Here is a 144,179-nt window from a genome sequence, read left to right as displayed (position 1 = left end):
TGTGATCGCAAATTAGCCCTACGATCAAACAATAGCCTTCAAAGAAACCACAGTTGTTACATTCAAAATAAATATTCTTTGTGGAGCCCTAGGCTTTAAAACAAGCCTTTGTGACTGCTGTGGCACTTCGCTTCAGCCTCATAGAAGTAATTTCTGACTAGTAACTGCTCATGCAGTTGACGTATGCCTGTAAATGAGAAACCAGCTACTTACACAGAGCCTTACTAGACAGGCACATTTCACCAGTACTCTTTGAGATGCTATCGACTCCACTGAAGTGATACATTAATGAAGGCCAAGCTGTTACTACAAAACATACCGTTACTCACAGTAATAGCTGTTTGGAAGGCCATATCACTTTTTAAATTCCTGAACTGCATTAGTGTGCATAAGCCTTCTGTAATAAACAAATTACTATTCTTTCCATCACTTAACATACCTAATTTCAGAATTCCAAATCTTCCCATTCCTCATAGCTGTGCTTTTGTTTTGAACTGTTTATTCTAGCAGCTATCAAGGTGACCTGTACCTGCTGGCCACTCGGTATCAGACTGTCGTTATTTTCTCTTTAACTGCATTAAGTGAAGCAAAACAGAAGTTAAATACTCTCTTTTTTCCACATAATCAGTTACAGTAACTGCAACAGAAAGTTATGCAATTGTCTTATCATATGTACCATATCCTCTTCTTTTTACCCTCTCAAACTGTCACCTGCACTGTGTTTATCCAGCTGGTTCAGGAGAATTAGAAGCATTTCAGGTAAGCAAGGTTGTGGGTTGGACTCCAATTCTACAGCAGCTGGTTTGTTGTTTCATGTAAATTCACAGGTGATTTTTCCAAACAGACAGAATGAAGAGCTATGCCCAGTTTATTATTACTGTTCTCAAACACTGCAAAAGGCATTGTCAATGGCTTTGCCAACCCCCTGTGGTTTTTTCATTGGCAGAGTTAGCAAATGGCTAAGCATGACCAAACCTCCAGCACTAAGACACACTGAGCACTTACTAGGCATTTTGGAATTAAAATAATATGAAAAACCCCAATCTAACACTGGAAATTTTATACAAAGGAAGATTTGGAAAGAAAAATCTATAGCAAGAAAGGCAGTACCTCAAACAACTCACCTTTTCTCAGTCAACTTCTGCAGAATGTAACTTCACCAGGAAAAAAAAATAAATTTTCCTACCTTACTACATAATATTTGGATTTTTTTAAATAAAACTCTTAAAAATTAATCAATGTAGCACATCTAAAAATCATGCTTAAAATCCAACCCAAGTTTCTTAAGGAGGCTCATTTTGTAGAGCTAATGTAAGCATAGCCGTTTGGCCTAACTACTTCAAATGTGTTTCAGTTGCACCTACTGAACTGTGTTTAAACTTAGTAGTTGACTATAGTATTCTTGATTCTGCATTGCCCTCCTGCCAGACAGCTCATTCGGTCTACCCTGACCTGTCCCCTTGCCCCATCACTCTGTGATGTCTGTGTAGAGCAACCCTCCATTGCAAGAGGGCAAAACCCCCTTCCAATTCTCTTCCACAGGAGACAGGGATAAGCAATGGTTTCATTATATTCTTCATTAGAAAAGGAAGTAATTCCACAGTTTTAAAATCAAATAATGTACTTCTATGCATCTTTCATCTCCTATCTCTGATATAGCCTCTCTCCTTATTAACAAATCTGTCACTAAACAAAAAACAATATAGTATGTGAAGGAGAGACCCTAAAAGCCAAACCAGAAACAAAACCAAGAAACAAAAACCACTCCACCTTGTTGTTTCTACATGCACCAGTGTGAGGAGCTGTGTAAACTGTACATGAGGTGTGAATGCCACACTGCATAAAAGTATATTATACATGCAGCATGCAAGTAATCTGCAAATAACATTATAGACATTTGGCTAAACATGAAACTATTTTCTCAGGTTTTCTTTATCTGTAAAGTGAAAGCCAGTTCATAGAACACAGATTTTCTCCAGCAGAAAAAGCTGCATTGTTGGAGCGCTCTTGGTTCAAATGAGAGCAGGCTAAAAGGAAGTGCACTACAGGAGTAATCTTGGCTTTAAAATTCACCCCCTGCAAGAATGAACTTGCACCCCCACACAATGAACCGGCTGTCCTTTTAGACAAACCTCAATACCATCCTGTATGCTTTACACAGACACCTAAGTTTAGCACAAAATTAAAAGCAGTTGGTTTCCCAGGAACTTTGAAACATATTATCTCAAGAAAGTGGCTCGTCTGATTTTCAGACATATCAAGGACAAATACATACTTTAAACCTTCCATTCCCCCGTAAAATGGCCACTAGTCAGGTTGCACTTTCGAAAACAGATGGAAACACATGAGTACTACTTGCAGAAGCATCCAGAGCAACTTAGGAAAATCTTTACTGGTGCAGCGAATTCCAGTCACAAAAGTACTGGGGTTTGTAGTGTTGTTTTTCAAAGCAAAGCATCTCCCATTTCACATTCAAAAGTCAACACTTTTTAAAAAAGCAAACAAAGTTGACTGGTCTCTCTGAAGAAACAGCATAAACTCAATAAAGGACGGCATCTACCTTCTTTAGAAACATCTACTTTAGCCAAAGTACATACACTTTAGCCTGACTCTCAAGAGCTAATCCAAATTCTCAGAGTTGGGGTTTTTTTTTTTGGTTCAGATGTAAAATGGATGAGGCTCTTGACTGTTTCTTTTATAATACTAGTGTGACCAAAATGGTTAGCTGGAATGGCAACCTAGTTTCACTTGCCTCTATAGACGTGTACCAGCTTATACTCAATACGGAATTTCATTTCACTTCTCTCTTTTTTTTTTTTAACAGCATTCAGATCCCAAACTGACCCTTTATCTTTACACTAATAGCTTTTCTCATCAGCAGCAGAATCACTACATCTTCCACCCAGCTGATCTGTCACTGTGTTTAGAATAATCCTTTACCCCAACATTTGGTGCTGACTATTAATAAATTAAGAACTAACAGCAAAATAATTACCCTTTCACCTAGAAAAACACTGGTGGCTATCACAGAATGCTCCCTCAGTGACACAGAGTTTTGCCCTGCATAATTGATGCAAATGTGTAACAGGATACTGTTGTGTTCTCTGCATTAGCTGTCACTTTCACACACATACTATTTGTCTCCAAGCTAGGGCACATGCAATAGTCTACTGCCAGGAGTTCTTGTTTGTTTATTAGAAACAACTCTGCTTCTAATGTCAAGCTCTTTCTTCACTGTGGCAAGAAAGAGAAACCTTTTCAAAATGCTACAGATACTGGTGATGTATAGCATCTTATATTTCACTTCCAGATAAATTTGAACATTCCAACAAGAATGAAAAAACCACTAATTTTCAGCTTGTATATATAATGTCTATGACTAAAAATTGGCAAATCTTTCTTATCTGTTAGCAGCAAATGCATCATAAATTATGGTGCATTTCACCTTGCAGAAGTATATAATTCATAGAATACCAGAGGTGAAGCAACAGAGATCTTCTTTTCTCTGCTACCAATAAATTAACCTCCAACTTTGTTTTATACATCTGCCAGCACAGTGGTGAACTGAGGTGTTGCAGGCACCATTGTGATGGACTAAGGAAATGCTAAGGTCTGTTGCTTTACCTCATCAATCTGGAACCCGAATGCAGCTTTCCCTGAAGGCTGCCTCCAAACACATTTCTGAGGAGCACTGACTGGTGACCAGAGCTGCTTCCTCTTTAAGGGAGTCTTTTCACCAGCACTGAGCAAGGGGCTGACCAGTCCTTGCAGCAGATAAAATAGGCTTGGGATTTTTTTTTTTTTTTATTTTATTTTTAGTTAATAGTGTAGCATTTTCACATTGTGGTTTTTTCCCCAGCATTGTTCACATATGAAATCACAGTTAAGAATCAGACTACACACTGGGTAATGCAACCACTGAAGCTGCTTTCTTGCTTTCTTAACGTATGCAGTAGAAAATGTCATGAAAGGATATTCCTTCCACAGCATTTAAGGCACCGTATGGAGCTAGCTAGCAGACATGGATTTTATTCTAAGCCTCTTCAGTGACCCTATTGAGAGTACCTTCCTGTTTCAATTTCTTTTTCCACAGCCTAGAAATAGCAACACTTGTGGGGTGTGTTTTGTTGGTTTTTGTTTGTTTGTTTGTTTTTTGTAAAACTAAGATTTCTAGTAAGAAAAGAAGGATGTTAAAAAGGATTCTGTGTTTGTCACTATAAGGAATATATTTACCAGCAAAAAGATTTAGTTGAGTTCTATCTACAATAGAGGCTAATAACAACAAGCATTATTTATAAAGTCTAAATTAGACTATATAAACTGTTACTGAACTATCTAATTGGCATTTTTGCTCTCCCAAATGCACTCCAGATCACGTATGCACTCACAATGTCTCTGAAGTCTTCAAACTATTTATAACTCTCCTAAACACATAAATAATGTATTTACATCAGGATTAATCATCACTATAATTTAATTAACATTTGACAAGAATTGATTTGGCAGAACTTTTTCCCTTAAAAATAGGAAATGGCCATAAACCAGGGGAATGGCCATAAACTAAAACCACTGTTTTTTCTCTCCATCTGCTTCTGGTAAGATGCATTCTTCAACTGCTAATTCAGTCAAGATCTCGGCTTCATTTATCCAGTTAATTAGAGTCAGATGCTGACAACATCAAGATTATAAATCAAACCTGGGTATGCAGGCAAAAAAGAAAGCTGCCGCTGACACCAATGTATATGTTTTGATTTCTTACAGACCTGCATATGAAAGAAGAGGATAAACTAGTAGCGCACTGGGAACAGAGTTACAATTAGATCACATACAAGATGTGCCTAGAAGTTATGCACTGAAGCACTAATCCTGTAAACACTTGGACTTGAAAGCCAGGTCTAGAACCTCACATTACTGTCAAGCTGCAGAAGAAACTGAAGCTGGGTCTTCTATTTTTAGGGCACTGGCTCCAGCTATTAGGATTGATAAAATAAGTTGGCTTTCATCTCCTTCAGTTATATTTCAAAAGACACTGATATTGACCTCTGTATGTAGCAAAGACTCTGATCACCCAGCCATTCACCAGGAGCTCCCAAAACGTACCTGTCAGATCCTTTATGTTGGATCTAGTCAGCCTTAAATGCTTCAGACCAGTGAAGAGGGGGCAGTTTGGGCCATGCAGAAATATTCAATGCTTCAAAAATCAAACTGGAATAAAACTGCTAAAATCTAACTGGAATAAAGCAACACATGTCCTGGAGTTTTCAAGATCATAGTTTTATTCTTGAGAACCCATTCACACTTTTTTTTTTTTTTTGAAGGCACAAGAAGATACGCATGATCCAATCTTCTCTTTGTGTTTTTATTTCTGCTTACTCTAAGGGATCACATCTGTGTCACAAGCAAAAGGCCAATCATAATTTATGTAAACTCAGAAATTACAGGAGAATATTACTCTAACTCCTACTTGATATGTTTATGCTTAAATAAAGCAAGAACTCAGAACAGATTGAGAATATGCCACAGTACTAAGAAAGCCTCAAAACTAATAAAAAATTTAAGGTGTTCTTGTATATAATTTTCTCCCTACAAAATAAAAAGCAAACAAACCAACCCTTAGATCTAAAACATAGAACAAGTTATTTCAGAGCATAAAGATTAAAAGGACCCTTGGGATTTCTATTGAAACCATATAACAATGTTGAGTATTAGATTTGAAATGATCTATATGCACAAAGCATACACATTGCTTAAGGATATATAGACTCCTGGGTCACTTAGTCCAGCCTCAAACTACCAAAGTGTTTTCACATATCTCTGATAATACTTCATAAGTAAGATTATTTCTTTTCACTCTATCTTAGAAACAGTTATACTCAAATTAACTGATTAACTACAATCCAGAGGCAATGAAAACTGATTTTTCAATAAAAAATTTCAGCAAGAGGCTTATTTCAGTCCTTTCTAAATTTGTCAAAACCTCCTCTGCCCATGAAAATCTGCACTACACAACGGTATTCCTCAACTCACATTCACAATGTGTCATTTTTCAAGGTCCTGCAACTTTGCTGCCATTGAAGTTACAGAGCATGGTCTTGACAACGTTAACTTACCAGTGTCAGTGATTATTACTTTACAGACTAACAGTCCTTCTTCAAAAGCATGGGAGCTGAACCCCAATTCTGGAACTCAGCAGCAGTTTTGTCTTTTGAGGAGGTGTAGAAGCTTTAGATACTCACCCAAATACAGAGCAATTCCAAATGCTATCAATTACAGGACCAGGAAGATCACAGCAAAGGGTTATAAGAACATTTTAACCAGACATGGGCAATACATTATGTTGGATACCTGAGGAGAAAATACTCTTATCTGTAGCTAACGTGCCTTGAAATATCTGAAGAAGCAAAAAGCAGATCTATACAGGAAATTAGGTTCTTTTTAAGTGCTCCAATTCCACACTGATACCATGTGGCACTCTATTCCTGTTGACAGCAATTCACTGCATTTACTTAGGAACACTTAAACAATCTCAGGCAGAAACATCTTGGCAGTAAAGATGTAAAACTCACCATTCATTCTGGCAGGTCACCATTCATTCTGGCAGGTACCACAGCCATCTGTTGTTCAGGTGCAGGATCTGACCAGCTCAAGCAAGAGAATGAAAACAGCAGCCAAGGTGAGGAACATAGTCAAAAGCAGGCTGAGCAGGCATAATTGCCTTGGGAAGTGGCCACACTGGATCCAGCACAGTAAGACAACTGAAGACCGGTCTGCCCAAAGGACTACAACTCTTGCCTTATCAGTAAGCCCATGCCTCCACAGAAAATGCTAAGCTTTGGAAAGCATGGACATAGACACAGATCTATGTGAACCAGTCTTCCTCTCCTGGAAAACTTGTCCCTGAGAATTGTAGAAGGTGGTGTCCTCCCACACTATGAGCTAGTGGGACATCCTGAGCTCTCAGACGAGATACAGCTTATACACAGGTTGCACAAACAGTTGCAGTTCTAAACTGAGGTTTGTCATCACCTCAGTCTCCAAGGTGATATGCCACAAACCAATATCAACTGGCAATATAAACAGATAACCCAGACCAGACACAGAGCTGAAACAAAGTCTTACGCTTCACTCAAATTTCCAAAAGCATTATTGTTTCCAGGCTTTGGTAGGAAACAAATGCCTTAAACTAGCCTCTGCTCTCAGTTACAAAAGCAAAGATCACAAAAGATTTATCCTCAGCATATCCTTACCATTAACCCAGAGGGGATGCTTTCAGCAACGACTGCAAGTTACTTGATTTTTTGGGTTGCTTTGTTACAGTATGTGTGATCTAAAAGTATCATCTGTTAAGGATTTGTTCTGCACAGTATTTTACTAGACACAGTGGTTTTCTCAGAGCTGGACTGCCACTTTAATAAGATACAGCAAATCTGTCCCACAACTAAAGAAAACAACTATGAAGCAAACAGCTTTGGTTTGACCTGACTGCATGTTACACCAGCCAAGATGAGGGAAAAGGGGTAGCCCTATCAAAAACTCTAATCTTCTTGTTGCAGCTATTTCATTTGTCTTGGGTATCATTAAGTAAAGTTAATTATCAGATTTATGCCATCCAAGTTTCTATTCTTGTTCTTAACTAAGGATTTTTACACATTGCTTCATTGGTTATACTTGAAATGGGAAAGTGTTTTCATATAAATATTGCTCAAAACACATTCTCAATCTGAACATGTTTTTTTAATATATCAGGTATATATATTTTACTTTCTATAAAAGCATCTAAAAATCCTGCATGTTTACTTCCAAAGCCTCACATTTCCTTAAACTATTGCCCTCTATAGTAGTTGACAGCTCACTCAGACTTCAAGATTTATCTGTTCTTTATACAGCCTACACCTCAGGTTTTTAACAGAGTACCAACTAAAGCCATGGAACAATACTCATTCCAAGCCAGTAAATGATCTCATTTCATACGCACATTCTCTATCTGCGTCCAAGTCCCTACAAGGCGAGTATACAATGCTATTTCCTGCAAAAGAAAACCTCTGAAATCAGTCAGTGTGACAAGAAACTCAGATTAGGCTCGGCAAAAAGTTCTCAAAGACTTAGCCAAATTGACTGTTTCTGATTTTTAATGACACCTAAAATCATGTTTGAACCACTCCAGTTGAAGCAAAGCCACTTCTTTTTCAGACCAATTTCCTCCCACAGCACCACAAACCAACAAGGCAACAACTGATCTGCAATAAACAGGTCTTTACTGAGGTGTTATAAATATTACATATAAAATTACACTGTTACATACATATTTGGCAATGTCACAACATCCACAAAAACCCTCTACAGTAATCATAATTCTCCCAAAAAATCACAAGTGAAAAGCTTCATGCTCACAGAATATAACCATACTGCTTCAGAAATTATACTTCATGCAAATCAAAATATATTCTCCATGCAAAAGAAGATGTCAGACTAAGACATAACTTACATGTATTGCAATTTTCTACAGGAAAAGAACCTGAAAATGTGGAAAGAGGTACACAGTAGATGCATCAATATAAAGTTAGTACTTTAAAAATGCATAGGAAAAATTTGTAAGTGTATTCCACTGCAACTGTGGATAAACTAAATTGGAATGTTGATGAATGCGAGAAGAATGCCATTAGTTATATTGCAGATTTTAGCCTAATAGAGACAAGCTTGAAATACAGCCCCAGTGAAAACAGGCTGAACTCATACTTCAATACATTTTGGACTTATAGCCATATTTGTTACCTTGTAATAAGGATTTAATTAACAGAATGATTCCCTATAATCAAATAATTTCATAAGCAACCACCTTCTAAAGCCTGACAGAACAAGATTAATAAGATTTAGGTTGCAAAATTTCTATTACTGCATGTTATTTTTTTGAGGTTCATAATTGATTCAATTATGAATTTGTAGATATTTACTTCTTACTTATTTCTGCGCTCTCTTCCTTTGTGCTCTCACACTCTGCCTTATTTTTTATTTGAGATGAAACGAAAGTGATCTAAGTTGTACTGCCCAGGACAGGGAAGAAGAGAAACCACCAAATTCTGGAATCTTCAAATGCAGTGTTCCCACGGTTTTAGACTCTTACGAGGATCTGGGACAGAGGATCTATGATCTATCAACTCCTAGTAGGCTTGCTTGTTTTTCTCCTTCCACTTCTTTTGCTTTTCCAAGTGAACACAAGAGGGCACAACTCCTGTGCAGTCTGTCTGTGTTTGTATTCAGCACATGCCAAATTAAAATCACTTCCTCTTACATGCAAAGGATTCCTCTGTGGAAAGCCTAAATGCCAAAGTAAGGCAGAGCAGAAGACCAAAAAAATCTTATGCACGAATAATTTCAGCTACTATACAAAAACTAAAATGCTGTACATGAAATAAGATTACCATGTGATAAAGGTAAATCAGAACCTCAAAAAGCAGCATGTAGCATGTACAACTTAAAATATCTGTTTCAGGAAATCTGACACTGATTCAACTAACACCTAAGATCCTGAATATAAAGCATCCTGGAAAAGGAAATATGGAATGACTTAGTAAAAGGATCAGCCTGATAACAGAAGGGAAACAAAGTGAGAGTATAGGTTTCTTCCCCGCATAAATCCTTTGAGGCCAAGCTTATCAGTTTATTTTTAACACAATGATTAAAAAAAGCTGAGGTTGGAAGACTTGCTAGTTTCTGTGCTCAGCAATAATTACATACAATACTAATTAGAAAACAGTAATTGAACTAGCCTTTGTTGAACTTAAGGAAAAAGGGAAAAACTCTGTAGTGCAGGTAAGCCATACATACATTCAGAAGCTACGTGCAAGCACCAAAAAGCTAATCAGAAGTCAGTGGCTGACAAGAAATACCATTCAGAGCTGACTGTTAACACAGGGGCTTCCACTCACAGCTCAAGCACCTTCTTGCAAACACTTTCTCCCAAAGCAGAATCAGACAGGTAAATACCACCAGATATTTGGCTATCTCCTCATCCCCCTACTAAGACCCTGCACCTGATACAGCACACATCTCATAAAATTGCATTATTTACAGAGTCACTCCTGCCTTCAGAGGAGTCAAGCACATGAATTTACCTGGCCAAAGAACGGTGCTTTTACAACACATGGTAACGTTATCAGCAGATGCAGGCAACTTCCATTTTTTATGCATATTGACAATTTGTATAAGCAACAAACTGCTCTTCTTAGCTTAAAAGCACCTGTCTTCAAGAGGAAGGTAAAGCCTAAGGAAATCCACTGTGAGGTCTGAATGAGAAAGATGCAATCTGAAAAGCAGCTCACAAGGAACATGCAAATAGAAATAGGGCTGACATCAACTCTACAGTGAAAATACGCTCTAAAAAGTGCTATAACATACATACCTGATTAGAGCAGATATTCCATATACATTCCATAGTTTCTAGGATATACCACAAATCAAACAACTTTGGCTATAAGATTTAAAACCTTTTTTACATTGTTGATCTTAGCACACTCTTTTTCCTGAGTAAATACTTTACTTTTACAACTAAAATTTTAAGAAGCAGGAATTGAACTGGAAAGACACCCCTGTCAGACATGACTGGCTACGAGGTATCAGACAACATGGTTCAATTCGCAACAGGACTTACACGAGGCAATGTTCAGTATCAAGATGCTTGGTTGTAAGTGCTCAGAAGTGTCTGAAACTCCACCTTCTTCCTAAGAGAGACATTTCCTTACATCCCAAAACCCCATCCTGTACCTCAGATACCTTTGTCATCTTGTTGGATGTAGATGACTGGCTCACTTTTCTTTGAAAGTAAGCTTAGTGAAAACAACACTCTGACAGGAATCACTGTGTCGAAAAAGCAATAAGCCTGAGTGTACTACTCCCTCAGTGAAAAGATTTCAAAACACTTTCCACAAGACTGCCCTAACCACTAGGTTGCAGGCAATAGTACAGCAAAGTCATCTGCCAGCTCTCCTATGACAGCACATCTTTGCACATACACAGGTTCTGAACATCAGAAGCCAAAAATAACATTTTCCTCCTCCTTTCTTAGTATTATTTATATTAGCAAGTGCACTGTGTCTGTTTGTCCTCAGTATAAAGACACAACCGAAAAATACAATAGTTCTTCACCTTGGGTAAAAGTGACGGAAAGCAATTCTAGTTTGTCCAGAGTTGAGTTCAAAAAGCAGTATCTAGAGAGGAAGTAATAAGCATAGCATCACAATAAAAGAATACACTGTTTCTTCTGATCAAGTTACCAGCCCTTGCATACAGTTTTAAGAGAAATGATCAAAACCAATTTCAAAAATTACAGCCCAATAAAATATAAGCCACATGTAGCTACTTGCTTTCACCTACTTCAGTTGTATGATACAAGTTTTCCATAAAAACAGAATTATTTTGTAAATCTTTTCAGAAATAACCTTTTCAAAAGTAGTAACAGATTTTAAAATAAAACAAAGATCCCATCAGTCTACATTAGTTTCTGGCTCCATTCTCTGAAATGGTACATATTATTTCACATATGTTTGTTTTTATCTGTCAGCATGGTTTATTGTTAGGGAAGTGTAGTATCAGCTGTCTCTTCCCTGCCATCAAAGCTACTTCATTAAAGTTAATAGTGTTTGACTTCCAGAGGATCTTTTACCAAGGTAACACAAAAAACTTCTGTTTGTCATTATTTTTCCAGCAGTAAAGACACTAAATGGATGCAGAATCCCCTTTAACTTTTAACAAAGAAATCCATTCCATTAATACATTGAAAGCACTGAAGAATTCTATTTACCAAATTACTTCAGCTGTGAGCAACCAAAATGTTAACCACACACCATCAGATGGCAGACCACACTGTAGTAGTGAATATCTGCCTTGGTTTGTGGCAGACTACCATGCAAAGGTTCCTACGCACCTGCATTAATCTGCACTGCCTTCTGTCTAATGTTACCCCTTAAAGGTTGTAAACAGTCGCATTAACCAACATGAAACATTTAGCAGCGAAAAATGGTTATATTTAAAAGCCACTTACACAAATAAAATGCTGCCACTTTAAACAAAAATCTGTCATAAAACCTTTCATAAAACCACTTAGGGACTGAGCTTATGTGTTTTTATACAATACACATATATTCTACTAAGTAAAAATGCAAAGACATGACATAATCATCAGGAACAAGTTCCTGCATACACAAGTAAAAATAAAAAAACCCAGCAGTCTTTAAAAACATCAGTTTCATATGTTAGAACCATCTGGCATATTCACAAATGTTTGTTAATTCTAACAAATGTTTATCAGATCAAATACAAAATGACTGGAGTTCAAACCAATTTTACTCAAAGTATATGATATGTTCTATGAAAATCTTTTATACCTCAATAACCTGCAGTAGAAGAAAAATAAAAAGTATTTTATGCAGTATTAAGAAACATCCAGTCTTCAGGAAGAACTTCTTTACTGTAAGAGTGACAGAGCACTGGAACAGGTTGCCCAGGGGGGTTGTGGAGTCTCCTACACTGGAGATATTCAAGGCCCGCCTGGACAAGTTCCTGTGTGATGTACTGTAGGTTACCCTGCTCTTGCAGGGGGGTTGGACTAGATGATCTTTTGAGGTCCCTTCCAACCCTTGGGATTCTGTGATTCTGTGATTCTGTGATTCTAAAAGACATTACAATAAAATATCATTAAAATAGAGAGGACTAATCTAATGCTTACAATAGTAAAAACTGTAAATAGTATGACAGGTAATAGTAATAGTATAATAATAGTAAATAGTATAAGACAGTAATATATAAGACAGTAACAGTAATAGAATAATAATAGTAAATAGCATAAGACAGGTTTCCCATGCATGCAACTCTTTAAATACAAAAAGGAATTTTTTTGTCATTCATTTTTACATGAATAATCTCTGTACTACATTTTCAACATGTACAGGGACGTCAAGACTACTCAATGTAACTAGAAATACGTAAGGTCATTTAACTGCTAGATTGGCATTGCTGAGGAACAAGAGACTAAGACAAGTATGTACATCTTCATAGCATCTATTTTTAAAATAGCATCTTTTTCAATGTGCTTTTCACCTCAGTAAGTACATACATATGTGTATGTATACAAAACTATTTTGTCTATCAGAAAATGTCAATTGCAGAATACAAAACCAAAGTCCATCAAACGTTTCAATACATAGAACCTGAAGTATATTTACTCTGTGAACCCCTCCACGTGAACTTACAGAAGGCACCAAGGCTGAAAATAAACTATGTATATTGCATAAATCAACTCTTAAGGCTATTTAGTACTTTAGAACTTTTATGCCTAGGCACACGAAGGCGTGCAAGCAAAGCCCGTGATAGCTGGCACAAGGGGGAGCAGTCGGGTAATATTAAAGAGGCTTGTGACCTCGCCTTCTTGGAACGGCTCAATATGCAGGTTTGCAGAACCTGCCCGCAGGCTGCCTTAGCCCTCGGACTAGCTGACATGCCCTCGGACGAGCACCTGCCAAAAGAACCAGAAAGCTCACTTCATCACGACCATCCTCTCCATATGCATACTCCAAACCACAGCTTTGGCAATGCCTGATGCAATGTTTTCAGCTGTTTTCTAAAAAGCAAAATGGGTAATCACAGCTGAAATTGGTTTCTGTTTCTCCCTTTGCTGCAATACCCAAATGTTTGTTGGGGAGGAGAGAACTTCTATACAATTATTTCATTTTGCTAATACAGCAACACTGCAAATCAAGTGAATTACAAGACATCAGAGAGGATCATGTAAGTCTCTGTGTGCTCCTGCATTTCAATTTGTTTCAAATGTTACAAGGAAATGCCAAATGTCAGCTTTTACTCCATCCTGAGGGAGCTAGTCAGTTGCAGCACGCATTGAAATGTATTGAAAGGAATCTGTAAATCATTGGCCCTGTGAGCTTTGTTGTTTTACTGACAAAAGCGATCCCTATGGAGATATCTGGAGGGAGATCCTCAGTCCAAGTTCACTATCACAGTCTACCGTGATGTTCTTACAGATTAACACAGCTGTAGCACTTCCTGTGTTAGCTGTCTGGAAACCACCTTCTCCAATACCCAGGACTGTACACTTTATGAGGACTCTGAATTCTTTTAGTTTCATATTTGTAAAGCACAGAATTAGACACAACCACCTTCTGTCTGTGACTAGCAATCTTTGCTACTACAGATACACACCATTTTGAACAAAAACTTAAAAACTAATTGTCGCTATAAAAGGTAACCCTTCATACTGAAGTGCCAAATGAAAACTGATTTTAAAGAAAAATAAAAGTCACCAAGCAAACAGACTAGAAGCAGTGAAGCAGACAGAGTTCACTTCTAATTCAGAGCTTCAATCAGTAACTGCTTTCTACGTAAGAGATATATTTCATAAATTAATTTGTACAATTATTATATTTAAGTCTTCATAATTCTGAGAAAGAAAACTGCAAATACCAGACAGAAAACTCTTCCATCCAGCCATTTTACTAGTGACTATTCCACATTTTAGATAGCTTTATAAAATAAATTCATACGTGCAAAACCCCACCTGAATTCCACAGAAACCAAGGTGATTGTTTCCACAGAAACTGAGTGAGCTTCACCAGCTTCACGTTGCTCGCTACACCACAGACCACAATCTGTCCATTAGCATTTTGAAATGCACTAAAATACTAAAGCTTCATACTCAGGTAGGATACAAAAAAATCCCCAAACAACCCATAAGTTTTTAATCCTTACAATCAGTTTTATGCAAGCTTTTTCATAAATTGAAATGATCATTACCTCAGTCTACCTGTTTAGACCTTGGACTTGACCTCTCCACTTTAGGAAAATTCTATAATCTGAGGGACTACCCTCATAGGATAATTTACTCTAAATACTTGAAAACCATTACTCTACAATACCTGCGAGCAAGTTTTATCTTCACAGAATTGTTGAATTTGTTTCACTAGATGAGAAGACCATGATCACCACTGAAAGTAATGCAACAGAATCCCCTCAGCACAGACGAATCTGAAATGCCGGTTCAATAAATCAGCCAGTTAGTTTAATTATAAAGGATATTTAGAGTGGAATTGCTCCAAAAACATTACAGATAGGCCAATTAGTTACAGTCTTCCCTCAGAATAAAGTGAACGTAAACTGTATTCTTACTTCTGTAGGTTCAATGAAGATTTTCTTCTGGAAGGAAAACTTCTCTCATTTAAATCCACATTGTCCTTTTTCACTTACTGCACAAAGTTATTAGAAGAAGGAAAGATTTAAGGTTTTTTAACCAAAGTATCTGTTTGAAGTTCCAAGTAAACCCTTGACAGGGCCTAGCTTGCCAAGAGCTGTGCTTTCTACCAGTAAGCAAGGAAATCTATCCATAATTCTTTTTTTTTTTTTCTATTTTTAAGAAAATAAAACATTTCCTTTGGAATTCATTCTCTCTTTTAACCTTGTGCTCACTGCCCAACACAAACACACACCTTTTTCCAAGGAGAGGCAAAGCTCCCAGAACCACAGGGGACTCTGGCAGGTGGTGAAGCAGGGCAGCCATTTTGTGCCCCTTCAGGGCACAGCCCGAGGCAAGGGGGCTCAGCCAGCCCGGTGCCTGGGGCTCTGGCTGTGCCATACACACATGACATTGCTTCCTGCATCATCCGCAGATTCTCAACATTTTTGTGCAGATGACCCAGCGTTTTTCTTCAGATATACCATCTTCTCCCATGGGTATGGACATGGTGCCTGAGGCATAAGGGGGAGCACAGGGCAACCACTGCCAGAGGGCTGATAAATGGCTGGGGGTAGAGGAAAGATCTTAACCTTGCAGTGTGTGTTTTAAGGAAAGGGCCGGTCTTTTTAGGCCTTGCATTTGTCTTCCTTGTATGAGGAAAATGCTATAATTTGAAGGACTGCACTTTTGTTTTCAAGGATAATTTGCTCTAAATACGTGCATCATCAGTGTGATTGACTGATAAGTAAATAAGACAGTTCCAAACTATTCATGGAACACTTTTATTACACAGTAGCCGGTATGTTATACTGCAACACTGACCACCTGATGAATCCAGTTCATACAACGGTGTTGAGATCCGTGATGTGCCTATGAACTAAAAAGGACACTTAGTTTATCTAGTCTAGATAGTAAGAAGATAATCTCCTGTCACCTGGTCCAAAGCTAGTTTCGCCCACAGCAAGAAGCAGATCTGTAGTACGTGGTAATCTGGGGTTTTCTTCTGTATAAACTATGTCGTACACAATGAAAGATTTGTACAATCTAATGAGAAAGCAGTGAGTGTATGAGAGCAAGCCCGAAATTCAAGGAAGCATTAGCCCTGGGCAGGTTATTAACAGGGCCTCTGGAGTGCAGTCATAAAAAGAGGGATGAATTTCAAAGGTAACCCAGCACAACAAATGGCTGAGCAGGAACACCGTCATGTAACTGCCAAGCAGAATATGGCTGACGCTCAACAATTCACAAAAAGCAGAAACTTGATAAGAATAGAAAGGATGTTCATTTTCAAGCAGAAGATAAGATACAGATTAAAGTTCAGTCTCAGGGTAGTGCACAGAAAGATTTTATGGCTACACTAACCCCAAACCAGAAAATTTCTTACAGAGTTATTTAAGTAATAGGGTAAACGGAACCACAGTATTTACTGTACACACCGTGTGCTGCTGTGGGATGTAAATCCTGGCACATTTACAGTGCTGGGATTCTGGCAGCCTTTATTCTGGAGTTGTGGTAGAATTCAATTTTTGTATTCTTTACATTTCCCTCTCTGATTTCATCTACATAGACATTAAATTTATTCATTACTGTACGTTTTTTAACTCAGTCACTCAGTTTTTAGCTCTCCCTCAAGAAAAGGAAATAACCACAAAGAGGGTGGTAACCACATAACCTCTTACATACAAATAATGTTAACTTTCTTTCATTTTTTCATTACATACATAGAATTTCTACCCATGTATATCTTGGCTTAAAGATGATAATTAGTTAATACATTGGAGAAGGAGATCTTGGGAAGGGAAAGCGCTGGACAACAGGAGCCAGCTCAAGGAAAGGATTCAAAGGAAAAAAGAGGCTTATAAAAAATGGAAGCAAGGACAGGCAGCCTGGGTAGAGTACAGGGATGCTGTCCGGGAAGCTAGGGACCAGGTTAGGAAGGCTAAGGCCCTGTTAGAATTAAACCTAGCCAGGGATGTTAAGGATAATAGGAAGGGATTCTACAGGTACGTAGCAAACAAAAAACAGACTAGGGACAAAATAGGCCCCCTGAGGAAGCTTTCGGGAGAACTGGCTATGCAGGATTTGGAGAAGGCTAAGGTTCTGAATGACTTCTTCGCCTCGGTCTTCACTGGCAAAGGCTCTGACTGCACCACCCAAGTATTGGAAGGCAGATGCAGGGACTGTGAGAATGAAGACCTTGGGCCCACTGTGGGAGAGGATCTGGTTCGAGACCATCTTAAAAATCTGAACGCACACAAGTCCGTGGGACCTGATGGAATCCATCCGCGGGTCCTGAAGGAGCTGGCGAATGAAGTTGCTAAGCCACTGGCCATCGCATTTGAAAAGTCATGGCAGTCAGGTGAAGTTCCCGACGACTGGAAAAAGGGAAATATAACCCCCATTTTCAAGAAGGGGAAAATGGAAGACCCGGGGAATTACAGAGCAGTCAGTCTCACCTCTGTGCCTGGTAAAATCTTGGAGCACATTTTCCTGGATGGCATGCTAAGGCACATGAAAAACAACAAGGTGCTTGGTGACAGCCAGCATGGCTTCACTAAGGGGAAATCCTGCCTGACCAATTTGGTGGCCTTCTGTGATGGGGCTACAGAATTGATGGATAGGGGTAAAGCAGTTGATGTCATCTACCTGGACTTGTGCAAAGCGTTTGACACTGTCCCACACGACATCCTTCTTTCTAAATTGGGGAGATATCAATTTGATGGATGGACCACTCGGTGGATAAAGAACTGGCTGGATGGCCGCACACAAAGAGTTGTGGTCAATGGCTCGATGTCCAGCTGGAGACCAGTAACGAGTGGTGTCCCTCAGGGATCGGTGTTGGGACCGGTCTTGTTTAACATCTTCATCGCTGACATGGACAGTGGGATTGAGTGCGCCCTCAGCAAGTTTGCTGATGACACCAAGCTATGTGGTCCAGTTGATATGCTGGAGGGAAGGGATGCCATCCAGACGGACCTTGACACGCTTGTGAGGTGGGCTGATGCCAACCTTATGAAGTTCAACCATGACAAGTGCAAGGTCCTACACCTGAGTCGGAGCAATCCCAGGCACAGCTACAGACTGGGCAAAGAAGAGATTCAGAGTGGCCCTGCAGAAAAGGACTTGGGGGTGCTGGTCAGTGAGAAAATGAACATGAGCTAGCAGTGTGCGCTCGCAGCCCAGAAAGCCAACTGTATCCTGGGCTGCATCAAAAGGAGCGTGACCAACAGGTCAAAGGAGGTGATCCTGCCCCTCTACTCTGCTCTCGTGAGACCTCACCTGGAGTATTGTGTGCAGTTCTGGTGTCCTCAACATCAAAAGGACATGGAACTGCTGGAACAAGTCCAGAGGAGGGCCAGGAGGATGATCAGGGGACTGGAGCACCTCCCGTATGAAGACAGGCTGAGAAAGTTGGGGCTGTTCAGCCTGGAGAAGAGAAGGCTTCGTGGGAACCTCATAGCAGCCTTCCAGTACCTGAAGGGGGCCTATAGGGATGCTGGGGAGGGACTCTTCATCAGGGACTGTAGTGACAGGACAAGGGGTAACTTGTTAAAACTTAAACAGGGGAAGTTTAAATTGGATATAAGGAGGAAATTATTTCCTGTGAGGGTGGTGAGACACTGGAATCGGTTGCCCAGGGAGGTTGTGAGTGCTCCATCCCTGGCGGTGTTCAAGGCCAGATTGGATGAAGCCTTGTGTGGGATGGTTTAGTGTGAGGTGTCCCTGTCCATGGCAGGGGGGTTGGAACTGGATGATCTCAAGGTCCTTTCCAACCCTAACTATTCTATGATTCTGTGGTTCTATGATTCCTTGCTTTCTGATCAGCATTGCACGCACTGTAAAATTAACTGGAGAAGCAGCAGACAGATGCGTTGGCAAGGCCTGTATCACTGGCAAAAAAAGGCACGGAAGAAGGACTGAGAACAAGATTAGTTAGGAAAAGACAGACAAAGCTGTACATGGTTTTTAAGCCAACGAAGAAAATTAAAGTAGAATACAAATTTACTAGAGCAATTGAGAAACTATATTAAGTTTCTTACAGACCTGGCAATGGATCAGCATTCAAAAATGTTCTAAGACACTCCTAAGTTGTATAGTGTGAGCAAATTGAGTCCAATATTCAAAACAGGAATGAATATGAATCTTAAGCTTTTAGGAAGCTGGTGATGCCATTATATCTTGATGGAAACATTGTAGAAACTGACTGACTCAGTTTTGCAATCATTTTAGCTTCCTATATGTGGTTGAGCAAATCACTTGATCCTGGCAGGTCTCCTTCTGTAATACAAATCTGTTGGAAATATTTCCCTTTGACAATTCTTTGTCTAAGCAGGCTATAAACTCTCTGAAGAAGCACAGCCTCTTGCACAAAAGTGTTGCAAGTATGAAAATAATAATTTCTAAGGTTTTTTCAGACTGTAAATTCTTGGTTTACTAAGACAAAATATCCAGATTTAAAAGACATGATGACATTTTCTGAAACGTTAGTAAGGATTATCCATAGGGATACACCAGAATTCACCAGAAGTCTATTAGTCACCTTTTTCAGGCTATGAAGATGTATTTGATTAGATTTACAAGGAAAGGAACAGCAGACATTTCCAGTGCCCTTCTTGTCCTATCCTTCCTTTCATGTCTTTGTCCCGCTCTCAGCTTCATTTTTTTTTCCATGCTGCCTCTTATAGTTTGAATAACTTCCCATCTGCCACATGCCAAATCTCCTTTAGATCCTTCCTTAAAACCTACTTCCTTCACACAGCCTATTTATGCTGATATTTTCACCAAGACATCTCCATTTATTCTCCATCTGAACTATTGTCCCATAAATCATATTTGTCTTGCTTAGATTGTCAGTGCTAAACATAAAGCATGTCCCGGATGTTCTAGCAGTCATTCCTAGTCTGCTGCCATATGAATGATAGCAGGGTCTTGTATCAATTTCTGTACATTTCCCAGAAGGACAGAGGAAAAAAAATTATTCCAAGAACTTCACAACAGCCCTCAAGGCTTGTCTGTATTACACAGCTGAGAACAAACATGTTTCCCTCCTGTGAACTACAACTCACAACATTATTAGTTAACCAGAGGTTAAGGGTAAGTAACAAATGTTTGTTCCTATTACACCCGACAGTTCCTTACACATACACAAACAACTCAGCAGATATTTAAACGTGCCTTTCTTCTTGCTTATGGAAGCGAATATTTCAAATGACACAGGAAAGGAACCTGAGTAGGAAGAATAGTTATTAGTCCTTAACAGTCAATAACAGATATGAATTGCTTAAAATTTGATGAGAAAGATCTGTGAACAGTTTTGAATATGAATTTTGTCAGGACATGTTCAGTCAACAGCTCTCCATTTCAATTGTGAAGATTAATGTTTTTTTCCATGAAACTAATGCCAAAACTTTGACTCACTGGAAATAAAACATTAGTTTAAAGAGCTACTCATTATCATTTGTTTTACAGTAAAAAATAAATTTCATGAATTAAGATATAAACCATTTTGTCACATAACAGCACTTTGGAGAAGACATGGAAGGTGACCTATGTACAAATAGTTCATCCAGTGTTGCCAAGTTCCCAACTACTGTAACACTTGCACAGTTTACATGGAAAGAGGGAAGGAAGCTTTGCTTTCTCATGCTGTTGACTTAGATTAGCTTTCCTCTGTAAACTGAAGTTACTATTCTGTAAAGTAGAAATTATAATGCATACCTTATGGGAGTATGGTGTTGACTGACTGCCATTTTCGTTACCTGTAGTGTGCAGAATCCTCCCCTGTATGTTAACACACATGGATCTAGTATCAGCCATGGCCCGGATGCACACTCAAAGATATCATCTGGGACATGACAGCTTTACCCATGTGAGTAGAAATTTCTCAGTAAAAAAATCCTGGCATAGGGCAAAGAGGTTGTATGGGTTGTAATAACAAAGTAATGAGTGTTTCTTGGAAGTACCTCTGCATCTTCAGCACTTATTGCTGCTATGTGAAAGACAGTAGCAATAGATCCCAAAGCCATCTTCTTGCCTGCAAGGATTTTGTTCACACAAGAAAGCAAAACTTGGGAGGTTCCGACTTCTGTGAAGTATGAATGGAAATCGGTGGTGTACAGCATCTTGCAGAATAAATTCGTGTTTTTTGAAATCGAAATAAAAGTCTTCCTTTAGCATTGAAAATCTATGTTAAATATCTAAATGAGACAGGAAAAATAAAGATAGGCATTTAAGTTTTTTTATTTATATATATAATAGTAATTGTCCGTTCTGGAGTATCAAATTATCATACTGGGAATTCTTGCAAATTTTTTAAATTATTAGCTTCAAATTCTGTATTTCCTAGAAAATTCTGTGGACAGCAGTTGCTGTTCTGTCATGCAGTCAGTACAATAGATCTCATTTTATACTGCATTTAATTTAAGGTTTTATTCTCATTTTTGCTTCGCGACACACTGTTTCTGTCAATTTTGCTCTCTGGCCACATTATTTTTTTCAGCTTTTTTTTCCTCTACATAATATTTTAGACTCACTATCAATTTACTGAGATCTGGAACTGGTATTCTTGGCTTTAAAGATGTTCTAAAATGACAAAGCTCGGAAAGCACTGGCAAATCATGACTAAGGACAGATATTTTGCAAAGGCTGAGAATCCTCGGAATCTGCAGAATTCCTAAACCCCAGTGGGTTTAATGTTCCTGCTACCTCTAAAATACCAATGCTTTGATGTATGTCCCATTTCCTGGATTCACTAGCACTGTGAATTTTGGGATATTTGCAGACCGTTTAAATTTTCATTTCTCAATATACATCCTAAATATTCATAAATACTTCATTTTCTGAAGAAACTACCAGTGAAAAGGTTTTTACAGAGCACATGTAAATAACCTGAAATGTATTTCCTCTGTAAAAGCTGATTTCTCCAAAGTTCCTAACACTGGACATGATTTTGGTTCTACAATATGAAATACCTTGAAAAGGTTGTGATTTTTCAGAAGATGGATGAGTAGTTTCAGAAAACAATGCATTTTCCCTTTAGAAAACAATAGAACTTCAGTATGCCCCCACTTGATTACTTAAAAATGGATGCTAAGTTTTTAGTTTCTATGGATAAGTTGGGCATGCATAAAATCACTCTGGATTCTTATGCTGCCTCTTGTCCCATGTCCAAAAGTGCTCCATTTGTAAATAGGAACTTCATGTTTCTTTACTGCCAGTTTTCTAAGCTCATTTGGATCTTAATATTTACAAGAGAGACTTTTCATGCTTTTCACATTATCACAGATGATAATTGCTCGCGTACATCTGTGAGAGCTCACTACCTTCATTTTAACCTCTTCAGTTCTAATTCAGGAATGCACTTCAGCAAATCCATCATTTCTAAGCATTGTGTAGGCTACAGACATACTCAGCATTTTTCTGAATGGGAATGTTTTCTTATAGATCATAGATCTGGAACCTACCAAATACTTATTGTTGCGCAACGTGAGGAAAATTTATATCAAATCTTCCTGGGGTTAACTCTTCAAGGAATACAAAAAATCCAAAATAACAAAACCAAACGAAACACACTGTTTGGAAATGAAGTTGTTAGATACAACTGAAAGAACAGGTTCCTTGAACAAGCAATTTTACATCGCCGTTCTTGAAAGTCAGACTGGACTTGAACAGTTGGGAAAAAAGCAGGAACTACTTGAGTGCAGACGTTACAAAATTGGGAGTTAAGAATTAATTTTAAAGAGACCTCCTGGCAGAGACAATAAGATCTTGCTAACTTATGTTTGACGTTCTCATAGCCTGAGTGGTAGCGAGTGACACTGCTGATAGGAAACCAGCACTGTGGACACAGTACACAGTTAAATCCCATTCCTGCTGTGTGTGAGGGAGTGGTCTAGTGCTTGGCCTATAGAAAGGATGGTTGCCATGAAGGAAGACACTGTTTACATTTCAGAAACCTGTGTATTTTTACAAAAATAACCACCATCAGCATTATCTGATGCCAGTTCCACAGCATACACAGAGATTCAGCTCCTGATTACAGCAAAGTTTTTTAGGATCCATACTTCCATCCCTTGAAAGAGTGCAATTACTCAGACTTCAGGGAAGTCAAAGTATTGTGCTTCTAAAGGATATTGTGCTGAGCATATTGTTCATTTCTTGATTCTATAAAATCTCCCTTGTTGAAGCCACTCAACATTGCCCCAGGATTTCCAGTCTACCAGTAAAGTTCAGAGCTCTTACCCCAGCAGTCTGTTCTGGCTTGTTATGTGACATAGAAAATATTTATAGTAACTGATTAGGAATAGACTGTTTTTATAAGTGTGTTCCTGTACACATGCCCTCCTTCAATACCCTATTCCCAGGACACAGACACCAACTCAGTAGTCACAGACTACTTTATTACATCAGAGAGCCTCATTAAATCACTCCAGACACAATTATCTTTTGTATCCATCAAACCATGAAAGGTTACCTGAGTTACTAAAAAATTCCAGGCTTGTCTTCCTAATAAACAACAGTATAGTGATTAATTGCCAAAAGAATCTGGTGCTTTAGGAATAGCTTTTATTTGGAAAGTTTAACATACTCATTCACCAGGCAACTGAACTCTCCACTTCTCACTTTCTTAGGTCACCTGCAAGTACTAAAGATTTATGTGAGCAAGAAATATTGTTACTTTTTAACATGGCAATGTTTTTTTAAGCAACATATTTCAGATAGAGATTTAGCCCCATGATGCATACAAAGAAAAATACTTTGCCTTGAGAGGATTTGGTATGAACTGGGTCACAAAGGCAATTAAAAGTCGTAAACCAGATGTATTATGTCTGTTCTATCCTTTTCATTTGTGTCAACGGGTGAAATCATTGCATGGTACGCCCTGGTTCATTTTGTCATTCTAAAGCTGGAAATAATGTAAACAAAAAAGCAGATTTCTTATTTTATATAGTATTGTGAAAGACACTAATTTTATTCCACTAAAATCAATTATAAATTTGAAGCTGAAAATACATGAGTGTTTTTAAACATTCTGATTCTATAAAGTACATTCCATAGTCTGGATTCACTTTGTGATTGATTTGCTTTCTTCTATATCCCATAGTATATATACACAGGATAAAAACACAAATAAGTCCACTATTAACACAGTGTTTTCATTCACCTGTGAAATCCTGCGTAAGAATTACTTTTTCATTTTAAGCGCACATTTTAACTTTCACAAGACTGAGCTGGGCTTCCAATACACTTTCTGCTTCTATGGAAGATCAGTTTAAACACAGTGAAGTAAGTAAATCATGTGTGTTATTGCTCAGTACAGAGTTACTCAAGTTAATTATATTTCTGTTGGTTTTGGCTAACAACTAATGCTACAATATTTACTTTAATAAGCTGAAGTAAGCTCTGAGCCTCTTTAAAATCATACTCTGTAGAGTGCAAAAACTGCAAACACCACAGAATGAGGGTTCCACTTGCAAATAGATTCATTACTTTCTTGCCAGACTTTCTGCAAATGGGGGAGGGCTTGCTACTCAGTAAGGCCTCTTTATAGGTAACTGCTGGGAAAACTGTTGCAAGAACTTAGTAGCACTGAGCAGCTGGTGCTGTGACATCCTTCCTAAACAAATACCATCTCTGAGAGCCCACCCACTGTGGGACAGTAAGTCTCTTAGGCCTCTTTGCTATGTAACAGAGTGAAGATCAGAGCCTAGTAAGTTAATAAAACTGACTAGCTTATATGCCCCCTTCTCTGCTCTGGTCCCAAACAGCCATTATGCCTGGCTGCCTAGGAGATCTCCAGAAATATATGGTGCTGCAGCACAGAGGCATTACCCTTATTCCTTCAGGTTTCCTATATTCCCTGTGACCCCAGTCTCTAAGGCAGAACTAATAAAAATGGGTAGAGATATACATGACTGCACTTGAAGAAGTTAATTTTCATTAACAATCCGGTTCTTCTTTCAGCTTGCATTGTTTTGGTCATATTTGTGCTCTTGTCTTCACCTATGGGGCTTTCAGACTCATGCCTGACACAGTTATTTGTACTTTGCAGGGAGCAAAATGCCATATGTCGTCCCTAAATAGCTTACTTTCCATAGCCAGACAGAAATGCGCCTCTAATTTGTTTTATACTGCCAATACTTTTTGTGAGAGGAAATTGTTGGGGCACTGGAAGTTATCTATTTTCCACTAGATTTTATTAGGTTATTTCCTGTTTTTCTTCCTGTTCCTTTGCTCTGTCTAATTTGGCAGATTGATTTTCTTCTTGCACTTTCCTTCCTTTTAGTTCTCCCAGTTCTACTCACCATCTCCTCGTCCAAACCTTCTGGACATCAGCTGAATGTTAGAAAGTAGAGCTGGCCAAGGATTTCAACATTTAAAACATGGATAAAGCTTTTCAGGTAATTCAAACTCTTTGGCTTGCCATTAGAGTTGCATCCAAACCTAGAAAACTGTCATTTCCTCTATGATTTTTTTTTAATATCTACCATCTATCTATCTATCTATCTATCTATCTATCTATCTATCTATCTATCTATCTATTTTTGCTTTTAATTTATTTCTGCCAAACTCATGTTAGCCCCCGCTTTATCTTGTTCCCATTCCCACTGAAGACAGCTACACTGTCCCAATTCTTCTACTTTCTATATTAGGTATGGGCATTTTCCAAAGACCCAGGTGCCTCAGTAGTTTTCCAGCAGTTAGACTGAGACTGGTAGAGTGTAAAAGATGTGGGAAATAAGATTCCTGGTACCACCTGATGAGTGTTGGGCAAAACAGGACATTTGTTTGGGGTTACATAAGTTTACCTGGCCTAAAACCTTTACTGCTGAACACATTCACCTGCCTTCTCTGCTAATTTCAGTGAAGTATAGTTATATTTAAAACATTTACTTACAGGTGAGTACAATATTCAGCTTTGGCCTCCAGCTCCATCTCTGTTCTGTACTGCTGATTTTATTGTTGTGTTAGGAAGGTAACATTGCTCATTGCATGATAAAAATTAACCATGTTTCTCTGGAGCTGGTACCAGCTCACAGATTTCTAGTGAAATACTCTATGCTTCAGGAAACGAGTCCCTCTAAAGTTATGTGCTCTTCTAGATTCAGATAAGTCGAACAATAATTAGATGCATCTATACCTTGGGAAAAGAGATCATAAAGTTCAACTCACAGAGAAATTGCCACAAGGGGTCTTGGGTTTATTCAGGCTGGCCAAAGCCCATAGTCAGCACAGCAGAAATTCCAAAAATTGACATATTTAAGCTATTAATTTGAACTGCCAAATAGTCTTTAGACATATTGTTACAGAGCTCTGAAGTGGAATTGCTCAGTGGTTAATTTTACTCATCAGCTTCATCAACACATGTTCAAGGAAGGCAGAAATGTTGGGTTATTCCTGCAGCATTTTATGATTTCTCTTTTCATAAAAAAATAAGAAAAGGTTGTATTTATTTTTAACAAAGACATTACTTTTCTTGCAGTTCTTCAAAATAAACAAAACTATTACAGAACACTGTTGATTTACCTCAGTAGCTTGTAAAACTGTTGGAGAAAAGAGACCTAACAAAATATTATCATTACAAAACCCAAATGAGAAAAACTCATTTGTTTTAATTTCGTATTTAGCAGTGACTGTGCATAACACATCAAAACTGGAGAGGGAAACTCCTAATACTGCTTTCCTAATCAGTTTCTAAAATGTTATCTAGGTTTCAGCATTTGTTAGCTAAGCACAAATTTGATAGCACTGAAGGGGAGCAATACACTCAAAAGATATTACAGAAACAAGAATATGCTGATGCTAAAGGCAGTGAAAAAATATTTTTTATGCCAAGAAAGAAAAAAAGCTTGGGGTAAGACCTGGAAATTTGAACAGTTAAAGAACAAGGGTTCAGCATTTTTTTTATTTTTCTTTTTTGGCACACTCCGTTTGCTCCAATTTACAGCTCATGCATTTGGACACAGATTCAACTGTCTCCTGTATCCAAGGATAATGACCTACCACTCCAGTGATTTAGCAAACCTCAACTCTGTGCAGCCAGTGATGGGCTAATCCCTTAATGGCCATTTGTGTCTTTCCAATGCATCCTAAGGAGTTCTGCAACACCCCGATTCTGCTGCACAGAATTATGTGCACTTCTTCCACCCTCGTTATCTTATCAGGTAGCTAATTCCCACAAATGATCATGCAGTCTCAAATTTAAGATGAAATTGCAATTGAATCATAAATTTGTCACTCTCCAGACAGCTGCTAAGTCAGTAAAAACTTGATCAAGTGGGGATTAGACACTGCATTGAACAATTAAGACCTGTAAGTGCATTTGGCCCTCTGGCAGAGACATATTTATTGATAAAAAATAGTTTATGTAGAGGTTTAAAATGTTATTAATTCTTAAGTGGGGTATAATCCTTTATCTAGTATATTGTGACACAGAACTAACTATCCCACTAATGTCTTGCTCTGCTCAATTGACTAGTTAAACAGAATTAATCTTTTGAAATAATGATGACTGGGAGCCTTTATAAATTACCAGAGCAGAGTGCAGTGAGAGATGTAATTTACAAAAATTGTTTGCTTCAGAGGGTTTTTTTTCATGTAAAGGGAAACAGCCTTTCAGATCATCAGTTACGTTTTTATTAAAATGTTCATATACATTAAGCAATATATTTCCTACACAAGAAAAATATGTTCCCTGCAGAGAACTGGCATATGCACACATCTCTGAGCCCTATTCTGAAAAAAAATTACGGCACAATGGGATACTGGGATGCTATCTTGTGGTGCTCATTACATAATGGAAACAAATAAAGGAGATAAGCACTTCCCTCAAGTTAGTGACCCATATTCAAAGTTTTCTGTAGTAGAGATTTCTCCCATTGTATCACATATCCATGTTTTACCATGATCTATTTTTGTTAGTTTATTGCAGGAAACAGTAGATCTCTGACAAGTGAAACATTACTGTTCCATGGCTGTTAATTTTACATCTTCCATATTTTGAACATTGAGATAGGTTCTTAACTACAGGTGTAGATGGACTGAGATCCTGGCTACTTCTATAATTCTTCAGGTATGGAGTTTCCATTGTGTTAACAACCAGGTGTGAAGAATTCAGCATAGAGTATAAGCCTCATTTCAGGCACATTAGTAACAGCAGCAATTTCTGTTCATCTTTGTTCTGACTAAGGCTTCAACTAGTAAACTCAAACTAAGTGATTTAAGGTATAATTCACTAATGATACCATGAGTGAGTACAGTCTTGTTACCTGACAGATTCCGAGCCCACCAGGTCTGTGATCACTGGCCAACCTCATCCAGTGCCACCAGTATCAGTTTTTCTGATTTATCTGGTGTAATGATAAAATAAATAAAAAAAAACAAAAAACCCAAAAGCAGCATTCCTGGATCTGCAGATAAAAATGTGATTTGTTTGTCTGATGAAAATCTCCGTGTTGTACTTGCTTGTTATGAAAAATATTCACTGGGATTACATCAGGCAAAGAAGAAATGCCCTTATTCCACAGTGCTGAGTACAAGACTTCTTTTTTAGGCAGATCTGTACTCTTCAACCCCTTTGCTTTTCTCACAAGATACTGAAATGAAACATTCCAGTTGGGGTTTGAGAGAAACACATTCAAATTGCCTTCACAGTTTTCAGCATTTTATTTCCACAAAAAAAGACCCAAAAGATTGTAAATGTGGCCCAATGACATTGAAATCTGGGACAGATACCTAAGTTTAGCTGCCCATATGAAAAATAAATTTGTATTTTTAATTAACTTAGCAGTGTGCCTTATACTGCAATATTTCAGAGTTCAAAGCCCCATCAACATAATCAGAATGCATTAACTCCACACAAGAAACCAAGACGAACTAACATTACGGAGAAAATTAGTATGTCCCTATAGTAACATAGCAGTGATATTTTTTCCTTGCACAGCTATGCTGAACAGCACCAAATGCAATATCACATGAAATTTACAATCATCATAGCATTTAGCTATGTTAAGTGTTCACAAAGCTCAGCTGGAAAGAAAGGTATATATAACTTTGAAAGTGCATGATTACCTTCCGTATCTTAAAAACAGTCTTTATCCACCACTTGTTACCAACTCTGTGACTAGTGCAGACTTAAGTAGAGCATAGAAACAAAACCAAGTATGGTTGAAAAAGTTCTCATGGGACAATTTAGTCAGGCAAGTGCTTTTACCTGTAGTATAATTATTGGCTGGATTTAGCACTGGGATATGGTTAGTCTAGATTAACCATCTTCTGGGTTTTGAGCAGAAAAGCTCAAGAGAGTCCTTGCCATTCCACTGACACATTTCTGCAACCCATCTGGCACAAGGAAGCCTCAAATTATGATTTCAGTGGCTCACTTGTGTAAGCCAAAATTACACCCTCAAAGATACCTTTTCCAGAATTCCTGAAGTGCTTCATTCACACCCAGCCACAGGCTACAGCACACAGAAGGGGAAGTTTTAGTCGCTGTTTAGTTAAAGGTAACCACTGCCACAGGCAACGGTGTGCAGAGGTGGCTGAGTCCCTCGGGACTGCTCCTCATTTGGGCTATGCTCAGTGCAGCATTAGCACTGGTTGGTCGGTTAGGTGGGTGTTTGGGACTGGGACAAGCACACCTGTGGAAGCTGGAATGTTTAAATTCCTATTCACTATGGCATATTCTTTCTCAGTATCACACCCTCTGTTCTTTGTCAAATCACAGCTGAAGGGCCTCTTACTCAAGGAACACAACCCAAATTCTTCTGACAACCAGGTTGGATTAGAGTGATTCACTTCATGAATCAGACAGAACATGCCCTACATTAGCCATTGCTTTCCATGCTGCTCAGAGCCGTTGCTTTCCATGCTGCTCAGAAGCATAATTTTGTAAATATTGTAAATTCTCATGGGTCACAGTCATTTCATTTTGCCTTTGCCTGTGGCTGATTAATGCAAATCAAATTTCATACCAGTCAGCTCAAGTAATCTGCACAGTGTACAGAAATCAGCATTTCAACTAGAAGGCACAATAGTTTTCACCGGTTACTAATGTTTTCAGAAAAGGTCAGAATTCTAAATGTACTGATAGAAAAGAGAAGAATTAAACCATTCAATCCCAATAATCTTTGATTTTAAAATACAATTGAATAATCCAGCAGGTTTACTTGAGATTTTTTTTTTCTGAGTTTACTATATTTTTAGTATATTTTTTACATTTAAAATGTAAAACAACAACCCTGCTTTCAAAGATGGATCTCTGCAAAAAGAGCCAGGAATGTACTAAATATTTCCAGCAAATGGCCAAGTTAAATAACGCACAATGACAAAATTTCCCCTGACTACAGTGTTACACAATTCATGATTATTCTCTATATTGCTCCTGAAGTGAGTTCATGTTTGGGGCCGGTATTTCAACTGAGTCTCAAGATTAGCTCACCCCTATCTTCTATTAAAGTAATTAAATCTCTGAAACTAAATTCTCATTCTACGCAAAGAGGGGAAGTTATATAAAATAAAAGCTAAAACCCAACAAAGCAACTGCCTTAGGTTTCCCTGTCACCTGAAATGTCATTCTTCTTAAACAGAAGTGCTGGAATCCACCTGAACTACATGATAAACAGAATATAATCCCAATACATAGACTTTCCTGTACTCTTCCTATCAGTGTGACAGAACACCCTCTAACTGTATAACTAGGATAGTAAATTTGGAATAATCAGTGGGATTTGAACCTAACCCAGCAATTTTTGGTCAGGTAGAAGTCTTACTCATATTAGCTTCAGGAATATGGAGCTTTTCTAACTCAGAGTCTAATCCTGCAGATTCAGCAGAGGTTCATACTGTTAGAAGTGCATTACTTTATACTACATTTATTAACAAGGGAGATTAATGTTTTAACTGGCTGGTCTCAAAATTCACTGTTAATTGTGAAATTCAGAGTCTTTAGTATTTTTTGGTTCCCTGTAGTGCCCAGTTCCAATAAATACTGTGGTGCCATTACATTACATTGTATAAGTCTCTACTAAACAAAGTGTTTCAAGATGCAAACTCTTAAAAAGGGCAATATACATTTTGTTGAGGACATCCCCCAAGAAATATTTGGAGCCAATTCAATCTTTTGTATGATTTTGGATATCAAGCCCATACAAAACTTTTTGTAATCTAATTACACAAAGCAGATCAAAGGAAAAAAAGTGAAGTCTAGAGGCTCTTCACTAAGAAAAACTCACATTATTTTTTTCTTAGGCAATCTTTAATGAAGAATTTTAACTTTCTTGTGCTCAAGAAAATATCTGTTCTCTAGGCAAATGCCATCTGTCTCTCTACGAGGTTTTAAGTGTTGTGGTTCTAAAGCAAGTACCTCTGAACAGCCGAATAACACTACCAAGGTATCAGCTGCTTCATGTTTGTCATTGTGGATATGGAATATCCTCCTGTTAGCTGGCTGTCATTAATTTAGACCATAATAAAATGATTGGCTAGATGATCTGTGACTGAAGTGAAGGGAGCCTGGGGCGTTTGGTCCAGTTTTTAGCAGCTGCACTCTCCACATGTGCGGCCATGAAGCATGAAAGCCAAAGACTGGGAGAACAGGAGGAGGAACCTACTGCCAACCCACAGGATACGAGTCCAGGACTCTCCAGTTTGGATCTGAAGAACAGCAGTAAAGGCCTGGTGTGAAATAATATACAGCTACTGCCTAGTCTGCCTGTGTTGCGTAGCTAAAAGCAAGGGTCTATCACTTGGGTCAGGAGTATTTCCGAATCTCATATTCATTTTTTGCCTTTAATAGTTAATGATTTGTTAAGGAGACAACGGGAATGTCTTCAGTGTTTGATTCAGCTTTAGAAAATAAAAAGAGATATTCTGAAAGATTTAATTATTAGATGTGTGTGGTAGATGAGAACTAAAGGGTTAAAAAAACTAATGGTAGGCAGCCATCAAGCAGCAGAGAGTAGCAAACATACTGGCCACAAACAGGTGATAAAAGGCACTAAGAGAGATGACAAAATTAAGAAAATAAAGAACACTGTTATAAAGATTTATAGATCGGCTAAAGCAGAGCAAAATACATGATAACAAACACTGATAAAAAAAGAAACAGGGCATCAGTCATATAAACATGCAGGAAACTTCAATGCTTCTGTATAGTACTATGACACTGCTTTGTTTACACCAGCATTGACCTTTTGCTCCCAAAGAAGTTTATTAACTATCTCACTCTTTCTTTGTGTTGCTTTACTCATCAAGAGAAAGTTGTACAGGGTTGATTTTGATGAATGGCTTTTTCACAAAGTCAAGTTATCCTTGACTAGACGCAGATGGCCTAGTAAAAAATGAATGCTGCCAGGAGACATTGTCTTTATCAGTAGTAAAAGTTCAACAGGGACTAGACTTCCTCATCTCTGGCCAGAGAAACCCAGCCTTCTGTTTCAGCACCATATCACATATTGTCCTAATGAATTCTTGTAACACACTGCAGACCAGATAAATATGCCTATATTAATGTTTTTTGGCAGTCTGGGGCATGGTACAGAATTGACACAAGTGTTTGGATTCTGCCTGTAGCAGACACTAGGAATTTATACAGCTTAAAAATATTAATCTGTTGTTATGTTGTTTGTACTGTGTGATGACCTTCAGTATTGGGAACTGCAGCTCATCCTCTTCAGACTGGATTCACAAAGGGGAAGCCTGCAGCAAGGCACACTGAAGTCTGGCAGCTTTTAGCAGGCTGAGGAAGTGGCTCCGTCAGTAGAGGGCTTCATTCATTCCACAGTAGTACCAAAGCTAATTTGAGATTTGTAATTCAGACAGTCCAGTGGACATTCACCAGGGCAATATTCACTGCAGGCAATTCAAATCCTGCTGCCATGTGACCTTTCCTTCGATTCTCTTTTAATTCTTTCTTCTGATACCAGAAACACACATCTCCACAGTTCTGAGGTAACAGAATAGTGAGTGATTTAAAGCACACATCTCCCCAGCTGTGTCCTAGGCAGCCTGAAGGACAGCAAGTGCTTGGCCTTTGAAGAATGCCCCAGGCTACCAGATTTTTGAAACTGATTCTCAATAGCTCCCCAAATCCACTTGGATAAATGCTGCAATTACAATAACAGCACAATACCATACTCAGGCTACTGAACTGTATTTGGAGTCGTGTTACATGAGAGTCTTCAGCTCTGACTGCTTCTTTTTAAGTCCTGCAGCTTTCTGTTGCAGGTTAGGCAATTCCTCCAGCAGTGGCTCGACCTGAGATGCGGCAGTCCCACAGGTAAGCAAATCCTCCAGGCCGAGCCATCTAGTGGCTGAGAGCGAAATAACTCTCCCGCTCTAAATGTGGGTCTTTGTTGGGCTGGAGTAGATAAAAACCTCTTTATTTGCCTTTACATTGTACCTCTATTGTGCAGCTAGACCGATAACTTCACCTAAAAACCTCAGCAATACGGTTAAAAATGTCAGAGACCTTCCTGGGAGGAAACACTGAGCAGATGTGATTACTGTGCGAGTACAGCACATGCACGAGGACACACCGTTTCCCAAAAAACTCCGGGCAGGACTTTTTCCAGGCAGTGAGGATACTTTTTTTTTTTTTCCTTTTTTTTTTTTTTGGTAGCTGTTCTTCAGCATTTTATTCAAATGAATAGGGTCTCAATTCTGGGGCATGACTCAGATGAGCATAAGCCATAAAAAGTACCAGCCTGAGAGTAAACACAGTTCTAGTCCTCTCCTGCACCTCCATAATAAGGTGTCTCAGAGCCCTGCATTTTTTTATAATCCCCTTGCGCCAAAAGGGCTTCTTTCGATGCTGGGAAAGGGCAACTAGTTTTATATTAGATTTACCTAGTCATTCAAGCCAGGATGATCAGCCAGGTCTTTCCATTCTTATTTGAAGATTACGATGTTGGTTCTGCCTGAGTTCATCAGAACGTAACTAGCCTGTTTCACATAAAAAACAGTGATGCTATTAAATCATATTAAGACCTACGGAGTTGGCATTTAGTCATTAGGAACAGGAAAGCCCTGCTGGTGACTAGACTTTTTCATTGAAGACTTTCAGTGCCTTTAAATACCTGGTCTTTTAAACCCTCACCTGTGGCTGGCAACTTATCTGGGGCAGAGTCTTCCTGGTACTCCTGGTTTCTACAGCCCCTAGCACGAGAGCTGTCCAAATTATGTGTTAGAAGACAGAATACATCCTTTCACACCATCCTCACTGCTCAGAGCCCTTTGAGGCATCACAGCAAACTTTTTTAGCAGCAGAAGCTGGTGCTTGTGTTTGGATTGCAATCTGCACAAAAAACGGGACTTTGTGTATCTAATGTGCTGGCTTGTTTCCAGTGGCCATGCTGGCCTTGGTTCCCTCACCACCACCATCTAAGAGCCTTACTGGGCTAGTGGAACCACACTTGCTTGTCAGGGCAGAGATGGGCAAACCAAGCACTTAAAACCAGGTTTCTTCACGCCACTGTTTGAAGCCACAGAAGTTCTGCCAGCTTTTCCTATAGGAATCAAGCTATGCTGACAGCATGAAAGAATTCAAAGCTTCCTACGAGCAAAGAACAACATAACCTTTGTATATATTGTCTTTGCCTCATTTGACTCATATTCTACCCAGCCTTTTCTTTCTCATATTACAAGCAGTCTTCAATAAAAAAAAAAGAAAAAAGAAACAACAAAAAAAAACCAAAGTTTCTTTCCTTTCTGTTTTTTCTTCTGGTGTTTCTTGCTTTGCACTGGTAACTTACAAGACAAGCTGCTTGAGTGGAAGTTCTTCAAAAACCTGACCTTTAGCAAGTCTGTCAGGCATCTCACCAGTGAAACCAAGGGCAACGCTTGGGAGCACCACAGTGAAAGCACACCCACTGCTGTCTGCCAGGCTCACCTTCCCCTCAGACTGTTCTGGCAGTTGCCCCTCTTCCCTTGTAGGATGCTGCCAAGAGCCGGGTAATTTTCTGCAAGCACCAAGAGCCGCCCTGCTCCCCTGCTGAGCACCGGGACTCAGAGCACTCTCTGAGGCTATTGGCCCACCACTATCCTCCAGGTTTATCTCAGCTCTACCCTCGGTTTTGTCACTGTATCCTTCAATCCTCTCTCTCCCCATAAAAGTGTCTATCTGTCTCTTAAACTCACTTTACCATTTGCTTCTTTGACCTCACTTGGCAACTTATCCTTGTGTTTATTATTTGAGGTGAAATAGTTCTGGCTACATTCCTGGTTTTACTCTGAATTGTCTAATTTTTAGAACGGTGTCAGTGAGGTTGGGGTTTGGGTTTGGGCCTTTTTTAACTCATCGGTCTTCTGTTTCATTAGGCTCCTTGTGTCACCCGGATTTCCAATAACTAAAAGAATCCTAATGAATCTTTTATTGAATCTTCCCAAATATTGCAAATGGGATTTCTCATCCATTAGTGCCATTCTGAACTGCATACACTGCCTTTAACTACTTCGTTGCTAATTGAAGGGGAGGGAGAAGGAAGGAGATTTTCCCCAAGGAAGGAAGAGTTCCACAGCTAAAAAGCTGACTCCTTCTGCCCGTGCTTACCCCATGGGGAAGGTACAAAGAAGGCTTGAGTGGGACTGAGCAGCAGAATGTCTTCTTGCCCTCTGGCAGTAGGGAACCTGTGCCTTCTGGTTGCCTTTTTGTACCCACCTCATGTCCAGGTGGCTCTAAGGTGTAGGGCTGCAGGCACATTCCCAAAGCCCCTCAATCCATGCCAGAGCCTTGTCGGACTTTTGGACAAGGTCATCATATTGGATTTGCTGTCAGGTCACACTGATAATGGGAAAAGCCTGCATGACAGGGTTTTCCCAGTGCCTGTCTGGGGAAAAGGAAGGAGGAAGAAACACTGGTTTAAGTCACCCACCTGCACCTTCAGGAACTGCTTCCAGCCTCTGTAAGGCTGGTTGGTGGCGCAGCGAAATGAATCCTACTGACATCCTGAAACAGATAGGCTTGGTTGGAGTGGCTTCTTAAATGAACAGTTCGCCTAACCCAACATGGAAAGAGCTATATATTTGAAAGACCTCCCTTTCCTTTAAGGAACCTGAAGGACAAACTATCTCCAGGCTGAGTGCCTAACTGCAGCAAGGTAACATCTTTGTGCCTCCTGTGAGGTCAGTACAGTCTGTACCTTTAAAAAACCTCACACGCACCAGCAGCAGAGCACATGTTTACCGTTCGGACACGTTAGCTCACGTTTTCCCAAAGCAGAAGGGACACTTTGCTGGATTCACCTGCCTTAAAATAATTGGTGCAGGTGAACCCCTGAATCCCAGCTGACACCACCAAAGAGAGAAAAGACCACATTCCCTTTCCTACCCAACACATCTTGTACACCACAAAGTGAAAAGTAGATAGAATTAACATTCTCCATCCTGGGGGGCTGTGGAAGCTACAGGACAGGAGGAGCATGCCAATCATGATACAATATTAACCATCAGCCAAAATAACATTTTCAGCTTAAGAACAGAGGGCAGAGCTATAAAAGATTTGCTCAATTAATTGTGGGATTGAAAATTTCCCAGAGAGCTAAGGATATGTGTAAGATAGAGCACAGCCCCCACATCTTTCATATGGAGGTCAAGCTCACAGAAACTCAGCCTGCTTGCTGCAAAATGAGGTACTGCATGCTGCAAGAATCAGCGTCTGGGGGCTGCTTCTGAGAAATTCACGGAGTAAAGCATTCCCATAAAGGTGGCTTACCTTGCTGATAGAAATCCTGAAAACCAGGAAATGAAAGGGAGACACATAAAATGCCTCTCATAACAAAGGCTGTAAAATAACTAGGAATAAAAATAATTAATATCTAATAATAAACATTTCCCACTGTCCTCACTGTACTTGGCAGGGTGGGAGATGTGATGATCATCAACCAGCGGCATAGCAGAAAATGCATTAATAGAAAAAGTGGCGACAGCAGCTACAAAAGGACAAGCTCTGTCAGTCATCAGCCCCTACTTCATTTCTGGTAGCCACCTACCATCATTTTTGGCACACAACTCATCAAGCAGCAAACACCTAGCTGTAGTTACTTACATGTCACTGGAAGCGCGGCTGTGCTGCAGTGGAGTTCTGGTTGGAGTTCACAGGAAATAGTTTTATTTATGTTTGACTAATGCAGACACAATGGGAGGCTGCTTTTTCTTTTTTTTTTTGGCTTTCAGTACAAGCACTCATGGCAGCTATCTGGTTTGGGTGCAGGCTGAAAAACAGACTGTTTTGTAGCTGTTGCAGACTGTTTCTGGGTAAATCAGAGGACGTTGTTATTGCGACTGAACTTTCTCTCAAGAAAGCAAGAGGAGTTGCTTCATTTTTGAATTCTGTGCAGTTTTACGTACACCGTTCGCTCCAAATATTTGATGTTTGCCCCACTTGTTTTGAGTTTCTCCAGAGAGATGCTGTCTTTTGGCAGCCAAAGATAAAGCTGACTAATACAAATGAGTCAGAGTACCCTAACAGTAATTAACAGTGATGCAACACCCATGCGAAAAAGAGGACTTGAAGAATTAACTGTTGAGTTTTCTTGACAATGCAGCTGTATGTTAAGATAGAAAGCTCAACCCATCATAGAACTCCATTGTGTACATTAGAGAAAAAAGCTTGGCAAGATACATTAAAGATTTTTGCTAAAGAGATACAAATATTTTGCAAGGTCAAAGGGCGCTGAGGCAGGCTGTACTTACTTCCAAAGAAAAGCAGGCAGTATGACAAAGAAACAGTAATATTTTTTTATCTGCATTTTCACACTTCATCATCTCAGAGAGACTGTCTTTTTCAAACTGCTGAACTGATTTAAGCCACCCCAACTCTAAGTTAACTTTTACTTAAAAGTCAGCCTGTGACATCCTAATCTGTGAAGCTCTCTGTGTGCTGGGTTTCGGCTTGGTCCTACAGAAGGCCAGCACTGCTATTTATAAGTGGGATTTTACTGTTCTATAAAGTTCTTACACAAATCTTACAGGTCGAAAGAAAAGGAGCAGTTTGGTAAGCAGACAAGCGATTGAAGCAACAGCTTTATAGCACAATATGAAACTTGACACTGTTTGCTGCTGCCAGTATGATTCCCAAGTGAGATGGATAAATTGTGGTCAAGACCTGGACAGGTTAACTGGTGGTCATCAGTGCTGGTGGTACCTTTATATACTGGGGGGGGGGGGGGGGGAGGGGGTGGTGGAAGGGAAGGGTACTATTGGACAGGGCATTTGAAATTTAATACCAGACATGAAACAAGACATCTGCTGGACTCTCACTTGTTTCTCTTTGAATGGGCTTTAATTGAAAGCTCAGTGAAAAATGCAGGTTACATTCTTAGTGTTATCAATAGTTTGTAACAGCAACAACATCAGAACAGTGATGCATCTAATATTTATACACTTTCTAGTTTTAGATGTCTAAGAGCAATACATTATCAGATATACATATACACACAATTTCAAGCAATTAAAAGTAAATAATAAATCCCTCCTCCCAAACCCCTGAAACAATATATTTTGTTACACTAATAATGTCTTTTTCACATATACTTGACAAAGAATCTTTTTAAGTTACTTATCTTAAGAGTAATCTGCTAATGGAGATCCTGGACCAGCCCCATTAAAAGTTCAGTTTTAAGTTTATACAGCTCGCCAGCCACATAACCAGTGTGGCTTTACATTGTAAACAAATCCCAAATGTCTACAATGATTGCAATTAGGTTTGTGTAAAGAAGATCTATGCATCTTACAACAGAATAAATTTAAACAAATACATTAAGAAGAGATAGAGAAAGGGAGAGAGTTAATTGACAAACAAAACAGTTTGGGGGGGATCAACTATATGATTATTTAAAAAACAAGTTAACTTAATGGTAAGATTCTTATTTTCTGTACAGAGAGGCTCTGGGTCACCTATCTTTAGCTGCTCTAGAAATATGTCCTTTAAAAACTTTTGATTTGTGAAATTCAAAAGCAGATTTTCCAACTTAAAAAACGTGCCCTTTGGCAGTACAAGTACAAAGTTTACCTGAAGTATCTCAGGCGATTGGTCCATCTCATTTTGTGAGGATAGCTGTGCTAGCATTGGGAAACCTCAGTGTATACACAGATGAAGTAAGCGTAAAGCTTACCTTCAACAGGGAGGATTCACCCCACCCACCGTAGGACTTAAAAAGGCACAAGACTTTGCACCTAGAAAAGTTCAAGGGAAAATAAAACCAGAAAACTGGAGACAGATGAGAAAGGTTAAGCATAGCTTATAGTATTCTATAACTGTGGCAACCTTGCTTACTTTCTAACAAAAGTACAAATAAAAATCTCGAACTTATTGAATAGGAACTTGTATAAGTCCAAATGGAAGACAAGGCTGAGCAGAATCCTACAGTTTAGTTAACTTGTGTCAAATGGGATGTGAAGACAGCTGCGGCTTTCTGACAGAGGTGATTGAGGATGGCCGATAAAGTTTGCAGTAGCTCATAATGTCCCACTGGTTTATTCACTTGTTTGGACTGCCTAAAGGGCCAACTGCAGCTTAGTCATGTTCCTCTGGTGCATGTTGTGATGACGAACTAATTCATCAGACCTGGCAAATTTTTTTTGACAGCTGGGCCACCGGCAACTGAAAGGCTTTTCACCTGTTAACAAAACACCCTGTTATTAACTGGGTATACAGCTTGCCTCAGACACTGCTATTTGTTTTCTTTCTGCAGGGTTGTAAGGGGTCAGGCAGAGACCCTGTCAGGAGCAAAGGCATCCCAGGCCGTCCTAAGAGGGTGTGGGAAAGCCCTCAATCCCTGATCCCATCAGCACTCAGGGCTTTCCTACACCTCCCTCAGCTGATCTTTAACAACAGCCTTTTCAGATGACGTAGAACATCTTGCTGTGGTTCATTCCTGATGACAGGCCCTTATTGAACATCGCATTGCCATGTCTATGCTACTCTCAGCTCTCAAAGGAGCTAGTTTAAAAGTCACTCTGGCATTTGCACAAGCTTCAGTCACACCTTGGACTGTGGTGCAGACATACTGCTAGTCACTGTGAAAATTGTCAGTGACTATTTAGAGCTTGACCTCAAGTCAAGGAGAGTTTTTCCAGCTAGTTCAATTAGTTTTGGCTGAAGTTCTTTGAAACTGGTGAGTGTAAGTGAGTATGGTAGAAGCAACAGAGTTCAGCATGAAGTCTGCTGAGCCAGACTGAAACTTTCCCACTACTGTCTAAATAAAGTAGATGCACATCTATGGGAGATGTTAAAGGCTCAAACATTCCCATGAGCATAATCACTAAAAAAGACAATTAAATTTTAACAAGAACTGCCACCACCTTTTTGCAGTTTAATCTGGTCTCTCAATTTTCTGCAATGTTTAAGTGGAATTTCAGGCCGTGTTTGTGACGCCGCAGGAATGCTGATGGAATGCTTTCGTTAACTCAGAGCAGTGCCCAGTGATTCATATTTCTTCTAGAATTGCATTTTCTCTTTTTTCCCCAAAAATATTTTAAAGTAGGTTCAGCTCTGGGCTGGGCTCTTCAGTGCTGTCTACACACCTTGTACTCTCCAATTCAAGACACCTTGGGGTGGTACTAGCTCACCCAGGCAACTTTTCCTCTTCTTTGCCTCACACATTGTGTATTTCACAAACACCAAACTCAGACAAAGGGGATCTGGGGCTGGAGTAAATATGTATTTCTCTTCGCAAAATTTCATGCAATATATTTAAGGGTGTTTAAAATCTACTTTATCCACTTAACACACATGCTGGCAAAAGCATCAGCTATCTCACATGAGTGCATAAAACAGTATGAGAAAAAAATTACCTGGTCAGGGCTACTGATAAAAATCACAGATTGTATAAAGAGGTCTTCTTTCATCTTGGCAGCATTAGCAAAACCATCCTGTGAACTGATGTGAGTTACCTATCACTGAAGCACCACAGTAAAAGCAGCAGAGTTTTGCTGTTTCACAAGCAATTCTGGTTGTCCTCTCACAACAGGAGGCAGCTATCTCTATTAGTTCTGTGCTGGGCACAAATTACTTTGCACAGATTCTCTGTACAGATATCAGAAATCACATTTCCATTTCTAACAATGTATATAATGTATGGAGTTGTCTTTTCATTCATTTTTTCCCTTTCTACAGCAAAGATTGCTGTCAGAGTAAAATTGCTTGTGGAGACAAAACCCCCTGAATTTGTAGTTTAACAAACAGTTTGGCAGTTGAATTAAAATTAGGATGGAATTAGGTGGAAGCCACCTATGCTTTCCTGCATTAAGATTTAACATGGAGACAGTTAATTTGAGCAAGGTGGTTTATGGCAAAATTCACGGGGTACAAGAAAGAAAGGGGAACAAAGCTACAGGGCAAGATGGAGATGGAAAGTCCCCACCCACCATTCGTGCTCATTCCCCTTGGAATATGTGTATTTTACAGTCAAAGGAGCCTGACACATCCAAAACAGCCAACAGAACATCACAGCAGCACACAGCTGAGCTGCAGAGCTCACACAGAGCCTAAGCCAGTGGCAGGCAGTGAGCCCACCCGAAGGTCTGCGCTGTGAGGGCACCAGTGTGCAAGGGACACTGCTTTCAGCAATGACAGCAGTGTGGGCTTGCAGCAAGGAACAACTAGAATGGGGCTATGAGCTTCACTATTAAAAAAAGAGTAAGTAAGTTCTTCACTGTTTTAGCTAACCTGGGGTAAAAAATTACTGGAGTCACAAAAGTCTTGAATTGGCCCATCAGGTAGCAAAGAACTGTGATGGGAAATGTAGTTTATCCTGGCTTGCTAGCACGTGACAACCACCTGCTGCTTGTTTCTCCCAGAATGTTACCTGTTGCTGATGAAGAAAGTATCTTTCTTCATGCCAATGCACATGGGCCCACACCCTGCAACTCATTGCGAGACTATGGGGTGAGCCCAGGAACACTGCCATGCACTTCACCATTTGCAGGTTGCAAGTGTAGATATGGCCGTTACTTGAAGCATTTATTTGGCCAGTGCCCCAGAAAATGCCATGTTCCCAAGTGAATCATTTGTTTTATTAAAATTTCTCTTTTATTTTTGAAAGTATTAAATATGTGTTTTATGGTCCGGAAGAGAAATAAGAATCCTTAGCAGGGAGAAAAAGATTTTCAGGCTGCTTGTCCATCTGTACAGAGACTGAATTTAAAAGGTTAACACCAGTATAGAAAACCCTGTGACATCTATAATAACATGTTAAAGTGCTCGGTAAACAATTACTTAGTAAAAATACTGCATGCGTAGTGGAAGAGAATAGAAAATGTCAGTTCACAGGAATAATTCTGAAACTTGAAACTAAAATACAGAGGTTGCTGCAGTTGCTCCTTAATGGTGTTTACACTTACATGAGAGCACAGTAGACTAAAATGGCCTCCTATTTTTTCCATGCATTTATACAAAATACTGTGTTTTCCACAAAAAAGTCCTGGAATATTTGAGTAAGCTTTTACTTTAGTGTCTGCCAGTGTGAGTTTGCAAAAGGCACTCCTTTTATCTTTTGGGGAGATTACAGTACAAGCAGCAAGAGAAAGAGCTTTGCCATGCTATCCTGCATTAGGCTCAGCAGACACTTAAGAGAAGCATGAGTAGGCATGAATACTTTAGATTACAGACCTTTGGCTGAAGCTGGAATTAAAATTTCTGTCTTGTAGGGCTTTTTCAGTAAAGGCAATAGATCAACTTGACATTTGTGGGCTGAGACTATGATGTTCATTTCACAATAGCTGACAGAATAGATTTTGCCAAGCTGAAATGTCTTTAAACATGAAGAAAGCCTAGTTTCCAAAATCTTCTAAAGCCCTTCGTGAAAAGTGACTGCAACACCTGGGGAATGTAGTCACATTGCAAAATCAACACAGTCTGAAATTCTTTCTGCTATGTTGAATATTTAACTCCTGGTTAAGAGACTTCCTAATCATATAATTTACAACAACATTGGATTTAAACTTTAAAAATAATGAAATATAAATGTGAAGAAAAGTTTACGCACTTGTTTTACCTGTATGAGTCCTGGTATGAGTCTTCAGATGATCAGATCTGGAGAACTTTCTCTGACAGGTTTTACACTGGAAGGGCTTCACACCTGAAGAGACCAAAGGAAAAAAATAATCTATCTTATATCCCAACACCTTTTGGAAGAGTGAAAGAAATCAGCTATTTCTGAATTTTGAAAAGCCTGGGGGGGGGGGGGGGGGGGTTGTACTAGTTACTGTAATGCTTCTCCTAACTTCATGCCTACAAATGATAGAAAGCCATTAATTAGGCTACCATCCCTCTGTAACCTCTTCTTCTGATGTCTGGGTCTGAAGCATCCAAACAGTACCATTATGAACAAACACCCACTTACACGGTTGGACTAAGCCAGGATCTGCAAATGTTGTTAATTCTGATCCTGTGGCTTGGCACCAGCACTATCATGTATGAGCAACTATGACATAAGAATAGAAGTACAGAGGTATGTATTTATATGCTCCAAATAGGCTTACACTTCTACTACTATTTTACACACTACAGATAAGTCTTGAAGACTGCTTATCACAGATAACGTTCTAGCATGCAGTTGCAAAAATATATCATACCAAGAGAGCACTTCTACACCAGCTTTCAAAGACACTTCCTACATGTCCCAATACCATATAAGTGAGATAGAACATGTTTAGCAAGAAAAGTGGTAGGCAGAAATCCACCACAGAACTGTGAGTAAACCAGTTGTCAGGCCACTCCCCGAGATACAGGAGACCCAAACGCAATTTCTGGTGCAACTCAGAGGAGCACTCTGAAGCCCTTTCTCATGTTCCATAGAGAGGTCCCTCATGGTTCCACTCTTGACTAGGAGGCTGAACTCATCACCACCTCATCTTCTGTGACTTAGAGAAGAGCTGCTGCCTTCCTTGGCAATCTAATCTAGACTTCCAATAACTCCTGAAATGCTGAAAAAGGCTGTTCTGACATCAGAAAATGGTGTCTGTGCGAAAAACAACATACTGAATTTGGACTGAACTTACAAGCAGTTTCAGCTGTCTCAGAACATTTCACCTTGTCAATGATCCACTGAGAAAGACAGGTCCTGGACACAAGCCTAGATAGGACCCAGACCCATTCATGACTGCTCTGCCCTCTCTGCCGTACATAAACTGCTATACACTTTCCAGGCTATTTTTGCAATCCAACCAGCCAGATCTTTGATGTTTCTCTCCTTGCTGCCCCTGGAATCCTTCTTTAGTTGGCAGAGTTCAAAAAAGGTTCAAATCTAAGATGGAGTGGTTTGCTGAATTAAGATCTTAAGCATTATAGACAGTATGGCTTTTCTTTTTCCAGTTCTGTCTACCCAGACATGCACAGTAATTCCGCCAGTCTTTCAGGTCAGGCACACGCATCATTCAGCTGTTAGCATTGCCACACAGGCATCAGAATAGCAATAGTAGTGTTTATCAGGCAACTTCTTGCAGAACTGTTTGGTTTTTAAAAATAACAGATTCCCTATATTGGGGGTACAGTATAAAGCAAACAGTTTCATTAAGAAAGCTGTTTCAGAAAGATGGCAGTAGGATGAAAGTGTTGCATTGCTAATAAAAACTCCAGCTACAGTCCTCTCCTAAAGCTAACTTCAAGGGTTTGGCAGTATGGGCATTGTGGATAAGCAGACACATCATAAAAAGAGAGGTCCAGAAGTAGACTTTTTGGATCACAATTCACTTCTAAAGGTGAACTCCAGTGAGTAGAGATGTGCTGTCAACAAACCTGTGTGTCGTCTTTGGTGGCGTTTGAGTTGGTCTGAACGAGAAAATCTTCGTTCACAGTCCTTAAAATCACACTGATAAGGCTTTTCACCTGTAAAGGACAAACAGTTTACCAGAACATGTGGTACACATCAGCTAGAATGAGATATAGACTTCTCTCTTGCCTAAAGCAGTTTAGTGGTAACCCAGGACTCATGTGCTATAAACCCATAGAGCTGTGTTGGGATCAGTGGGGAAAGGCTGGCATCATTCCTCTGCATCCACACTGATAATGAATCTGCTCATTCTAAAAAAAAAAAAAAAAGCACCATTAGGTAAAAGCTACAAAAAAAATCCAGTTGCATGGGGTTTTTGTTGCTTTCTACTGGAAAAGAACAGAAATCTCTTGGTTTATATTTCTCTGAAAACCATATTAAGGCCTTTCCACCTGTTTCAGTAATACATATTCTGTACAAAGGAATAACTTCATTTTAAAGCAAAACCTAAACAAATGGCATCCATTTAGGTGGCAATTTTAACCACTCCAAAAGAAACAGAACAAAATTCGACCACAGAAAAATACATATTCTTCCCCAAAACACAAATTATGTTTCTTCCATAAAGCACCATTAAATAGAATTTCTCATGTAGCTGCACACCTCCTGTAGGCAAGCCTGTGAATTATTGCACAGCCTCCTGTAGATATAAACTCCTTCTCCACCTCCTATGCAGCTCAGCAAAGACCATTGGTATGGCTTTTCTTTGGGACAAAAAGTGAGATTCTGGCTTTTCAAAAAAATGAGCCCCCTACAAGATGGTGTCTCAAATGAATGTGGTTTTCAACCAAGGCAAAGGACCAACAATATATGCATGCAATATACGCATGCAATATACACATGCAAAACCAAATGCAGTGATCAAGGAGCTTGAGGAAAGAGAGAAACACTGCCGGCATGTAGCGTACCACACTGTGGGTGAAATTCAGCCAGCACACAAAAAAATAGTCCTCGTGCTGCTACAGAAGTAGCTGTATGATCTTTCAGATCTGATTCACGCACTGGAATCCTGCAAAAGCCTCAGATATAATCACCTTTATCCCTACATAAGGTCTGGTGACAGAGCCACAGCCCTGCACAGAGGCCTCAGGACAAGAAGTAATGAAACATCTCTCTCTTCAAAGCTGGCAGAATCCTGGGTTTTATCTGGAAGGTACACACAAGACCAGCTGGGACCTGCTTTGTCTACTTTGAAAAGCTGAGATCTAAAACAAAGGTCCATGAGGAAGGACCTAAGGAAAAATACCAGCTGACATGCGTAGTGGGGTTAATTTCTCCAGGAATATTTTTAAAAATCTATCAGTTTCATAAATCTCCACAGAAGTGTCTGCATTTCTGATTTTATTATGATGAAGACGTGTATTCTGGTTACACTGGTATTCTGAGATACCAGTGCAAACTAGTTTAGTTTAAAGCAGAAGCAACAACTTAGGCAACAGAGCGTAAGTAGCATGTTAAGGACAGCATTTCAAACACTGTGTAGCTAAAATCAAAATCTTACAAAAGCAACTTAATCTGCACGAACAAGCTAACTTCCTGTGCCAGTCACCCAAAGGAGTTTACTGATTCTCAGACCTAGGTGTGGACAATTTCCATGTCTGCTGTGCTTAATTTATTAGCATAAGGGATTAAAGTTGCCACAGGTGTTTGAAATAGCTCCGTACACTTTGACCGCGTGGACTTCCCAGGGGGTGCCTGCTTTTCAGAAATCACTTACTTCCAAGGAATTCAGCCCTTTGGCAGATTTAAGAGGGGGAATGTCAGCAGAGCAGAATGCAGTGACAGGATGATTGTCTGCTAATTGCAATATAAACTCAGAAGATGGTTAAGGAGGTATTTTAATAAAACAGTATAGCGGGTCTAACAGCATGCACACAAAAGTATTTATTTAAATACTTTGAAATCCAACCTTGATTAAATTAAGGACAAATTTGACCAATGCATATATTAAAGGAATCAGTCCAAGATGCTTACACAAAGATATGATGACACTGCATAGAAAACAAAAAGCAAAGAAACAAAAAAAGGCACAATATTTGGACAGAAATCCTAATTTCCTTTTCCTACTACACCTTCCACATCAGCTAGTGCCAAGCAAAATGCCTGCCAAACCCAACTGTCACATGTCTGTTACTGCCCAGAAGTTCCATCAGAACAGGACAACATGAATGAGCCAGACTGGAAGTCTGTGAGTACCTCATTAAATCACTATATTGAGGGGGGGTGGAGCAGTGTCTAGTTTCCCCAGCCCTGTTAAAGCCTCTCCAGTAAAAGGCTAAAGTCTCTTAATGTATGAAAACTATTCCATAATGCTGTCACCTTCCTACAGGACCACATACAATTTCAAAACAAAACAGGACATGAAGATGGAGCTTCCCCAGTCCTTCCACCTGCAACTCGCAGGCTTCCAGGATTACTTATATTTCATTATTGAGAGAGAGCACACAAAAGAAAGGCTAAACTCAGTGCATAATGAAGTAGTTGAGAGAGGACAGAGGGAATAGCAGTTCTTCAACATTTAGGGAAATATTTAGAAAAACTAAAGGTCAACAATGGCAAACAAGTATTAATCAGCCTTTGCACATATCATAATAAATGTTTCTAATAAAATAAACCTACTTGTACAAAAATAGTTAAAGCAGAGGAACCTGTACATTTTCTCTGGAGCAAATTCATTTGCCCAGACACATGAGAAAAGAGAAATTCCTACTGCTGTAGCAGCTGCACAAAATATTCACAATCATTGCATTTAATTACAGAGTGCTACAAGAGCAAAATCCCACTGTTAACAAGAAAGCATGAGGAGAGCAGGCTGATTTTGAAACCAGAGGCTGCAAGCCTGAATGAGAATCTGAAGGTCTATACGCCCTGCACCAATTTAAGCCCCTTTTCTTGTATACACACCTCAGCACACGAGTACAACCCTGTAATCACAACTTTACCTCAATAATACAACATCTTTTTGTTCAAAATAATTTGCTTCAGCAAACACAGCTAAAATGTGTGTCTCTATTTAGTAGGGAGCCTTGATAGGTAACATTTTCTGTCATTGTCACGCCATAGTTCAGATGTGAGATGTTATTATTGTTTTGAGACTAATCTTGTATTTTAAATACATAAGTTTACCATCTCTGTACACAGAAGACATAGCTCTGTCTTTCAAAGAGGGTGTAATGATGAACTGCAATAATGACTGTAAAGCACTTAGCAGCACAGTGGCACATACCACAATAAAATTATTTTTGTCAAAGCAAAGAAATCGTTGTTAGATGATTAGTATAAAAGTCATTATTAGACTGTGCTACTTACACCCCCCAGAGCCCCAGAAAATCATCACCAAAACCTGAGTCCCTGCCACACAAAGGACAACCTTCATCAGTTACAGATTCTCACACCTCACTGTTAGAAGTTCATACCCACAGTTGTGCATATTTAGAATGAGGAATATCCCTGGCAAGCAGGCGGAGGGTATTTTCTCCGCAAAAATGCTCAGCTTTCCATCAAGATAAATCCAGTTTTTCCAGTGTGTGGCACTGAACCCAAAGGATCTCTGGCAAGAATGTTGTTTCCACCGTAAATGAAATTTATGGAGGTCTAGACATCAATTTGTTTCTGCAAAGAAGTCTCTGAAGTCTGCCACAGGATGACAACTCACATTATTTGCTGTACTGCTGAAAAATTAGATGTATTTTTGCATTTCCTTTCAGAGGCCAATCTACTGCAGCAAAATACACCAAGATAAGAAAAAAGCTTTTTTGGCTGAACATGTTTCAATAAAGGCATTGTTAACAATGGATAAGCAGTCGTGGAGGGTACAAAATGTCAACATATTTTCAGGGAATGCAATGTTGAAACATTGGTAAAACCAATTACAGAATCCAACTTTGTGTTTCAGCGCCCTGCTTGATTTTGCAATACTGCAGCTAGCGAAGAACAGAAGATCTGATGAGCTGGCCCTCTGCAAGTATCTATTACAGTAAGGAAAAAGATAATCAAGAGCCAACATTGTTCTGCAAAGATACTATCTGCTGGTTTAGTATTGGATGTATGTAACAGCTTGTTTTCAATGGTCATCATTTTAAAAAGTGTCCTACCGCTACGCTAAGAAAGGTGCAAGAGCTTCAAGCCCACAAGTGCATCCATAACCACAGTACAGGAGGGCTGTAGAGAGGTATACCAAACGCAAACAAATTATCCTTCACTTGAGCTGACGTCTGACAGCTCTCCTGACTTCAGAGTGGCGTGTCAGGATTCCCGCATCAAAACACTGAAGCATAAGAAAAAGAGACATATCCCTTTTTTTATTAAGAGTATTAGGTGTTCTGACTGCCAACTACTACGCTAACTGTTATCAACAAGACAAGCGCTCCCCAAAATTAGGACGAACAAACCACAGGAGGAGACAAGAAATAGAAATAATCATATTCTAAAGTCTCTACAGGAGCTGGAAATTGGCAAGTAAAATTTCCAGACCATAATCATATGAAATGTCTAGCACCCATTCAACAGGCTGGGGACAAAACCCTGCCAGGATGACGAAGAGGAAATGTTTTTTCTATTCCTAAATCTGAATGCATCAGCTAGGTGAGTTTCCAAGTAGCTCTCATACCAAGAGTGCACTATCACATGCTTTACCCTCTTTAGCTGCAGCCAACTTCAAAAGCTTACATGGTCATATTAAAGCAATGCTTGTATCAGTAAATACAAGCCTTGGAAATCAAGTTGCTCTGTTTGTTAAGGAAAGTAACTTGCAAAGGTTGTCAACACATCAAAATACAGTGGCAGAAAGATCTGGGCCCACCTGTACAGAAGAGATGTTTGAGGGAAAGAAAAGTAGTTCTTCCCCTACCCTGTTCCACTTTAGCATAAACCAAAGGAGGGGCATGTATGACCTCAAAGTCAACGGGAAGAGTCTCTCCAGGGGTGTCAGATGGCTGTAGTCCTAATCCCCTACTCCCTCTGTGTCTTGGACCTTTTGTGACTCTGCATGCCTAGATCATGTGTGGTGTAATTCTGCAACTCTTCAGTTAAGGAAAAAAAATATCTAAGTTGAAGTCCTTGTGATACATCCAGGAATAACACTGCAAAAGCCAAGCAACTAAACGGAATAAAATACAGGACCAGAACAAATAAATTATGACTGTTAAAATACAATTTAGGAATGAAAGAAATCATGATTATGAGAAAAAATCAGAACAGTTTAGCCATACTCAAGAAAAACACTGCAGTTAATGGACCCCAAAAGATGAACACATTTTCTTGTTTCCGATTATTTACAGATAACAGAATAGCATTTCTGTAGATCTTCATCTCCAAAGACTAGATTCCAGTTACAATTTAAATTATCTTGAATGTGTAATCTGAGCAATGCTGAAGATGTCTATCTGAATATTTTGTGACTGGCCCATTCAGAGATTGAAAATCCTTTGTAATGCTCATTTCTCACCTGTAAGTATTTTACACAATTAACTAATGTCACTACATGGTCTCCAAAAGGCAAAGTTATTACGAAACATCAGACAAGCTGCCATGTCATGCAGAATGAGTTGCTCTGCCCTCATCCATTTCACCCCTCTGACTTCCTATCAGGCTAATGGCCAAGTGAACATCCATATTTACAGATTTTATCCACAGATTTCTAGATTAGCACAGAAAGAACTGTCTAAATGAAAATACGATAGGCAGTCCAAAAATTGTATAAGGAGTATATATAAAGGTTTATCATAATTCTACATTTCCAACAGAATAAATCTCCCAGTAGGGAAAATAACTTTGTTTACTCTTCGGCAAGGTGCATCAGAGCATTTGATTTTTACATTTTGAGATGGAACATATATTGCCTGAGCTCAAAGAGAATTCAGATCTTAGCCTACAAATGACTGGCTTCAGGCTCAATTCTTCATGGAAAAGTGCTGTTTGAGAAAACTCATTTGCAATCCCTGCCTCTACCCCCAGCCAGAAAAGGCTTCCTCAGGAGGACAAGAGGCTGCTAAATGTCTAGGTTCCTCTTGCAGAGGAAACTTCTTAAGAGTTAACAACAGTTAAGATTTGGAGCAAGCCTTGATGCTGCCAAATGGAGGGAACAGAGACAGGGACAAGATGATTCACAGCTCTGAATGATGCCCTGTAACAGTAAGAGAGGGAGGGAGGTGATCTTCCTGCTGTCAGCACTGCTCTGTGTTTTTATTCACTAGTTTCAGTCTTCTGCATCCAAAAGAGGGATTGCCCAGCTGACAGAGCACATACATACTCATCTGACAGACTCTGTCTGCCCCTTACCTGGCAGATCATTTCTTGCGCCTTATGCTATTTTAAAACCACCCTACCCACTCTGCTGTCCAGTGCTGTGACGTGATTTATACCAACCAATGCTGACACTCACCAGTGTGCTTTCTGCTGTGCATCTGTAAATGGGACAACTTAAAGTATCTCTTGTTGCAGCCAGGGTACGCACACATGAAGGGACGTTTTTCATTTGTCTCATTTGCTGGTCGGACAATAGTCGGAGCTACTCCTGGCACCCGTCGGACATCCTACAATGACAGAGACTTGCTAATGTAACACGCGTGTTCTCAAGCTTTTACTAACATATTCAAAGACAAACAATCAGAGGCGCTTCTCCAGGACAGAGATATTTAAATATACTGCAAACTGTAAAACTCTACTTTAACGAAGTACAACCTTACTATACCTTTAATCTGTTAAAGTCTGTTTATTAAATTTTCACCAAATATTGATGTGCAAGTTTAAATAGGCCACGTTCTGACCTCACGTATAATCACACAATTCTTCAAGAACACTCATCGGCATATAAAGCAGTTTTAGGCTTATAGTAGTGTAAGAGGTATGAGCATGAGCCAGAGTAGCATTATCCTCTTTATTTTAAATACTCATATAAAGTTTAAGGACAGGGAAATTAATGTATTGTGTTAATTCAAACTGGTAAAAAACAAAACAAGAAAGCCCTTCTAGCTGGAGCTGGTGAGTAGTTCAGCCTTAATGAATTTTGACCACTGTCACAATGTTCTGTCAAAGATGATCTTCTCCTTCTGGAACAATTAACTTCCTTAAACAATGTCAACTGCTTACTTTTACTCACTCCACAAAGCTGCCTCACAAGCCTATTTCTGAGAGCTGGCCACTGAATAATGATTTATTAAACTGTACAGAAAAGCAAAAGATGCTATCTACATACACTGATGCATGTTGACAACAGAGAGCAATGCAGAAAAGACAGACACTTCGTAATGACTTTGCCATTAGTTTTAAGAACGTATAGCTTTTACAGTGGTATTTATTGATTATATGACTTTCAGAAAGGGAGGAAATTAACTCTCTTGAATGGTGAGTTCCTCCCAAATATTCACTGATTACTTAGTCATTAGGAAACAATCACTTAGTATATTTTGTTTTAAGGAAATATATTTGCATTAGTAAAGCCTCAGAAATCCAAAAAAAGCAAAATGTCATCTAACACTTTTTTGTATATAGTTATCAGACGTAGTCCGTTGTAACCATTGAAGCTTCACACAACCAGAATGACTAGAGCTAGGAGGTGGAAACTGGATCGCATGTTTTGGAACATCCTGAGAGGTTGGTAAGGAATACTGCCCTGCAGACATACTTTAGAAGAAGAAATAAACAATTTTAAATGACTGTCAGAAAGAAATCTTACACTGTACTTCAGTGGCTTCAGTGGAGTCAGGACACTCCGTAAAGCATTTCTTGATAACACAGGGAAACCGCAAACCGAGGATGGATTTATAAATACCAATGAAATAGTACACAAACAATACAAACAGGCAGCAGTTTTACTTCCCTAGGAAGAATGTCCTATCATACTCACTTGTATGCCTCTAAAAACTCCATGGGTATGTATTCTGTACTGGGCCCCACAGCTGTACAACATGGGAGCACTGTGGTTCTCATTTTCATATCCTGCTGTATGGCTGTAAATAAAGAGGGGAATAATGGGAAAATGAAATATTTTTCAGTACTCAGCTCCATGTGAAAGGTTTCATTTCTTAAGTCAGTAATAACACATGCAGAGTTTGCTTTCATAGCCCAGATATCCAAGTTCAAATGCAATTCACCAAAGGAAGCCTGCTCTACCTTCAGATGGCTCTGCTTCCACTGGCACAATGCACTGACTCCATCCATATACCTATTAGTATCCACTATGACAGCCCAGTAAAAGAAAAAATTAAAAAATTGTTATGATTTGAACTCTGATGTATTTCCACAAAGATTTTAGGTAAGAGGGAAAAATCCACACAGCAGCATGACTGTGTCATGTGCACATGTACACATTATTTATCAGTTAAATGTGGGGCTGCCTATTGCTAATATCTTTTGGAATGAGCAAAATGCCTCAAGTTTCACATTAAGTGCAGTAGATTTTTGTCAGCACCTCATGACTCAGATATTACCAGATACTACCAGGAAAGTGATGACATTTATAAGAATAGCAGTCATGCACTCATGAACAGAGATTACAAATCAGTGTCCGAACTATTTATCCCACATATCAGCTTGCAGGGTGCATTACAAATTACCCCCTTATAAAAATACAATTAAAAAAACCAAACCAGCCTCTCCCTACCAGGTATTTACATATCCTTCTAGGGGTAAATTTTCAAGATTGCTCATGCAGCATAATCACAATAGTTTAAAATGTCTGTAGCCTTTGTTGTGTTTTGGGGCTGTCACAACCATGTGTTCTGTCTAGTTACATTCTTCAAAAAACCTATCTTCTCCCGTCCAGAATGTTAGGAACATTGCTGTGCTTCCTGTGTGCAACCTTCTTAATGTCAAAATTACAGATAAATTTGAGGGTTTCATTTTAAATGTGCATGTTACGTTAGTGCGGACATTGACACATGTATTAATATACATTGGCAGCAGTAAGTGTTCATGTTTTACACTGCACTAGAAATCAGAAAGGCCAGAACAAAGCCCAGGGGCACATAGCTAGGGACAGAGATGGATACATAGGATGTTATCCCAGTCTTTGCCAAAAGCTTGCAATAGCAATTTGAAAGGGCCCCTGAGGCCCAGACTCTTATTTCACTGGTCCTTCTTTTCTCTTCACTCAAAGTTCATGTGCAGAGTAGAATTACAAGGAAGTCTTAAAACTCTTACGTGATTTGCAGAGCAGCCAGAGGAACTGGAACACAGGAGATGTCTAAATGGCTTGAGAACCTGACTAAGCAGGAGGGAGGAGGGCTTGTGAACATCTCCTACTGCAGCCTGTAGGTTGCATTCTTCAGTAGGTGTCCCCATAGTGGCTTGCAGGCTGCCACCTGGCAGATGACTTCCTTTACATCAATCCTTGTGCTGCTTAAAATACCAGTTTCAAACCATGGCTTCAGCTGGCTATTCAAAGCAAAGGCTACACCTTTTAGGAAGGTACTCTGTTTATTTAAGTTTTAAGCAGCAAACAGGTGATCATACTGAATTAAGTTATAGGGCAGCAGCAGGAAATTCTCTCTCGTGTAATAATAGATAAAGGAAGATGCCACTATCAGATTAAACTCTAGATACGTACCATGAATTTCATCATTAGTCGCCTTAACAGTGTAACCTCTCATTCACGTCTGTACCAGCCACCTTACACATTACAATAAACAAGAGACACATAGCTAGATAAGAGGATTTCCCAGAGCAGAAACTTTGGAAGGAAGATGTAGTAAAAGCTGATGCCATAAAACACAGCCTAACTCTCCCTCCAGATTCACATGGTTTTCATCTTTCAGTGATAACCATTTCTGCAAAGACCATTCAGTTCTGAAATAATCCCTTCCAGGAATACGAAGCAAAGACCCTGTCTGTGCCTTAAGGAATGGCTCTATGAATGGGAGGTATCCTCCAGATAATCTCCACCTCCAGTTTTATTACACAGTTGGGAAGCCCTCCTCAGCATTCAGCCTTTTTCACATTTCCTCCCATTATTTCTAGTCATACTTCACTAAAACTGTACACACAACTGCAAAGCCTTGAAGAGTAAAACCTGTTTTCTGAGCCTTTTGACCTACCACATGCTAAGTGGTTAACAAGTCCCCTAGGAAAAACGCATCAATAATCAGTTCCCATTTTACACTGGGCACATTTCCATCGACATTGGCTGGTACTCAGCATGGTCATATGGATGATGACAGCAAAATGGATCACGTGAGATTTCCTGGATAACATACTGTTTGTTCACTATAAAGCACTATGGAATAATCTGACCTTCGGAGAAACAGAAATTACAGGTGAATCCTCTTTCCAGTCAGTGGAGAAACTGGAATGCTGGAGTTTTCACCACTGCTCCCTTGAACTTCAACCTTCACTCTCCACCGATAGACACCTCACTGTGAAATACAGTTTTTTTCTTCCAGCCTCTTTTCCCAATGCAGCCAGATGTCTGCCGCAAACTCTGTTGCTCAGCTGGCTTATTGCATATTGCTGCTAAAATTTATATGCTAAAATAAAAGCACTGATAGAAAAATTGATTTATAAATCTCTTAAATACATTACTGAAACTCTGCATACAAGAAGTAATGATCAGATGCAATACCACATACATAAGCAATAGCAGTCACTGATGAATTTAATAGTGCATTAACTAAATGGAAATCTTAAGCAGGTAGGAGATGCCTTAACTTTCATCTTTTCTAGTCAGGTATTCAATGTTTAACTAGGCAAAGAGAGGATGCCTTATACACTTAGGCCACCAAATCTGTAATTATAATAATGAAAAATTATCCTGATAGACTCTCAGGACTAGGTAACAGACTAGACCTCCACCAAAGCACTGCAATGTGTCCACCCCACACCCACTAACAATACATGCATTACAAATTAAAAAGAACCATGGAATCACAGAATGGTTTCACTTGGAAGGGACCTTAAAGATCATCTAGTCCAAGCCCCAGGACAGCCAAGAAGGTACATTAGAGATTATACTGTACTGTTTGCATGAACACTGATAATTCAGGGGAGGTAAACACTGATACTTGGGGAGAGACAGGCTTCTGGGACTGGAACACACGAGTTCTCTCCCAACAGGATGGGCTGCTCAGGCAACACCAGAGCAGCCTGGAGAACTGCCAACGGAGCCCCTCACTGCCCTGCTGTGAGTGCACTCACAACATGGCTGAGAGCACGACCAAAGCTCCTACACTGCACCTTCCCTGCTTCAAGGGCTGAGCAGCCCCCAGGAGGAACTCAGCTAAAGCCAGGAGGACAACATGGCTGAATTAACCAAAGGAGAAAAACAAAAAATCCCCAGTAAGGCTCAGAGTTAGGACATTAGACCAATCCTGCCGCAAGTCCCAAAAGGAGTAAAAACTAATCAAGGTCAGACGCAGCCAAACTGGCCTGCCAGGATCTGACAGAAATCTTTGCTGGAGTAAAGACTAAAGGACACAGCCTCACAGTCTAGCTCCACCTTTACTTGTAAGTACACAGCTCCCTTCGGCTTCAATGGGAACTGCACAAAGGCAGAACTGGACTACAAATGCACAGAATTGGAGTTAGCTGGTGAAAAAAGGGCTCAGTATATTGTGTTCTCTGGTTCTAGGCAGCCAGAAGCAGACCTGGAAACCTGGCCACAAACCTTATCTCTAGATAACTGGGAAACAAAGACTGATACTTCTGCAGCAGCACCCACTAAGCAGGCGCAATGTGCTGCAGAGGGTTTAGAAGTTTACCATTAGCCCAGCAAATCCTTAACACTCGGAGAGTAGCTCTTTTAAAATGATTAATCTCAGAGCTGTACAGATTGTACAAAGATTAATAAAAATGAAGGTTTTACAGATGAAGATGTGTGATGAAAAACAGAACAGCTTTAGAGAGCTGTATCAATCTAAGTGGTTATAAAAAACCTCATAAAAGATGACATTCTAATCTGAATATTTTAAAAAACAATCAAGCTGCAATTTCTCTCTCACACCATTTTTACTTTGCTAAACTGAAACTGCCTGTCTAATGTATAAAGCAGTTACAACTTAATCTGAAGAGTTAAGCTTTTTATTATTATTTCATAAACCAAAAAAGGGAAGCTTTAGGGTACACTGAGGAGAATTAGACAATTTCAAATGAAACGCGAATGCACGTTGATTCATGAGATTCAGACTTGGAAGAAAAAAAAAAAAAAAAGCCAGAAAGCAAGATTACATAAACCAGGCACCACATTAAGCCTTAATTTAATTGTGTTTCAATGCAGGAACAGGAATTTTAGGGTTTAGAAACAGAGCCAAAAATGAGGCAAAGTGAGGGTGTGGGCTAGTCCCGTTGATAACGGAACATAAAGGAAGAGAAGTAGAGTTAATTCCCTTTGCTAAAATATTTACCATCCTAGCACCCTGGGAAAAATATGTAGGGAGACAGCAAAAAGATTCTGATTAGTTATAGAGAAGATCATGTTTCTGCCTGTTTTTTGTCTAATACTATTACAGAGGGTGGAGTATAAAGCTGCATTTTTATCTGCACTTTCCAAGGCAAAGGAATACTAAAACGTGTGATTTCACAGATTACGGCCCCTCTGCCATCTCCAATGAGAAAACCGGCTGGCTGAGGAAAGGAAAGCACTGCATCTTCAGGGGACTCTCATCTCTCTGACTTCAACAGTCTTTGCTCGATTTGGGGTTTTTTTACTGTTGCCCTGAGTGGAATCAGGATTTCAAACAACACTTCCTTTCAAAATGAGACCCTCAGCTATCAGTGGGAAAGGGGAAATTCAGTGTTAGAGACAATAGGTTATTGTCCACTTCCAATTCATCTTGACTGTAGAACTGAACCCGAGTAGGAAGTTTTGCACCTCCAAATTCTACTAACAGTACCAGCAAAGCTAAACAGAGAAAACTTTACAGTTCACTCCTAGACAAAATAAGCATTCACTGTCTTGTTTTAGATGCAGCCTTAACAGTGTTCGATACAGATCATGCCTAATCTTCTTTCCAAACAGCAACAAATATAAAGTTTCAAGGAATGTGACAACTATTTAACACTCAAGCAAACACAAAAAGGTGGGGGCGGGGAACCAAACAAAATTTGTCTGGCTAGATACTCGATCTCAAATGACTGTTTGACTGTTGGAAGTACAGATCAAACCTTTTTACTTGAGCAGCTAAAGAGACCACTAGGCAATAGTTCTGCTAAGTCTTGCTGCTGGGTATGTGGCTGCGCTTCTTGTCTAGTGTGCCATGTCATTTACTTCTTGGTCTAAGTTTTATGCCACTTTTGTAAAGAGCTCTTGAAATATCAAAGAGGGTTTTATAGTCCTGAGGTCTACCTCGACAACACCACTATGAAGGGAAGCAGTATTTTCCACACTGAACAAATAAGGAAGCAACACCAAAATATTAAGGACAGAAAGGTGTTCACCAATGCGGGACATCCATTTTGAGATGTCTGGGACCTGAGTTCTCGGGGTAATAAGCAAGGGATCCAGTAACTTTCCTGCCACAGTATAAATCTGATCTCAGCTGCTCCAAACAAAATACCACAGAATGAGGAACAAACCTCAAACAGTCTGAAGAGATAAAATCCAATCCCATGGTGATGTTCACTGCCATAACCATGACACTTTCTTTTCAGATCCTTAAAGCTGCCAGTTTGTGTGACAGCTCTGGCAGACAAGTCAGCTCTCCCTCATCTACACCAAGTTTAGAAGATGGCAGAGAAGTCCCTGGACAAACAGACATGTAACCAACACAGTAGCTCACACAGAACTCTTCTTCTATCACATGAGTTACAAGCATAAGTTGAGCTCAGTCTTTGGCATTCAGAACCTAAGTGACAATCTACAACACAGATTCAAGTCATCTGGACTACATGGTAGCAGTGGTGGGTTTTCTTCTCCAGGGACAACTCCTCACAGAGAGGAGCTCAGTTTGGGCCATCAGACCTTGTGCTGGTTTGCCAGCACATAGAAACCTCTAGAATTCATGGCTGCAGCCTTTTCTATCTTCTTCCAAATTTACACCACTCTCCCCCTTCCCTGCCAGTCTATCACGCTGATGTACTCTGCCAGGAGACACCTCTAATCACCTTACGTGTCTCTCTACACCACTTAGCAGTGGCTGGCCAGGCACTCCACTCCATACCTTTTACTGCGCACCTCTGTCACTCCAGCCGTGCCTTCTGCACTTCCTTATGCTTACACCTGCTGAAAGCACTCAAAGACTAAAACTCACCAAGATGAAGAAACATTAAAACATCCCTAGATGTTTAAACATTAAAATATCTTTAGAGGAAAAAACAACCAGGATGAACAGTCTTCTAAAGCCTTAAAGCCATGGGCTAAAGCAGGCTCTGAGCAGATAAATTAATACAATACGTTAGGTGCCAGACTCTTGCTTCTGAACACGCACAAACAGGACTGTTCATAAGCTTGCAGCCCAGTGGGAATGACCTTCACAATACCTGAGAAGGACACAACTTTGGCCACCTGACAGTATTCCTTGCCAAATTCCAAACTTATAATCTGGAGTGAGGAGATGAGGCAAACATTGGCAAGAATGTAAACAGCTAAAAACCAGAATGCTCCCAGATAAATTGCTAGATAACTCAAGCACAGAAGCCGCTAGCTAACTCTACCTGAAATGGGTGGTGACAGCTTCATTCCAGTATATTAAACTTATGCTGAAGAGGAACCCAGAAAGCAATCTGCTGAGCTGGTCTGCTGACAGGTGTAAAGTGTATGACCTAGAAGTTCTATGTATTGTAGAGATCTCTAGCGATTTGCAGAACCTCCTGGTAATGTCTTCAACCTCCTTATGATGTGCAGAACTCTTAACAAGGCCAGGAAGAAGTGCTGGGGAGAACCCAAGGCAAGGAGCTAAACAAGGACTGTCATCGTTGGACGCAATCTAGAAGCTCCATATTTCAACAGAAAGATCGATTCCAAAATTCTTGAATTACAACTACAAGATTGAGAAAAGCATCTGAAATACTAAACGCCTGGGAATCACTTATGAACAGTTCATATATTTTAAAGATGTAAATCTTGGGAAGAATACCTTATGTTCATGGCAACTGAGACTGGAGGTACTGCGTGTTGTGACTCTCAGCCAGAAAAGACAGATAACTATTTTGGCTCATATTACTAGTGATGAGGCTATGTCTAGCACTGATTTTCCACAGATTCTACAATCCTGGCCTATACCAAAACTTTCAGCTTTGCTTTACCATACATCATTAATCTTGATTTCTCCCCCCACCCCTTTCATGCATCCTAGGTCACATACTTTACACTGCTAACAGTCTGACTTCTGGACAAGTAAGAAGCCATTTATTTTGTTCAGTACTCCTTTAATATTTCTATTGTGTCTTTTTTTTTTCACTGAGTTCCCCAAAGAATAATGTCTTCCTTGCCTTAATAACTTGGACCTCAGTCAAGGTTGATATGTTTCTCCATTCTGCAGGACATTTTCTCCAGAAGAGACAAAACAGTGTCTAATATTGTAATGACTGATCTTTAAAGGGTACAGCTTAAAAAGGAAATCAAAAACACTTTTGGAAAAAATAAAGTAGGAAATAACCTTTAAAAAGAGAGGACTGGCAGCAAAGACACTGAACTGTACACAGCTGAAAGACTTGGGGATCTTCTCCGACCAGAGAGCTCCTTGAGAGAGCTCTGCAGGCTTAATTCTCCCATTCATTTCACTATAGATAGTTCAATATGCTACTATCTTCTCCCTCTAACCTTCAAACACCATTTGTGAATGAACTACAAGCAAACCCATAATATTTTTTCCTTTATCACACTACAGCATGGTACACAAAGTCCATCTTGAAGCAGCTTTCCATGTTTATGGATAACTACATGAAAGCATAGGTCTGTATGGGCTTTTCTAGACCTCTCCTGTTGTACACTTGAGGCTGCCCACACTTAGACACTGAGATCTCACAGCAATTTGGTGATACCTACCTTTGGCAGAGGTAGGCCTTAACCAAGGCCAGTTACCTACTCGGAGCAGAGCAGGCAATCTTTGGCTTTACCTTGGCTAAGGACAAAAGGTGGCTTTTGCTCATGGCAGGTGAAACAAGGTGAAGATACGGTAACGCACCAGACCAGCTCGGTCCTCTCTCGCGCCCCCCTAGTGCCAGGACTACTAGAGGCACCGGGCACCGGCTGCCGAGCGGAGCGGCCCCAGTCCCGGCCCGAGAGCTCTTTGCCGCCCTGCTGACCCCTTCCCTGTCCTCCCCAGCACCCCGCCGTGGCCCCAGCGCCGGGCCCGGGGCAGCTGTAGGCTGGGGGCCAGCCCGCAGCACGGTTCCCCCCCGCCCCACGGCAGCCACCCCGGCGGGGCCCCGCGGCGCCTCGGGGCCTTTCCTGCCCGCCCAGCGGCAGGAAACCCCGCGGGGGAGGCGGGCCGGAGCCTCTTCCCGGCAGGTGGGAGGGCGACAATGGCCTGGAGGAAGGAAGCCGGGAGGCGGCAGGGCCGGGACACAGGACGCAGGGCCTGGCGAAGGGAGGGAAAGGGAAGAGGGATGGTAGGAATAGGCGACAACTCGACGAGGAGAGCACGGAGGGGCCGCTGCTGTCCTGCCGGGACTGGCCCCGGGGACCGGCCCTGCCCCAGTGGAGTCCCGTGGCAGAGCAAGACGAGTCGCTCGTACCTATGGCTTCACTTCGTAACCCTGAACCAGGCAGCACCCCAAAGCCCCATTTCCCGTTTGTGAAAACCGCAGTCACTCTGGCCAGAGGATGCGCCGCTGTCGGGACTGTCCGTAGCTTTTCGTGCTAGTGACCGGATCCAAGTCGTGAAATAAAAGATGGAGTTAGCTCAGCAACACAGCTATGCAAGGGCAAGAAATTTAAAAGGAATAGAGCACCTTACCCCTTCAGCGTGGATCCCAAGTTCATCTGATTCCATGTCATGCACTCAAGCTGTGAGGTCATTTGGTACAAATTGTCACTGTTGTGAAAGTACGGAAAATTAGAACTAACGTCACATCGATCAAATAAAAACCAATTTGTCAAGACAGCGACATTTTGTTATTGGTTTTCAATATATAATAGCAGAAAGTTAATATATTTTATATAATTCGTTTTATCGATGTGTTGCGAATTTAAAATATAAATTAAAAGGAAACCGAGAAAAAAAAAAGAATGGCTGTGGCTCCAGGAGCCTCTTTGGATCAGCAAGTCTGTTGATTTGGAAATAGATGGGAGTGGAGACATACAAATTTTCCTTGCAGAAAAGCCCTATCCCATATTGACATACTGAAATGAATGAAACGACTATGGGCGGCCCGGCGGGCTCCCGGCGAGGGTTATCGTTTCGAAAGGGGCAGCTCCGTCAGCGGGTGTAAGCGGGAGGGAGAGGGACCATGCGGCTAATGGCGCGGAACAGCTATCGTGACTCCTGATGGATGTTGCTACACAGAGGGGCTTGACAAGCCAGAGAAAAATGGAGTGGCTGCGCGATAAGAGGAGCTCGCCGCTGGAGCGGGCGCGTTCCAAATGCGGGCAGCAGGAGCCCAGAGAGCCCCCGCTGCCGAGCAGGGGCCGTGGCCGCGGCTCGGGGGGCCCTACTCCGCGCCCTGCCCGGGGAGGGCTCAGGGCGCGCTCCCGGAACGGCGGCCTGCGGCCCGTGCAGGTCTCCCCGTAGGTTGATTAATGACATCTCCGCTCGCTGGCCTTACGCGGCGAATTTCTGTCACTCTGGTAGGAGAGAAAGGCATTTCTTCCCCTTATTTTTTTTTTTTTTCTTCGTGGCAGGTAGAAGCGACCTAAAAAAGTCAGATTCCAGTGGGAAGCTTCTGCATATAAAAACAAATTAAGTGACTTCAATCTCGAAGTATGCACAATATCATTTGTCAGTATCACTGGACGCTATTATTCATCCGTGTGTCTGAAGTGCTATTATGCTACTACAATGTCCCGCATATCAGCCCAGGAATTGTTCAACTCTCCTGCAGTTTCCCCATTCGCAATAGCAGCCCGTGCTGGTCTGTGCCAACCACGTTTTGCAATTCCACGAATTCTTCCTGTAATGCTGCTGTAATTAATTCCTCCAGGACCGTGATTTTTATTAGAAGTGCCCGCCCGATGCATTTACAGCAGGAGATTTCCCTTTAACTTTCTTTCGCTTGACAGTTCATTTATAAGAGCCTCCCCCACAATATCCACTTTTCCCCCTCCTTTGCTTTTTCATAAAGCAATGCACTTACTCATCTTGTCACGACCTCGCAGCCACTGTATTGCATTGCCGCCTGCGGGTGACGGTGTCCGAGCCGAACCGCACCACACAGCTCTTAAACCAGCGCCCGTCCAGTGGCGAGGGGAAGCCGCGGCTTACACCGCCCCGCGCCCCGTCTAACGAACGCCCGCTCTGCCCGGTTTGCCCCTGGGTATACAGCTCCGATGGCAGCTCAGCTGCGGAGTCTGGGCTGGCTGCAGCCTTTGGAGGCGCCCGGGGAGGCCGAACCCTGCTCTGCCGCACTCGGTCCCTCCGGGTCGGGTGGCCTCAGGAAAGACCCGCAGCCCTCGGCCCTCCCCGGCCGCCCGCAGCAGTTGCGGTGAGGCGGCAGTCAGAGGAGCGAGTGCCGGGGCAGCAGGCGGCCGGCTCGGACCCCACTCCAGTCCCGCTTAGACCCCCCTGGCGCCGCGGCCGGGGGAGGCGCTCTCCAGACTGGGGTGAGGGACAGGTTTGACTTGAGGCCCTGCGGGATGCGCTCGGACCTTTCGGCACGCCCCGGGTGGGCTGTGCCCTGGCACCTGGGTGTCCCCAGAGGGGCACCCCCATACGCTTCAGCCGGGTGCAGAGGGGGCCGGTGCCAGCTCTGCTGCCGGCAGTGGCCAAGGGGAGAGATCTGTTTTCTGTGGAGATGCTGAGCACACGGCCCTGCGAGGTTTGCACCTCAAAAAGCCTGGATAGCCCAGGCACTATCTGTAAACCATGCCCAGGGCCACCGTGACTGAACATCTCACATCTAGCACGGGACAGAGAGCAGGACACCCATGACTCCATTTACGCCTTGCCATGGTTTGTTATAGACAGTACAGTGAGATCATCTCATGGAATTAACTGCTCCTCTCGAAATCTCGTTTTTGGGTGAAGTTTGAATGATGAGAAGGAAAGCGGGCTCCCCGGGGATCCGCCTGCCCCTATTCCAATCTGAATCCTTGGCCCTCCAAACGGCAACAGAGAAGACACTAAAAATAACTTATTTTCATTACAGAGATCCTTTTAAAGAGAAACGAGAGGAAGGGGGGAGGGGGGACGGACACATTTCTACAACGGGGATTAATGTAAATTGGAGTGGAATAAAAGGAAGTCAAAGCTGAGCAAAAAGGGAACTCAAAAGGAAACCAGTAGTAGATCATATAGAGTTTGTTTTGGCCTGCATTGCAGTATTACCGAGTTCTTGACCTCGGCACAGAAAGAGCTATAATCTGCACCGAGACTCCTCCACTTTTAAAGTCTTTTTAAGTGTGACTCACAGTAAATTTTCAACATCGAGCATGTTTACTACATTAAACAGCGCGAGGTAGAAAAGTTCACATCACCATTTTAATAGTCCCACAAACGCTAGTCATCTAATGCACACTTGCAATCTGCGCGGGTTTGTCATCCCTATCCAGCTATCAACCACCGCCGCAGCGCTCCTTGGCAGGGGGGCGGGCTGCGCTATAAACCGAGAGCAAGCAGTTGCCGAGGCGAGAGATTACGGAGATACTTTCCCTTCCTAGTAAAAGAATTACGATCATTTAACCGTTTCTTTCAAGCTGCCCCCTTCCCGAGAGCTTTTGCCTGGGTATGGGGGAAATAAAAAAGCTCTCCAGCCTTAGGGTACCTCCTGCTACCTTGGGCCAAGGACCCTGCCTCTCACCCCCGTTACTCCCTGGCGGGGAAGCCGGCAGGCTTCGCGGCGGTCCCTTGCAGCGGTGGGGCGACGAGGAGGGGGAAGAAAGAAAGTCACGAGATGGGTCCCTCCCGCCTCCCCTTGGGTTGGCGCAGCAGAGAGACGGGGATATGGGAGCAATGGCCCTGCGGCAGCCGGCGGACCCCAAGCCTCGGCCAGGATGGGGTGGATGGGGATCTCAAAGGACTCCCGTGCGCTACCCGAGGAGGGTGGTGCAGGGCGAACACCGCCTGTTGTATCCCGCCGTGGATAGAAGCAACACCTCTGGTTCCAAACACTTCCAGTTCCCGAGCTCGCCGCACTGCTAAAAGCGAGCGGGGACGGGCTACCGTCCTTAGCCGGTGAGAGGAGAGACAAGGGCGTCACTCCGGGGGTGCGCACCCCGCACAACAGTGCCATGCGCCCCCCTACCCCATCCATCCCTGCCGGCCTCTCCGCTCAGACGCGGCCACCGAGCCATCCGCTGTCAAAGCAGAGCTGGCAGACTTGGCCTGAATGGCGAAAAGCCAGAGAAAACTGCACAGAGTGGGTAGAAAATAAGTACAATCTTTAAAAAATTAATAATGGCGGTTTGGCCAAATCAATATAAACGTGGATTAAGACAGGCGTTCGGTTATCAGGCCGCTGGAGAAGTGGCTAAGGAGTCGCGTCCGTTTCTGCACCGTAACTACTCATCCCCTTTCTTGACAACACTTCCTAGGAAGTGCACTTGTAGTAGCAACACCGTTTTTCATGATGCTTCTGAATGTATGCGGGAGGGGATAAGGGAGTCACCCTCTGCTCGGGCTTGGATGCTGAAGCTCTGTGTGACGCGAGCTGCCCTCCATGCGGTACAAGTGTGAGATTTAAGGGCTTAAATCCTTATCCTACCGAAGGAAGTAGCAAACCTCCCCGGGGACGGAGCAGACCAAAGCCAAGGTCGGGCAGAAACCGTTCCGGTATCGTCGCGCTGCCTGTTAGTGCTGGGGTGCAGATCCTGGAGCCCTAGCCGGGAGGCGGCTGCCCGGGAGCGATGCTGCCTGGGCTTTCCCCCCTCCGACGCCACCGACGGACAGACACACGGAGGAGGGAGCTCTCGGCACAAGCAGCGCTTTTCCTATCGGAATCACACCTGCCGGGACGGGGCCCTCTCTGCTAAGCGTACAAATTGCCACATGGGACAGCGCCCGCGGTGCTGCTGCCGCCGGGAGTCCCGACACGGGAGCTGGGCAAGTGCCGGCTGGGCGGGGGAGCGGCCAGCCCAAGCCCCCCTGCAAACCATATTTATAGTTTTCCCCGAGCAAACTCTGCCGTTCCAGCGCAGGAGCTCGTCCCGCCAATTATTCGGCAAGCTAATCTCTCTGGGTAGGCTTCTTTCCTTCCTTCATTACCTCATTCCCTCCTTCCCTTGACGTCAGCTCACGTTCACTAGCAAAGTGGCTTCTGGAAGTGACAGAATTTTGTTGTCCCACATCCAGTGTTGATTAAGCAGAGATGATATAACCGGCCTACAAGAGCAGCCGCTCGCCTCTTCCTTCACGGAGGCACATATTGTTTTGTGTGCGAGGGTCACTTAGCAACTCCGAGCTAAGGGACTGGCCCCAAGTTCACAAAAAGTTGAAGAATAATTTCTGGGGAACTTCTTTGCTCACTAAACATGTTGTAAAACTGCGAGAGACACTCCCAGCCCCCATGCCAGACCGAAGAGAATGGGAAGCCACGCTTGGAAAGGACCCGTCTACTAGCCCAGGAGGGCTCGTGCCTGCAGCAAGGCTCCAAGCGCACCTTTCTCCCCGCAGGGAAACCCGACAGGTTTATTGTCCCGTTTTCAATAAACAACCTCCCTGCAGGTCATTCCCCGTGGCTCCTGGGAGCCATCAGAAGGGCTCTTGCTCTGCAAGCCAAAGCCCCTGGACACGGCTGCATTTTAATTGCCTGTACCACACTCTGCCCATCGCTGCTGCTTACCAGCGAGCTCTCTCACATCTTCCCGGCCTGGAGGAAGAGCGGCTGGGAGAATCCCAGAGCGGAGTGGGTTGAAGGTACAGGGATCCTGTGGCCTGAGCGGGCTATCCCCACTGTGCAGCGTGAGCCAAGGGGAGTTGCAGTGCCCACGTCTGCCCCGGGCAGTGAGAGATGCCCTGGAGCAGCGTTTAGGCGACCCCGGGCGTTTCCCCCAGGGGCTGATGAAGAGAGAACACAGACGAGGCAGCCCGGCTCCCGCTTTCCGGAGGCAGTCGGCACCTGCCGCCGGAGCGAGGATCCCCGAACGGGTAGTGCCCGAGCCCTGGGGGGCGGTTGACGCAGTGCCAGCGCCGAGCGGCTACGGACCCCGCAAACCCTGGCCCGGGGTGAGCAGGAGGCCCCGCAAAGCTCTGAGATACGGTGTGGCTCAGGGTGGAAGGTGCAGTGTCCTTTTTTGTTTCGTGGGGATTTGGTTTGGGTCTGTTTGTTTGTTTTTAACGCTTGAATCTTTGTTTCTTTTGAGAAAGGAAAACACAGATCTGTTTCATTGCCGAAAGGAGAAAGTCGTTGGGACGGCACGCAGGGGGGAGACCACGACTAGCGCAAGAGAAGGCAAGGCAAGGTACCTGTTGTAAGGGGTCCGGAGGAGCAAGGCCTGGCTGCCAGTGCAGCTGTCGGTGGAGGTGTGACAGCCGTACACAGGAGCAGGCACCGAGTACTGCTGTTCCCCTGCGGAGAGAGTGGCACAAGGTCAACCCCACGCTGCGGAGGGGGCTGCAGGGCCCCGTCCCCCGGGCCTGAGAAGCTCTAGCTCTGCGACAGCACTGCAGTGGGGCAGCGGCATGACACCGGATTGCCCTGCGGGCCGGGACCCCGCGAGGCTGACATTACCTAGCGAGGGCTGCTGGCTGATGGGGTCCTCGTGTTTGAAGGAGTGGTTTGTAAACTGGGCGGCGTGGTGCGACGGCGTGTGGCCATAGCTGGGGGTCCCGTCAAACGCCACGGTGCTGTAACCTGCCGAGGGAGCGAGCATTGAGGGGTTAGGACGTTCCTTGGGTTCGCTCGGCCGCCAGTCCCCCCCTCCTCCCGCCAAGCCTCCTCGGGCGGGCGTCGAGAAGAGGAGCCGGTTGTTGCACCACGCTCATCTCCCCCGGTGCTGCTGTCCGCCCACCATGAGGAAAACGACAACGAGTGTCGCTCCGTTCATCTCCCAGCACATGCACTTTGCAAGGCTGCGGGCCGGAGTGGTGGAAGCCCGGTGGGACCACCATGGACCCCGATGGAACCCCCCCCGTCGTGGAGAGAGGCGCGCCAGGCAGCCCGCTCCGACGGGCGGAAAGTCGGAAGTCTCGTCCGCCTTTAAAGAGAACGGATCGGCTTCGGTAATAAAAAGGATGTTTTCATTAGTTGTTGCTCATATTAAAGAGGAAGGTTCCCATCTGCTCAGTGTACTCCTCTGCCGTTTCCAATTTAGAAGTTACCCTTTAATCTTTTTTTTTTTTTTTTTTTTTTTTTAAGCCGCGTTCTGAAGAGTCTGCAATAAAGAGGCGGAATGTTACATGCAAAAATAAAACTCCTCCTTTCAGCGAAAATTGCTCTCCCAAATAATAAACAACTTATTTTGTTTCCTACACCGAGCAGATTTAGATGGAAAGCACCCACCTCTGCTGACCCCGGGCCGACACCAAACCGTAAATCAGGTGCTTGGACACCAGCTTTCATTAATGACTTGGAGCTGGCTAAACAACTCAGCTAAAAAAGTAATTACAAAGTAATATTATCTCGGAGGCTTCTCGGCTCATCAGCGTTTACCCCGAGAGCCGAGCTGCTCTGAGAGTCACTCTTCCAAAACAACAAACCAAAAAAAGTCCTGCCGGGGCTGGGAAAAGAAACAAAACGCAGCAGTGCTCGTCCCCCCTAACCCCACTTGTCCAGCCGGGGCACTCCCTCCCCGCCCGTCGGGAAGTGGCTTGTGGCCGGGGAGGATTTTGTCAGTCCAGAGGAAGCACTCCTGGGCTGTTTTCAGGCTGCTCTCTCAGCTCCCTTGGGTGCTGGGTGCTCGGCTCTGCATCGCAACCGCCGATCGATCGATATATATCACAGGGGGAAGCAAAGAGAATAAACTGGAGAGGCAAAAAAGGGGTGCGACTGTTGCTTCTCGATTTCATTCTCTGTGCAGACAGCCTAGATCTAGCAACATTACATAACTTCGTTAACCTTGCGCTGGAGCAACGACGGGAGCAATGGGGTGGGGGCGGGCACGGGGGAAGAGGGCGAAAGAAATAATCCTTTGAAACATTCCCTTTCGCGAGGAATGTAAGCCGCCGCTGAGGCTGTGGGGCTGGCTTGTCCCACATCCCCTCGCCCCAGGATCCCAGCTCTGCCTCGCTGCGGCAGCGATGACAGGCCAGTACCTCACGAGCTCCCATCCCACAGCTGCTTCTCTCTCCTTAGCCCTCAGGGCAGAGCCTCAACCTTCAACTCCCTTTTCCCCGTTTTCCTCCGCTTCTTTTTTAACTTTCAGCAAACACTAACACTTTCCACACTACTCCTGGCCCGGCGCGGACTTTCGGTGACCTTCAAAATTCAGCTCGGAGCAGAACGAGGTTTTGGCCGCATTTTCCGGTGTTGCCTGACCCAAAGCTTCAGGAATGTGATAAGAAAGTTGAGCTCTGAATCGAGCTGCCGATAGTGAGGTCTCTTTAATTAGGGCATTATCAGAGACAGTCCTGATTAAGATGTGCTGAAAATAATTGAAAGTTGTACATCTGGTGGAGAACTGGAGGCGTCCAGTTGTTGGAGGAGCCCAGCTGGATGAAAGAGGTGAACGAGGAGAGGAAAACTGGGCAGAGGTTTCAAAGCTTTAGTTCCCTAACCCCCACAGCACCCCAGGCTTGGCAGAAGTGTCACCGCAGAGCCAAGGTAGCGTCTTTCCCACGGTCGGAGTAACCGGCTTAAAAGAAACAACCCAGGAGTTCAGCCTTGAGAGATCCAAAGGAAGAACACTTTATCCATACACACACACATAAAAAAAAAAAAAAAAAAAGGAAATCAAAGGCTCTTTGCCGAATTCCTCCTTGCCGAAGGAGTTTGCTGCGTGTCGACGCCGAACACAGCTATGGCTAAGCGGCGGTGCTGTTCATGTGCGGAGCAGCCCCGAGCTTAGCGGAGTCTCCAGGCCCGGCGGATCACGGGAGGAGCGGGACACCGCTCTCATAGGGTCTCGATCCAACCGGCCTGGCCCGGGAGGTGCTAAGATAAGAGTACGGCCACTGGGCCCCGGCTCTGGGGCACGCAAAGTGGTCTGTGTGCGGGCCTTTGCGCCGCAGACCGAGCGCCTCCCGCACAGAGCCGGGGACCAAGTAAAGCCCGGCACCGGTTCAGTGTTTCGGTGCGTTAAAGGCCCTGTTTCTCTCTGGGGTGGTTAAACTCAAGCGACAGGATGGTGCGGGGTCGCAGGTATTTTTTCCCCTCTTCCACCTCCTTACACACACCCAGAGCAGCGCTTATTTCCCTCACCCTCCTCTGCACCTTCCCGTCGCTATTTGTGCCCAGCCATTACAAATCCTCTACTATATCTGAAATCCTTTTATATGTCTTCGGGATTTCCCCGGCAGAGCTCCCTGATCCGCCGCGTTCTGTGTTGGAGAGATCACAGGCCGCTCCCGGGCGGACCTCGTAGTCCCGCAGGGTAGGCAGCAGCTCGGGTGCCCCTCCGCCGGCCCGGCTAGGCCGACGCTGCCGCGGAGTGCCAGAGCTGCTGCCCACCTCCTCAGCCGGTCTCGGCGGCAAGACCCCGGCGCCCCGCTCTGCGGTTCCTCACGTTAGCTGTGCACCCTGCGCCGGGCAGCCAGAGGGGCCGGGAAACGAAGGCAGTGGAGCGGTGGCACCGGGATGCCCTGCCCGAAGGAGGCCCGTATTCGGCCGTGCAGCTGAACAAACACTTCCCCACGGCCGCCGTTACCTCTCCGCACTGCAAACGTCGCCCCGGGCCGCCTCGCCGGCCTCAGCTAACACACAGCCTAGGACTCCGCTCCGGCCCTTCGCCGCGCTTCCCTCCGCCTGCAGGCGCGACGGCCGGACCCCCCTCGGTCAGACTGCTCCGGGAGAGCTGAAGGAGAGGGAAGCAGACCCGAAAGGCCCCGGGCAAGCTCGCCCCCTTTCCTTCCTCCTCCTCCGCTTGCACCCGCAAATATTTGTACTGCAGCCACTGGAAGAAAAACGACTAGACAGTGATCCCGGTACCACAGGCAGGGAATGACCCATCCATCTCCCTGCCGTGCAGCCCACGGGAATTTCTCAGCCGCCGCGAGAGACAGAGCAGTCGATTTCGGCCCCGGGGATGTTGAAGGTAAGTCACGGCCTGGGGCACTCAGTGCATAATTCTCTAAAGGGCTTGAAAGCACTAACGTGCGGACAGCGGTTTTCGGATTCGGGATGGGGTTTGGAGGTACACCCTCTTCCCACCCCCCCATAGACTCGCTGAGGAAATTGTCTTGGGGCACCAGCCCCACATCCACTCCGGCACCGGCGCCATTCCCAGCCCGAACAAGCAGGCGGGAGGCTGCTCCGACCGGGAGAAGGCCCTGAAGGTCCAGCCCTCCTGGCAGAGCAGCGGGCTGCGGGCGAGCACGTCCTGGCTTCTAGAGCCCCCTCGGAGCGAAGTGGCTGCCGCCCAGGCAAAGGAAAAGAGGCATGGAAGGGCTGGCCCGCTTAACCCTGCTCGGCCCCTACGGAGAAAGGCTGAGCTCCGTGTTTACATCCAGCGCTGCCCGGCCCGGCCAAGCGGGCGGCTCCGGGGGCTTCCCCCCGAGCCAGGCAGCTCTGACCTTACCCTGGTTGCGGATCGCTTGCTGGCTCTCCAGGCAGTTGGGCAGGTAGGGCGCGTTGGAGAACATCCTCGCCTGGCCGGAGGGCGGCTGGCTGGGCGGCGGGGCGCCGAAGGGCCCATAGCGGCAAGCCCCTGCCGTGCCCGTGAACTGACCGGAGAAGTGGACGGTGAAGGCGCTCAGGTATTGCTCCTCGTGCGGGTCCGACCCGTTCCAGCTCGGCTCTTGCTTGATGAAGGAATGCGCCCCCAGAGAGCCGTAGGAGGCCCCAGGGGGGAAGTCCAGGACGGGAGCCCACTGCGCTGCGCTGCTCACCGGCATGGTGCAGTTGCTGTTGCCCGGCAGAGAGGGCACAGAGGGCAGCAGCGCGTTGAGGTCTCGGACATCGGAGCCCATCTGCTCGCAGACCTTCTGCCTTCCGCCAGGCAGCCAGTCTGTCCCTGGGCCGCACTTGTTCCAGGACACCTGGCCTCTGCCCGCCAAGCCGGAGGCCGGCTCCGGCTGCAGGCACCAGGCTGGCGAGCTCAGCCCTTTAGGAGAGGTTTGATCCGGCACGCAGCTCCCCGGGTCCAGCCCGGCGGGAGCCGGCAACAGCGACAGGGAAAGGTTGTTCTCCAGGATCGCCTCCGGGGCTGCACCCGCTCCCAGCGCAGGGCCGGGCAGGGAGGGGTGTGCGTGTGTCTGCGTCCGCGTGTGTCTGCCCGCCTGCCTGCGCGTGTCCGTCTGTCCGTGCAAGGGGGGCACAGCCTCTTCGCACGCCTAACCTCGGATGCTTGCTCGCCCTCAACTTTGCAAAGCTCAAATAGAGGCGCTTGCAGGGGAGGAGGAGTCAGCCACGCCGATCCTCCATTCACACAACCTCCGCCAAGGGGCTGCCCACAGCCAGCTCTGCTGAACCCAGCCGGACAGACACGTGGGGGAGGAGAAAGGGGGACAAGGAGAGCCGGGGATGGAGGGGGAGAGGTTACTATGGGAGAATATATCTCCCTACACATCACTCCCACCCTTCTTCTGGTGCAAGTGCCACTAAATCTCACGCTAACGTCCCTTCTCTTTAGGAGAGACTTGCGCGACTGTTAGCGGGATCCAGGTGGCCAGTAAGTACATGTGGATGACTTCCCCAACAGGTCCGGCCGTGTCTGTGGGGACTCCCGAAAGCGGCCGAGTCGCAAGCTCCGGGACCGGGCGGAGAAGCCTCCGCCCTTGCGGTAGCTGGGGAAAGTGATCCGAGCCGGAGCGGGCGGACCCGTCCCTGAAAGGGGAAAGTGTCTTTCCGCCCGCTCACCAGGCGCTCGCCTCAGGGGGCGCCGAGCCACCCGTGCCGAGGTACCAAGAGCTCTGCCGGCGAGGACAGGAGCGGTCGCCCTTTGCATGAGCCCGGGGCCGGCGTGGGCCTGCTCCCAGGCCCGTCCCTCCAACCTGCCCGTGTATGAGTGGGAAGGAAGAGGCTAGGCAGGCGGGGGAGGATCGCAGCGCTGTAAGTAACCTGCTTTTGGTAGATTCACCTGGCCCTCCCTGCTCCTGGGCAGCCCCGGACTCTCTTTTCCCTCTCCAGCCTCCTAGACAGCAGCTCCTCAGCTTGCAGCCCGGCGGCGGCGGCAGAGATCCCGATGACGCCTTATCCGTTATCCCCGAACGGTCCCTCCGGGCGACTCGGCGGGTTTAGGGTCGGCACCGGCAGAGAGGGATGCCGAGATTTCGGCGGCGCGGGAGTCCTCCCAGACCGGCAGGAAGCCCCGGGGCAGGCGGCAGAGACCCGCGGGACGTGGCGGTACCTGCCGCAGCCAGGTGGGACGCGGGGCAGAGGCGAGCCCGCTGCCGCGCCAAACGTGAGGAGAGGGATCCTGCCGTCTTCCTTCAGAACTGCTAATTAATAATCACCGGAGGGGTGGGGGAGGAAGCGGTGCTGCTCCTACGAGCACGCGTGAGACAGCTCCCGCCGGCGGTGTGCTCGCAGGGTACGCGTGGGAGCACCGCCCCGGCCCCTGGGCATCTTCACCGGCCACTACCGAAACCGAAAACGCCCGCAGCGCATAGCTGCATCCTCCCCAGCCGTGTCTCCCTCCTTTTGCAGCGTCTATTTTTTGATAGAAGAAACACTTACCTGCCGCTGAAAAGACCGAACCCGTTGTCTTCCTGCCGACAAATTACGCTTCGGTATTTCCTTCCCCCCCCCTCGCGTTAAAGGTTACCGCATGCGTTGCCAATCTTGAAACGACATTTTAAAATTCAGAGGGTTCGATGACAAAAGAGATTAAAATCAGCATTATTAGATTAGCCAAGTATCGTTCCATTTTCTCTTTAAACTCTTTAACCAAAACTGTCAGATTTTGTTATTATGAAATTACATTAATTTTTACAAACTAACTTCAGAGAATTCCCTTTTCAAATCTCTTTTAATGCGTGAATCTATTTATTGGTGGAATCTACGTGTAACGCATTAGCGAAAAGACTTGTTGACTATCGCTGCCGGTATTAAAGATCGTTTAAGTTTACAGGATCCGCAGCTTCCCACAAGTACACCCAAAACTAAACCACCCTCGGCCAGCACCTGGGATACTGCCGGCTCCGGGCCCTGCTCCCCATCGCCCCGGGCTCCCCGCACAATGCAGCCTCCCCGCCCGGTACCCGCGGGGGGTGCGGGATCTGGACGGCTGCTGGGTTTGCCAGGTTCTGACGGGCCGACCCCTGAGTTTGGTCTCTTCATCTCCGCGTCCGAAACGGGCAACAGACATACAGAAATAGAAGTCTTTGCCCAGCCTAAGAGGAGTATTTAATTTCCCGTGAAAACTAGACCTCTCCTGGTACAAACAGAAAAAGCCTTTCCTGCAGGGGACTGTTTTTCGAACCAGCGTGGGGGTGTTTCTTATCTTGAAATAACCAAGCTTGATAAATCTTCTTAAAGTGAAAATGTTTTCTTCATCGCTTAGGTCTGCAGTGTTCCACTTCGGAGGAAAAACTGCCAAAGGCCTTCCAAACTTTCGCCCCACTTGCCCTTCCAGCGGTAAAACAAGCAGACGCCTTGCTCATCGAGGCTGGGGAAGCAAATATCGTCGGCAGCTGCGGGATGCCCTTTTGGCCCTGCGCAGCGCCGGGCACCGGCACCCTCCCGGGCCGCCTCAGGCGTGCAGGGCACGGAGCGGTCTCGGGCTAACAAGGCGGGCTGAGACAGAGATTCTCCGAATCAGGGAGAGTACCGGGACGTCCCGGGAGAAACCCTCAGCACTGCAGCCCGAGCCGGGGACGAGAAGTCCTGACCCTTCTATCCCGGGACGGGTTGGGAACTTCTGGAAACGGCCAGCGCTACTTCCCGCAGCCATTCTAGCCAGGCCAGGGAGAGTTCCCCGCCCCGCTACATACCCGGGCACCCACTCCTGCAGCCCCGGCCGGGAGCGCTGGCAGCAGCTCCCTGGGGAGCACCCCGGCATGCCGGGGGAAGCTGCTTCCCCGTGCCTGGGACACCTGCTCGTCTCCTCCCCGGAGATCCCGACCGCGATGCCAGTCACTCCGTCTACGCAAACCCTTCGCCGGCTCCCGGGCCTCGGTGCCCAGCCGAGAGCACCGGCCAAAGAGGTGGCAGCTGAGGGGACAGCATCTTCTTTGCCGATGTCTAGACGCGGGCGGGCCGGAACATATTGCCCTCTCCCCTGCAAACACGGCCCGATCCACATCTTTGCCAGGAAGCAATCAGGCTTAATTGTTTTGCTCGCTATTCCATAGCTATGTTAATTCCCGATAATGCTCAATCTTCGATTGTGCTCGAAGGCACACTGTACAAGATTAAATAACAGATATTTCCAGGAGGAGAATTATTCTACTGAGAGTCCCACGCGATCCCGAGCAAAAGGGTCTCGGGAACCTGCTCCAACCCGCGCAGAGCTGAAGCACCTCCCCAGCTGGCGTTCCCCTGTTCCGCTTTCTCCCCTGCCGTGCCAACCAGCTAAGGACTGGTAACTCTTATTACCCCATACTAAACTCATCAATTATCCCCTCGCGGCTTGGGGGGGTGGGGGTGGGAACTGACTTAAACAGAGATAAATCCCCGACCCAATCCCGCTCACAGCGCGCAGTGGATCTGTCTCCTTTCACTCAGGGAGCTGTTCAGAGTTTGATTATTTAAGTGCCAAGAACAACAGAAACAAAGCTGCGAAGCACCTGCGCAGCGGCCCCGATCCTGCATTCCCCGCTGCCCACCGCACGCCGCCGAGCATCGCGGGCAGCATGGCAGCCCCGGCAAAGCGGGCTCGAGCTGAGGGGCCAGCGACGTGTTTTTGAGCTGGGGAGAGGACATTTTGGTTATCCCTTCAGGGGCAAAAAAGCCTTTTTTGACGGCACAAGGTGCGTGCCCGCTACTCAGCTCTCCGCGAAGCTGCTCGGGCATTCCGGTTCCCCCGAGGCGAGGGGTAACCCGATGGCGGCTCTCCAGTGAACAGCCCCTAGGGGCCATCCGGAGCTCCCTCCTCACTTCGCCAGTTTCGCCGCTCAGGTCTGCGCCATCAGCTCGCCCCCCGCGCCCCCCGCGGGCTGTGCGCGCCGCTGCAGGCTCCGCCAGCCCGGCCCCGGCCCGGCCGGGAGCGGCGGGGCGAGCTCACGGCCCCTCGTCCGCCTCCCCAGCGCCGCAGCGGAGGGCCGAGAGAGGCCAGGCCGGTGGGGCTCGGGCCATTATTTTACCGTAAATCTTTGAAACGCTGGAACTAATTACGGAGAGGATATGTCTCAATTTGTTCCGCATTAGTGCCACGCCGGGACGCAGACACCGAGCACGGGAAATTGATGAGCCCAGCCCAGTCGCGCCGGGACCGCGGCCCTGACCCCATGTTCACCTCGGCGCCAGCCCCGGCACCTGCGGGACCCCTGGGCCGAACCCCTCGTTCTATTTCCCCTAGCGGTGTTCGGTTCGGGGCCGCAGGTGTGAGAGGTGAGGCCCGAGCCAAGTACGACGTACTACGAGGGCTCTGCTAAATTTATCTGCGCACTGCTGAGACGAGGCTCAGCATAAATCACGGGGCTGTACAGAGCCATAAAGTATCCCTCTGCATCCTGCCCTCCCCGGGGCTCTGGTGAAGAGGAGTTCACAGAAAACCGGGTATTGGTAACATCCTTCAGATTCAGCGTATGTGATGCTTTAAAAGTCTTAGCTATATAATGGGATATACTGATGGAGCAGCTAAAGCTATTATATAGAATTTGTATAGGTATTTGATACATACAAAAGAAATTGGGGGCACGGGGGAAACTTTTATGCTCAGTTCTTGGCTTCTCTAATGGTTTTAAAAGTAATACAATTATTATTTTGGGAAATTAAAAAAATATTCTGAAACTTAATACATTATAAACTGATAGCTGAGGAATTCATTTCTCCCTGGCTGTAGAATGTAGATCCCACTATAAAGGCAAATGGAACTCTAAATGTAATAATATAGAAGCAAATCAGTAACAATATTGCCACAGACACAATCCAAAGAATTCTTTGAGCCACCTGTAACGGCATCTTTGAATACATGTTGAAAATGTAAACCAAACATTTGTACATCCACAAGTGTTACCAAAGCCCTGGTGGAAGTGGACCTGTTGTCCCCAGCCACATGCTGCAGTATTTCTGGTACCTCTTGGGTAAGGAAAGGCAGTTTACCACCAGCAGCCTCAAGTCTTGCTAGCTGCTGGGTGGTACATAACAGAGACAGAAGGTGAATTGTCCTTTACCAGTTCCTCCAGTAGACTGACTGGTCATGAGCACGTTTTCCTAAACACTAACCATCCATGCCTTTATCCTTCAAATTCATTCTTGAACAAACACACTAACAATGCAAGCAAAGTCCAAATCTCACTTTGTTCTTGCAAAGCTGTTTTGCAGCCCTGTACAAAGATACTCCCTTGGCTAGTCTTTGTCAGTGGGAAACTAGTGGGACTCCAGTGAGGCTGCTCTGTCTTACATCAGCTGGGAATCTGAAACCCTTTTCAGAGGATTTTGTTCTCATCCTACACACTTCAGAGGAATTCACAGATGTAAGCACCTGACTAGGGGTGCTTTAGAGCAAGAGTGGTCCCACTGAAATAAATGCTTAAGGACTTCAGTCGACCGGAGTCTAACACCTTATACCATGCAGCAGGGGAAGCCAAGCATCTCTTCTCCCTATAGATGCTCAACTAGTGCAGAGGGCAAGCAGTGAAGACAATGTGCCTGGTGCGTAAAGCAGACAGGAACAAAAGCTCATAAGTTCTGTTCAATGCCTCCTTCAAGCTAAGGAGAAATGAAGAGGTGATGGCAGTTTTGCCAGAGTACTGCAGGACTCCAGCAGTATTTGTGGAGTGCTTGGAGACCTTGGGTAAGCAAATACACACAGATAGTTGTATTATGCAAGACAGCTCAGGGTGATCTGTCAGGGATGTGACCTGTGAGAGGGTGGCAGGGCTGGAGCTGCAGAGCTATTGCAACACGGTAAGTCCCTGCTCCCAGCCCTGCTAGCAGAGCATAGCCAACAGCTCCTACACTGCCTGGGAAGAGATTCCACTGCCCTCAGTCCCTGGCGCAGCCCTTAAGCTTCAACTGAGCATACCCAGTTCTTCACTTAAGTGCAGCTACATAAGGGTATGAGTCTCTTTTCTCTCTGGACTATATGTACTGATATGTGTGTATTGCAGCAATATGCCAAAGGCAAACAAGCTCATTTTTCTGATCTAGTTGCCTGGAAGCAACAGGCAGCAAAAATGTAGCTCAGACCAAAACAAAAAAGCTTTCCTAATTCTTTATTCTGAGGCTCCCCACTGAATGTATTTTTCTTCCTTCATAAAAATCAGAACTTTACAGCCAGTCTTTCCCTTGTGTATGCATCACATGCTGCTGCATGGAATGTCTGGCCTGACCACAAGGGTGAACAGTCATCTGAAATCTCCAGTACCAGGTGCAAGCAGGGACAGAAGCCCTGGTGCCCTTCACGGAATGGACTAGAACATCACTGGGTTGTGCAGGTGCCTGCATGGTCCTCACCAGCAGGTCACTGCAAGTCTCGGCTGTTTTCACATTTGTGGCTGTCACTGTTCAGCAGCAGCCTCTGCTGACCCTGCTGCCACCACCAGACTTGTCTGGCAAAGCTCACGCTGAGAGTGAGCTACACAGGGACAGTCAGAGATGGAGCTTGACAAAAAGAGGTTGGGGAAGAAAGGAGAGGAGGGAGGGAGCCCACATGTTAAATTTGCCTTAGAAGTCAAATTTCTTCTTTAGAAGTCTTTAGATTGCTCTCCCTTCAGATTTTGTGTATGTTTGATTCTGCTAAATTCATCTGAGTACGAACTGCTATGACACAGGACTCAAAAGCACGGAGAGTTTGCTGCAGCCATTGAGTCATGGACTCAGACTGATCACTTGTTTTTCCTTCCTATTACATGAAAGCAGGGTTTCATAAAGTTCAGATCAGAACTAAGAGCTACTTTTGCGATATCTCGACAAACCTTTATTGAAATATTTAACATGCTAGTTGAAAAGAAAGAAGCACAAAGAAACCCTATCAGCTTGTTATTAATGGCTTTTTAAATGAAACAATGAAAAGAACAACTAAGTAAGTGTTATTCCTTTCTCTAGATTGCACTATCATAGAATAATAGCTCTATGAACAGATTTGCAAGTAGCACCATCATGCTAGCCAAGATATTAAAAAAGTTTATGAGCAGTTGCTTAGAAAAAACAAGATAAAGACTATGGAAATCTGATAATGGTCAATGGTGCATTTATTCAAAACATAATACTCCAAGTCTCCATAAATCCTTAAATCCTTTGCAAATGAAAATTCCATTGTGATCCCTATTCCAGATCTAAATGATTTTTTTTTATTTTTTTTTCTTTGGTAGACATTCGATATATCTATATCAGTAGGTACAAGTCATGTATGTTTGTTCAAATGAGGAGATAATTCTAAGAAGGAGTATCTTTAGAAGGAGATTTTTTCATTATTACTTATTAGTAGCTTAATTTACATGAAAATATCACATTTGTGTGATTTGTTTAAAAATTCAGAGCTTCCACAGTTTCAACCAGTTAGCTTTGAAACTGCACCCAACCCAATGCCTGCTCTGCTCCCAAGAGCCTTGCTTTTTGCAATATTTGTCGCATTGCTGCACTCTAAGTAGCAGCAATGTTTGCTACTTTACATGCATCTGAGGAAATGAGTTCTACTGCTTTGAGCAGCTGGTTGAAAACAAGGAATACACTGAAAGGCCAAGCAGAAGAGACCCACTAGGGGAAAAGTCTGTCAGCCCATTTTCCCAGCTCCATGGTCTGAGCTTCCCAATTTGTAGAAGCCTTGTAGTCTTCACTACTTGGCTTTTCCCGTGCTTCTCTCCTCACTGGTCAAATCCAAATGGATTCTCAGCTATCAGTTTACTCTCAGAACCTCTGGGCAGAAGTAAAAATAAGTTCAGCAAATTGGTGGGGTATCAGCTAAAACACACCTAATTTTTCATCAGATAAACTTCTCTTAGGGGAAGTACTGGAGTCAGCTTTAGACAGACACAAGATCTATAATGAACTAATTCTACGTATGCATAACACAAACACCTTGTAATAGCTACATATGCTTTATCATGGAATGAAAGTTCTTGAATAATTTGAGAAAGTTCATGAATAATTTTCCTTGTTTTACTAGTTGCTGTTTAAGGATAAAAGCCCCTCTCTGGCCAAATAAGGTTTTCAGAGTACTTCGCACTTGCAATATACTTCACCCCAACACCATCTATCGACAATATCCATCCAGATATGGTAAAGGCTTGGGTCCAGATTGTTGAGGATATATGCAAAGGCATATGAAATTGCCACCTAATCCATCTTCAGAGATCATGTCCCTTTGGATAGCTGGATCCAACCATGCAGTCTCCTGCATCAAAGAAATGGGATCGACCCTATAACCCTAGAAAACACATTTGTACACACTAACTCAGAGGAGGCAGGTTTCTTCAAGAGCTGTAATATATAGTAATGCTAACCAAAAAAGCAGTCATAGGCCAGTCAGCACTCAAGGGATGCTCTGGGCTGCCCAACAAACAGAAAGAATCCAAAGAACCTCAAACACAGTTAAGAGATGGGAAGAGTATCTGCTCCTGGATGCCAAGTTGTTAGGTGACTACAGAGCTATGCTTTGTGGAGCACTGTTAGGCTCTGAATAGCCTTGTACAATTTTTCCCAAATCACAGAAGTCCCCTGGGAAACTTCAGTAATCAAACAAGATCTCGCGGTTAGGAAGCTTTTCTTCATCCAGCCAATTTTATTTCCCCTTCATCATTCCATCCATTACTCATTACATCCTCCTGCCAAACTCAACATAATTCTTTTCTCTCTCATGCTCGCATGTTTCAGTTACATATAAACCATTATGGCCTTTCATTCCAGCTTTTCCTTCGCCTTATTCAGCTTGCACATATTTAGTCTTTTTCATTTTTCCTGCTGTCCTCCTCTGAGCTCCCTCCAACAGCATCTCTCTAGAATAGAAGCACTTGAACTAAATATTCTGCAAACAATTACATACAGCAGTTTCTAAATGTAAGGACACACAAACCAGTAACCGAATCACCTTGAACAACCGAGTGAGAGTTCAAACCCATAAAATTGTCAAATCAGGATAGGGAACTTTGGATGATACTGCAAGATCAACTTCACAGGAAGCCCCCAAGTAAGGATGTCTTCAAAAGAATTCTCTAGTCTGCTTTATGGTCCTTGTATCAAGGAATGTGTCATTAAGTACATATCTGCCGTGATTTTAATGTACAAAGTATTTTACAAGCATTGTGCTGCTGTGACATTAGGAAGATACCAGTAACTGCATATTACTCTTACAATCTTCTAATGTATCCTTGAGATACAACTTAATTATTGTTCCGGGATACTGAAGTTCATGTAAAGGCAACTATTTACCCAATTAAGTCATATATGGTTGAGCAACTCATGCTTAACATATTAGAACATCACCACGTTACACAGTTACGATAGTTTGCTTCTATCATCACGTCCTGCTTCAAAGAAACAGCTTCTGCAGCCTTTCACTGCTGAAAATGTATGGTTCTTTTCCATAAACAAGGAAAGGTCATGCCACAAACCAGAGCATATTACAAATTATACTTTATCTATACATCCTAAGCTTAGGTTGAAAGACTTTGAGTTTAGTCTTCTGAAGATGGCAAATACGGTAATTTATCTCTTCAAAACCTGGGAGCACTGTATACTTGAAATTGGGTTTACATCCAGTCAGAACAGACAGTTATCTAAATACCTGTTTCTGCTAAACTTTATCAGCTTTATAACTAGACCTGGATAATGGTGTCTGTTTGTGTAAGGTGCCAAAACTGACATGGAGCTACATTATCACTCTCTGAATTCAGAGTCTGATTTCCTTTTAATAACAGACAAGGCAGGTGAAGTAGCAGGAACTTCAGAGTACACATCATAGAATCATAGAATAGTTAGGGTTGGAAAGGACCTTAAGATCATCCAGTTCCAACCCACCTACCATGGGCAGGGACACCTCACACTAAACCATATCACCCAAGGCTTTGTCCAACCTGGCCTTGAACACCGCCAGGGATGGAGCATTCACAACTTCCCTGGGCAACCCATTCCAGTGCCTCAACACCCTTACAGTAAAGAACTTCCCTATATCCAGTCTAAACTTCCCCTGTTTAAGTTTTAACCCATTGCCCCTTGTCCTATCACTACAGTCCCTAATGAAGAGTCCCTCCCCAGCATCCCCATAGGCCCCCTTCAGATACTGGAAGGCTGCTATTAGGTCTCCACGCAGCCTTCTCTTCTCCAGGCTGAACAGCCCCAACTTCCTCAGCCTGTCTTCATACGGGAGGTGCTCCAGTCCCCTGATCATCCTCGTGGCCCTCCTCTGGACTTGTTCCAACAGTTCCATGTCCTTTTTATGTTGAGGACACCAGAACTGCACACAATACTCCAGGTGAGGTCTCACGAGAGCAGAGTCGAGGGGCAGGATCACCTCCTTCGACCTGCTGGTTGCGCTACTTTTGATGCAGCCCAGGATACGGTTGGCTTTTTGGGCTGCGAGCACACACTGGTCCTTCAGGACCCATGAATGGATTTCATCAGGTCCCATGGACTTGTGCATGTTCAGGTTCTTATGATGGTCTCGAACCAGATCCTCTCCTACAGTGGGCCCAAGGTCTTCATTCTCACAGTCCCTGCGTCTGCCTTCCAAGACTTGGGTGGTGTGGTCAGAGCATTTGCCTGTGAAGACTGAGGCAAAGAAGTCATTAAGAACCTCAGCCTTCTCCAAATCCTGCGTAGCCAGTTCTCCCAATAGCTTCCGGAGAGAGCTCATGATGTCCCTAGTCTGTCTTTTATTTGCAATGTACCTATAGAATCCCTTCCTGTTATCTTTCACATCCCTAGCCAAGTTTAACTGTAACTGGGCCTTAGCTTTCCTAACCTGGTCCCTAGCTTCCCGGACAACATCCCTGTACTCCTCCCAGGCCCCCTGTCCTTGCTTCCACCTTTTATAAGCCTCTTTTTTCCTTTGAATTTTCCTCAGCAGCTCCTCATCCATCCAAGGAGGTCTCCTGGCCTTCCTGCTGCACTTCCTTCTAGTTGGGATGCAGCACTCCTGAGCTTGTAGCAGGTGATCCTTGAATATCAACCAACAGTCTTGGGCCTCCCTGCCCTCTAGGGCTATATCCCATGGAACCTTACTAAGCAGGCTCCTGAAGAGGCCAAAGTCTGCTCTCTTGAAGTCCAGGGCAGTGAGCTTGCTACACGCTCTTCTCACTGTCCTGAGGATCTCGAACTCAACCATCTCATGATTGCTGCAACCAAGGCTGCCCTGGAGTGTCACATTTCCAACCAGCCCTTCCCTGTTGGTGAGCACAAGGTCAAGCATGGCACCTCTCCTTGTCAGCTCCTCTATTACTTGCAGAAGGAAGTTGTCTTCCACACAATCGAGGAACCTCCTGGACTGCTTGTGCCGGGCCATACTGTCCCTCCAGCAGATGTCAGGGTGGTTGAAGTCCCCAGTGAGGACAAGGGCCTGTGAGTGTGAGGCTCTTCCTATCTGTCTGTAGAGCGCTTCATCCACAGAGGCCTCTTGATCAGGCGGTCTGTGACAGATCCCCACAGTAATGTCTCCCATCACTGTTCTCTCTTTAACCCTGACCCACAAACTCTCTGTTGACTGTTCACCTGTCCCCAGAGTTCCATACTCTCCAGCCTATCCATAACATAAATAGCAACTCCCCCTCCCCATCTGCTGGCCTTGTCTTCTAAAGAGCCTGTAACCTTCCATCAGCCTAAGGAGAGAGACGTGAGATGGGTACTGGCACTGTGACATGCAGTGCAGCATGTTAAATGAGCTGTGTGCAACATACTGTTAAGCAGTAACTTCGGTTTTAATCCATGGAAGGTGTCAGGTTTGGAGTGAGTCCTGATGTTTTCTGGGCCCTTGCCCAAAGCATGTGCTAGGGCTTCTCTAACAGAACAGAGTCCACCTGGGGTCACTGAAACATTCACCACGCCTGGGAGAAGGGCGATTTGCCCCAGAACTAAGATAACTACATGAGCTTTCAATGCCAGAGCAAGAAACATCAGGGAATCATTCAGAATGGGCAACTGACGGATTGAAAGGATCATGAGTACACAGCAGGAAGAAGACATCTCAGTGAAACATCTGCATCTACCTGCTAAGCCTTCTGTGGAGCAGAAATGGCATATAATGTGCATGTCCCAGTCCAAGCCCAAGTATTTGTACTAGAACTGCAGTCTTACAGGATGGTTTGTCTTTCCACAGAGCTGCTTTTTTTGTCTTCCTCAGCTTCTGTGCTTGATCTCCTCCCCCTGAATGTATTTTTACTATAAAAGAGAAGGATGCACTCCATTTCTGTCTTTCCTAAGTAACTGAGAGGAACTACACAGCACAACTCTCATAGATAATTTTCACACCAAGGACACAAAGGTGCTCCAATTACCTGGCATACGCATACCAGGAGAAACAAAGGAAAGGGAGGGTTATCCCTCCTCCCCTGTAGCCTGCCTTTAACACTGCCTGCTGCAGCACATGGCTTTGCACCCCACCTCATGCAGTCCTGGACTCTTGGCTGTTCTCTTACTTCTCCCATGTGAACTGAGGTCATGTTCTTTCTTGACTGTGGCCAGAAAAAAATAGGTGGCACAAGGTATGCAGGTATCAGTCCCTATGACCGCTGACAAATCTCAAAGAACTTATGTGGATTACGTTGGAAGCATATTCCTAGAGATACTGTTCATGTTTATAAAGCCTTTTGGGGTGAACATTGCTCAATGGAAAAACAGCATACAAATTTAACAAAAGCCATGCTGCAAAAATATATAAAAAAAAATAATTCTCCCACAGGAACTGAAAGGCATTTCATACATGTCCAATGAGACATTAAAAATAATTATGTGGAAGAGTAATAGCTCCCTTGGTTGTTTTAATATATTTTTGTCTACAAACAAGAAATGTTCTCTAAACTGCTGCCTTGGCTTGGCTTGAAAGGTCTCTCAAACAAAAGCCCTTCAAGTGACCCTTAGATTATTAAAGCTCAGTAACAATGAATGTGGATCTCAGTTCAAAGACTGTAAAAATAGAAAGACAGCAGTTTCGGACTTGGAAATGAGTATGCCTCAATACACCAGCAACGCACAGAACATATTTTTGATCAACAGTCCTACCTTCTCTGAACAAAACCAAAACGTTTTGTCTGATGTTTTCAACATTGTTTTTCTCTCAAACAGTAACTGCAAATAGACTCACTTGTAGTATAAATGGAAAGGCTGGATGCTGTGTCTGAATTTAAACTTCTCAGAGCTCATTCAGAGAGCACTTCAGATCACAAAGGTGGGGTATTTTTATTCTATTCTTTATGATTTTTCCTCCAAAACTTGCTAAATGTCATTAGTATCAGCTGAAAGGTTTGTAGCAAACAAAAAATTCCAGCAATGCCAAATTACAAAGCTTAAACACTCTAATCTGTGTCTCCCATGAGAAAGATACAAAGGTTGAGATGTTCAGTGACAGACATTGATGTCAGATGCCAAAGCAGGAAAAACAAACATAGGAGTGGGGAGAGATATATAGGCCCCATAGAATAGCTTGTTTTGAAAGTCATATGTCATTTAAATCGTCTTTATAACCAAAGAAGTTAACTAATAATATTTTTTGTGCAGTTTGCTGGCAGAACATACCCTTCTGCCAGTTGATAGAGTCAGTTTTGCACTTGTGAACTGTTGAGTTCACAAAAAAAGAGACAGCTTTCTGGTACCCGCTTCATTGCTGTGAGTGCCAACAGCTGTTCACTGCATTCCCTCCAGGCACAGGCCAAAAAGGATGTTGCCAAAGCAAGTGGACAGTTCCATCTCCTTTGTGTCTACTAGACTTACTCTTACAGGCAGTGGAAGAACTGAAGAAGTAGGGACTGTAACTATAGCTGAGAGGACAATCTCCCTAAGGAACAGTAGTCATCTGTCCCTTCCACCTAGCTTACCAGACCATTACCAGTTGTTCTGGCTTTCCATGTGTGCTCCCACTCTCCTTCCTTTAGGAGCAGCAGCCCAGTTCTCCCATCTCTGTGGCACACCCTTCAAATTTGTTTCATGAGTTCTATTTGCTATTAATAACACAGTGGCATTAGGCAGACAAAAGTGCTTAGCCATTTCTTAGCTGGGTAGGACATGTCATACTAAAACTCTGATGTTTCCTCTATGGAAGTTCACTACCACTGGGAGTACTGGTAGAGCTGAGCAGGTGGATAAAAAACAAACACGTTTTCCCCAGACACACCCCCCCTACACATTAAAAAGGCAGACAATGGCTGTGTAGAAATGATTCTTCTCCTTTGCTGTGGCCAACCAATCTTGTCTCTCCTTTGTTGAATTTCTGAACACAGGGCTCAAATGGTTTGATATTTGCAATAGAGAAAGTACATACAAACCTGTCCACCTGTGTTAACAGCTTGGAAGCTGTAACATCACTTCTCTACATGGGGATGCTTAATGACTGGAACTGGATTAGTATCCTTGCTGACCAAAGCTTTCTATTCAACCTGTTTCTATTCAGAGCAGTAAATTAGCTACCTTTGTGCTATGCCTGATTCCTGCCCAGGGGGTTAGGGAGATATTTGTTCTGCATAACCATGGCAACAAAGTTGGCAATTAGCACCAAGTTTGGCTATTCCTGTGAACAGGAATTACCCTGTGAACTCCATTTATCAGTCACTAAGCAGCCAGCAGTTTGACAGTGATGCATGTAATAATACTATGATGCATTTAATACTGTGAAGACTGGATTTGAATACAGTAATAAAAAAGACACTATAACCTATCGATCTACCTCTTTCTCACTCTCTCCCATGTTTTGAAACATTTGTATTTTCTTTTGGATTTAGTGAGCATCTCTTTGCTCTTACATTGCACAGACTAATGCACCAAAGCTCACCTACAGCATGGAGTGATCACATAGTTCCCTGAAAGTACAACTTCTCTTACTACATTTTATACAATACATTAAATGAAAAACAGGACAAAAATTAGTAAGTATATGTTGGAGGAAAATGTTTCTGAATGCAATCTGGAAATGAAGACAGATTAAAAGATGACATGTAATTTACTGAATAGATTAATAGTTTATAATGCCATTACCAATGTTCCTCAAAGCACTGATTTACTTTTAATGAGAATTCCCAACCCATAAAGGCAGGAACCTCCTCTCTGTTCTGTGTTTATACAGTGATTAAAAGAGTATGGCACTGTTCTGGCACCAGGGTTCCTAGGTGCTTCAGTGGTACAAGTGAACAATAGCAGCAGATGAAAACTGATTATTAGAAAATCTTAATGCTTAACAGCTTATCTTGACATCTGGTACAAAGAAACCAGGGCTTGGATTTCAACATTAATTCTTCTCAGAGTTACTGATTGCTTTTGCCAGTTGCATAATTTTTATAGTTGGTAAAATTCTGGTTACTTGAAAGTTAGATATATGATGATAGCTTTATTGCCCTCAGTATTTATCTTTTTTATTACTGTTATTTCTGTATAAAAGTGTAGTAACAGTAATTAGCTGCTTGGTCAGAAAAGAAATCCTCATCACTTTGAGTCTCTGAAAACACCAAGATAACCTGCAACACACTACAAATTGCTGTTCATAATTGTAGAATGAGTTCGGAAAAGGAAGATGAAATTGAGAGAAACTGGGTCCAGTGAATAAACTATTTAGGAATTTAAGAGTAATCTTTTCTTCATGAGGATGGACAATCAATTAATGTTGATGGTTGCTCTGCTCATAAAGAGGAAAACTAAATACCTTTATCATTAAATATAACATGGCAATACATGCCAGAAGACTCCATCCTGATATTTATTTTTTGCTATTAACAAAAGAGCCCAAACAGAAGCATGTCTGTTCAAGGAAATGATAAACTAGGACTAGTCATTTCAGAAATACTTAAGGTGTACTTAGCCATTTCTTTACAATACTTTATCTTCTGAATTAACTAAAGCTACCTAACACCTGAAACCATGCTAAGGTGAGGAGAAAACCATGTTTGGACCTATACCATAACCCCTTAAGAAGTCAGCAAACTCTTAAAGATACCATGTATTTCTCCCACAAAGGCAACATTTGAGTGATGCATCAAATAAATACAGAGGAAAAGAAGAAGGATATCAAAGGAATAGCCTCATGATGCCAAAATTCTGTGAAGCCAACATAAGCCAGGCAAGACTAGCTGTGCCATGCTTTGCTTGCAAACTACAGAAAGAAATAAACCCAATGTTATTTTTTAAAAACAAATTATGCACAACCTGACAGAAAAGTACTAAAATGCTTAACGCATCATTTCATACACATATTCAGTTTAATCCAAGCAGCTAACAATTCTTGGAAAACAAAGCAAAAATATTTTATCTTGGTTCAAGCAAAGCATTTGAAGGCAGGTTCCCTTAGGAAACAAGGCTTGTGTGATTGCACTGCCAGTCCATCTCTCTCTTGAATAACTTCTCAACCTCAGACCTGTTTCAGTCAAATTCTGTACAGACATGACACTCCCAGCAGTGCTAAGTGTGCACAAAGTTCAAGAAACTGGCAGCTCAAGAGAAACAAAGGGATCTAAAGTAGTGCCCCCACTAAAGCACACCATGTGAGCTCAGCAGTAATTTGCAGTTTGGTTCCCTCTGGCCAATCTGACTCATCAGAGCAAACTATAACATGTGCTATCATTGCCCAGCTGTTATCTGGGGAGAAGTAAGGGAAGTGAGGGGAGTGGGAGTGGAGGGAATCACAGGGGACATGTGAGGAGCAAGAGCTGAGGTGGGGGGCAAAATGCTCAGAGGCACACATTCAAATGCAGGCAGCTAGGATTCATTAGTTCCACTGTCCCAGAACAACTTGTTTCTGTTTGTTTCAGTTCAGCCAAGAAACTAGTAAAAGGAGTTACTTAGCTCAGCGGATACTGGGCTTTCAAAATCTCTGTTTGCTGGCATTTCAGATGCTGCTTCCAACCATGGAGGCTTGTGCAGGTAGAAGATTTGATTGTTCTCAGCAAGACAAACTGAAGATTTACATTGGCAGAGGAAGAGAAAGATGCATAATAATAGTGATCTAGAGGTGCAACAAACATCAGGTTGCTTTAAGTACTTCAGAGAAGAGCTTGTATCCTCCCAAAGCGGACATTTTCTGCTTCTTTTCATCCGCACCACTGTCTCCTATAAACCAATCTTTTACTCTGTTTGGGAATAGTAGAATGTGTGATTAAGGACAGAGTTTACTAAATGTTGAATTAGTTGGGATTGATTTAACCATCTAGACTTGTGCTTAGGATAACATGTTGAACTTTGAAGTTGTTTGATGCTATTTTTTCTAAGCAGTATGTAAACTGATTCTCTTTTATTTCCTATTAAGAATCCCATAAAAAGTTGTCCCATGACATACACACAAGGAGGCCAAGGAGAAAAAAAAGCCCAGCTGACAGAACCCACCCCAGACAGATGTATTTGTAACATCAATTTCTTGCTCTGTCAAAAACTGACTACATGATATGAAACTGATAACCCAGATCACTCCAGAATACATAGTCTTACAAAAAAAGTTCGTTCTTCTCAGTCTCAGTTTTCAGTTTTTCCCATGTGACACCAACTCTGCTGTAATGGTACTCTCCATTCCTGAGAATCATTAAGCATGCAGTAACATCCAAAATCAGCTTCAGTTTTGCTCTAGGAAGGGCAGAGACAGCCATCAGCAAGGGGCCTGAAAAGGGCAGAAGTGGAATTATCACCAAAGGAGTGAGTTCTAGTCTATCAGATGAGCAGCTGTCACTTGAAATTTCAGTTCTTATTTCTAACAAAACCATCCTTAAAGGAGTGGTACAAACCCTCAGAAAGACTTTGCTGGTTCCAAATGCAGAGATCTAACTCTTCCATGATTTTCTCCAAAAACTAGCAGTAGTTGAGATTCCCAAAGCGCAAGTTCAATATCCATGGGAAGGAGAAGTTTGGACTGTTCTTCAATGTCTTGCTAGCTATGGGGTGGGACTAGTAGCACTTGGGGCTAAACCTTCTTGATAAAAGTTTCCCATCCTAGCGGCTGCGTCTCTCGAAACTGCCTGGAGGTACCTGCTTGTCCTGAAGACCTGGCAATGAGTTACCCATGTGGGCCTCTGGGGATTTCTTCTTCATTGCAATTGAGATGTGGGAGCAGAAAAGAACAAGCAAGACTGGTATGTGCCCAGGTATCACTCAGAATAAATGGCCAAAGCACACAGAGAGGAGAAGGGTATTGATTATTTAGTTCAGATTTAACATGTGGCACCATGAAAGAAAGAAAAGCAGCAGGATTTGCCCTCTGGGAAGTTTTAGTAGGTGATTTCATCATGTGGGTTGCAGCATTCTGCAGAGTTAAGAGGAAAGGTGAGGTGCAGGAGCCAGAAAGGACCACACAGACCCACTGGCAGAGCGACCTGGGTGCAGCCACATTACAATACAGCAAAACAGTCTTTGCTGAAGAGGCTGTTGTCTTCAGAGTTGTTTCAGGAGTGTGAAGGGATGCAAAGGTTTGGGAGGAAGTTAAAGATGGCTGTACTCACTCTCCTGCCATCATCTCCTGTTCTGGGTATGTCAGACATCTCTCTTCTCTGTTCTCTAGATGCTACTTCATGGCTTGTGTAAGTAAAAAAGTTAACAATAAGGTGCTCACGGCAGTGAGGAGCGAGCTTTCATACCAGAGAATCCACAGATGCTTTTTGGTAGTCTTTCCCATTGCTACCCTTTCATCTAGACAGTCACATTCACAGAGCTCCAACTTGTACCTATGAGAACTGTATGCCCTGGAAAGCCCAGACCATTTTCTGCTGGCTCCATTCATCTGGCATTTAAGTTCTTAGATTTCCTTAGATTTCCTGTTATCCAGACAAGGACTCTGACAGGGCTAAGCAACTCCACAGCAAGCAAATAAATCCAGAGTACATCAGTGTCTCGTGTATCAGTGTCTCATAATGCACCACTGACTTCCTACACTTTCAAAGCAGATCCAAGAAGAGAAACCAGCTACAAGAGTGCCCCATGTAAGCTAAAGAATCCCTAGCTTAGAAGGCAAGCAGGATTACATAGGCATGAACTTCAGCTGCAGAACTACCTATATTCAGTAGCACCCAGGGCTGCAGAAAAGGAAAACAGGGGATTACACGGCAGGTAAGCATGCATTTGAAGCATTACCTCATTTTTGATGAACAAGGCTTAATGAGTCATAACTCAGAATTGTTTAGAACTGAGGTACAATTAATGTTTACCTGTTCTTCAGCAGATGATAAGGAGGGGCCAATTTTTGCTGTGCTTCACAAAAGGAACGCTGCCACGGCTCTCTGCACAGTAACTGCAACCAGAAATGCCCAAGACCTAACCTGGTTTTGACACAACTCCTTCCATGAGTCTGCCACTGGACTTCATTACTCTGGGTTTCCTATTGATTAGGATGTGAGTGACAGTGCTGGGGCTAGTGTACAGTACAGCACAGCACAGGTCATCCTGCAGCTTTCTGGATAAGTGTGGTAGCATCAGGTAACTTCTTTAGAAATTAAGCTTTAATTGAACTTGAGTGACTAATATGTTCAAACCAGAAACTTTCCTGTGGGTTTTAAAAATTTAATTATATTCCACTCCCAAATTTTCCTAATGCTACTCATTGAAAATACACAGCTGCACTGGTGAAGCTGTCAGTGAAAGGAAGCTAGAGGTTTTGGCAGCTGCACAGAGGGGAAGAGGTGAGGCCCTGTACTCATGAGAAGGCATTGGAGACAATTTGGGTTTGGAGATCTCTGGAGTCTGATGACATTTCTGGCGATCTGAAGAAAACTCATTTCATCCCCACCCTTGTGTGTATAAGGCAGAGGTGATTCGGTTATAAGGCAGAGGTGATTCGGTTACAAGGCAGAGGGTCTTTGTCCCAGCACTTTTAGTGACATGTAATGTGACCATAGCCAAAACAGGGCTTGGTCCCTACCTCCATCTGTAAAACAGATGAGATGCACTTTCCAAGATTAACATCAAGATCTGGAGCAGTTCAGGAGGAGAGTTCTTACTTCTATGAAACAGATGTGTTTGAGCTCAAAAGTGCTTAAAGCATGTGCTGATGCTCCCAGCATGGATTGTAGCTCAGGAGCACTGCATACACAATTCTGAGGTAGGGGATCTTCTCAGGAAAGAACATGTTCATCATGCAAGCCACTCTGAAGGAGCTACACTGAGCAAAAGAGCAGCCTTCCTGGTATTTATTTTCCTTTGCATGCCACAGAAATACTTTTGCTCTCTTTGAAGCAAAGCTCACCTTTTTCTACATTTATACAGCCCCTGTGACCCGGGAGAGAGCCAGCAGTGTGGTACCAAGGCACTGCCACAGAACAAAACAGTAACAGAAATCATAATTCTTTTGGAAATTTATTTTCAACCTATATTTTAGACACTTAAAATGTAACAGAGAAGTAAAACCTGCAAGACATACCAATATCCTCTAAATAATCTCCTGGGATTGTGAAATACCATGAGGGGAAAAGAGAAACAAAATCACCACTTTCAAAACAAGGCTGCCTGAATAAAATGGGACTTTCCTGTGCAAGAGATGCCATTTCACTACAGTGGACAAGAAGTGGTGTATATATAAAGTATTAAACAGCATTAATTCTTACTGCTGTTGTTTGAGCTGCCTACATTATGCATCAGAGAAATATCTCTTTCCCAGCCATACAGCAAGACAATTGTGGTACAGAAAAGACAGCTTTCAAAGCACAACTGTACAGGAAGAGGTTCCATACCAAAGTCACATAGCATTACACTGTCACTGACGTTACTATCAGCCTTGCAGAGCATTGCAGTTGATATGACTATTTTATTCCTGAACTATCCTCAGGAACATATGTGAGCTATGGATATTTATAAAGTTTCCCCTATTCAGAGCTTTTCTCCAACCACTTCCTGGGGGGGGCATATTCTGCAGTTCACATTGCAGCGTGCAATCATACAGGTACTACAAGAATTGAATAATCCAAATAAAATAATGAGACAAAATAAAGACACATTATTGAGGGGAAGAGATTCACGGCATCTCCAAGATATAGCAATGGCTAACCCAGGGAACAGCTTTCACCAAGAAGTGGTTATGGTAGCAGGGAGGAGTTGTCTCCATAGACTCTCCATAAGGAGGAAAAAGTTCCACATTTCACAAACCTGAGCTAACAACTGCTCAGAAGCACAGGAATGACAATGTACCTCTCACAGCAGAGGGTCCAGCTAGGAAAAGTATCTTCTCTAAAATCTTGCCACTCCTCCTCAAAGCTTCTGCAGTAATGACGTTATTATCGTCAGTTTTGAAGCACTGTGCCTTACGCACATTGTGCAGGTGTAGATGAACTGGTGATATCTAAGGTGCTGTTAACCGGGACCTGCTGTTTCAGTGAATATGAGAGAAAAACTGTGCATGTGCTCTGACTGACACTGTGAAATCCCCCTCTTTCCTGCTGTGCAGAACTGGCCCCTCAAGCTCTCCTTGATGTGGTAATGTAATAGCAGACTGAAACGTGCAGCTTTCAGCAGCATACATAAATGAGAGAAACAAAACAGGTTTATCAAAGAAAAAAAGTTACTCTGACCCATCCTTGGAGCCAAATCAAAGATTATCTAATAGCAGCAGCAGGTCTCCAAGAAGAAAACAAAGCCAAACTAGTTTAAAATAGATCCAAACAAGAATACATGGGGGGTTTTCTGTTCTGGTCATTGCCAGTCAGATTATGATTGGTTACAAATGTTAAGGGTTCTTGAGTTGCTCTAGTCCTTAATCCATCAAACTGGTCATCACTAGGTGCCAAGCAATGACCTCAGTCAAAAGCTATAAATTACTGCTCAGTTACAGAACCAAGCTTGCAAGCTCCCTTAAGAACCACTCCTCTCAGCACTTGTGAAGGGGAAAGACAGCTTTCCTAGGGTTTTGGATTAGCTGATTTAATGGAGGAAGACAAAAAAGTTCTCAAATCCAAGTACCAACTGTTGCATTAGCAGAAGCTGGCACAAAACATATGAATAAAAAATAAAATAAAAAAAAAAAAAAAAAGCCAGACACTGTACTTTGCATGTGGGTTAACAGCTGAAAGATCTGCTTATGGTGTGGTCCCAGTAAAAGAGTCAAAGCAGTATAAGAAGTTAAAGCTATTCCTCTTGTTGCTAATCCTCTTTAGGTTCACAAGTCAACTCTCAGTTACTACACTTAGTAAAGAATGCCTAATCCATGTACTGTTTACCAACAAATAGCATTGCAAATTCCCAGAAAGTTCATATTCTCTTCAGAAGAGGAATCACTTCCTACAGTCTATTTGACACAGCACCAAAGATGCTGAAGCTTTTTAAGTATGAAAGTTAATGCATCTTTAATAATGTAAATAAAGCAGGTGTCCACCTACAGAGCATTTTCAGTAAGAACTGAATAATAAAAGGGACCTTAAAGAATCCTGGTGGTGTAAGGATTTTGAGGAGCTAAGAAAATGCAACGGGAGGAGGCAGAAAGGAACATTTAAACCAACAGAGAATAAGTGTGGTCACATTTTTCAAAACTGAGCACTTTACAGCAAACTGTTTTCTGTGGTAGGACATCTTTAATTAAGCCTTCCACCGTCTCTCTCTCTTCTAGTAACTGTTAGCTTGGGTTTTCAAATTTTTTAATATATATATTTATGGAATACATATAAATGACACTAAGTAACAGAATTACAAATTACAGTAAACACACACATTGAAGTGCTGTACAGTTAAATACAAATATCTCCAAGGCAGTTTGGAGCTGAAGACTGTGTTTGCAGTAATAATAACCTACAAAAAGACTAATTCTCACAAGCTTTCTGCACATCCCAGATTAGAATGCATCAACTACAGAAGAGGCCAATCAGATTATTCATTCAAACATAAATACGGGGGTCAGTCCTTATGGGAACGGACTGTATTTTGGCAATGAAATCTTACTTCTCACAGTCCAAAGTATTATCTTAAATGATAACTCATCAGAATGAAAGGCACTGGCAAAGTAAGTGTGCATGTGGGGGATGTTGGAGTTTGCTTACAACTTTATTTTTAAATGCTTTTGGCAGTTAACTCCTTCATTTTAAAAATTCCATTATATTTAGGTGAAATTGCCTTCTATGCTGAAAGGACTTCAAGCAATGAGGGGAGATTTACTCCTTTCTGTTTCAGTTTCAGAAGCTCCTAGGGAACGAAACCCTGCACGGTGGGGATAAGGTGACTTGCCTTTCATGTCAGGATGCTCTGTCTCACAAACCATGGTAGGGCAGAATCAGCTCCCTCAGACTGCAAGACCCTTGCTCCAGTACTGCCACTGGGTCAGATCTAGTCATAAAGTAACCCAACCCTCCAAGGTTTACGATGGAACTTTTTCAGCAACGTATTGGACATCCACTGGCTGTAGAAAGCCTGGGTTTTGACCCAAGGGGCTCACGACACAAGGCCATCCAAAATATACAGCTGCCAATGCAACGTGGTGTCTTTTGTGGCAGAGAAGATAAAAACAGCAAAGAAACAACAGCTCTGTTCTTGTAATGAAAGCCTGGCAGTTTTCCAGTAGAGACTTAGGTACTTTTTGTACTTTGGGGGAAAAAAGTGGTGGGATGTGATCCAACACTGGTCATACAAACCTGAGAAATATGGAATAAGAGGCAGAGCTGAAGCAGCCAAAGTGGTACCACCAGCTGCAGCCACATTAATTAACATTCTGTGGTATGTAGCTGTAAGAATGAACCTGATACTTGCTGAACACAAGCAGATAACTTTTACAGAGCAGCTATGCTTTTCTTACTGAGGTATATTTATCCAAGAAGTACCTTGCACATTTCCCTCCATCTCACAGGGCAGTAAATTAGTTCTAATTGCAAAGGTATGTAGTAAAGGCTGTGCTAGCCTTCTGCAACATTTGAAGATTTATTTTACAGTTTTAGGTTTTCTCTGGATGGCTAAAATTAGGGAGAGAGAAACATGAGATAAAATGCAGATTTTATAGGCCTATTAAATTACCTTCCTTCAGATAAGTAAGTGTTTCTCTGCAACTTAAACAATGTAACCAAAAACTACAGCTCCCTGGATGACAGTGCAGTGCACTAGAATATAGATTTCTTCCTTTGTTTGCAGCTCTTTTAATTTGGAAAGAAAGACAATTTTATCTGCTTAAAGGGGAAAAATATGACAGCTACAATAAACTATCTTAACATACCCAAGCTCTAGTTTTATGAATCATTTTGAAAAAAGTACTGATACAGAGCAAAATTCTGTAGTACCGTTGACCACACTGCCATGTGCAAACAGTAGCAACAGCCTGCACACGAGCTAGGAGAGTCACTGGGTACAATCCTAAAGTGAAAAGAGCCCCAGGATTTGGGATGCTTATTCTGTGCCAGGTATCATCATCTGGATGTAGTCTTTAGTCACTGTGTGGCATTCAGTCATGCTCTAAATCCTCTTCTGCAAATATTAATTTTCTTTGTCCCTGCTGTAGCCTGCTGATCCCCTGTTCCTGCTACAAGTGAACCCCCACACTAATATCAATCAGGGAACATCAGCTACCCACATCTGCTAATCACTGCTTCCAGTGCCAGACTGTTCTGGTAGTTGACAATCAGCCTAAGGATTTAATCTTGAATCAAGGCTATTTGCTGGTCCAAGAAACCAATGTTTATATCAGACTGAGCAGAATACAACTGTGCAGATGGTGAACACTTCACTTCATGTGGATTTCATTTAGCAATGAGCTACCTGTTTCTGTTGAGAGATTTCATGTACAGAGGAAATAATGTTTTCTTGTTTCTCAGTAGCTGTCAGAAAGGAACTGTATCCTCTGACCAAAACTGAGCACCTCCATGCATGACAATAAACATGTAGTCTTGCAAAGGAAATAAACAGAAAACAGTCACCTAACTCAAGGCCAAACAAAAGAAATGACAGGAGAAGCTTTTTGGACTGTCTGGTTCTTCTGAGAATGCAGCTGTGCATTCCAGCGGGCAGCAAGAATGTGGGTTTTTCCATTTATGCTGATCACAAGCTTTACTACATTCTCGGCAGAAGCACTAACACCCCCCCCCCCCCAACCCCTCACCCTCCATATATGGCTCAACTAGATTCTGTTTGACAAAGTAACACTACTGTGTATGAAAGAACGGAATTAAACAAAGTTTAAAAGTCTTCTAATGATAGCCAGCATCACAGGACAGAAAAATAAACCTCTTAGGAACACACACTTCTTTTTCTGCCCGTACAAGTGTGAATTTACTGGACACAACTGATATGTCAGGATCTCTTCAACTCCTACCACATTCAGGTGTAACAGAATCTGATAATTCTGTCACGTGATAGAAATTATCTAATTCTTTATGCCAATTTAATATGAGCAGTAAGGATCAGTCACAAAGCCTCCCCAAATCCTTCTGTTACTGTATGTTTTTCTGTCTCTCCAAAGAGTCACAAAGAGTTGGCTCTTCTAGTGTTCCCACCTTTGGCTGAAATCTGCTTGTGCTGATGCCCATGTGAACAAAGGCATGTCAGGGAGCTCCTGAGGAGAACCCCACTGAGCTGCTATCCACTGTGATTGTTGGAGACACAACTAATCCTGGAGCTAATAACTAAACTAGTGCAAAAGGTTCTTGAAACTCATTATTACTGCCAAACAGCACAGAGCTTAAATAGCATCTCTATTTTCCTCAAGTATGCTGCATTAAAACCAGATCCTCCTGTTATCTTCTGAGACAGCATTGCACAAAAAGAAGCTAAAAAACCAAAAGAACTTTTGTTGTTGTCAGCTTGTAATGACATGACAAAAACGACCAGTGAGACAAGAAGATTCACAAGACAACGTGCTGTTATCCCTTCCTCTAGCTGACCTTCAAAATGCATGGTTTGTCGATTTCGAAAGCAAGTTGATCATTATGAAAATGCCCAATCCACTACCTCTCTCTGATGGCATGCAGTACAAGTGTGGCCAGCTTCATGCCTCCGCCATATTTTCTAAACGATGTTCAAATGAGGAAACAGGCAGAAACTGCAATAAATGTCTTGACAAGACAGTCACTGATACTTGCTGAAACCTCTACCTCCCCTCAGAGAAAGTCCCTACCTGGTGCACCAGCAGATGGCTCCTAACTCTCTTTAGGACAATACAGTTTAAAGTTAGAGCTCTGTCACCTCTCAAAGAAAAAGGCGTTTCACATTTTTAAATGTCTACAAAAGTCTCTTGGGACTTCGTCCCCTTTCAAGGGGACCTGGGAAAAGCAGTAGAAGAACTAACAGAAAAAAAACCCACCAAAAAACAAGAACAAAGAAAGAATAGGACATAAAAATAAAATTTATTGCCTCCAAATCTGTCTATTCTTTTTTACTTTTCAATAATGGTTACATTCTATTCTGCAGTTAAGCATCAGAAAAAAACCCACATATAAACTATTTTTATTGCATACAGCAAAAATTTATCTAAGTATTTCAGCTTAGATACGCAAGAATCCACTTAAATTTTAGAACCGGAGTAAGGCAACAAAGACAGTCAGCTTTATTCCATGCACAGCAATTACTCCAGCTGTCAGCACAAGTCACTTTTACTGCTAAAGCAAAAGTGTGAAGCATCAAGCAGATCCTGCAAAAACAACACAAGTTTATTTTAAAAGACCACGCTTTCTGTTCTGTAGTCCCTCACCACTGTCACGCAAGGAATAGCAAATTTCCAAGCAGAATTAAAGGGCACGGAAATGCCATGCACTCATGGAAGCAATCTATTAGCACTGAGGAGAATCGAAGTTAGCACCGAGTCTCAAAAATGAGAGCAGATCTTCCACAGCTCTCCCACCCTTTGCTGTGCAGAGGGAAATCCTGCTGCTGGCGTAGGCAACATGAGTTCTGATATTGACTTCAGTGGAAGCCAGAACCATACCCACTTTTTATTACCTAAGCCCACTAGCCCAAAATGTAGCCCTTTGTGATTAGTTTTCACCAATAAAGAGGGGTGTTCAGCACTTGCTGTATTGCACTGAGTTTTTCAACTAATTACTGGTTATGCCAGATACTATTCAGACTGTGATTTCTCTGTCATGCAGGTATACATATTGCTGGAAATGTCACACTTTGGATAATTCATCAGCATAAAAATGGCAACACTAATTAAATCCCAACAACTCCAGAAGTCTCATTTTCTTTAAAACAAAACACAAAGATAAAATCTAAAAATCAAAGTTTAAAGTGGATGCAAAAGATGTTACAAAAAAAAAAAAAATCTCTTCAGGTTTACCATATATTTCTACTGCTTCTCTTGGCTTCCTCAGCCTTTACACCTGAATAAATCCTATAGCAACAACATCATATTTGTCTGAGCAGTTTAGTTAGTACTTGCTGCAAAAATGCCAGTTGTGTGTCATATAAGCACAACAGATTATAAAAAAAAAAACAAACAAAACAAAACACAAACAAACCAAATCAAACATCTAAGTAAATTACATGTCTGCCAAACTCAGGATGAATAGTTATAGCTCGCCTACCGTAGAAGCCGTTGTACATGAAGTAGGGTAATGTATAAACAAAGTGCTTTATCTCGGGTATGACTGGAAGCTCCGAGATTGTAACGTCCCTTAAGATAACATTCCAAACCCATCCTTTAAACTTTTCAGCCAAGAATTTGTTTTTATAATTTTTTTGCTCTTGGCAAAAGGAAATCTACTTGAGGCTGTTTTCCCTCTCATCCAGTGCCGCTACCACTCCTCCATTTTTTGCGAAAGAAAAAATACAAGTGTTTTGAAAACCAAAACTACACGTAACTGGATATAGCTGCTCTTTGTTGCTGTTTCTTTATCATACTTACCACAAGGTATCATAAGCCAGCTCATTAAAACCACAAATAATAAGGCAATTTTATCTACAACTGAATCTTACCCTGCAGTTCCCACTCAGGTCTTCCAGATGCTGCAGGCTGATCTGAGAAGCCAACACCTGCACAGAAAGGCTGGTTCCTACCTTAGGATGACAGATACAGCTGAGACCCTCTCTGCACAGACCAGCAGGCTGGTAGTACCAGCATAACTCTGTGGCTGCAATACCTCTTGAAATTACAGTACTTGCCCAGATGAGTAACAGATTTAACTTACTTTTCCACTCTGGACTGTGGGCTGTTTTACCACCAGATCAGTACTTGATGCAGCTTTAAGAATCCTAAGGACTTATATCACTACTGTCTCCCCAGACTGTCTATAGGCCACTAGGAACACCTCTAGCTCCCAACAGACCCCCTCACTTCCAATATGCACTATGTGATGAGGTCACTTACTGAGCGTGACCATTAATAAAAGCACAGAAGGGAGATTTTGGGGAGTGCCCGCTTCCTACTTTATCAGCTGTGGGGATTTTCTAATCACTTTATACTGCTGTAGCACTCTACTAAGATTCATCTCAGTTTCTTAGGGGAAGAAAAAGCTGCTTCAGGGTAAATAAAAAGCTAATGCTCAGCAGTTTTGAAATAATAATAGCAATAAACATCACTCTTCATTGTACTTTGTAAAAAGAAGATGTTGCAATGATTTCCCCTTCTTTTTCTCTAATAGCCACACCTACATATGACACTAAAGTAAATACTATATATCACTACAAAGGTTAAGTCCTCATTTTGCTTTGTTAAGCAACACCAGAGTAAGGCTACATCACTGTAAAAAAACCCTTTTTTGTTTAATTTTGCCTCAGTTTAAGCCCTCACAGTTCACAAAACTGAACCTCTTTTAGAGAGATTCAGATACAGGCTGTACAGAAATGTTCTTTAAAAAAGCAAACAGATAACTGAATGATACTAAAGTTTTGCAGCAAATCTGAGCTGTGGGGAGATAAGCACAGAGACTGTGTGCAAGCATGTGTGAATGTTTGTGCAAGCCTCATAGTGTTGCTTGTAGTCTCTTGATTGATGAAGCCTGGTTTGTGCTCCGCCGAGAGTCAGCATTTGTGTTTTCAGAAAGATTTGCTGTATTTTGTTTCCTGTCTTTGGGATACTCAGGGGTAAAAAGCCTTTAGTGCAGTAGGAACAATTCTTTTTTCATCTTCATCCCTGAAAACTGTTTGGAATTTTAGGAGAACAACAAAGGCCTTCCTTAAATAAAAAAATCCCCCTCAAACAAGGAAAAGGAAAGGAACCTATTATCCACCTGAATCTGAGAGGTAAATGGAATTTTTCCTTTATTCCCCCAACAAATGAAAGCCCAAACAAAGGGAGAACTTGTCACACAGTACTTACTCTAAGAGACTCTGAGGCAGCTAGGAGAAACAGAGACAAGACATGACCGGTTGGATTCCTCTCCTAATACAGTTAGCTCAGGGAAGTGTTCAAACGCACAGTCTTTACTGAGTCTTCCACCACCAGATTTACAGCTTAAGCAGATGCTGCTTTTAGAGGCTGTGCCTACTATGTTCATGCTGCCATCCTGGTGTAAGCATACTTTAAATGTTCCCTTCCCCTGCCAAAAGACTGAATTCTGATCTCTTGCTCAGTTTCTGAATTCTAAGGCTTTTCTCTGGGTTTAAGTAATTTCACCTGGTATCAGCAGTGATATCAGGAACTTCGGAATTTAAGCACTTTCAATTCAAAACTTTGAATCTGTTTAAAAGCAGTTAACTAAATTAGGATGTGCTTGTTAAATTTTACACTCCAAAATCATGATCAATCCCTACCTCAGAAGAACCATCTAAGCTGGGATTTCCATGGCAAAAATCATATAAGCATTTTTGTGAAAATATGGAAAGTTAATGCTTACAAAACAATGATTATTGATGGCATCTGCATAATGTGTATCCTACTAGAAAATCTGGATTTAAAAATATTAAGGAAAAAAGAACTATACATATATATTGATATGTGTATACCAGTGAACAAAGACTGATGTGTGCAAATAACAACAGGCTCCAAGGCAAAGGACTAAAATCAAAGAATGAAATGTTTTTCTCCCGTAACTAGTAATTGGCACAGCCAAGGTCAGATAATAAATAAATAAATATATTAGTCTTTTTCTGCTGTTTCCCCCTTTGTTCTTTGACCAGTATTTGCTAAAAACTCACATTTGCTCAGCACACAAGTGTTTGGTCTACAGCTCAGTGCTAAAAAGGCAGACACACAGAGTTCTGTACCATTCACACAGCACCCTGGGCCAATGAGGGCTTTATGCTTTAGACATTAATAAATGGGTTTTTAAAAACAAATACACTTGTCTCTTTATTTTGGAAGGCTGAGTTACTGATCTTGCTTTGGGTAAGGTTCCACTGCATGTTCAACCATAAAATGGTACTACAGGTTTATTGGGCAGGTGAATAAAGTAACAGTTAAAAAATAACTAATTAATCTGAGGAAATGTCTACTGAGTGTCTGCTTTTGTATACAGAACACTCCAACTCACATCCCAGTAATATTCTGGTCTCCACAGAATCATGGTTGAGGTTGGAAGGGACATCTGGAGGTCATCTAGCCCACCCCCCCTCCTTAAGCAGGTTGATCTACGGTTGGTTAGCCAGGGCTGACCATCTCCTTAAATTCAGGCTGACACAACTTTAAAGCAACTATGGCCCCTCAAGAGAGATTTTTCTTTTGGTTTTTGTTTTCTTATTTTTTTAATTATTAATCTCGGAATTCCCAGAAATGTGGGAATTATCGAAAGATGGTCTTTATGTTGATTGCTTTGTATTTGCTTTGTACAGCTTTTTGGCAGTACTGAGCAGCCAGGCATATCAGCAGAACTTTTGTTTCTGTCAGTGATCTCTGTCAGATTTTCCTTCTGGGTTGTGTCAGAATTTGGATTATTTGTTTGCCACCAAATACTATTTCACACTTGTATCATACATACAAGGAGAGAAGAGTTAAAAATAGATGCAGACAGATCTAAAAGGATTTCTAACTTGGACATGTTTTCAAAGTTGCAGATTTTAACAACTTTTGACTTCAACCTGCTACTTAAAAATCTCTGAAATGCAGAGTACATATCCTCATTGGCTAAAGGTTTCAAATATTGTGTGAAACATTAAAAAATCAGTATGTTTATGCAAACTGTTTCTCACTGGCTGTAATTCGATCTCTTGCATCCATTATTTAACCAACATATGTTAGAACAGCTTCTTTACTACCTCCTCAACATTTCTGCAGGAGAATATAAAACTTTTTGAAGCCAAGGTGTACAGGGTCAACTTAATCTTGCAAATAATCTTTGCAGTGCAGAAGAGATTCTCTAGCACCTTTATCTCTTGAGCTTAAAAGAGTTATCAAAGTTAAAAGGCAGGATTACATTTATCAGACCAGTATTTCAGTTTTAGGAGATGGACTATTGATCAACACAGAGAGAAACCTGATCTGAGTAAGTACCACATGAAAGATTTCCAGTCCAAGCAATAATAAACCAAAGAGTTATTTCAGTGAAAAGGTTCTTTTGAACATTTAAGTACACTGTCCATTGAATAGATACTATCCATAAGCTACAAGCAAATGGTGATTTTTAAGAAATGTGTTCAATTTTCTCTTTCCACAACAGGAAGGGATCAGAATTTATTTTAGTTACTGTGATAACACATTAGCAAACTAGCCATCTCGAATACATTCTTCAGGGCTTGGAGAAGGATTTGAAATAAAACTGAACAGAAAGATTCAGACAAGAACAAGTACTGACTTGGATCCAAGTCAAAGTAATCTCTAAGGGACAAATCATTTGTATACATGTATAATTTAGTTCTTTTGATACTACATTTGTTTGCTGTTTTACTTGTGCAATACTTACCTGTTTATTTTGACTATTCAATGGTTTTACCCTCCAAGCTTAGCACTGTTTGTATACAATTGGAAGTGGTGTAAGAATGTGCATCCTGATGCCATTGTTTGTGCTAATATCAACCAATTCACACTTGTGCAAGAGGGATGCTAATCCATTTTAGGCTTTTAAAATGCAGGGAAGAGGTGTGCCCCAGCCCCGTTACCAGTGCCCTGCCAGCACAAAACCTAGCACAGCGATAGATCAAGTGCAGTAAATATTCAGAAACCAGCTTCATACAGCTCTCTGACGAAAGTGTCCATTCCTCACTGAGAACCACCTGTCCTGTATTCTCTTACAGATGTCCTTGGAAGGATGTGTGAAGAGGGGGAAAGGAGCACAGCAGGTTTGCAAAGCAAACACAGGCACAGGGAAACAATTGAAGCTGAAGTGACATTTCTACCCACAATTGGTGACAGGCACCAATGCTCAGGAGATGGAAGCCCACAAAAGCACTTATGTAGTAGCTGCTTCTTGGGAATCTTGAAAGCTCTGGGGACTGAGTCTTTCACCTCCTTGGTGGATTCACAGGTTCTGTGTATCACCAAAACTGCTAAACTATTACCCTCCTGGTCTGAAGAAAACACATCAGTTAATAGGTAACAGGACCTGGGCAGCTGCTTTTCCTTTTCACCCCGTGTATACAATTTTTACTTTGGAAGTTGGAATATTCTTGTCTTCTGGGACTCAGAGAAGATCATAACTACACACCCAGTGGGAACTGTTCAGGTTGTCACTTTGTTAGGGTCTTCTAAAGTAAAAGATTTTTTGATGGAAAGTATCTGTTTGAAATTAATAGATTGAAAGCAACCAGAGGAAGTGCCAGTTATAAGAAACTGTAACAGGGTACTTAATTAAAAAGATTTTCAAATCAGTCTGACCATGTTCTGAACTCACTTGAAGAGTATAGTATTGCAGGGAAAGGATTCTGTATCCTTACAGCAAGTGCTGACTGTGTTTATGCCATTTTGAAAATCTCTCCACTGATAAACAGCTCCACTTTCCTTTTAAGTTGCGTTTACTTATGTCTCTGTGGAACTGGCCCAATATTTCTGAAGTATATTTTAAGTTATTTTTGTTATTATTTCACAGGAATTTTCTTTCAGGGTACGTCTTTGTTTCCACAGAAATAGCACTGATTGCTGGTGTAGCCCAAGAGTTTTCTAGGGAGACTAAAGGGAGTTTCTTATCTGCTGTGCCACGTTCCTGCGTCTTTGCTGGGGCTACTGGACAGAGGATGCTGCAGGTCAAATATCTTTCTAAATTAAGCTCAAAATATGTCTGGTTTAGGTAGTATTGATTAGTAAATGTTAACATGAATAACTCATCTGCAGTGATCACATATGGCTGCTTCTGATGTACCCTCTACTGTTTGTAAATAAATTCTGGAAGGCTGTCTAAACAGTTTATAGTCTGGAGCTGTGAAAGTGTTGAGGAAAACACTTCAAAATGTGCTTTAAGAGAATCTACATCCTTTAGTCTTAGCCCAAATACACTGGTCTCTGTGCATGCATGCGCGCAATACACTGCATTCCCAAACATCAAATTTGAGCCTTAACCATGCAATCCTTTGAATAACACTAACAGAAGTTGATCTTTTGAAGCTAACCCAGTTCAGTCCTGAATGGATAAGTATCATCTATCTAAAAATAATTTGGATTTTAAAATATGTTGGAGGCATATGTATTAACTGCTTCCTGGTTTTCAATCAAAAGACAATTTCTCAAGATGTTTGAGGAATCCTCTAAAGGAATAGGCCAAATCCTTACACATAATGTAATCACCGCTGTGAGTAATTCAGAAACACCCCAGACATCATCTTGTAAACTTAGGAGTTGCCACATTAGAAAAAATCTTGCATCCAAAAAATAATTTTGTGTAATGCAAAACTCTGCCACCTGAAATACCAAATCCTTCTCTTTAGATACTGCTTTATGTCATTGTCACCAGCACCACATATGAAGATATGGCTTACACTTGCAGTTCTAACTTATAAGAATTATTCTTAGATCTGTGAGTCCTCCTATTGGCTTCTTTATTAAGGCAAATCATAAGAGAAGGTCCCTTTAAGATAAAACCATGACTCTGAACATAACACTACCATTCCAACTTTATGGCCCATGATAAACAACTTTTCCCAAGGCAGTACTTGCCATTTGTAGATCAACCACTACAGATTAAAATAACCTTCCTGATAATAATTCATCACAGTTCAAACTGTAGACTGTACCTTTCCTTTGCACAGGAAGTGTGCTCATTTTTAATCTAACCAAATTCATAGGGAGGGATAGAAAAGTTTGCATCTTTTTTACTTCTTTTTTTTAATCTGCAGTAAACTAAACATAGATGTCTCCAAAAGCATGAGGCTGATGATGAGAAATCACAGTTTTCGTATTTAGAGAAATCTAAATATAACTAGAGGCATCCTTTTTCCGAAAGAGCTTGTAGATTTACAGCTTTGAAATCATGTACTTTGACTTGGGTTTCCCTCTCTCCCACCCTGCACCCTGACAAAACTTCCCTGCCTCCTGTGGTTGATAATCCCAGTTGGCTGCAATGACACCTACAGGATGTCAGAATTGATGAACTGCAGACCCTGCTGCTGCTGAGTTTAGGTCCCATCACTGCCAATGTAACGTCCTCTCTCAGGCAGATCTCTCACCCACTGCAACTGTCTTCCTGACTATCTGGATCTCAGTTACCCCTATGAAGCAATTTCCTGCCTCTTTCACGCTCATTTCTCAACTCCCAGGTAACAAATTTGCAACCCGATTACAACTGGGTTAGTTTAGCCCAGACTCTGTTAAGGCAGTTGCATAATCTGAGCTCCTCCGCTGCAGCTGTTGTTGTACGAAAGTTATTTATAAACTGTAGACAAAATCCTTAGCTATTTACAAAAGCTACTACTCAAAACAGCAAGATATAGTGCATCATACCACTGGTATTGTTTTCCCTAGGACCTTTCTGTTTGTTCAGTCCTCACTGTGAGAAACCCACAGCTGCATTTTGGATTTGACTGGGAAAGAATTTTAAACTTTCATGCTCAGATCACAAATTTAACATTGAAAAATTATTGGCATGATTAATTTAATTAATAAATATTTTATCTTCTTACAGTGGAAACTGACTCCATGACTAGCAGCATCAGGAGTTTTTGAAATAGACTTGGGGGAAAGGCTTGAATTGCAGTACAATCAATCACCTCTGCTTGCCCATTTGGTATCATATAATCAGAAAAAGGAGGAAACAGAAAGTTTCCAGAATACAGGATTTGAAAGACTATTACTATTAGCCAACCTTCTCCACTGTTGCAAGCAGACACAGGCAAATTAGGTGAAATTAATTTAGCAGTGGGATTGAGATTAATCTAATATTTGCTTAATTACATCTGTTCTTACAGATATTGCACGAGGGAAGAAGGCAGGACTCAGTGTGGTATCACGGAGGACACATGGAGGAACAATGGAATTCCAGGCTCAAAACAGAACTTTTTGGAATTAGCTAAAGTCACTAGAGTTGGAAAGACCATATGTGCCATATGTGGTGGTCAGGGACTCCTTGGCTGCGGAAACAGAAGAAAACATTCACATAAATCTGAACCTCTCTTGTGAATTCTTCCTTTCAATGATACAATAAATGAACATGGATCCAAATTAGAAATACATTAGCCAAGTTTATTAAGAGCTTAATTCTCCAGTAAAAGACAGAAAATCTTGGATGAACTTCTCTGCAAGTCCAGTTCTAGCATTCAGCAGAGGAAATAAAAACTAATGAAACACTAAGTTAGAATCACTCACCCACCAGCTGAGTAAAATATTCCTTTTTAAAGTTCCTGGAAAAAGAAACACAGAAAAAGAAAGGTACCCTGACAAGAAAAGGTATGCTCTGACCATGAATGTAAACTGTGAAGCCTGCCTAGAATCAAGTGAGATTCTTAACATCTAAAAGAAGAGGAATTCAGCAGTTTCATTGAGATATATATAAATAATAGACACTTGTTGTAGGCTACACGAGCATGATGTCCTGTGACAGCCAAGAAAAACAGAAAAAAAACCCTTTTCTCAGCCAAGAAAAGAAGCTGGAGCTCCAACCATTTACATTCTGTGAAAGAAAACCATCCAGAATACTGGCAATTGATATTTTCAAAAAGGTTTAACACAGAAATAAGGATATACACACTACACACGTCCTTATCAGTAGCATGTTACAAAGGTATTTCAACAATCTCCACATCACTTCAAGCATGATAAAACACTGACATTGAGGGACCTCTCTCTCACATTTCAAACCCATCTGCCATTCAGAGTACTTGAGAATATTCGTAGAGTTCCTCTCATATTGTTTATCAAAGAGCTTTTCAACACTAAACTCCAGAAAGGTAGCCCCAGCCTGTGGCAGACCCAAAACCTCAGAAGAACAGTGCAAACTAAACAAACCACAGCCAGACAGAGAAAAGGTATGCATGAGGGGAAGACTAGTTTTCTAACTGAATTCCTTGGCATTTTAATCAAATCCTGTGTATAAATTAGCAAAATCAAGATGACACCTCTGTAAATAAGCTCTTCGAAAAGCATTAGAGATACACGAACAAATAATGATGAATCAACTCTTTTTTTTTTTTTTGGTCCAAAATCAACACAGAACAACTAACAAACCTGAGTGCTTGAAGCAACAGGATGAGATGCTCCAGGATGCACCAGCCTCCTCATTTCTCTGTATTTCTGAAGATGTTATCCAAAGAAGTGATTTGGTCTGGTCACCTGCAAAAAGCCAACTACATGGACAGTACCTGAACAGCCTCAGCAGTACGGCAGCATGCAGAGCAACACTGCTGGTGGGTTACTTCTGCATCAGTACTCAGAGGCAGTTCTTCACAGCAGTAGACAATGTTTAGCCTTATCTTTAACCTTTCAAACGCTAAAGGACAGATTCCGTTCTCTCTTAACAACCCCATCAGGAGCTACCAATTTGTTTGTAACACTTGCACTCACCATGTCCTTTGAGGCATCTAGTTCGAGATCCCTCTTCAGCTTGACAAACACCTTGGACCCAAACCTGGTTTAAGAGACCAAAGGTGAATTGAGCTCCCTACTTACCTCCTTTTGAGCTAAGGCTTTCAGTCCCTGGCTCACAATGAGTGCCCTAGCTGTAAACCTTTTGCCAGTCAGAGAGGAGGACAGAAGCTTTATAACCTCCAGTGCTGGCTGTAAGAGACAGGACACTTCTGGAAGCAGAAGGAAACAGTTTCATTTCTCATGGGCTGCAAAACTCCTTGTCTTTTCTGAGGAAATCTTTCTATCTTTTTTGTCCTCAGTGAATTCCCTTAAAGCTGGCAGTCCTTAACATGATGCTTAATATGTATGTGTTGTACCAGGAGGCCTGGGGGCATTAGGCAGTAAAAGCAGTACTCAAGCAGTTGAAATTATCTCCATAAATACACTAGAAGCCAAGCAATCACTAGAAGCCATCACAAATAATATTTACTATAAACTCAGCAAAGCTGACACAAGTCAAGTGAAAACTGAAAATGAGATGGACACAATAGTCTTTAAGTTCTGTTTATACAAACCCATTGATTCAGAAAAGTCTCAAGAGGGCTCTCAAACAAGTGCAGCCTGGGATGTTACAGCCAGTCACATCACAATGAAAGAATGATCTTGATTTGGTATCACAAAGTGGCAGTGCCTTGATTCAGAGTCACCAGTCACTGGACAAGTGAAGGTTCTCTTTTTTCCTGGAAAAAATGTCTTCCTGGGGTATAGATTTGAAGTAGGCTTTGTCATTACCTCATCTGAACTCCCACATAGCACAGACCATTAAATCACACCAAGCTATACCTGGATTAGTCTCAAGTATTCTGGACATCAAACACAAAAAAGTGTTAGCACGCAGTTACTGTCTACAATGGATTCAATTTTTGGTGAACAATAGTAGAACTCATTACCATAGTCTTCAGGCCAAAGAAAACTCATGGCAACTGACAACTATTGGAGAAAGCTTTATCATCTCTCTCCCATTTTACAGATATGGAAACTGAAATTCAAAGGCACCAAAGTCAGGCACAGAGAAATTCATCTGCAACTAAAACCAAGCAAGGTTTACATGCAGTAATGAAAGTCTGCACAATAGGGTTACATGAGATTTGAGTGTTATGCAGGCTTGCTGCTTGGTCCTTCACTTTAAGTCACTATAGAGCCAAAATAAAATGAAGAATTTCTGAGTCCCAGCAACCTTATTTCTTTCACAAAGGGAAGATGCTGCTTATTTTTATTTACATGACTTTGATTTGTGTTCTTGCAGAGGAACAGCAGAGTGAAAGCAAATGGTACGTTTTTTCACAGAAGAAACTAATGAAGTTACGGAAAGCAAATATTCTGTTCCACAGAAGGCTCCATCTGCCTGCCCAACCCAGCCATACTTCTGAGGTTAAATGATGCAAAGATAAAAAACTCACTTTGTGAAACAAATGTAAACAGCAACCCAGATGCTCTCATTCATATTTTGAAATTATTGCCATCAGTTCTGTGACCAACACATTTTACAGCTTGAGAATTTGCAACAATCATAAATTAGGGCAGTAAGAGAGAACTATGTATAGTCCTATAAATCTTTGAAAGGGTTTGCTTTATTTATATTCCAGTTGGGGACCCTACCAGAGCTCTAAAGTTTATGAAGTATTAGAATCCAGTAGAATATAGTCCTCAGGTCTTTCATTTCATATTTCTGCTTGCCTGGATGATAACTATATACTTGCACTGCTTCACAAGTTCTCACTCAATGTAAAGAACTTTGCCTGTCTTCCAAGCAGAACTAGGGCCACCAAGGTGCAAAAAATTGTGCAAACTTAATATAAACCAAGATTATGTCTCCAGGGAAGTGGAATAACCCTTTCTTCTCAAAGGCTTTGTGTATTCCTCTTGGCTGTCACATGAGAGCAAAGTAATAAATGAATCTAGAAAATAAAAGTTTCTAAGGTCACCAGTTATACATAATACCTAAGAGCTAAATTAATAAGCAGATTCCCTTCGAGGGGAGGCTGTCCTTCTAGGTGAAAAGTACTGACAAGACATGGGGAGGAGAACCTTGTTGCTCCATAAACTTTATTCCCTAGCACCTATCTTGTGTACTAAGTAATATGCAACACCCTTCACTTTCCAGAATCCAACATTTGCATTTATCCTACATTCACTCTATAGAACTCTTTTCTCTAGGAAAGGTTATATTTAATGATATTAAACTGTATTTAAAATATTTGTGACATCTGTCAAATTAATTTTAAAAAATTCATTAGGGTCAGTGTAACTTTAATAAATATGAAATTAATAGCAAGGGCTTTCTTTTAAGGTTATGTTAAAATAACATTTGTCTGAATCTGACAAAATCCAGGGAAATGCCTACAGTCACCATTTGTCCTTAAGTTCTTTGTGCTTCCATAAGGAAGGTGCTAAACAACCTGTATTTTTTTATTCATGTGCTGGAGTGGAGGAAGTGGTCTCAGGATTCAATTTAGGGTTCTCAGTCAGGCAGTTCAGCTTCGTTTGGCTTACAGCTCTCCTCGGGCAAGGTACTAACTATTTGGACCCCTCTTTGTAAATTCCGGAAAACATGTAATTCTTCCAACAGCTGTTGTGAGGCACTGTTGTCATCCGTTAATGGCTGGAAGGGGATACACCATGGCAAAATACTCTTGCTGTCTGTACTGCTGGCAGTGCTACTGGGGCATACCGAATCTAAGTTTTAAATTTAAACCCAGCCTTCTGGAGTTCACTTTTTTCCTTTTCTGCATTCCTTATCTTCCCCTCACGAAATTATGTCTTAGAAATATACCTTCTCTTGGTTCACAGAAAAAGACATGACAAAATTTGGACCTCTGCATCGCAACAGTCAGGATCACTAGAGAATGACATTCTCCTTTCAATGGATTTCTGTATGTGCAAATGAAAACACAAAAAGCCAGAGGCAAATTAAATCATATTAAATCTGAGATAGTTTTGCAATTTGCCAAGTCAATTACTTAATCAAAAAAAGCTCCACTGCACAGTTTTAATTTGGAATGTTCATGCTGAGTACTCCTCATAGCTCAGTATTTTGAACACAACATACCAGTGTCTTCAAGGACATATGACTGAGTCCTCCCTCTTTTAGCTAAACTGAAAACAGGCAGACAGGTAAAATCCTTTTTTTCCAAATTAACATGTGACTCTTTTCCCAATTATACAGAAGAAGCCATTCTCACAAGGCTTTTAAGAGTATCTTAAAATGGTATTTTTGTACTTAGATCTTAGTGACAAGAAAGATGAACCATGTCTCAGAATTTATTCAGCATTGCTAATTAAACTCATTCCTTGAGGCCTGGGAAGCACTAAACCACTGGAGTGAAACAGCGAAAATTAGTGATTTGAATAGAAGAATCACAAACTTTGGAAAGAAAACATTACCCATCAGTGGAGCTTACAAAATAGCTCCTTACAGAAACTAAATAAGATAATGAAGGTGAAGTCAAGAAAAACAACAGCTTTTAAAAGTCCTCATATCTTATTTTCTACAGAGCACAACATAAAATAGACTCAGTGCCACTAAAGACCTTTACCATGCATATATACATTTAACACAAAAAACATGCAAGCAAGTTTTATAGGCCTCGCCTTACCATTCTGCACAGAGAAAACAAACATTTTCTTACCAAAACTATTTTAAAAGAACCTTAATGTGAAATTAACCTTCAAGTATTTCCAAGTACTTGAGTCCAGATTCTGTCCCTTTAAATTTTGTCATACTTCACTTAAAAATTAAAAACTTAAAAGCATAAAACTGTTAACTGAGATGTTTCAGTTCTACCATTAATGTTGAAGCTCGGTGAAAGATATATGCATCATTCCCAAGCTCCTGCTGTAGAGCCTGGGGACCAGCCCTCGATGGCTCTGCTCCTCCAGTTCTCAACAAACGAAGCACAGATAGGACAATAATAATAGCACCACCTCTCAGGATAATGTGGAGCATGAGTGGCTATTGCATCTGAAAGTCCACACTAAAGATAGCAAAGAAGAAGCCTTCAAAATCATGTCACTGATGAAATGTTGGATTTAATTCAAAGGTTATTTTCCTGATGGGAATATCACAGGGATGATAAGACGCTGCCTCTTTAAAAGGCAAGGTGATGCCAATCAGCTGGTCAGGTGTATCTCATGTGTATACAAGGCCAGGACTTCTAGTAACAGCAGCTAAGCTTGGACCTGGAGGGACCAAAGAACTGCAAAACACGAGCTGCTACAGAAGCCTCTCTCAGATTACCATGACACTCCACTCTTCCTTGTAAGTTGGTCATGAGAGATTGAGAAGATTGTGATTACTCAGCACAGTGCCACTCTGTGACCCCTGGTGTCACTCCCAAATTCTGCTGGGACATTCATGCAAATGTATATCCCACAGATGTCAGAAAGCAGCTATGAGGAAACCTGAATCATCACTGATGGGTATGGAATTGAACCACCGTAAGTCTCACAGTGGGGTTAGAGATGCCCTCTGCTTCACTAAAGAACGAATACATAAATGTCTGTAGCTTATACACATCTATTACAAACCACATTCCAGGACTTTACAACTTGTCTGTAGACATCTGCTTCAGGGAAGATGTGATAAAAAGTCCCAGTCTTCTATTGCATTCCTTTAAGAAAAGGGGGAAAAAGAACTATGTGATTTTTTTAGAGTAGTAAACAGATGTCCTTGGTGATTTGATCCAGTCAGCTGGATTGTTCTGGGTTTTATAATGCTATACTGGGCTACAGTGGTCTGAGACGCCATCCATCTAGCAAGCATTTGCAGCTTGCCTAGCAGTTCCAAAAGTAGAGATGCAACAGCAAATGTGGTGCTTAAAACCTACCCTCAGAGCAAAATGTAACCTGCTGTTGGCCAAGGGTAGTAGCCGGTTACTGGTGTCACTCTTTTGGACAAATCCATAGAATTCATGTTTGAACCATGCTCTGGTAAATTTTTATGATGCTTCTCACAGGATTTTCTCCTATCTGGAGCCCTCAGTAACAGCAAAGCCTCCCTCCAGTTACCACTGTTGGACTCTAGCTGTTCTGCATATACAGGCATCTAGTCTTTTTACTATAGTATACATGAATCTATACACTCAGAAGCCTATTATTTGAAACAAATCATCTCTAAGAAGAAAAGAAAAAACTGTTTTTTTTAGAAAAAGGTATCCAGCTTACCAACAGGGCTCAGCTTTTAGACATAAAACCACACTGATATATGAAACCACAATACAAAACCCATCACTTTCATGACAAGAATATTACAGCAATAAAAGTGCATCAGCTCTTGAAATCCTGCACTGTTTGGTGATCTGCTCCAGTGAGGTTCCGCAGAGATCCATTACCTCTAGAGGTTATAGTCTGGATCGAGCAGCAAAAACACAGAAATGTGATCTCTGTCAGCCTTCACACAACACTTACAAAACTAACACACACTGCAACTTAACTAACTACTTTTGTTCAAAAACATCAGATGACTGAACATGCACAGCTATATAATTACTCTTTAAGCAGATAGTTTTCTTGGTGATTTGGAAAAGTGGGAGATCAAACGTAAAACTCCACCAATCCACACAAGGCATCTGATACAGAATCCAGCCAAATGCTAATAGGAGTTAAAACAAGGAGGTTGTAGCGAAGGGGGGGGGTCAGTCTTTCTTCTCACAAGTAACAAGCAATACCACAAGAGAAAATGGACTTAAGTTGTGCCAGGCAAGGTTTAGACAGGATACTAGGAACAATTTCTACACTGACAGGGTTGTCAAGCACCAGAACAGGCTGCCCAGGGAAGTGGTGGAGTCACCATTCCTGGAGGTACTTAAAAGACATGTAGATGTAGAGGTTAGGGACATGGTTTAGTGGTGGACTAGGTTAATAGCTGGACTTGATGATCTCAGAGGTCTTTTCCAACTTAAAACAATTCTGTGATTCACATGGTTCCTTGAAGACATTTCCCAGACAAGAAGAACAACAGGCTATAGTAAACTTAAAAACCCCCAAAAGAGTAACACAAGTTATGCCTAAGTTATAGAAGCAAGCTAGAGCTTTTCAAAAACTGAGATTTATCATAAAAGTTGACTCTACAGAAAGGAAAGAAAACATTACAATTCTACATTATTTATTTGAAATTCATAGCTCATACATCATTATATACTGTAACTTAAAATAAAAAAGTTGAATTACAAAAACTAGAAGTGTATTTAAACAGTTAAGAAGTTTCTGAACTGTTCTCTTCCCTACAGAAAGACATTCTCAGGTTGCAGCTACCCTGAAAAAATAATTTTCCATCATCTGAATACTTTTAAAGAAAGTATTTCTAACCCAGCAGCACATTAGTATGTCCTTGAGGACAGAGCAAGACAAATACACATCACGTATCACTGTGCTCTTAGAATTAAACAGCAAGGGAGAATAATAATGGCAGTGTAAGTCCTAGTGAGATGAATTCTTCAGCAATGGAAAGCTGCACTGTTTTAGAGATACCTCTGCTCTCTTGTGAGAGTTTTATACAAGAGTAACATGCTGTACTGCTGGTACCTTAGAGAGGGATATATCCTTCAAAACCTTTTCTTCAAGACAACTTATGGGACCTTTTCTCAAAAAGAGGGTCAGAGCCACAGCCAAATGATTAGAAGTCCGAAAAGATTTCTTGATGCGGAGAGACAGTCATGAAAGGGACCACAGAGCTTAGAGAATTGTTAAGTAAGAGGGTATTCAGCAAATGCAGGTTAAATAATGAAAGATACAGAGAAAACAGGCACTCTGTATTTAGTCTGTATTATAACTGACTTTTAATGAAACTAAAGTGTAACAGCACATAATTAACTAGTGAAACCCCTGGCTTTTATACGGTTGGAAGACGAATCTAGAATATTGTGAAAACCAGCTTCCCAGTTGTTTTGGAATAGCTATTTCTCAATACTTCTCACAAAACATCTTTCACTCTTTAATAAAATTGTAATTGAAAACACTATAAAAGTGGTGTGATTCCATGGATCAGCTACAGATCTCTTACCATTATGATTTGGCAATCAACAAGAGATTATAAAAACATTAAATGTTTTATTAGAGAAGAGAATTATGTTTATATTTCATGGCATGCCAAACAGTGGCTGAGAAGAGATGAGGAAGAAACTTTCCACCCATTTCCCCTGCCTTCCCTGGACGTGTTCTGACAGCCTGGCCTGGAGTTCTATCCGTCATCCTCCAGATCACCTCCCGACAGCCAGATCAGATCAGATGCAGCATGCCAAACTCTGTGACACATTATGACACTCCTATGTGACCATGCTAATGCACTTGCAAAACTGCATGCACTTACAGAACACATTAATGAGGTTTTCCTTAGAGACTTCCTCTTCAAATTTAAGATTACACCCACTGTTTACAGTGTAGAAGGTCACCAGAATGGAATTTAACTATCTTAGCCATTTGAAAAACATTGCAATTTCTTGGACATTTAACAAGGTTTCCAAAGATTTTATATGGGTCAAAGGGAGGGAAAGTGCTTCTAAGATACTTTTTAAGATAACACTTCCATTCCACTTAAAATGGAAACTGCCTTTCTGACACCTAAAGCTGCCGAGTTCTTGATCTGCTTTTCTTCAGGTAGAGAATCCATTAAGTGATGAACACCTTCTCAAAGTGGTTTATGTGCTTTTTACACTTTATGCACATGGCCTCAGATACTTCCAGCTGCTTTGGATGCTTTTGATGTGTGATTCATTCATGGGCCCTTGACTGCAAGAACAGCAGAGTACACAGTAGTGAGAGGTAAAGGCAAAGCACACTGAACGCTCATTACTCAGTCTGTGGATCTGGGGGCATTATTCTGGCATCTGAGGGAGTTGTTGCAGAATTCTGTGATTTTTTTTCAAGGTGCTTTGAGGAGCACATGGAACAAAAGCCCTCGAATTTTATGGAAGTACTGTTCTTCTGAGATTCATTTAAAACAAATTTAAAATCCTGAACTTCCTATCTTGCCTGCTCTAACAGCAACATTTTCTCTAAGATCATCACCAGACGACTAGAAAGTTTTGTTTACCTTTCAGTATACTCAAACAAGATAGATTCCGTTTCAGGAAGATGGTGGGCTTGTCAGGGGAAGTGCTCATTGAAAGATGCTTTTATTTTCTCAGTAGGAAAGGCTTTCCAGAGTGTTCGGTGGTGTCAGAAGAGAAGGTTGATAGGAATAAATACATGTTCAGATAGCATATATTCGTTGAGTGAAAGTCTAACTTCCCAGTTACAAAGCAAGCACAGAACATTCTTTAACTTTGCATTTCATCACTGAATCAAAGACAGTTTAAAAAGATAATTCCTAAGTAAACTGGAAAAAGGTGAACTGAACTTCCTAAAACCAGTGCAAGAATGATATCTTTTTTCAAAATAAACTCCAGAGCAAAAGGAACAAAATGCTCCTCTTAAAATCCCAAGCATCAAGTTCTTTCTCTGAAGTTCAAACTAACTTCTTCATACGTCCTTCTTCTTATGAAATTGATACTTAGTAAACCATATTAATTTGTTCATGTCTGTTTTCAGCGGAGACCTAGAAAGACCAAGCTCATTTGCTTTGTGCAGCCACAAAGGGAGATCACACCATTTACCAGAACAGAAATAATTTTTCCTTATTATAGTGCAGCATGCTGGTTGCTATACTGGCTGCCATTACTAGATGAGAAATAAACTCATTTCTTATATTATTCCTTCCCCAAACCACTGTATTGTAGTTCTGCAATACCCAAGAATAACTAAACAATATTGGTTTTATGTATCTTAATTGTCCAGTTGGTTGAAGAGCTTGGTGACTCCTAGAGAAAGTGTGGCAATGGTAAGGAAAGACCAAAGGATAAAAAAATTTCCATAATAAAGATGGTGTTTTGTAGAGTGTGTGACAGAAATCACACAAAAAAATCATTCCACAGAAATGTTAAAAACCTTTGAGATATAAATAAGTCATTTAGGCACAGCTTTATGTGAACTTGAATATGATATATGTGATTTTTTATACATATATGTAAGTATATATCCCAGAAAATCTGTAGATAATGTACAGAAATGATAACTATCACTGCATAAAAACCACTTCAGACTAATGAAAAAATCTGAACAAATCCTGAACCGCCCAAGAAAGAGTACACAGCTCTGACAGATCCCTTAGTACAGATGGTGGGAGTAAAACATATCCACATGATAATCACATCCTCGCCAAAATTGAAAACGTATGTGAGAGTCATGGTGGTCTTGCAAAAATATAGACTCATAAACGATTTCTTGATTTGGTGTCATCATTCATTTCTTTCATTTGAGGAATCAGTTTTAGTAGGCCATACAAAGACTGATGGCTTTTTCATAAAAGGATATTTTATGAAATAGTGAAATGTAGCATATTTCTACCTGATAAATGCAGAGACCTGTAAACTTTGAACCCACACTGGCCTTTGTTGCTCATGACCCTGTTCAAATGATTTATTTTCTTTTAACAACTGCAGTCTGCAGGAGGTAGAATATACTGTGTAGATCTTTAATTCTGTTGAAAATTGAACAGTTTAAACAGAATGGCTGACATTAGAAGACCCATTACTGAAAAGTCATATTATCTGCATTTCAGTATCCCTTTTAGGGGCAATATTTATGGTTAGAGAAAACACATCATTTATAAAAACAGCCTGGTAGGCTGCTGCAGAGCAATGGAGGAGCTGGCACCCTTGGCCCCACATCAAGGTGTCTGGAGGACGGGATCAAAGCTAGGGATTCTGGAAACCTGGCATCTGTAAAGGTATAAAACCAGGAAACTTGCCCATAGCCTAGACGAACATCTCGAGGGAGCTGAACGCTCCCCACCCTTGAGAAACATTTGGATTTCAAAGATTTAGCAAATTCCAAGGAAATAATACTCTGCTAGAATTTGTCTGCCATCTCTCAATACAATGGCAGTTTTATCTTTCAGTTACATGAATTCAGGTTTTTTTACCCTTCCCTTCACTGCTTTTTATCTGTATTTTGTCAATGGGCAACAAAGTCTAAAGCATCATAAACATCCTTCCTACTCCTTGGTATGAATGTCCATGGAAGGTAAGCAGATCAGTCCTCTTCCATGTGTAGGGAAACATTACCTCAAATCCAAAACATTTTGCATACAGAGAGGCCAACCTTGTTTCACAATAGTGGGGACTTCTATCAGGTAGTTTCCAAAGCAGCATGCCACACTACTGCTCTACGAATCTTTAGATGACTGGCCTACAAAATCTTAGCAGGCTTTAATATGTATCTCTGCATTATTGCATAGCGGCCAAGATTCCATCTTATAAAATTAAATTGATACGATCAGAGAAATTAATAATGCTTTTTAAAATTCTGTTTTGAAGTTACTCATTCATGAAACAAGCTTCTTAGGTGAAGGAAATTCTGTGTTTGTGAAACATCTCATGAATATATGGTGCTGTAATAAAAATAATAAATGTTTAAAGCTCCCCCATTTTTCTTTACTCTTAGTTATTAGAAATAAACCTTATGAAACAGATAAAAGTACTACAATTAATCCCTCCTCAATATAGACAGTGTGTACTACTCTTTTCAGTACAAGAGAAACTGGCTTTGACTAGAGCAGCAACAACTGGCAAACTGATTTTATAATTTTGATTTATTAAATATTAGGAAATAGACTTTTTTAATAACAACTCCATTTAAGTATTCATTAAAATGGAATTAGTAAAAGCAGGGCCAGATTCTGATATCCATATTCTTGTCAGACAGCATTTTATTACAGAAAAGTCTTACTGACATGAGTGGGATTACTTGTAAAAGACCATTCGGTATGAGTGAGAACACAGAGCTAGATCCTACCAGGGTACAGAAGACCACTGATGTTTTAGATGCCCCTCCCCAACCCCAAAAGTACCCCACACACCCTTCAGCAATGGCTGGAGCCATAGGTAATTATATGCCTGAGACGCCTCATTTATGCTGGTACACATCAACTCATGGATCTCACCAACATAAACTTGGACTCACCTTGTCCCTGCCCCAGGTATATTGGACATGAAACATATATCTTCATCTTCATGAAATAAATAATTCCCAAAAGCTGGTTATTTAGCTTTAGACCTTATGCTAGGTATTTATTTTCATAGCTGTTTCAGTCTGAGCAAGTTTGACCTTAAGAATGCATAGCACATGTGGCCATAAAAAAGCACTACGAAGATGAATTTTGATTTATAAGAAAAATCACTCAGAAAGAAAAAAAATGGTGGGCTACAGTAATGGATCTTATTAAAGGCTCAAGATGGCATACTCTATTTCTCTAGATTATACAGCAGAAAGGAAGACCATCTTGCATTTTTGTTTTGTACACTCCTGATTTAAATATATACATAAAGAAATTACAGTAAACTCTTGTGATGGTGCTGGGTAAAAAGAACTGGCTTAGTTATAAATACTATTGATAGTCAGAAAAAGCGTATGTGTTTTTCCAGACACAACCCCAAATGTCTCTCAAATTCTGAGTTCTAGCACCTGTACTATCTTTCTTTATTCAGTAATCTCTGTAACGAGCAGGGGAGAAGGCTGAGAAATGCGACCATTATGTAGAAAGTAGTAATGGATGAGCAAATGGTGAATACCCTAATTTATCTTTTACTCAAAATCATTTGGCAACTGATTTTGGAAAATAATCTTTAGTATATACTCAGTAATTTTATATTTTCGTTATATACACAGGTCATATGTGGAATACACTTCTACTCCTTGATCGGGTGAACACAGAATTGGTACCGACAGCAAATACTTCACAGTCTATTTGGTGTACATAGAGCCCTTCTTCCTCTAAAAGGCTGCTGTTTCTGAAAAATGCCTTAGCAGAAAACACATTTGCCGATAGAAAATGTGGTCAAAGCCAATTTGTTTAATTCTTTTGTAAAATCTAAAAAAAAGGTCTATTTTTGTTTGCGACTATAATTAGTAAACAGACTACTTACTATTGTTTTACTTTGGTTTAAAAACTAGCCAACACTGAAGGATTCTATTAAATAGTTCTCAAAGGTCAGACTTGAAAGCTTAAACTTCAGGTTGTACTGAGATAAAGGCACTGTGCTTTGCAAAGTTATGCTATTACCCTGGTTATAATCTTCACTGACTGCAGAAATAATTGCTTTCCTTAAACAAAAAGGAAGTCTGATTCTAATTTGCTATCTAGATCTACATTCTTATATTCTTTTTATAGATTTCTGAACAAGTTATCACTGGAAATCTTCCTTCACTCAAACATAAGTGAAAGTTTTATCTTACTTCAGACATCGCCAAAATAATTTATGACTAAGGAAACAAAACCTTTTGTCTCACAATATATTTCTTTGCGACAGCTGTGGTATTTCACTGAAAGCACAAAAGCTGTGACGGTCTGGACTGCAATCAACCATTTTTAATAGGAAATTTTTACAGACTTTTAATAAGATCTCCTAACATAATTTATGGGGAGAGGTTTTGAAGTGAAGAGGCATTGTTTGGCAAAGTGTTCTTCCTCTAATCTCAGGAAATTTAAATAATCGAGTGCTCATTTCCTCTAAACTTAAGATTTCTCCTAAAAAAATGGTTAAGAATAACACCTGCTACATTAGCAGCAAAATAAGTGCATTTAGAGTCCAAACAAAATACATTTCTAAAGGTTTTTCAAAGGCAAAATTAATCATGGCAGAACCAAATATTGCTAATAATGACACAATATTGAATTCTACTTCTTCAACTCAGGATATTTAACAAATGCGTTGAATGAAGAGAGCATGCTGGTCAGAATAAATGCAGGTATTTTTGGGGGAGAATTAGAGTAAGTGGGCAAATGCAGAGAATTTACAGTTTGTAAGAAAACCAGACAAGCACTTGAAAGTTACTGTACTTACTGAAGTTATCCAGAGTTCCTCCAAGTACAGAGCTTGCCTGGAAGAATAAGGACAACAGGCTTCCTCCTGAGATCTCTGATATGTCTTCCGAGAAGAAACTTTCCCTTTAGTGTCAGCCAGAAATAGTGAAAAACCAGAAACATAAGTAGGAAGCACATTTTTATACATCGATAAAGCTAAGCAAAGCTCCTGAATCTGAAACAGATTTATTTTTGCTCATTGGGGTTTTGATTGAAGTTCTGAATTATTTTTTAACCTGAAGAACTTATTGTCCGTAATTCTGTCTAAAAGTAAAAGCTGACTTAATTGTGTTCCCCCAGACTAGGTTTGAACTTCTCTCCCAAAGGACAGAAAAGGAGAGGGAAAAATCTGTAAAGGAAGGACTTAATAGACGGCTCAGGTACAGTCACACTACCCGGCATTCGCCCAGGTCACTGTGTGCCCAAGACCTCAAGAGGGCACTCAGCACAAAACGTACTACAGTACAGGAATGAAAAGGTCTACAGCTGTCATCAGCCAGTTTTCACAGTAGGCAGTTATCCTTACCCAGTTCTCCAGAGAGTCACCTCATCTTTCATCTCATCACTACAGATACCGAGGTGTACAAAAAATATAAGAAACACTGAAAAATAAAAATTATATGATCACAAACTCTGTACTTCATTTCTATAGTGAGAATCTGTTTCATCAATGCTTTCAACAAAAAGTGGTTAGTTTCTAAAGCCAACTCTAAACCCTTTACTTTCAAAAGCTGTCTGGGGATTTCAAAGAGCTACTGCCTCCATAAAGACTGCTTTTAAAGATGTGCCACCTGGATAACTTTGTTCTTTTCAGTCACTATCCTCCAAACACGCAGGACAGAACGCCACTTCTGCAGCCTGCACCTCTCTCTTTCTCTCCCTCTGGTTTGCCTACAGAATCAAAACAAAACAGTTTACAGTGGGTGCCAGCCAAAATACATCTCTTTCTTTCATTAGCTGAGACTTGGATGTTTCTTTCTCCATGTGTATACATACAAACATACATACACAGTCCCACACCCCTCAGCCATTTGTGAAACTGCAAGTGACCTCCTTCGGATTCCTGCTGTTGCCTGTCCGTGAGGCGCCGCTCCACTCCAGCCTGCAGGGCAGTGCCTGTCTGAGGCTGGGGCTTCCCAGCCCTACTGCACCCACCCTGGCAGCCCCCGCTGGAGCTTTAACCCCATCCACGCCCCGTTTCTGACCTGGCTTCACAAGCTGCAGACAGGACTATAAACAACTGCCTCATTTCCACAGAAATGTCATCCTTCCAATTAAACTGAAACCCATTCTTCCACTACATCCTCTTTACATTGGTAGGTTCACAAAACACATACTGCCCCCTTTATATTCAAAGCGGACTTCCTGATGCACAAGTTCAGATCCCAGCTATCATCTATCATCTCAATTCATCTGGGACAAATAAAGTATCATGCAACATACCATATGTGGATATTTCAGCAGAGCTCTTTAGAGTCATGTTCTGCCTACCCAGCATGATCAATGATTATTTTATATTTTATATTTAGCATAATACATGACAAACCTCCATCTGGGTGCACTACCTAAACAAAAACCAGGCAGTGAGGCTGGGAGTCAGTTCCTGATGCAACTTGTGTTATTTATTCATTTATATACTCTGGGGTACCTGAGGCATCTGCATTAGGCATCTCAGGCACAGCATGGCATTTATAGGAGACTCATGGCACCCTGCAGCCATGCACGATATCCCAGAACACAAATGGTACTGGGCATCTGAACTGTCTCCTAAAGATCTGTGCAAATCAAAGGGATGATACATCCCTATGCCCCCAGCATGTTGGATGCCAAGTTACCTTTATTCTCACCAGAGTGTATGAAGCAGTCCTAGATGAAAGTCATCTGCACGTTAAAAAGGCTTAAACACGCATCCTCTGAAAATCAGATCCCTTTCCAGATTAGGCACACAAAAGAGAAATCCATTTCTATATCCATCTACACCTTCTAGAATGCTGGCCTACAAAATATTTGTAAAACTATCAATCAGGAAGTACTAACATATTAAAAACACTTTTAGTGAAAAGAATGCACCAGTTAAATAGGGATTTTATTTAAAAAATACTGCCCAAGCTGGAATAAACTCATTAGTCAGGATTTAGATGATAGAAAAATTAACAGTTGAGCCATTATTTAGAAGTAATACAACCATGTAGATGATCAAAACTAATTCGAGTTCATGGGCTTTATGAAAGACAGTGTGGACCTTTATCGGGTTTGCTGTGCCCAGTTCTGTGGAAACTCTGGAGCAGGCGCCTCCCCTGCTCCGGCTCTCAGACTCCATGACTAAGTCTAGTCACTAGTTGGTCAGGTTTGTAGGTGAGAAAAAACAGAAAAAGGAGGTTTGTGTACAGCATTCTTACTACTTAAAAAAGGTACGTTTTTAAGACATACTTTTATTTGTCTCTGCTAACTATGGTGCGTATAATGATAGTAAGGTGATGGGACTAATAATTAATTCAACCCTTACTGATAAAAGGTGGAAACTGCTGGTGCTTCCAGTATCTTCTACATATTTCATATAAAACCAGCATTAGAAACAGTTCCCAAAATGTTTGGTGATCCGAAACAAAAGCAGGTGACAGACAGAATCATGCTATGTGTGTTAAATGTGATACAAATGTGTAAAACTCAGCACACAGAGCCAAAAAATGCCAAGGCTGTACTGCAAGCTCACCATATTCCCCCAAAACTCAGGCTGGGTCTTTGATTCCTGCAACCCTAACCCAGTAACTCCATGGCAGAATTCAGGTTTTTCGGCTTTTGCAGGAGGGGTGGCACTCCCACTCCCTGGCCGGTGGAGCTGAATCCAGGAAGACTTGCTTTACTGAGGAATTAAGAATTTCCACAGGGAATTTCCAAGACAACAAAAATAGCATCTGCTGGGTTTTAAGCACAGCAGCGTGGCAGCCTCTAGTCTAGCCATCTCCTGAGTTTGTTATCAATTGCTAGTTTTTCCTGGTTTCCTGCCAATATATTGGCAAACCTCTTTGAAAACTCCAAGGCTGCCATTGACATTCAACCAGTCTCCAGTTTGTGTAAATGATTTCTAAACACAAACCGCTGAGAACACCAAATACCACCATTAAGCCCCCTTTTTATTTGTGTTTCCACATTTATTCCTAATATCTCCTTTGCAAAACTGGGGCTAAATGGGTGTTTCACTTGACAACAGAGAGAGGCTCCTTTTGCTAAGCAGCGTCAACACTAGGAAGGCACTAGGAAGTTTTCTTGTAGTTTTCTTTTTTCCCAGCTTTCATTTTAGCCTTTGAAATGTCGGGAAAAGTCAAGCTATGTTCCTGCTGCTCTGCCAGAGCTGTTGAATAGATTTCATACTCTTTAGGTGGAAAAGCGAGCAATACACAGGTAACACCAAGTCACAATTCGTTACTTTCAGTTGGAGTATGAGCTCAGGTGGCAAGACAAAATTAAGCAACAGCTTGCTTGCGTCTGGTGAGGAACTCTTGCCCTTTCTCTGATCACATTTCACTCTCACCATACCGCAGTTGAGTCTATTATTTAAACTTTTCCAGAAAAAAGGACTATGTAAGAACTCAGCCAGGTTGGTTGTTTTCTGTTTTGTTTTTTTCCTTTTCTTTTTGGTTTTGTTTTTTCCGGGGGGTGGAGGGGTAGGAAATAACACTTCTAGACGGAAAGGGGGAAAATCCGTTCTTCTTTCCAGGTGGGATCAGTGGAGCAGCAGCCGCACCCAGGCACAAGCACCCCTGGGCACCCCTGGCCGAAGGCGGCCCGCGGCTCCCTCCTGCGCCGCACAGCGCGCGCACCGTGAGGGGCACTCCGGGCACGCCCCCGCGCCGCTCGCACCTCCCGCCCAACGGCCGACGCCGCCCCGCCCAGCTGCGCGCGACGGGCGGGCGGAGCTCGAGAGACCCGCTCCCGGGGGCGGCGAAGGGGAAGGGGAAGTGGCGGGCGCGCGGCGCCGGAAGTGGCGGTGCCTTTCCGGTGCGGGCGGCGTGCTAGGGCCGGCTGTGGCAGCTTCTGCAGCCATGAGCGTCCCGGCCTTCATCGACATCACGGAGGAGGATCAGGTCGGGGAACGGCGGGGGAGCGGAGCGAGACCGGAGCGAGGAGGCCGGGGCGGGGAAGCGGGGCCGGGCTGCGGCGGCCTGCGCGGGGCGGGAGGAGCGGGGCCGGGGCCCGGGCGCGGGCCCGGCAGATAAGTGTGTGTCTGTAGCTTCCTTCTTCCAGTCCTTCATCTCTCGGGACTTTGGCTTCGTCTCCCCTCAGCAGCACACTTTTATTTAGGAGAGGGAAGCTAGTTCAGGTGCTGGCTGGAGCGTTCCTATGACTCTGGGGTTTACAGGATTCTCAGCGCCACAGGCGTGGGAACTGTGGGGTTTCTCTGTAGGATCCTTTTTTGCTTCGTATTTGAGTCGTAGGGTTTGTTGCTTCCAGTGTCTTTTAAAAGCGGTGTGTATGTATGTATACACGGAAATCTTCAGGAACTGCATGCGCAGCTGGAAGTCTTCAGTTTTTGCTTGCCAAAGCATCTAGTAAATTCCCATCGGAAATATCTCCAGTACAGTAAAGGGTCCTAGAGCATTCAGCTATGTCTTATGGTTCTGTAGTGATTTGACATTGAGCTTGAAGTCAGTGACACTTGGTGTCAGGGTAGCATCCTGGTTGGAGTCTCCTTCTGCCAAAAGTTGTATGGCCTCATTCAGATTGCTTCTGAGGGGTTGTAGGTTTTGGTTCTGCTGCTAAAGCCATGGGATAATGCAAATGTATAGGCACATCGCTGAGGGAAAGGTATTTCTTAGTGTAGGCTTAAATTCTAACAAGGTAAGGTGGGTCATCACATGGCAGTGGGAACTGGCTCTGTCTTGTGTGAAGAAGTAAGTTCTGCTTCCTCTGAAGTGGTTTTATTTATACCTTTCTTTTTTTTTTCTGGTGAAGGGACAACTAAATGGTTTTATTGTTTTGCCTGAAGTTTCAAAGCGTGTGAAAGATAAAAAAGATTAAAAAAAAAAAGCATCTTTGTCATGGAAACTTGCTAGGCCTGCTGTGCTCTAGCTAGCCATAAGTGACATGCTCATACTATGAGAAAGCTCAACAGTTATGTGGTCTGTTCAGTAACTGCAGCATCTTATACTGAGTCAGTATTTGGGATTTGGGTGCCTTAAAGTGGAGGAGAGGGAGTATTGTAGGATACAAGGCAAGTAGAGGATTGTGAGGAAGTGCGAGCAAGTGGTGGGGATAGAGGAGTGGCTGGAGAACAAAAGTCATTAAGCAGTGTCATTACTTTTGACTTTGCCCTTCACAAACTTTTGTGTATGTTGTCTTTGGTTTTTGTTTTAAGGCTGCAGAACTTCGAGCTTACCTGAAATCCAAAGGAGCAGAAATCTCTGAAGAAAATGCTGAAGGTGGACTTCATGTGGACTTGGCACAGATCATTGAATTTTGTGATGTGTGCCTGAAAGAAGATGACAAAGGTTTGCATCTTTAAGTCTTGCTGGTTTTGCTAAACATACTGCCATCAGTGCTTTCAAGCAGTAACGGTTGGCAGAATTTAGAGGTATGTTGCCTGCCTTGCATGTTAATGCGTGCATCTTTATAAAACTGGAAGTGCTTATTTCGTCATTACCATGTAAAATTTGCATGAGTGCTACCCCTCCCTTTCCGAACATCCAGCACCCTTTGAAGGAGTCAGGAGTCGAGCTAGACTCTGCTTGTTATGGGGGCACAAGGAGTTGTGTGTAAAACAGGTTTTGTCTCTGAAAAAAAAAAAAAAGGTATAATAAAACCAAGATTTGCTGTCAGTTAATGGCTGTGATGCTGCAGATCAAGAAACAACAAAGTAACAACAAAAATCAGGACTAGGCACATGTAAGTAGAAATTTTAAGGCTTAAATGTTGATTAAATAGGAAGATAAATTGATAACCAAGGAGACCTTATAGCAGCCTTCCAGTGCATGAAGGGGCCGACAAGAAAGCTGGAGAGGGGCGCTTTACAAGGGCATGCAGGGATAGGACAAGGGGAATGGCTTTAAACTGTCAGAGGGGAGATTTAGATTAGGTATTAGGAAGAAGTTCTCTACTGTGAGGGTGGTGAGGCCCTGACACAGGTTGCCCAGAGACATTTTGGCTGCCCCATCCCTGGCAGTGTTCAAGGCCAGGCTGGACAGGGCTTGGAGCAACCTGGTCTAGTGGAAGGTGTCCCTGGCCATGGCAGGGGGTTGGAACTGCTTTAAGGTCCCTTCCAACTCAAACTGTTCTATGGTTATTGTCTGAAAACATTAGGATTGTGTTATCGAGTTAGGGCTGTTGATCCTTAGAAACTGTACCAGTGTGTTTTAATGACACAGATAATGCTGCAGTAGCCTTAAATATGTATGTGCCTGCTGTGCTCTGTACCAACATACTTGTTCCATTTACAGCTTTTACATGTAAAAAAATCAGCAGCTGATAGGAATAACGTGTTGTTTGAAAGAATACTTGGTTCATCTAAGAAGGAGTACTTAAAATGATTTTTTATGTTGCCTTTTACTGTAGGCAAATTAATATGGAGTACTAGAGAAGCTATTGCTCTGCTGTTTGATGGTCAGGTGTCATTTCAGGGAATAAGTATTTTCTATATGTAAGGAATTTTGTTCCTATCCTTTCTGTAACTGATATTTGGGCAGACTGTGAGAAGAAAACACAAACCTGCCTGGTCCTGTTTGGAAGGGATAGAACACAGTGCTTAAAACAGGAGCTTGTGGGGGAGGGGGCTTTTGAATATACTTTGTTCTTGCAGGCTATCTCTTGTGCTCCTTGTATGTGGGTATATCCTTGTGAAATGTTTTACTGTATTTGAGCATTGGGTGTTAGTATTCTCTGTAGAACAGTGCAGCAGTTTTCTTGAAGCTGCTTTTTAAGACCAAAACTTGAAGTTCCTCTGACTTCTCGTATGTATGAACAGAGAATAGATCAAGATAGATACCCAATACCAAATTCTGCTTTGACCTCAGAGTGGTAATTCTTGCTTTATGTGGAGTTATGTTGGTGAAAGACTACATGAACCAAATCTCTGGTACATTCTGATGAATATCCATGTTGGTTCTCTTGGCATTTCCTCTCTTTTACAGTTCTTGCCAATGCCAAATAATCATTCATAGCAGAAGTAACTCTCCAGCACCAAATAGCTACTGATGAATGCTGCTTGCTGTTTTAAACAGCTGCCTGTTTTGTTTTGCACAGATGTTGAGAGTGTGATGAACAGTGTAGTCTCTTTGCTGCTTATCCTGGAACCTGACAAACAAGAAGCACTGATTGAAAACCTGTGTGAGAAGTTAGTAAAATTTCGGGAAGGAGAGCGCCCATCTCTTAGATTGCAGCTGTAAGTATTGTGCAGAGGAAAGCAAGGCAATGGTATCTTGCAGAGATATTAAAGACCTTGTATGTCTTTAAATCAAAGTTTCTCTGTTGAAGGAAGCACTTTTTTTTTTTTTTTTTTTTTAACCTTCATCTTAATAAAAACATCTGTGTGCACCCCAGTAATGTTTTTGGAAAGCTCTTTAACTCAGTTGTTCATTTTTTGTGGTTTAGGCTGAGCAATCTCTTCCATGGTATGGATAAGAACACTCCTGTGAGATACACCGTGTACTGCAGCCTTCTTAAAGTAGCCTCATCATGTGGTGCCATCCAGTACATTCCAACTGACCTAGATCAGGTAATTAATGTGGTGCTTCAAGTTACGGCCTTTGCATTAACCATGTTGCATCTCACTAAATACTAGTCAGAGTTGATACAGACCGTCGCAGTTATAAATTGCCAGAGCTTTGTGAAATGAAAAATGCAGGCTACAGAATTTCTTATCTTTTAAAGATATTCCTTATTTAAAGATAGTCTGCAGAATCTTAAGTTGTCATTTATTTTCTGTTTCTGATGCTGAATGTAGTTAGATGTGTCAGTTTGATTCCTGTGATAGTAATGAAAGTGAAAAGCCTTGATCAGGAATGAGGCATCAAGTTCTCGTCACTTGCTGTGGAATCAGAGTGTATTAGAATCACTCATCCTTACTTAGGAAGTAACATGGAGAGCATAGGTGTCTGGCTTCTCATGGGAAAGCTTCCAGGTTCTGCATGGAGAGTGAGAGGACCCAAAGGAGAAATTGCGGTGCAAGACATTCTCAATCCTTTTCTGCTTGGGAGGAAATGAGAAATATTTTCAGGGTTATTTTAGTCTTTTCCCCAGTGCTTCTTTTTCACTTTGTATTCTACCTAGGTTCGAAAATGGATTTCTGACTGGAATCTTGGCACCGAGAAAAAGCATACTCTCCTGAGACTGCTGTATGATGTCCTGGTAGACTGCAAAAAAAGGTATGAAAGATGTGATAAGATACTAGACCACTCTGTTTTAAGTTGATGCATCGTAAGTGATCTGTAAGGAAAGTATTTCTCATGGCGCTTTTAAAATTAAGCTGCACCGATTGTCCAAATACACCTAGGTTTTCTTCTTTTGATGTCCTTCAGCACTGTTTCATTATACCAGTGTTTTCAAGAATATTGAAGTTAGTAGTCAATTAGCTGCAAACAGCAGACTCCCAAAATAAAACTATGCCTTTCTATAAATATTAATCTCTGAGCATTGTAGCATCGTGCCATGTTTATTATTTAATTACGCTTTTGACATTTTAGTGCATAGCAGTGCTATCTCTTACTTAATGATGCTGGGAGGCTTATCAATCACAGTTAACAGAATCAGTCTTTTTATGTAAACATTACCTTAAGGACAAAGCTTTCCACTCATCGTGGAAATTAATGTCCACAGAATACCTGCTTGGCCATTTTAAATTATTATTTTGGATCATAAGCATCACCTTGATCTAACAGACTTGGCAGACCAATGTCTTCTGGCATGCAAAGTAATCCTGTGTGTATCATGTCTCTAAATTAACGTCTTAACTGAGACTTGTCATCAATCTATCTTAAGAGATGTGATATGGTGTATTGACTGCATTGGCCAGGGTTGTAGAGATGGGCTGGTATCCAGAAGTGGTATCAGCGTGTAGTTCCACCGCAGTTTCAGCTTATCTGAATTGTCCCTGCTGTAGTTTGGGATATGTGTGTTTGTGTTGCTTCCTTCCACCATTCCCCTTCTCTCTGTTTTGAGTTAGTTTACTGAGGTTTGGTTTAGTTTTCATAGTGGGGCAGCATCAGGACCTCTACACTGCTGACTTATACCAGTGGCAGAACGTTTGTATAGCCTTGCCCTGCTGCAGAGGAAACAATGGAAACAATTCTGTCCTGTCCCTTCCTGCTACCAGTACCTGTGCGCATGTGTGCTGGTGTCGGCATGTGTGTAACTGCACAGAGGACTGGACTGGGAAGGTGGCCTTGCCAAGGATTAAAAAGGCAAGTGTGGAGCTGTCCTAGGAAGAAGAGAGTTTCTTCTGGCAGGAGAGTTAGCTTATTCTGGCCTGGTGAAATGGTAGCCTGGAAATGCTGCATCAGCATAGCAGGATCATTTGTAGCTCACCTCAATTTAGTGATGATTAATCCTCATGGAGCTGTGAGCTACTACAACATCATTGGGAATTCTTGTTCCTGTCACTAACATTAAAATGCTTTTGCATTGGTAGTCTGGTATGAAAGATTTCAAATGGTAAAAATAATTTCAGAAATGTTAATCAGATCTTATAGGTGGCTCAGTGCTTACTTTGTTTCAGAAATACACCGATACTCTGTAACATGCTTACTCTTTTAAACACTTGTCATCTTACTGATTTATTGAGAGGTTTTAACTAGCTTAATTCCCATTCTTAATGGCTGTTCTTAGCTAGTCTTGTTATCAAATCTGGATTTTTTTTGTTTCCAGTACTGCCAATAATGTTGCTACCAAGTGGGTTTTGCTTACTAGTAATAGGTGATATTTTTAACCTAGGCGTTAAAAACTTTCACAGATAATATAGTATGTTACTCCTGCACTCAGTGTCCTTACTATCTGGTGCAGCAAGCTTTGCACTGAATACACCAGTCCCAGAGAAGAAAAAGGGTTTTGGGGCAGGAGTTAGCAGGGCTTATTGACAGGGCTTTAAACTAGTTAGGAAGGGGGGAGGGGATTTAACTGGGCCTGCTGGGGACAAGCCCAAGAGGAACATGCTAGGGATTGAAGGATGGCGGGCTAAGGAGGACTATCAATCTCTTGATTCACTTGTGGGAAAGGATAGCTTTTTAGACCCTGTCCCGCAGGGGAAAAAGGGTACTAGGACTGGCTCCCTGAAATGCCTGTACACCAATGCACGCAGCATGGGGAATAAACAGGAGGAGTTAGAAGTCTGTGTGCGGGCTAAAGGTTATGATCTAGTGGCAATTACAGAGACATGGTGGGACAGTTCACATGACTGGAATGTGGTCATGGATGGCTATGTCCTTTTTAGGAAAGATAGGTCAGCAAAGCGAGGTGGTGGAGTTGCTCTTTACGTGAGAGAGCAACTAGAATGTATAGAGTTCTGTCCGGGGTCGGATGAGGAGCAAGTGGAATGTCTGTGGGTACGAATCAAGGGGCTGACTGGCACGGGTGATACAGTTGTGGGGGTCTATTACAGACCTCCTGATCAGGACGAAGGAGTTGATGAGGCTTTCTACAGGCAACTGGAAGTAGCCTCGCGACTACATGCCTTAGTCGTCGTGGGGGACTTTAATTACCCCGATATTTGCTGGAAGACTCACACAGCCAGTCATTCACAGTCTAGGAGGTTCCTCGAGTGCATTGATGATAATTTCTTAATGCAAATGGTGGACGTACCAACTAGGGGAGCAGCGCTGCTAGATTTAGTACTCGCCAACAAGGAGGGTTTGGTCGAAGTGGTGACGGTCAATGGCAGCCTTGGCTGCAGTGACCATGAGATGGTGGAGTTTAGGATCCTGTGTGGGAGGAACAGAATACCTAGCAAAGCCACAGTTCTGGATTTCCGAAGGGCCAACTTTGGCCTCTTCAGTCAACTGCTAAGGGATGTCTCATGGGAAAGTGTACTAGGCGGTAAAGGGGCTCAAGATAGTTGGTTAGCATTCAAGGACCGCTTCTTCCAAGCTCAGGATCGGAGCGTCCCAATGAGTAGGAAGTCAAGTAAGGGATCTAGGAGACCGGCGTGGTTAAACAAGGAGCTGCTGGGCAAACTCAAGTGGAAAAGGAGAATCTATGGATTATGGAAGGAGGGGCTGGCCGCTTGGGAGGAATATAGGACAGTTGTTAGAGGATGTAGGGAGGCAATTAGGACAGCTAAGGCCTCCTTGGAACTCAATCTTGCTAGTCGGGTTAAAGACAATAGAAAGGGCTTCTTCAAATACATAGCAAATAAAACTAAAACAAGAGGCAATATAGGCCCACTGCTGAACGAAGTGGGTACCCTGGAGACAGAGGATATAAAGAAGGCAGAGGTGCTGAATGCCTTCTTTGCCTCTGTCTTTACTCCTGCAGACTCTCCCCGAGGGCCCCGGATTTCTATAGGAGTCAGGACAAAGGAGGAGTTTGCTTTGGTAGATGAGGATTGGGTTAGGGATCAGCTATGCAAACTGGACATCTGTAAATCGATGGGTCCGGATGGAATGCACCCACGGGTGCTGAGGGAGCTGGTGGAGGTCATTGCTAGGCCACTTTCCATCATCTTTGGTAAGTCGTGGGAAATGGGCGAGGTGCCTGAGGATTGGCGGATGGCAAAGGTCACACCAATCTATAAGAAGGGCAAGAAGGAGGACCCGGGTAATTATAGACCGGTCAGCCTTACCTCCATCCCTGGAAAGATGATGGAACAACTTATTCTTGACTCCATCACTAGGCATATCAAGGATGAGGGGGTCATTAAGAACAGCCAACATGGTTTTATGAGGGGGAAGTCATGTATGACCAACCTTATAGCCTTCTATGAGGAAGTGACTAGGTGGAGGGATGATGGTAGAGCGGTAGATGTAGTTTTTCTTGATTTCAGTAAGGCATTTGATACTGTCTCCCACAGCATCCTCATAGATAAGCTAAGGAAGTGTGGGCTTGACGATCAAGTAGTGAGGTGGATCGAGAACTGGTTGAAAGGAAGAAGGCAGAGAGTTGTGGTCAATGGCGCAGAATCTAGCTGGAGGTCTGTGACTAGTGGAGTTCCTCAGGGGTCGGTGCTGGGACCGGTGCTGTTTAATATTTTCATCAATGACCTGGATGAGGGAACTGAGTGCACCCTCAGCAAGTTTGCTGATGACACAAAACTGGGAGGAGTGGCTGACACACCAGAGGACTGTGCTGCCATTCAGCGAGACCTGGACAGGCTGGAGAGTTGGGCGGGGAGAAACTTGATGAAATTTAACAAGGGCAAGTGTAGAGTCTTGCATCTGGGGAAGAACAACCCCATGTACCAGTACAGGTTGGGGGTTGACCTGCTGGAAAGTAGTGAACGGGAAAGGGACCTGGGGGTCCTGGTGGATAGGAGGATGACCATGAGCCAGCAATGTGCTCTTGTGGCCAAGAAGGCAAATGGCATCTTAGGGTGCATTAGAAAGGGAGTGGTTAGTAGGTCAAGAGAGGTTCTCCTCCCCCTCTACTCAGCCTTGGTGAGGCCGCATCTGGAATATTGCGTCCAGTTCTGGGCCCCTCTGTTCAAGAAGGACAGGGAATTGCTTGAAGGAGTCCAGCGCAGAGCCACAAAGATGATTAAGGGAGTGGAACATCTCCCTTATGAGGAGAGGCTGAGGGAGCTGGGTCTCTTTAGCTTGGAGAAGAGGAGACTGAGGGGTGACCTCATCAATGTTTACAAATATGTAAAGGGTAGGTGTCAGGATGATGGAGCTAGGCTTTTTTCAGTGATATCCAGTGATAGGACAAGGGGCAATGGGTGTAAACTGGAACATAGGAAGTTCCACGTTAACATCAGGAAGAACTTCTTTACTGTAAGAGTGACAGAGCACTGGAACAGGTTGCCCAGGGGGGTTGTGGAGTCTCCTACACTGGAGATATTCAAGGCCCGCCTGGACAAGTTTCTGTGTGATGTACTGTAGGTTACCCTGCTCTTGCAGGGGGGTTGGACTAGATGATCTTTTTAGGTCCCTTCCAACCCTTGGGATTCTGTGATTCTGTGATTCTGTGATTCTGTGAATGGAGCAATGTTTCAGAGCACTTACACTTCTATCCAGAAAAGAAAACAAGAAGTGACCCTGGCACCTTTGACCTGGTTCACTCTCCTGCATCGCTGGGCAGTATTTGCTATAGTATGGGAAACTCACAGCAGCATTCCAGCTTTAGCACTCAGGAATGTTGCTCTATCTAGCAGTATGGGAAGGTAAGTGGGAACAGAAAAATAATAAAAATCATACCTCAGTTACCATGTTGGAGTCATGGGAAAAGAATACATTGTTGGGAACAACTGAGTGTAACTTTTTTGGTTTCTTTTATATTTTAACTTTGTTCATTGTGGCAGAAGAGGTGGTTTTCCATAGTTAAAAGAATTTTCCCCAGTGGATAAGTTGGTAGTAAACAGATTTATAGCTCATGCTAAGTAGATCATGCAGATACTATGTGTGGTGTTCATTTTCCTGCAGTGGTAAGAGAGTGCTTGATTTTTCAAATCTTTTCCAGTCAGTGTCTGGTTGAAGGTTCTTTTTTCTGATGATGAAAATCATCTTAATCTCTTTGAAGAGGGAATTTTATCTTTCCCATAATCAACTGAAGAAAATTGGTGGTGGTGGCTGGAGAACAGATGGCTGGTGTGGCTTGTTTCCTAGAGCTATATTTGGTAGCTGAACATTGCAAGAGATGAGTTACTTTCTCTGCTGTCTGTTCTTGCCGTAAAGGTTCTACAGTAGTTTTGTGTGGCTGCTTCAGTCTTCAGCATTTTTGTAGCCGTGTTGGTATGAAGTTGTGAGGTAACACAACCTGTGTTCTTTTCCAGTTACAGATGGAGTTTTATAGGCATGCATGCCTTGCATGCAGCTGGTTGTGCTGTGCAGCCCTGCCAGGCATCAGCCTTGTGCAATTTAAAGCTGTCCTCTGCCATGGACCTGGCAGGGTTCAGAGCAGGATTAGCCCTGCCCAAGTTTACGCTCAGGACTGGCAAGACTGGTTCTTAATACGTGTCGCAGAAAGCTTAGCATGTCAGGCACCTGCAAAATAATTGTTTCATTTAATTTTAATTCCATTTAGTACCATGTCATGTAGAGGGACTTGATTCCAGCAACTTACTAAGTCTCTGAATACTCTCTGGTTTGTTTGTTTTTTGGGGTTTTTTTTTTTCTTTTATCTACCCTAACTTCTATTCTTACTGGCTGTTTGTCAAGTTATGTATCTAGACTAGCAAGTGTAGCTAGTATTTGTGCAAGCTGTCTTGCTAGAAAAAATGTCCACATTTGCATCTTAGGTGAGACACATTTAGCAATGAGCTTTGATAAAATAGTGATCCATATTCCTGCGTTAAACACCCTAATTTACCATAGTAGTCTGACAGTGAATGGAACGAGTAAGATGAAAAGGCCTGCCATACTTGCTGAGGTTCACAAGAACTTAGTACTGGAAGTTCAGGGGTAATTGTCTTGGAGCATTCTGATGTTTCCTAGAAATGCAAGTGAAAGATTCCACTCCTTCCTCACTTAAAAAAAGAAAAAAAGGTGGGGGAGGATTACAAATACCATTTGAAATTAGTTAAATGCATAGTTTCCTGGTTTTGCTCATAATGGACTGGGAGGAGAGGAAAAGTTCCAGAAATCTGTACCACAGTTCTGAAATGTACAAGAACTGCTGAAGGCTTCTATTAAATAAGGAGTCTAGTATTGTTAGCTTGAATAGCACATGAGCTGAGCCTCCTTGTTTGAATGTCTATATGGTATCAGTCCTGTATTAAACTGGTTCTTTGTCTTCACTAGAACATCTAGCGTTGGTAAGATTTCATAAATACAAAAGTCATAGTCTGTCACTGATTGCTTTATATGCAAATGGTTCCCTCCTATATAAAGCTGTCCGAATTACTTTTTTTTTTCACTGATACAGAGCTATCAGTTCCTCTACACACCGGTGTCAGTTGGCATGACAAATGTGAGCTGACCTCTTTAGTGCTGGACTTCTATGACAAATGTTTCACTCATGTTTAGATCCCTGAACACAGTTCTGGGATAATAGCTGGGAACTAAAGGTGCCTTTGTGCCTTGGTCACAAAGTGTCTTGGCTCAGTGTACCTCCAAATTATATATGGTATTACTTGTTTCCCGTAACGTCTTCATATTTGTACTGCACATCTGTGAGATCTGGTAAATTCTCTAGAAGCACAAAACCTCACCCTATAGAGAAGCTGTCAAATAGGCATATTGTGAGATTTAAAATAAATACCTGCATAAAGATGGTGTCATTGTATTGTAAAACCACTCCAGCCTATGCTGCTATATGAGTTAAACCTGTCTCACAGCACACAACAGCATGTACGGGGAGTGTTGTGCTGGTTTGTTCCTTCCCTCTGTAATATATGCCATTAACCTAAGTAATTAAAGTGAATTGAGTCTTTATTCTTGAACCTTATTTTTTTTTTTTTTTTAAGTGAAATTTTGTAGGCTATTAGACCACATGGGGAAATCTGTTGTATCTGAAAATTAGCTGCTTTGAAGGAAGAGCTTATCTTTACACTGTAACTCACTGTACTCTGGAGAGTAGTATCCAACCTTCCTCCTGTCCACTGAGGAAGTACCTCAACTAGTTTCCAGTCTGTGTGTGTGTGGGGGGGCTTATGCAAAGCATGTGTTCATGTTACTCAGTTGTGGATGTGTCTCACTTCTGAGCTTTGGTGGTATCTACCTCCACACCTTCTCTTGTTCAAAGGAGGTGGTAAGATGGTGTCAACAAAATCTATTCTCTGTACAGAATAACTGTCACACCTCCTATTTTAATAATTAACAAGAATTCCATGAGAAACAGGAAGTAGCTTTTTGTGTGTATACACAGCATATTCAGTATGTATATATTTTGCTGAAAATCTTATGAAAATCACCAGCAGCTCCTGGCCTCACTAGTGGTGAAAACTGTTAAGTGAAAATAAATCCAAATCTGTTGAAGTGACACAGTAACGGTCTTGGAGCTAGTTAGCAGTAACATTGAGCTGCTGTTCACAAAATAATCAGGTGGGTAGACAAGGCTGTTGCTTTACTCCGTTTTTCTTTGGATGAATTGTGTTTCTGAAAGCTGTCTGTCAAAGCAGCACTGGAAGCTGCTTGCTTTATAGCAGCCTAAGCCGATCTTAAGTGCTAGCTGCTCAACTTCCTCAGTAAAATGAACAGCTCTCACTCTGAATACTTGAAGAGAGAATCTCTGAAAGAAGAAAAAGCAGCTTTTATAGAGTCATTTTCCTGACCGTAAATATTCTTTAAGATGTGCCATTTTACCTTTGAAATAAACTTTGCAGGGCTACTTATTGTGCAGTGATTAAATCCAGATGTGCATAAGAAGAGCATTCTAGTGAACCATATAAAGCTGTTCCTAGCTCAGAAAGCTTTTTCCATAACCAGCAGGTAATTTATCAGTTTAAGAGAATGAAATGAAGGGTGAAGATAAACAATTTTGTAGAACAAGAATTGAAAGAATACATCTAGTTAATTTGTTCTCTCCACTAGAACAAAAATGGATCATCTACATCTTTTTCAAGTGTAATTTAATTTGACCTATAACATTGTAATGGAATTACTGAAATATTTGAGTGTCTTGTTTGAACTACATTTTTTTCAGCACTCCTGAGGTAACTCTATTTTTCTTCTACAGTGACACTGCAGCAAAAGTAATGGTGGAACTACTAGGAAGTTACACAGAGGACAATGCTTCCCAGGCTAGAGTTGATGCTCACAGGTAATACTGACTTCCCATTTTCCTTAAAAGTAGCTTTTCATCAGTTGCTACATTATGTTGCCTTACTGTTGAAGAGCATCAAATGGCCTGGCAGGCAAGGGCCCTGCTGCAGCCTCTTCTGTAGCCTGGCTGACTTAGTGAAGGGTTTATTTCTGCACTCTACAGTAAGTTGAGTAGTTTCTAGGCAGAGCCAGGCTTACTCCATTGTGCAAGTACACAGGTGTGTTCCGGTCACTGCTGAGGGAGGGATCAACCTTGACTCTGTTTAAATCAACTGTGCAATCAGAATTTGAATTGGCATCCTTTAGTTCCATTTTTTACTTACTGATTATTTGATTATTTAATATTCAGTGTTTTTTGCAGATAGCAGGTTCTGTTGAAAAAAAAAAAATTCTTGCTCTCTTTTCTATAAGCAAGTACTAAGGATGTGAACTGCACACAAATAAACTTGCTTATCAGACAGTAAATTGATTCTTAAGAGTGTGTTTTCCCCATTGGCCAAAGGAGTAAAAGGTTGTATTTTGACATTCTACCTTGGGAATTAGGTTTTTTATTAAGCTGTGGGGCTCGGCTGGGTGTGTACAGCCAACAGTTTTCAAGGGATTTGCTTATGCTTGAGCATGGAGGAGAATCAGGATGAGTCAGTCTGAAAATCAAAATGTCTGTGCATAAATGAAAACCTCATTGACTTACCCTATGGCGATCTGAGGCCTTTTACCTGTAGAAGAACGCATCTGACTAGGGTTTCTCATACTGCAGTGTCTGTGCAGCCCTTGGCTTCTCCTGGGGGTACTTTATGTGGCAGGGTGGTGGTCTAGGCCATTGGAGCGAGTGTAGCACCAGGGTTTCTCATGTGCCACAGACCAAAAGCTTTAGTCTACAGTTCTAGAAACCCTTTAGGTCTGTTTATAGTCTAGAGCTGCAAGGCCTATGATTTATCAGTTGCAGTGTTTGGTGTTGGGGTTTTCTCTTTTTTGTGTCACATATGCAAGTATAATTAATCTTCCTAAAAACTTAGTTCTATGAAATTTTAGGACAACAGTAAAAATACCTCTAGGAATGAAGGCTGGGCTGGAAATAAATGCACAGATGGAAACAGTAGGGTGATTGTAGTCTTACCACCTGGCAAATATCTTTTGTGATGCTGGGCAAATTACTTAATGCTTTCTATACTTTTTTTCTTCTGTCTGTAAAAATGAAGGTTAAAATTGGAATGTGACATACCTTACATTTAAGAAGAGTTGAAAACCCTTGGGTTTTTTCTTGAAAGCAAGGAACAACAGATTGAGTTGCACTTCCTCATAAAAATGTGTACTGCTGTAAAAATAAGCATTTTCCTTTTCTCATTAGATGTATTGTACGAGCACTGAAGGATCCAAATACCTTTCTCTTTGATCATCTTCTTGCCTTAAAACCCGTGAAATTTTTGGAAGGAGAACTTATTCATGATGTAAGTAACTTTTGTTTTTAGGAAGATGGTTTGGTGTCTGTAGAGTTCCGTGTTTTGCTCATGTTTTTTGAAATTAATCAGAATAATTGCCTTTGTCAGTAATACTGAGCTGCAATGTACGATTTCTTTTAATGCTTTTAGAATTAAAAATACCATATGTGAAATGTTTCCCTTCAGAAGTTTCAGAAACCCAGTTGCAAGACTTGCCTTCCCATGAGCTCTTTATCAAAATGCCTTTCAAGCCTGACAAAGGGAAGTAAGCTCAGCACAGATTGCCCTCTGCTATTGACAGCAGACATAATTTTAGCTTTTAATGGTTTTTCTGTTGAATACTGTTTATATATATATATATCTGCCCAGCGTGCAGAAAGGGAGGCATAGATCATATTTAAACTGTTCTTCTATTTGTTTCCCATCTTCTAGCTTTTGACCATTTTTGTAAGTGCTAAACTAGCATCCTATGTCAAGTTTTATCAGAACAACAAAGACTTCATTGACTCCCTTGGTAAGTTTTCAGATCATTCCATTTCTGACTAATATACATGGCATAAGATAAAGAAGCTGCTTAGTGCTTCAGTTTGAAGCCAAGGAAATTTAATGGGAATTTTTCAGAGTGGGTTAGAGTTTGTAGAGTCTAACCTCTACTGGATCATACATGGACCATCTAACTGTGGGTTGTTCTACTAGGATGAACTGCTTCATAGATTTGGAAGAGAACTCTCTTTTTCCCCACTTCTTTTCTCTTAAACCTTTCAGGAGAGAAATTTTAATGCACTGGTGATCTAGCCTAGGCCACCGATTACAACTGTAGAGTAAGCCAGCAGCTTGTATAAATCTCTTACAGGTTTGTTTTTTTTTTTATGATTAATAACTCTGTAGCAGCAAATACTGTTCAGGAGAAGTAAGATAAAACACGTAAAATAGTGTGTGTGTCTGTGTGTGCTGATGCATTAGAGCTAGCAATCCTCAGTCTGTCCCAGTTAATTTGTTTCATCACATGAAGTGATGTGATGGAATGTTAATGTCAGCACCCTCTTTATTTACACACTGTGGAAAAAAGGAGTAGTAATTAACACTTTGACACTCCCCCGCTGATGTGTAATTGACTGTTTCAAAGGAGCACTGGTTCATAAGCTATTGCATGCATTAAAATTACGTTTTTTATATTCCAGCTTTTTAGGACAGGGGTCAGTGACAATGCAGAAGTTGCTCAATGATGCAGATTTTTTTATTACTGCATTAAGGTTTTGACATATTGGTAATGAATGAATGTTTCCGTAAAAATCGGGGGTTGGGGTTGTTTTTTTCTGTTTTGTTTTTATAACTTTGATTTTCAAATGACACTTCAACACTGGCTGAATGCATTTAGGGAAAGGCACAGTTTTGATAAAACAGAGTTTAGTGCAGCCTTTAAAAGGAAGCATTATTTTGTTTAATGGAGTGTGGTATAATTTTGAGAATAATTACCCTCAAAGCTTTAAAATGCCGGTACTTTGGGTATTAAAATGATGGAAATGCCAATGTGATTTTTCTGCGGATAAAATTAGCAGCAAGTTTGTGGTAGTTTGTAAATATGTACGTAGAATAAGCACACTTTTTGTCATATGTATTTGCACATTAGTTGGGCAGACATCTTACACCGTTCTTTCTTAGCGGAAAGTGGGGTTTGCATTGTAATTATTTTTATGTATTGAAATGGCTTGTGTTAGCAAATACTTCTGTGCACAACTGAAAATGCTGTTATGGTAACATTTGAATAAAGTTATGTGAGGTTAATTACATATATAGTTGATATTAATTATACAGTGTACCATAGTCATGATTTCTTTTGCTCTGTCTCCCTGTATCTGTGTTTACACCTCTGTGAATTTACAGTGTGTGCATTTCCAATAGTAAAACCTTTAAGTATCAGTGTAACTGTTTTGAAACTTTGAAAGTCAGCTGTTTTGACAGCCTTACTTCCAGTTATCGGGATTTCTCACCTGCTTTATGTACTCAGAAAATTCTGAATGTCTCTGAGCAGTGGACAAGAGGGGGCTTCTGAGGCAGCGCAGGCTAGAATGCTAGGAACTTGGTCTGAGTTTTTCAGCCATGCCTTTGAAAAACAAGGGCAGTTTGCTGTAGGAACAATACAATTATTAGATGAGGCATTCCAAAATTCTCCAGGGCACTTGTGATCTGTTGCCAGAAACAAATATATTTTTAACCATGCTTTAAAGATTATTATTTAATTTTTTAACAAGTTGCCAACAGATTTGGCTTTAAAATAAAGGGTATCAATAATAGGATTGTAGTGCCAGTGCAGCATCAGTCTTTAGTTCTGACCTTCTCTGGATTAGGACTAGTCTAAACTAGTGCAGAGAAGCTCCTACAGGTGGCATCCGTTTGTGACCATTTGTTGTTTTATTAATGCTGACAACTTAGGCCAGCAGTAGAATTGTCTGTGTCAACTGAATCGCCCTAACATGGCCACATCTAATCTGCAGTCTTTTTCAGAAAGTTAATCAGCATCTGATTTGCATTTGTTAATTAGGGTTAATGTGTGCTAATTGATTTTTTTTTTTGATGCTTGTAGAGTTACATTAAACCCAGTTAGGTATAGTTGCCGGTGCTCCTCATTTGCATGAATTATGATCGCATTTTTGTTGAATCAGTGCCAAACAGGGAACCTGCATCATAATTATAGCTAATTAACACAACACGATGTCGTGCACTAATGGGCTTTCCTGTTAGCATATGGATGTTATAAATTCCAAACTTAAATTGTTTACTGAAGCAATGTGAATGTTTATAATGTTATTTTGAAACAAAATGTTTGATATTCATTTTAAAGAAACTTCCCCATAACCATTGTTGGTACCACACAGAGCCTGGATTAAGGAATACCTTGGTTCATCTGAATGTCTCAACTTTGTTGACCTAGGGTTTTGGTTTTTTTTAGGAAAGCAGTCTCTGAGGTGTGCAGTCCTTTGGTTCAATGCCTTGTGTTGCCATTCATACAATTACGTGAAAGATCTAACCTAACTTTTAATAACTCTTCCTCTATTCTTGAAGAGCACTTTATTGCTGTGCTAGATACTGTAAGCAACATATGTGACACGATGCTTTTTTGCTGTGACATAACAGTTAATTTGGTGCCAGAACACATCCTTCTGGCACAAAAATGTTATGTTGCTGAACCATTAGAGAGAAAGGTTTATTTTCAAGCAACTACATGAGAATGCATGGTGAGGCTGTAAGGTTCTGATATTACCACTTGTTCTTGCATTGCTGTTCTTTCAGGTGAACGGAGACATTCACTTGCACCCTTGCCACCTAAAATTTTGTTCAGGTCATGTTTTTAATGTTTCAAAAAAACCTCTGCATCACTTTCATAGATATTTATGACCTTTCACTTGAGAACAACTGAATCTTGGTGAATTCGGAACTAAATTACGTGTTTTAACAAAGCATAAGGAAGATGCAGGAATTGATGTTATACCTCAAAAAATGTTAATAAGGACAGATGGAATATTTTCTTGATGTGAAATAAATTTTAAATTATTGGAAGCATGTATTAAGAATAACATGGAAAACAATGAGCTACTGAGTTATAATTCATATGCTGTCAACACTTTTACACAGGCTTGTTGCACGAACACAATATGGCAAAAATGAGGCTACTTACTTTCATGGGAATGGCTGTAGAGAATAAAGAAATATCATTTGACACAATGCAACAGGAACTGCAGATTGGAGCTGATGATGTAGAGGCATTTGTTATTGATGGTAAGAACCTCAGTACCATAATTTACCCAGTACTAACGAACAATACTATTTATAGTCTTCTCGGCTAATGTTAAATATTAAGGAAAATACTAATTTGTAATTTCTGCATTTGTTACAAGATATGGCTGCAAAACTTTATGCTCAAAACCATGCCTAACTGCTGTCTCTTAAGAAGTGTTTTTCTTTCCAGTGACAGG

At 42.0% G+C, this 144,179-nt stretch overlaps 4 protein-coding genes across 16 annotated transcripts in view; 2 read left to right on the top strand and 2 right to left on the bottom strand.

Moving 5' to 3' along the window:
* Window positions 1–38,491: 38,491 nt before the first annotated feature.
* Window positions 38,492–123,012, bottom strand: WT1 (WT1 transcription factor). 9 transcript variants are annotated; one of them, XM_065683245.1, is made up of 11 exons: window positions 122,937–123,012; window positions 122,455–122,530; window positions 121,909–122,012; window positions 67,699–67,821; window positions 67,434–67,536; window positions 61,833–61,910; window positions 52,850–52,952; window positions 51,386–51,536; window positions 44,970–45,059; window positions 43,219–43,311; window positions 38,492–39,849 (listed from the first exon to the last, which is right to left on the bottom strand). In XM_065683245.1, exons 2-11 carry the CDS (start codon window positions 122,484–122,486, stop codon window positions 39,728–39,730), a joined length of 999 nt encoding a protein of 332 aa, XP_065539317.1. In that variant the 5' UTR covers window positions 122,487–122,530; window positions 122,937–123,012; the 3' UTR covers window positions 38,492–39,727. The 9 variants fall into 9 exon arrangements, with proteins under 9 accessions (XP_065539317.1, XP_065539319.1, XP_065539315.1 ...); XM_065683247.1 differs by lacking the exons at window positions 121,909–122,012; window positions 122,455–122,530; window positions 122,937–123,012 and adding an exon at window positions 99,696–99,746; XM_065683243.1 differs by lacking the exons at window positions 121,909–122,012; window positions 122,455–122,530; window positions 122,937–123,012 and adding an exon at window positions 71,642–72,387.
* Window positions 70,447–75,436, top strand: LOC136016285 (uncharacterized). Of its 5 annotated transcripts, XM_065683251.1 has the most exons (5): window positions 70,447–71,158; window positions 71,285–71,399; window positions 72,764–73,113; window positions 73,192–73,424; window positions 74,567–75,436. In XM_065683251.1, the coding sequence occupies exons 4-5, from the start codon at window positions 73,324–73,326 to the stop codon at window positions 75,354–75,356; spliced, it is 891 nt and encodes a 296-aa protein (XP_065539323.1). In that variant the 5' UTR covers window positions 70,447–71,158; window positions 71,285–71,399; window positions 72,764–73,113; window positions 73,192–73,323; the 3' UTR covers window positions 75,357–75,436. The 5 variants fall into 5 exon arrangements, with proteins under 5 accessions (XP_065539323.1, XP_065539324.1, XP_065539325.1 ...); XM_065683252.1 differs by lacking the exon at window positions 71,285–71,399 and having other exon boundaries at window positions 70,448–71,158; XM_065683253.1 differs by lacking the exons at window positions 70,447–71,158; window positions 71,285–71,399 and adding an exon at window positions 72,581–72,599.
* Window positions 123,013–125,901: 2,889 nt separating the features above from the next.
* The window catches only part of EIF3M (eukaryotic translation initiation factor 3 subunit M), a 19,411-nt gene continuing 1,133 nt past the window's right edge, over window positions 125,902–144,179 (top strand). The window contains exons 1-9 of the mRNA XM_065683237.1: window positions 125,902–126,013; window positions 127,285–127,417; window positions 129,165–129,303; window positions 129,513–129,636; window positions 130,191–130,285; window positions 138,681–138,764; window positions 140,115–140,214; window positions 140,638–140,719; window positions 143,839–143,982. Of these exons, the coding sequence (XP_065539309.1) occupies window positions 125,972–126,013; window positions 127,285–127,417; window positions 129,165–129,303; window positions 129,513–129,636; window positions 130,191–130,285; window positions 138,681–138,764; window positions 140,115–140,214; window positions 140,638–140,719; window positions 143,839–143,982 (943 nt within the window). The 5' untranslated portion in view covers window positions 125,902–125,971. The remainder of the gene's footprint in view (window positions 126,014–127,284; window positions 127,418–129,164; window positions 129,304–129,512; window positions 129,637–130,190; window positions 130,286–138,680; window positions 138,765–140,114; window positions 140,215–140,637; window positions 140,720–143,838; window positions 143,983–144,179) is intronic.
* CCDC73 (coiled-coil domain containing 73) overlaps window positions 143,783–144,179 on the bottom strand; it is a 95,925-nt gene continuing 95,528 nt past the window's right edge. The window contains exon 23 of the mRNA XM_065683239.1: window positions 143,783–144,179. This exon is cut by the window's right edge and continues 2,098 nt beyond it. The gene's annotated coding sequence lies outside the window, so the exon portion shown is untranslated.

This window comes from Lathamus discolor, chromosome 6 (genome assembly GCF_037157495.1).
Source record: "Lathamus discolor isolate bLatDis1 chromosome 6, bLatDis1.hap1, whole genome shotgun sequence".
NCBI lineage: Eukaryota > Metazoa > Chordata > Aves > Psittaciformes > Psittacidae > Lathamus > Lathamus discolor.
The sequence above is the reverse complement of the archived record's forward strand: the minus strand, read 5'-3'. Positions and strand labels throughout refer to the sequence as shown.

Excerpts from the sequence above, each read along its gene's own strand:
- WT1 (XM_065683243.1), bottom strand. The coding sequence starts at position 72,032 with ATGGGCTCCGATGTCCGAGACCTCAACGCGCTGCTGCCCTCTGTGCCC. Across the intron at positions 67,822-71,641 it reads GCAAGCGATCCGCAACCAGG|GTTACAGCACCGTGGCGTTT; the intron begins GTAAGGTCAGAG and ends CTCCCTCGGCAG. Across the intron at positions 45,060-51,385 it reads GCACAGCAGAAAGCACACTG|GTGAAAAGCCTTATCAGTGT; the intron begins GTGAGTGTCAGC and ends TGTCCTTTACAG.
- LOC136016285 (XM_065683251.1), top strand. The coding sequence starts at position 73,324 with ATGCCGAGATTTCGGCGGCGCGGGAGTCCTCCCAGACCGGCAGGAAGC. Across the intron at positions 73,425-74,566 it reads GCGGTACCTGCCGCAGCCAG|GTCTGCAGTGTTCCACTTCG; the intron begins GTGGGACGCGGG and ends TTCATCGCTTAG.